Source organism: Pholcus phalangioides, unplaced genomic scaffold, assembly GCF_987345545.1.
Source record: "Pholcus phalangioides strain wild (caught in Gottingen) unplaced genomic scaffold, Ppha-v1.0 ptg000007l_1, whole genome shotgun sequence".
In the NCBI taxonomy this organism is placed as follows: Eukaryota; Metazoa; Arthropoda; class Arachnida; order Araneae; family Pholcidae; genus Pholcus; species Pholcus phalangioides.
Window position 1 is genome coordinate 28335625 of NW_028301600.1, and position 144179 is coordinate 28479803.

General features: G+C 36.2%; 1 protein-coding gene across 1 annotated transcript; it reads right to left on the bottom strand.

The window, feature by feature from the left end:
* Positions 1 to 24698: 24698 nt before the first annotated feature.
* On the bottom strand, positions 24699 to 112585 carry LOC149085142 (uncharacterized). The gene is made up of 3 exons (XM_089232970.1): positions 111590 to 112585; positions 85666 to 85918; positions 24699 to 29222 (listed from the first exon to the last, which is right to left on the bottom strand). Exons 1-3 carry the CDS (start codon positions 112188 to 112190, stop codon positions 28919 to 28921), a joined length of 1158 nt encoding a protein of 385 aa, XP_089089096.1. The 5' UTR covers positions 112191 to 112585; the 3' UTR covers positions 24699 to 28918.
* Between the last annotated feature and the right edge of the window lie 31594 nt (positions 112586 to 144179).

The following is a 144179-nucleotide window of genomic DNA, read 5'->3' on the forward strand; positions in this document are numbered from 1 at the left end:
CTTTGGGGGTCGTGAATTCTGGGGTCGAACACGATTGGCACGTTTAAAAATAAATATGATAAACATATTGGTATAAATCGAGAAGCTTTCCTTACTCTTAGATGAGACAAAAAAAAAACATTATTTTTTTTATGGGCAGTATATTTATATTTTATCCTAATTATATATTGGCTTTTTATTGCTTTCGTTTAATTTCACACAACTATGGTCCAAACACCCATGCTCACTAAAACATCGATAATCAAAAAATGCTAACAACATCTAGTGAACTATTTAATTACTTAAGTGCAATATGGAGATGTGGTTAGGACGCCCTCTCTTCGATACTTTCCCGCGAATCAGCTGTTAGGTGGGGGTTATGTTTTTCACGTTATTTTGTCCAGCTGCAAACTTTCTCGGCTACAAGTTATTACAACAAGCTGTTCTGCGCTATTGATGTTCTGTATTACAGGTAATTTAGTATTTAAATACGTTTAATAAACATTTTTACTGCTGCGTGCGTATAAAAATAATTATCGGAAAAATAATAAAAAATTGTACTTTGCTCTCAACTGTGGTCCAACCATTTTTATGGACCACTAGCTGTTACCCACAGCTCCGCTCGTGTTTATTTGGTGATCTGAAAATTACTCGTCGATGATTTCCCCATGTAACATTTGAACCCCTCATGACCTCCTTGGGGGATGAATTTTCATCTGCATTATATAATTAATTTAGAAAATGGACTTATTTTGGACCAAAGTTGTGTGAAATTACTGTAGTTTAGATTGTATTCGACATCCATATTTTTTATTGGTATCATTTTTCAGCCACCTCGTTGGGCTTTTTGTCTGTTGTGGCCTTTGTGTTCGTATTTGTATGTGCAAAAGTTGCTCGCAAGATGCTTCTGGGGGGGGGGGGGGTGCGTAAAATTATATATTTACCCTCTCTCTCTCTCTCTCACACACACACACACCTGCATCGACGAGATATCTCGCCTTCCAAAAAGCTTTTCATTTCAGCAATGGCAAGCCAGATATGTTGTATAGCTGATTTCCTCATGGAACACATTTTCTTATAACCCGTTATATCTGTTGAGAATCCGAAGATAATTCAAAAATAAAAATACGACAATTTAAGAGGGGGCTTTAGTGATTTCTGCTGTGCTGGTTAAAGGGTTAAATACACTGAATGTTCAGTAGATGACGGTAAGTTTCAGTATTTATATAGTAGGTCCTATACAGCATACATGCTCAACCCATGGCCCTCGGAGTCATCTGATGTAACCAGCGACATATAAACAAATTATTCAAGTGGCCCAAGAAGGATTATCAAATCACTTGAGTAGCCCGTGGCACATTTTCAGATCACTTAAACTGCCCGGGACACATTTAATTAACAGATCACTTAAGTGCGTCTTGGCACATTTCCAGGTGACTGAAATGGCTCTTACGCATTTTCAGATCACCTAAACTATACCAGCACACTTTCAGATCATCTGAGTGACTTGTGATACATTTCCAGGTGACTCAAGTGGCCCAAGATACATCTTCAGATAACCTGAGTGGCTCGAAGAACAATTGCCTGATAACTCAAGTGGCCCGCGATACGTTTCCTAATAAATTAAGTGGCCCGCACTCAGAGCGCAACTAGGGGGAATCAGGCGGGTATGGCACCTCGTGCGTCGGACCAAAGGGGGGGGGTGAAAATTTCACCCTTTAATCTATTTTTCAACGTTATAAAGAGGCGTCAAAATGCACTCTTGCCCGGCTAACCAAGCATCTAGTTACGGCCCTGCCCGCACTCTACAAAAGGTTGAGTATCCTTGGCCTATACAGTACTTTGTACAGAATACACCAAAAAAAAGGGCGCCAAGAATTTCACCGCCACCGTTTTCGGTAGGCAAAACCGCCGGAGTTGGGGATCTTGCCCCGGATCATCGGGAATAGGCAGGTTCGCTGACAGGCACATAACGGGATTTCCGAAGCAGGATAGGCGAGGGATTTTGGGACAAATCGGCGCATCGAAACCCTCACCGATGAAACTCGGGCTATCAACGCCTGGGATCCCGCCTGTCAGTTCGAATTAGGAGTGTATTTGTCAGGCGTTACGGCTGCGGGTCTATTGTACCCCCCGTTATACAACAAGAAAGGAATCTCGCTTTTATAGTAAGGATTGGCCTTCCATTTCCCCCATGCGATAGTCCCCAGCGAGCCAAGGATACCTTCTCTTTTTTTTTTGTATTTTACCCATTTTTATGCCTTTGTTTCTGTTTTCCGCTTTTACCATCTCTCCATTGCTCTCTTTCCTTATACATATATATAGATAGATAGATACGTAGAGTCTTCAGCCATAAACTACTACGCTTTTAGGAATTTTCGCTAAAATAAAAAGCGACTGTTGAAGCTCCAGCATAAAATATTTAGATGAAGACATGGGATAGAACAGGTATTTTCAGCCTGAGATCAGCAGTTTTTTTTTTTTCTATTCTTTTTTTTCTCCTATAGTAAGAAACGTGGTAGACAAGAGCATTGTTTTATACGAGAAAAATGCACAAAAAAAAACCGGGTCGAATGCCTACCTGAACAAACAAAAATGCAAACAAAACAATACGTCAAACAAAGCGTCAGCCCATACATTAATTAGTAAACTAATACTCTCGAAATTAATTACGTCAATGCAAAAAAAGCCGCAGATCTAAAATTCACCTATTTCAAAACGATTTCTTTCCGTTTTATACATTAACTAACATATCCTTTGTTATTATTGGTTGAATATGTTTAGTTAATCAGTGATTGGTCATTATGCAGGTTTGTTAATTAGCTGGCTATAGAATTTAGTGCGTGTTTAGAATTATGAAGGAAAATTTGTATTATCATAATATACGAGAACAAAGTAAATGGATTTAAATAAATAATAGCTTTTTAGGTTTTTTCCATGCTTATTATATGTATATAGGCCTATATATATATTTCTTTAGTTAAAAGCTGCTTTGTTGTTTATTGCATTGGCCATTATGCAAGCCAGACAGTCTTGCTTCTAGTCTTTCATTGGTCTTTTATGTTGATTTCAATAGAGCAGCATTTCATTTACGGTCTGGTCTTGTAAATAGGTTAAACCAAAAAATGAAGTAATTTTAGAAAATTATGCTTCAAGACCTACATTAAATACTAATATACAAAATCCACAGCGTATTCTGCAAAATAAAAGTTTAAGTCTTACAAAATAAGAGAAAGGGGAATCAAAACAATTTTTGCTATGGAATTCACTTTTGCAGTCCGCTTATTCAGTCAGAAAAATAGTACAGTAACATTCACAGGTGTGTAACAGAGGAAAGAAGGAATGCGAGTCAGTTCTAGAAGTCGAAGCAGCTGCTCAAAGTAGTATCCGAGGTACAGCTGACACACCAGCAAATGAAGGGATGTTGCAACTTATCGTAATGTAGATTCCTCGTGTGTGGTTAATCTTGCCATGTCATCATGTTCCATTTATGTCTCATACAATAATATTTCAGAGCGGCTATAGAAGAACTCCAGACGATTTAAATCCGGAGACAGTAAAAAAGCAATCTACAGATCCACCATTCTCAATTCAATGTCAATTTACAGTGAGTAAATAGCTATCCTGGGTTTTATAGCAAAAATTGTTTGCCTTGACTATTAGAACAGGACATAGCGGACTTGTGGCTTGGCCTGCTTTCTTTCTAAAAGACCTAAATAATATAATATTCAGTAATATAGTATAAAATAATTAATACTATGTTATATATGTTATACACTGCCCATAGAAAATATTATGGTTGTCTTATCTAAGTACGGATAGCCTCTGATTTATCCTTCTATGTGTTTATCGTACTTCTTTTTTTGACACGTTTAAAAAGTACGATGAACATAGTGGGACAAATCGAAAAGCTATCCATACTTGAATAAGACAACCATAATCTTTTTTTATGGGCAGTGTATTATATAGTATTAATTATTAGTATTATTCCATAGTAAAATAATTATTTTTCTTTCGTGATATATGCTTTTATATTGGGTTGCTGTATTTTGGTTATATTTGACATCCATATTTTTTATGGGCATCTTTTAACAGCCACTTCGTTGGGCATTTGCCTGTTGTGACCTTTGTGTTTATATTTGTAAATCTACTAAATTTCTCTTGGGGCGATGTCAAAACTAGTGCAAAACACACTGTTGAATACGAAGAGAGACCCTTATTGCTGGGACTTTCCACATGAGAATCATAGAGAGGGTGCAATAATCCTCCATTCGCTGGTATCAGCTGCGCAACAATGCCCTCGGTCACCACTTTGACCCCTAAAGTTCTCTCATATAACCTATATCCATTCTTCCTCTGTTAAACTACTAAAAATCGACCAGTAGCCTGTAGTATTTTTCTGACTGAGCAATTAGATTGCTACCAGGGTTCATAGCGAAAATTATTCGTTTTGACTCTATCACCCTTCTTATATTTTTTTGGTAGAGTTCAGGACCAACCTGTAGAGCAGTGTTTCCCAAAGCGGGCAATATTGCCCCCCGGTGGGCGATGGTATGGTCCAGGGGGACGACAGAATTTAGCATAGGATCCTATGGGTTCTCTTGAGTTGGGAGACGATGAGAAAAAAATTTCTAAAGGGGGCGATGAGATGAAAAGTTTGCGAAACTATACTGTAGAGTAATATAATAAATATTTTTCTATAATTTTTAGTTTAACATTCGATAATTATCAATTTATAATAACTTGACTAAAAAATTTTCGAGCAATTATCCTTTTAATTACAAATGTTTTTAACGATTAATTTCCAACGACTCCCTCTTCTCGAACATTCCATCCCGTTTGTAGAACTTCTATTTACTGCTGGATAAAACAGCCGTAAGTCAAAAAGCTCATGAAATTATTCAGTTTCAAACTGATTAAATATTTTTCATGCGGTAGAAGCAGCAAAGAGTGCGCAGGATAGAGAGGGATGATGTAGGGGTGACTCAACTGAAAATTTGCATCAATTACGGAAAGTTCACGCGATATATATATGAGTTGAAGAGGAATAAGAAAGAATGTCGTCTCTCTCGCTGTATCTCGTGTTTTGTGTGCGTAAAAGCTAGAAAACATTACTTCTAAAAGAATCACGAACAGAAGAAAAAAAAAGAGCAAGTACAATTTTAGCAGTAAGAAAAGGCACTCACTAATCATGGCGGAAAACTCTGAATTGAGAAGGATGAGAGTGCATAGTACGTGTCTAGATATATATAGAGAGAGAGTGAGTAATTTTGTTGATTTTCGTTTTCCCCTCTCTCACCTCTGACAGTCTTATTATGCTAATTAGCACGTTTGCATACCCCATGACACCAGATAATGGAAATTCCTTGATTAAGGCGAAACTCTTAAGTAGTAACCAATCAAGAAAGTTGTATGCAAATATATGCAACGTTGCTTTTCAACGAATAAAGCGCCTAATGTTCTCTTGAATCGAGTTTTTTTGTGTTATTATTCTCCTTTCTCCTGAAATGTGACTCTCAACCCTGTATTATGTAAAGTATTTTGAATACGCCCGAGTGCGAAATGAGTCTTTTTATTTTATTATAACTTTTTTTAGTATAATCTTCGTGTTTGAAGAATGCATTTATGTCCGTGCAACGCCAAAAACTGAAGAGATATAATGAACTACACCAAGAAAGTATTTCAAGAGATTGCTGTCCAATAAGTGAGAAAAGTTGGTCTATAATTATTATTTTTTTTTTTTTGTACAGAAACTACAATCAGTTTATGTGTCCATAGGTATTTTAAACAAAGATGGAAATTACTGGAAGCGCAAAATATTTGGCTTGAAAAATTTTGTATAATATAATTACAGCAATATTGGATGACTCAGCATTTGAATTCCATGTCTATGATATAGTTGAATTTTCTCTTCTAAATAGCAATACTTATGACAAAAATTTTCCGTTTAAAGAGACTTGAAGCCAGAAAGTTGAGTATTTAGGGCATTGGTGAGATCAATTATCAAGCCGGAAAGCTATTTTTTTTCAGACAACTATAAATATGGGTCAATTAAATGATACCCGTTTGAGTGGATTCATCGAGGTGGACGAAAAAGTACAGGATGATTCATAGAGAACAGTGGATTCCCTCCTATAACGTTCCCACTTGGAACGTTTTCCCGCTTACTACGACTTATTTTTGTGGTCCCAACTGTTACTAATGTTCATCGACATTTCCCGTTTAGAGCGTTTTTTCCTGCTTACAACGCTTTTTTTCAACTAGGCTTTTTGGAAAACGTTATAAGCGGGATACAATGTATACAAATACAATTAGCTGCAAAACAGTAACATGTAAGACACGTTATCAGTTTACAGACACAGTTGAAGGTAGATGTACTCATAAAGTTTGAGTCCCTTCACTGAGGAATGTGACGTAGGCGATAGTGTGTGTGCCAGCCCGAGTGGCGCAGTGGTAAAGATGCTCGTCTTCCACTGTGAAGGTTGCCATCAAGGTCCATGGGTTCGAATCCGGGCATGGAACATCAGAAGCAAGTTCTTTACCTATCGAGCCTGGGGCGACCACCGATGGATGGAGCCATCATTTCCCTTCCAATGGTTGGAAAATACCGTATGGCGATATATGACCGGAGTTGGTGTGCGGTGAAGTAGTAGTAGTGTGTGTGTGCGCCACATGTTCTCGAGCTCTGTGCGTATAAAGAAAGTGCACAGTCCTTTTTTTCACGATAAAACTGTCATATGGGACACTGTGTTTCTGAACTCTCTTTGGATGACGCAACAGTTGCAGGATGACACTTTTAATTTTATTCTCCAATTGAATTGAAAATGTCGTTGGACAACAGTTATGAATTCCATTTTGCTGGATTTAAGAACAATGACGCACTCACCTAAAACACTTCCCACATCAGCGGGACGGAAACTATGGATACCTGTGCAGTGCCTAGCAAATCGCAATTGTGGTCCGCATCTTCAATTATTACTGTTCTTATAGTTTCTGGAAGCTTCTGGAAACTACGTATATACAGTAGGTAATTCGAGTTTCGAATTAGAGCGTTTCTCTCTCCGGATAATCCGAAGTGCTGGAATTTTTTCAGAACTCCTTCTCAAAATCTCTCTATTTCTCGCCAAAAACGAGCTTTGTTTCGTTTTGTCTAATTTTCCCCACAAATACGAATGATTTCAGTTTGATTCCTAGTCTTAGGTGTACCCAAATCGGTCTCAGGTGTAGATGGGCCTCTTAAAAGTGAGTGAGATCTGGTTCAAATTTTCAAGAGTAAGCATGTTAATTGATAGACAGACATTTCTAGTCCATTGGGGGCGGGACACAGAAAAATCAGTTTGCCTGAGGCCTATGATGCTCTTAAGATGGCCCAGGGTGGGCCCCTTAACCAGAATTTCACACAGGCCCCTCTATAGCAAATTTATAGCGTGCAAAAAAGGGAACTTTCATATCAAGCCCCCCCCACCCCTCTCCTCTGGAAATTCTGTCCCTTATGAAGAGACCATGGGTCTTGGCAGTTTAAAGACATGCACTGTTAAATTCAGAGCGAAACAGCTAAGAGTAGGTAACCCCCCTCCCCGACATTCAAAATGTCATTTTCTACTATTTTTCGGTTATTTCGAGTTTTCAGTGATCCGAGTTGGCCGTTTACTTCGGATTATTGAGACACTCACTCTATTGTACTTCTTCATAAATCACCCTGTGTATCTGATGGTGTGGCATAATTAGATAAAATAATCTATAAGGAAGCCAGGATGCATTTGTGTTGATAGAAATGTCACCGTTGCTAAGATAAGTCCTTAGACACGCGTCCAACGTCTTGAGTAGAAGACAGATAGCCTACTGTTTGTGAGCGTACGAAGTTTGGTTGATCCATTACAATTTCTAAATTCGGCCAAGTTGCACAAAGCCACCATAACTAAGTGACAGCATGCTTTTGCATGATGTGATTTTGTTGCATGATTCACGATTCTTTAGAACGAATGAAAGTCATATAGCAACAGATTAAGGGCAGTACATAAGTTGTACAGAATACCATTTTTTATTCTATATTCTTGTGCACAATGCTCGCAATTTGACCAGAGCCACCCTTAATGGTGTGCGACAGGTGAGGTCGCACCGGGACCCCCACTTTGTAAGACCCCGCACTCACCATCAAAGTATTGAAGGCTTTCACCAATTCTCAAACCATTTCTTGCATTAGTTCTGAATTTTCATCAATTTTGGAATTTCTTTTATACCATAAATTCTGAATTTTCATCAATTTTGGAATTTTTTTTATACCATAAATTCTGAATTTTCATCAATTATTAGTTTCACTAATTCATAATTTTGATGAATGATGGAATTCCTCATTTATTAATTCTGGAATTTTTTCCCGTTAATTCTGAATTTTCTCGTCAATTCTGGAATTATTTTTTTCATTGATTGTGGAATTATTTATTTCTTTAATTGTTTCTGAATTTTCTCGTCAATTCTGGAATTATTTTTTTCATTGATTGTGGAATTATTTATTTCTTTAATTGTTTCTGAATTTTCATCTCAATTCTAAAGTTTTTCCTTCCGTTATAGTTTGAATTTTCATCAACTTTGGAATTATTTCTTTCCTCAATTCCGGAACTACTTCTTTCAATAATTCTGAATTTTAATTGGTGCTGGAATTATTTCTTTCGATTATTTTTAATTCATCAATTCAGAAACTCGCATTAGCTTCAGGAATTACTTGTCTCATTAATTTAAAATTACCTTGAGTGATGAATTTTCATAAATTTTTGTGTGTTAACTTACATTTAATTGTGTGTTTAAATTTTTTTTAATGTATGTGGATATTTCCCAACATTTCTGTATATTCTGAAATAGTAGATATGCCGATACTCCCCAAAATATATAAAATCAGGGCAAAAAAGGGGATGTCTTAAATTTGGTGCCCCCAAAACTGTTGAGACGCATCTGGCTATTATTTTCGCACTGGGCCCCGTGTCTGGTAAGGGTGGCACTGAACTTGAAAACAAGCATTGTTCATCAGAATCACACCACAAGAAATCCTGAGTGCTTTATTTCCTTGACTAATGCGTCACTATGTGAATAGAACAAATTCCTGTTTCACACACACACACACACACATGGACGGTATCTGTCTTGTCTTCAAGAAATTGAATGCCTGTCTGAATGCTCATTTTCTAATTAATACGAGGACATTACTGACTTTTCTTCACTGTTTGTTTAATTTTGCAATCGGATATACCCTTTTCAGTCGTCATACTAGCGTTTCTCAACCTGTGGTCCGCAGGAAAACTGGGTTATTTAATTCTAACTGAATGAAAATTTACTAAATTGTTGTGATTTTTATATAGCAGTATTTGTTAAAATGGAAAATTAGAGACCTTTATTCTTAGGATAACTTATATCTCATGGACAAAAAATATTGGAAATTGTGATCGCGTAATGACGGGATGTCGTTAATTGTAACCAAAAATAAGCAATTTCGGAGAAATTCACTAGTTATTGCTGAAATTGCTGAATGGGTGGTGAAAAAACTGCTACCAATCGCAGTGAAGAATAATGTATTTCACGAAAAAATCGTTCATCGCGCCTTCGTGACCATATTTTATCAAGAAACATACGGAAAATTAGTATCTTGAGAGGAAAAATACGGGACGTTATTGTAAATGTTGCCATAAGCAGGGCCGTCTTACGAGCATCGTGGGCCCCCGGGCCAAGTGGTTTTTCTGAGGCCCTAACTGATAAATACTAGAAATTTTTTACCCGATCTCATTTTTGTGAGGCCCCTTTTCTCTTGAGGCCCCCGGGCCGTGTTCGGGTGGGCCCATGCGTTAAGACGGCACTGGCCATAAGTCGGCAAAATCATCAACTATAGTTAAAACTTGTGAAAAATCACCAAGGGGTGAAAAAGGGCTACTAGAAATGGAAATGAATTGAACTGTAATCAACCGAGAATTTTTTTTTGAAGTTGAAAACGTTGCAAAAATACAGTATGAGATGAAAATTTATAAAAAAAAAAATACAGCCTATATAAACTAAGAAAATTACCTTCATTCCCAATTTCAGTAAAGATGACAAATTCAAAGTAGATTCCTTGAAAAAGAACAGGACAATGTGAATTGTACGGGACAAGTCAGAACGGCCAAAATTACATGGAAGTACGAGAATGTCCTGTAAAATACGAAATATATGGTCACACTCCTGATAATATGCGGTAAATTACAGTAGTGATCCGTCGAATTGTTTCATACATTTTACTAGTTCTTGTGTACACTGGATCCTTTAGGTCCCATACACCCCGATTTTATTGTACGGCCTCGCACTTTTACTCATATGTGTAGTATACTTGTATAAGCTTCTTTAAATCTAGCATCTAGCGGGTCTCGTTTGATTAACCCCTGACTCACGAATTATGATTCAAATTAAGCTGTAATGTCAAGTATCTAGTTACATAGAGCTGAATGAAAAAATATTCTTTAAAATTGAATTTAATCCTACTTTTTAATGGAATAAAAGTGTCGGGACTCGATTGACTAACAACACGGGATTCAAAAACAGGAAGACCTCAACCGACATCAGGGGAATGGACTAAAAAAAAACAACCGTTTCCATATATGATTATATTGTAGTGCTGTCCCATTCCCCCGATGTACTTTTATCGGCAATCAAACAGATCTATCTAATATAATACCGGAGAAGTTTCCCTTAATAAAGACACCAAAGTGTAATATAATGGAAGTTGTTGGTAGGCAAGTGAATGTTGCCATCTGGGCCCATCCCATACCATATACAGTACTACAATCTGATCGACCGACGGTGGAGGATGGGGGTATGCTCATGTATGAAATAGCTCATCAAGCAAATGTGATTACGTACCTCCGGTCTGTGGATTGTCGCTACCCGGCTCAGTGCCCACGGACTATTGTAACTGCTTGTCTTTTTCCCGGGTACCCGGTACTGCAGGCACGTGACCTGGCGAACGCCTTTTTAGAATTCGGATATATTTTTCCCTTCCTCCCACATGTATATATATATTTATGCTTCACCCTCTGGCTTTTTCGAGGTACTTATGGCACCGTGACCCTAGGGATGACCGAAACGTTTTCCATTTTCCATTGCTCATCTGTGGATTCAGTCGTGTTGCCGTTCTTACGAGCATGGAGTCGCCCTTACAATTTTTACGATCGTTTCACAGAAAAAAAATGCAAGTACTAAAAAGTTGAACGTTCCCTGTACATGAATTTTTAAATTCGTAAAAAATTGGGAAAGAATTTTTTTTAGTTTTATGGTAATTTTGATGGTAGACTATTTGTTTTCTGGTCACTGCATATATCTCACGATATAAATACAAAAATTACATAAACATAGCTTAGCTATTGATATGAATAACCCAAAGATCATTCCCGTTAAGTCAGTTGCTTGGACACATGAAATATGCCCCTGAAGCGAGCCACTGAAGTAATCTGGAAATGTGCTACGGGTCACTTAAGTGATTCAATAATCATTCGTGGGTTACTTTAGTAGCTTGATTATTTGTCACGGGTCACATCAGATTAATCCTAGCCCCACATTTAGCCATGGGTTGAGCATGTATGTTTTAGACCAAAGTCATCACCAAGACAGAGCGCAGTATGGTTGGATATCTTTGATTATACTACTTAAATTATCCACGAAGGAATTCGTTTCGAATCCTATTTTCTCAGTTATCAACATGATCCATATTATTGTAGGATATGTAATCTTTAATGTCTGGCACTTTTTATAACAAGTCACGGTCATGGTCATGGTCATGGTCATTACGTAAAAAAGTGAATAAAATAAATGATTTATTACACAGGAATTAAGACTGACTGTAAGAAATTACTTATTTTCGACAATAATTGGTGTGAAGCCGAAAATGTTCCATGAGTTTTCATATTTATTAATTTGTCATCAGAGTCACCATAGATGCAATTTTGACTCGAAAATTGTGATATTTCAAAATCTACCATATATAGATCGTGCTTTCTTGCGTATATCAAGGAAATAGTCATTTGCTGGATATTAGACCGAGGTGAACTTCGAAAGAAAAGTCATTTGGTCCCCTCCGGGAATCGAACCCAGCTCCTCTAGTAGGTGCAACGCAGGTAAGATGCTCGTCTACCACCGTGAAGGTTGCTGTCAGGTAGATAATTGGTAGATAATCGGGAACGGCGACTTGACCGCAGCAAAAAATTGCTACCGCAGGGAGTCCCCCATCAAGGGATTAGCGCACAAACCTCTCGATGAGTATAAAAAAACAATCCTGCGTTCGGAATCGGCAATAAATTGTAGGTCCCGGTCTAATTAGCCCTCGAGTGCAGAAAATGACCGTGGTGCAACAAAAATGATCAATGATAATCGAGTCAGTATAGATAACAAGATATTTTCCCTAACGAGCTTGAGGCGACCATTGATAGATGGTGCCTTCATTTCCAACCCAACTCGTTGATGGCAGTAAATTGCGATATAGAGATGTGGCCGGAGTTGGTATTTGGTGAAGTAGTAGGCCCTGTAGTACAGTAGTGCTCAACCTTTACAAGCACGTGGTGCGGTTGATTTATTTTTTGTGAGAGGAAGGCCCGGTCAGACACATGATTTATGGGAAATAAATGGGTATGAACCACAATCGGCTCGGTTTCACTAATGCCAGGTCCCGGTACCGGGTCGCGGACAAGGTTGAGAAACACTGCTCCAGCAAACCATATTTCATGCTCTGTGACGTGAGGCGCCACATTGCGTCATGCACTAAGGAAGGCAGGGTCGTGTCTTCATCGCACTTTCCCGGTTTGTGAGAGAACCCGGATTTGATTCCAGGCGAAGAGAGAGAGAGAGACTGACTTTTTCATAAGTCCTCATAAGACTTATCATTTCATAATATCCAGAAAATGTCTATTTCCTTGATGTATTGGCTGAGAAAAAGCTGTCTCACTCTTTCTACCGCCCCACATGAAGGTAATTTGCCGAAGTTAAGGGAGGTTGCTATAAGCCTCTACTTCAGCATCTCACGCCACAGTTCGGGATATCAGGAATGCAGGGTCGTGTCTCCAGTGGTGAATATGATAGCGCACTTGCCAGGTTTGCAAGAGGGTCTGGGTTCAGCCGAGACCAGATAATTTTTCTTTCCGAGTTCACCTCGGTATATTATCCAGAAAATGTCTATTTCCTTCAGTGTTGCTAACTTAGTTATTTTCCAACTAGATCTGGTCTTTTTTTTCGGCCATTTAGTTGGGAAAAATACCTATCTAGTTGTTTTTCTGGTCTTTTTCAAAAAAATTTCCTGTGTACTAGCAGTCTATTATTAAATTTTGTGAAAATACGGGAATGTCCCTGGAAATACGGGACGTGTAATCATATCTAAATAACGACTAAAATTAATTCTGATTATTTAAGCCCGGTTTCTAGTTGTTTTTATGAAGACTTCTGTTGGAAAAATTTTTGTCTGTTGGCAACACTGATTTCCTTAGTATAATTGTGCTGAGAAAAGCCGACTCACACTCTTATTTACAAATTAACATCGAAAATATTTCTTCCCATTCCAACCTATCAGAAAGATAAAGCTGCAGATAAGACTCAATGGTATTCAGAGTGTCACGTAAGTCCTAATTCGGGCTTTATCTCATCAACTGTTCGTCGTAGAGGTATGATTCCAATTCAAAAAATGCTCAAAATGTGTTCAAAATTCACCCTGCACCAGATTTGAGAATGAGAATACAGTGTGTCACAAAATAAGAAAACCAAATTTTTATATGGACACACTGTCCAGAAAACCCAAATAGGAAGTTGTGGATTTGTCTCTTCTAACGCCACCACAAAATATTTCACGTTTTCAAGTGCAATATTCACTGAAATATTTGATTTAAAAAAATAGGAGAAAAGTTGGGAAAGAACAGCATAAACTAACGGAGAATGCTTCTTTCTCGATTTATGCTGTTCTTTCTCAACTTTCCTCCGACTAAATTCAAATACAGTTGTCCCCGCTCAATCGGATAACGAATAAGATTTTCCGACACCAAAATTTATCTCATAGAGACAATGTTAAAGTTCCCCGCTTAATATGATAATTTCAACGACTTCTCCCGCTTAATCGAATATTACGCTTCACACACCAATTGTTAATACACATCCAACTACTATATACACAATGTTTTTATTGAATCAAACATTTGGAATTAATGTAAAATGTGTTACTAAGTAAAGATTTTTAAAAAAAGTAAATTTGAGAGTATATAGGTACTGGCTTCCAAGTATTCAAGTTGTTTGCAATACGTGCATTTAAATACAGTGAAACCCCTCTTAACGAACACCCCTCAGGTACGATGACCCCTCTGATATGTAATTATGGCCAAATAATAATTTCCCCTTGTATAATAAAAGTATGCATTTGAAACCCCCTGATAACGATCACCCCACTTTTACGGTCGAATGTTTTTGTCCCGCTGGTGTCCGCAAAAGGGAGGTTTTACTGTATTTTTTTTCTCTCTGTTGAGCCAATAGAAGGTGCTAACTTTCCTAATGAAAAGTAAATATCTTAGGTATTGTGATCATTGTAATCATTGGCGTACGCAAAGGGGGAAATTTGGGGTTCTAACCCCCGACCCCCGAGGGAAGATTATAGTGTTATTTTGCCGGAAAAAACGTAACCCCCCCCCCCCCACCCGAGAAAAAAAAATCTGAAAACCCCCTCGAGAAAATTCTGCGTACGCCTATGATTGTAATTAAAAATATAATTTTAATTTCATTTTTTTATGCCTGATTTATTGAAGAATCTTTATAAAAACTGATTCCTCATCAATTATAAATATACAAACTATGGGCCTACGACTTTGTAAAATGGCAATTGAATTCTTCCCCGCATAATCAGATATTGTATGTTGGAATCGTTGATATCCGATTAAGCGGAACCGACTGTATCTCAGCGAATATTGCACTTTGAAACATAATTTTTTTGTTGGCTTCACGAGAGACAGGGCAAAAACTTTCTCTATTTGGGTTTTGTTTTGGACAGGGTGTCCATATAAAAGTTTAATTTTTTTTTGTTATGTGAGACACTGTATTTTTATTCTCAAAACTGGTACAGGTCGATTTCTGAACACATTTTGATCATTTTTTGAATTGGAATCATACCTCTGCGACGAGCGGTTGATGAGGTAAAGACAGAATTAGGACTTACAGGACACTGCCCTGTGTATAACCCGAAAAGAAATTTAATGTTTTTTATCCTGATTTATACGTAGGAAAAACGGTAAGAATTGTTTAGTAAACACTTTAAAACGTGTCGTTTGATATCTCTAGCTCCATAGAAGTGATGAATATCCTAATCTTAACGCAACAACATCCGCTGAAATCCGTCATCGTAATTGCAGCTTTGTTAAGCTGCTAAAAGCTGAGGTCGCAAACAAATGATATGTAAAATTAGAATGACTATCAAGTAGAGTAATGTTAGTGTTTGTGTGCGAGAGAAGAAGAGGAAGAGTCAGAGAGAGAGGGGGATCAAAGATGAGATCTCATCAGGGGCTGCCTCGTCTAAGTTAATAGCGGTTAATTTATGCACAATCTTCTCCCTCTTGAGGCCTGCCTCATTACGTAAAATTCGAAACTAGGTGCGTTCTCTCGACGCCCAAAGTAATTACGCTGCTGCCCCCGACACGCAATTACGAATGAATATTAATCAGCACCTTACTCATTAATTAACTTATTCGTCTCGCGCCGGCGTTGATTAATATGCTTCTAAGGACGGATGGATGCATTGCGAGGCGTTTGACCTTTTGATAGTGAGCAGATATTACCTACTATTCACGTGAGTTCCCTTCCTGGGGATTTAACTCGTTATTTTATCTCTGTGAAAAGAAAATTATTCAACCAGTGTGTGCTACCAGCACTGACTTACGAAGCTGAAACATGGATACTTATAAGCAAAACGATACAAAGACTACAGACTGCATAAAGGAGCATGGAAATATGTATGCTAGACATCACAAGAGAGACAGAAATCGAATCACAGAGACAAACGCCACAGCAGGAAAAAATTCTCAACGAGGTCGCGCTGAAAGATGACCATAAAAATTATGGGGTGCAAAATGACAAAAATACAGCAACCTAAAAGAAGAGCAATTATTACGAAAAAAACTAAAAAAAATATGAGAATCTACAATACACTCGAAGATTTTTAACAACTGGCTTTTGCGAAGATGAATTTTTAGAGAGAAAATTCAGCTGCCTATGCGGGGAATCGAACCCACGTCCTTTCACTATCCGGGTGAACGCACTAGACTACAAAAAAAAAAAGGCAACGAATCTCTATCAATCTTTCCTTGAAGCTCGTGTGCCCTGAATTGGACCGTACATGGAAGGCCGGACCTGACTCAGGCCAAGTTCACAACTGCTGACGCTGCCACCAGATGGCGACGTATGAAATGATATAAATATCATTCACATATGGGCGTCCACCCGGAAAGTGAAAGAACGTGGGTTCGATTCCCCGCAAAGGCAGTTGGATTTTCTTTTTTACCCAAAGATTCATCTTCGCAACAGCCAGTTGTTAAATACCTTCGTATGATAGCGAATAGTAACGTCATCATTTCATATAATACAGTGCCCATAAAAAATTATAGTTGTCCAAGTATGGATAGCTTCTCGAGATTCACGCAGTTATGAGCATCCTTTTTTGTTTTTAAACGTGTCAAAAGTGTTAGAATTCACGACCCCCGGGGGTAAGGTATTCCATTTATTTACAACCCTATTGGAGAAAAATTACCTGCGACACTGCAACTTAGATTTATCTCTTACCAACCGATACTGGTGTCCCCTTGTCGAAGCAGTTGATTGACGGTGTAGTACTATAATAGCTTTAGTAATCGTCGCTCTCTATCAGTAAGAGAAAAAAATCGATGTCTCGAATACAGTGAAAAACGTGAAATTGGATTTCATGTTCTTGCAAATTAATTCAATTCATTGATTAAATACATTTTCATGTAAATACAATGATGGAAAGTCATTGGATTTATTCTCACAGCTTAAAATACATTTTGAAGGACTCGGCAAAACCCATCTAGCATCGATTGATCAGGCCTTTCCAAACATGGACGGAGATACGGAGGCGCATGGGGCCCAGCGTCATAGGTGGAGCTGACTGATCTAATGTATATGCGTATATATGAATTGACATTATCATCATCATGCTACCTCAGACTTTCGAGTCTATCTCCGCCTATGTTTCCAAACAATGTAAATTCAGTATATAAACTTTGTGTATTACATTTATTTTGTAATTTTAATTTCATATCTATGCAATAATCTATTTTCACGACTTGTCTTAACATCTCATGTTACCACAATTTCATTCGTATGCAAATAAAGAACCATTTGAGTTGTTAACACTAGAAAGACGGAAGGGGGTCTTTATGACCCTGCACGCTGTTTAAGCTTTCATATCTCTGCTGAGATTAAACCGAACCACCTGAAATTTCTAGACTTTTCCTGAATTAGCATGTTTTTACTGTATACCAAAGTTTTTCGTTATCTTTTTTAACAACGAAGATACGATGGGATATACCTAGAAAGACGGAAGGGGGTCATTTTGACCCTTCGTTATATCCCAGCACATTATGCGGTAAATACTAATGTCATCGTCACAATTGATTTCTAAGTAGGTTATAATCCTTCTGAAAATCTTTTTTTTTTGCATTTGACCTTCCGTATGACCTTTCTTTCCCCCCATTCTTATCTGCAAGTGTCCGTCAGCAGGTGTGTAATTTTTGGTTTTTGTCAAGCATTCTTTCCATATTATCCGATAAATTGTTTGTCCTGGGACGTAGAATATTTGAGTGTATGTGATCATTTCAAATGGTTTAGAATTACGGGAAAACATATTTTACTGAAGAAGAAATACTCTAGGAGTTCCAAAGATTAGATGGGAGAAATTCTGGAAGCAATGATGATGAAAGTGCAGAAGGGCATGAGATCTACCCTATGCCGAACTGTGGAGAAGCAAGTAGCGGTTCTGATGACGAAGATTTAAATCAAAATAAAATTTCTCCAATGGTGCATCAGTTGGTACAAAATAGAACGCCATTGAGAAATAAGAAACGTAAAATCGTGAGAAATGATACCTTGTCGGAAAAAAGACCCCAGAAACAGTTGCCTATGATGAAGAAACTAAATATGGAGTGCAAATGGTGCGATTACACACGACCAAGACTGGAAGTCGTCTCTGGCCAATGCATGTATTTTCTAACATTTTGGATATGTCAGCGATAAATGGATTTTGTACAAACAAGTGACAGGAAAAAGATCACTCGGAGAACTTACATATTGAAGTTATGTGAAGAACTCCGTGCTAAATTTTCAACTTGAAAACTACAAATCAAAATGCGATAATATGCAAAACACCTATTGATGGAGACAAAAAACGACAGAAATGCCAAGTGAGAAGGAACTACACTTCAATCTTGTACTCAATGCAAAAAACCAGTGTGCGGCAAATGTGTATGGAGAAAGGTGATTTGTACAGAATGCTTTGAGTGCTAGATAAAAACAAAATATATTAACAGGCCAGTGGTTTCACCCTTTGTTTTTTGTGTTATAATTCTATTTATGTTTTAAAAATGATACACCGTGATTTGAAACATTAAAGTATCCGAAAATTGCAAAAACTATGGGGGGTCATTTTGACCCTATCCCGTCTTTCTAGGTATACTGTCGCGATCCGTCTTTCTAGTGTTAATACGTACTGTGTAACACAATTTAAACAGGAAAGCCCCCCCCCCCCGTCCCCGATACGGTCACCCCTCTTTTACGGACAATACGGTTTGTATTTTCTGTCCCGCGAATGTCCGCAAAAGAGGGGTTTTTACTGTATTAATAAGTTATCTTTTCCGAGACAAGTTATTGGGCGTTATCTAATGTTAATGGGTAATGGGGAGAGAAGATTGCGGATATGTGTGTGTGTGTGAGTGCACAGAACACACAAGGGAAGGATGATACGCTGGGTGGCCAAAGCAGGTGCACGGGTGTAACCAATAACAGAAATTTCTATGAATGGAGCAGGTGAGCCCGAAAAATACCTGACCTCGGATAAAGCCCGCCTCCCTAAAAATACCCATCACTCCTCTTTTTTTTGTCGGTTAAGAAACAAGCTGTAATAATAAATGTTTTTTATATTTTATTTCTGGCTAACACTGTATTTTAAAGTGTTCCGTGTGACTCCCTTTCTCTCACTCCAGTGTTTTTTTTTTTTTTTGTCTGAATCGTTGTACACCCTCTATTGTTGGTAAGCGACAAAAACCAATTGAGGAGAAAACTAAATAGTATCTCATGTGTCCCATTTTTCTCATTATTCTCTTTTATTTACCGACGTTTCATTGAGGGTAATTTACTCATGAATATGATTAAGGGCGTGATTGAAAATAAAATGTCGTTGATATAATGTGAATTCTTTTGACGATTGTGTTCCTTTTCGTGTGGACATAGGGCAAGAGTGCTCAACCTTTAGGACAGTGCGGGCCACTTCATGAATTTGAAAACGTGTCTCGCGGGGTCACTTCATGAATTCGAAAACGTGTCTCGTGCGGGCCACTTCATGAATTCGAAAACGTGTCTCGCGGGGTCACTTCATGAATTCGAAAACGTGTCTCGTGCGGGCCACTTCATGAATTCGAAAACGTGTCTCGCGGGCTACTTCATTAATTTGAAAACGTGTCTCGCGGGCTACTTCATTAATTTGAAAACGTGTCTCGCGGGTCACTTCATGAATTTGAAAACGTGTCTCGCGGCCACTTCATTAATTTGAAAACGTGTCTCACGCAGGCCACTTAAGTGACCTGAAACAATACCGCGGGTCACCTAAGTGATCTCGAAACGTGCCACGGAACGCTTGAGTGATCTCGAAACGTGCCACGGAACGCTTGAGTGATCTCGAAACGTGCCACGGAACGCTTGAGTGATCTGGAACTGTGCCGCGGGTTACTTAAGTCAAATGTTTGTCACCTGTGGCTCCCTTGCTCAATTCGTGATTTATCTGCGGCTACCCCGAAGAGTGTTCAGTAGGTGTTTTCACTTATAAAGGAACCTAAGCATAAAGTCACACAAAAATAAATGTCTCCAGATCATCGCTAAATAAGGTTGTTGGTGACTAAGGTTGGCGACGCGCACTTTGCGAAACACGTTTTTATATAACACGTGATCTGAAACTATCTCGCGGGTTACTTAAGTAATCTGTCAATATGCTGCGGGTCACTCAAGTGATCTGGAAACGTGCTTAGAGCCACTTAAGTGATCTGGAAACGTGCTTAGAGCCACTTAAGTGATCGCGTTGCAGTTTCACGCCACATAAGTGATCGCGGTGCAGTTTCACATCACTTAAGTGATCCATAAATGTTCTACGGGTCCCTTTAGTGATCTGGAAATGTACCGCGGGTAACTTGAGTGAGATGCGGAATTACACTGGAGGCCGCTTAAGTGCTCTGGAACTGTGTCAATCACTTAAATGATCAGTAAATATGCAGCGTGTCACTTAAGTGATTTGGAACTGTGTCACGGGTTACTCAAGTGATCTGTAAATCAATCAAAAAAGACCACTTTAGTGGTCTGGGAATGTGATTCTGGCAACTTAAGTGATGTGAAACAGCAACATGAGTCACTCAAGTGATCAGTGAATGTGCTGTGGGTCCCTTAAGTGATCTGGTAATGTACCGCTCTTAGTTCATTTTTACAAAATTAGGCTTTAGGTCGCGGGCCACATCAGATGGCTCTGAGGACCGCATTTAACCCGCAGGTCATAGGTTGGGCATGTATGACATAGGGATTACTATTATCAACATAAACGAGAAATATCGTATTTTATGTAAATTTAGTACGTCAACTAGACCTATGTACGAAATGTTTAGTGCGTTCCCACTTTTAGAGCATGGTTTAACAGCCCGCCTAAACAAGTTCGTGCCCCCTAGGCCCGAATAGTTTTAGGACCCCCCTCCCCATTAAAAGTCATCACTGATTCGTGGCCTCGTGGACCACCCTTTATAGAAGCACGTTTTATCTCACGATACACGCTGAACCCATCTTAAAATAGGTTACCTTATATGTATACATACGCAAAAAAGTGTCCTGAATATTTTTCGAATCATGAGCATGGTCTACGTCCATCATCAGTGGAAGAGAGAGCACTCGCACATGACACATCTTAGCATCGAGCACTCTTGTGTGCTTCAACGAACACTGAAGGGCTCACGAGCAACATTGAAGATACTCAGTCTAGGATGCCGTGAACCACTGATTGGGATACATCGCTCAAGTTTAGTCCCCTTTACCATTATAATTGCTGCGTGATAATTACTCTGTTTTTGGGTTGCTGTATTTGACATCTATATATTTTTTTTGGGCACATTTTTTTTCAGCCACCCCGTTGGACTTTTTGCTTGTTGTGGCTTTTGTATTTATATTAGTGTATGTTACTGCCTAAAGTTGGCCACTTCGCGAACTGGCCGGCCCAGTTGATCCAGCCAATGTCCGAAATTCTGACTGTCGCCGGGTTTTGGCCACCCCTATATGTCGATCCCTGTACATCCCTATATATGGATCACCAAGATTTCGATATTCAGATTACTTTGATCGTTAGGGTTGCCATAGCTAACTATAATAATTATGGTTTGCTATGGCAAATTATAAATGGCCATAATTATCACAAAAAAAAAAAAAAACGCCAACGCGATGATGACCCCGGATCATAAGGATCAATATAGGGATCGATAGCCGGCGAAAAAACTAATTTCGGTCATTGGCCGGCCAGTTCGCGAAGTGACCAACTTCAGGCTTTGACACTACATATATACTACTGGGAGAAAGGGCTTAGCGTCCTATTGAATGAGTTAAAATTAGAATTTAGATGGTCCAGAACAATGCTCTTCGGGAATTGAACTATTCACAAAAATCAAGGCTCAGCAATGGCTCCAAATGAGTTTGCTTTTTAAGTCTCGCTTCCCTAACTTTTTTAGCATGTTTTGAAAGACTGATGAATCAACCAACGGGGATTTTCAACAGATCGGAGAACTTTATGGAGGTTAAAACTTTTTACTGCAAAAAATATATAATATCTGCTAAAGGGAGGGTTAAACCCATCCCCTCCAGATTTTGTTAAAACAACAAATTAATAAACAAATGATTTTTATGATATTAATTAGTAAACTTCAATAATTGAGAACCTTCTAATATCAATACTATTTCTGATATTAAATGCCTTATAATTTACTTAAATTGCCCATATGTTTACGATAATCGAATCTCGGGAAATTTCCTTTATCCGGGATTGAGCACTTGTTAATTTCCGCTTTCCCGGGATCGAAGGAAAAATCCAGGAAACGGTAATCTCTCTGGTAGTGGTTTCATAAACAAAATGTCAATGTATTTCTATCAATGTACCCTATTTATGTTGGAATCCTACAGAATGCCCATTAATAGGCAAATTATGAATAAAATATTAATTATTATTATGGGTTCATGTGATCATGAATGAGTTAAAGGTTATCGAAAAAGGAATGTCTACACTCGAGTGGAGAGAGAGAGACTGTGGGAATTTTCCTCCACTCTTTCAGGATGTTTCGATATTATAAATAAACATTTATTGTAGATAACCATTTCGCGTAAGAATGTTTAGTAAAGTAAAAAATGTCTGTCATATATCCATTTAAAGGCGTTAATGGCATAAACACGGTATCATCTCGAATTTGGAGACGAAGTGCCGAACTGTGTATACCGATGCTGTTAAAATCACAATAGATCCGGATCCAGCACAAACCTGAAGATTGTCAGCCATAATAATCAGGTAGATTGTTTGTACAGCACCACTACTATTATCACGGACATCAACAAATGCAAACGCTGTCTGTCATTATTAAACGCCTACTGGAAAACAGCGGTCAACAAGTTATGAGCGGTGTGGCGGCAGCAGCAGAGCAACAAGCGAAGCGCAAATGCCATCAAATAGAGAGAGATACGCTCGGCTGACGCCATATAACCAACTCACAAATTTCACGGCGTGCAAATAACACGTATTTGTGCTCCGAGAGATTAGAGCAACCATATACAACTACAAAAGTTACCATCGCATTGTCCATCATGAGAAGTGGGCAAGTGTACAGGTTTAAAACCAACTCGCATTAATAACGCTTTTCACACGAAACGACCCCGTAAATAGAGATACCTATACGAATTAAACATTGCGAAACCTCGCTACACCGATGCCCGATGCAACAATAAATATCTCTACAACAGCGTTTCTCAACCTATAGTACGCGATGATGACACAGGTGTTCCTTCCGCATGCAGACCTGGTAATTGAATTCCAACTGAACGAAAAAATTATTTAATCATTATTATATTGGTTATTCATGGTTTAAAATAGAAAATTAGACCTTCGTTCTTAGGGTCATGGACTCCTCAAGGGTAGGGCTGACGGGGATCAAGCTCGGGACCAGAGACAAATATCTCATTATATTTGTTTTTTCACACTATAAATTCACTATAGAGAGGACCCGTCAAAGATCGCAGCCTAGGGCCCCGGACTAAGATGTGGGTGGGCCATGCTCAGGGTAACCATATATCAACGAGATCCTAAATATGGGATATAATTGTAGGCAAAAAATGCAATTTACGACTAAATTGCTAATTATTGCCGAAATTACTGAAGGACATAGAAGTCAACGGTTGCATCAAATCGCAGTAAACAAGAATTTATTTCAATAGAAAAATATTCAGCATGATTTGGTTGACCATATTTCATTCAGAAAAATGCGGGAAATCGGAAGCTTAAATGCGGTAAAATACGGAAAACATCGACGATTTTCACCAAAAACGTTGAAGTAAGTCGGCAAAATCGCCATTTGTTGCTTAAAAATCAATCAATGGGTAATGAAGAATCACTGGAAATTGTAGTGAACTGAGAAGAAATTCACGGAAAACTTTAATCTATACAAATATAGTTACATGAATATTCATATTTACAGTCACAATTGTTATAATACAATTCTAGAATAGATGTAAGTAATTCCAGAATGGATGAAAATTTAGAATCGATGAAAATTTAGAATCGATGAAAGAAATAATTTAAAAATTGGTGAAAGTCTTCAATAAACCGTCCCCCGTTCAATTCGGGGCTCTGGGTCCATTTGGCCCTGAACTACGAACAAAAATACATTTGGTCACCTGAAGCAAACATCTACAATAATTCTCTGTGCGATCCCTCTTAAATTTGTTCTAAAAAAGGGGGCTAATTTAGTGATTTTTTTTGATGACGTATAAATTTCTTCACTTTTACTACCGTGAGTGCGGGTGCCCCCAAAGCATGGGGGCCTGTTCCTTGTAAGTTCAGGCCCTGGGCAAATATGAACTTTTGGGCCCTTCCATATAATGTTAAGGCAGAGGCTTACGTAGGAAGGGGAAGGGTTAGGTTATGGGCTGGGCCTAAAATACAAAAGGAGGCTAATTTTGGGACCCTGGGTACGTACAACGTTTGTTCCATGCGAGAAACAGGTTGTACAATCACACAGCGCCTAAGGGCGGCTCTAGATTTACCACAGACACGATCAACAAAAAATATATTAATTTCGTTAATTTTTCGATTAGGAAATGATCAGAATTTCCCAACTACTACTAATAATCAAAAACACAAAAAGAGCTTAATCTAAAAATTCTTCATATTACACTTTATTTACAATATACATAATACGACACATTCTTATTTATATAAACAACAGATTTCCCAAACAAAAAAGTATATTTCCAATTGCTTGACTGTACTAAATTTACATTAAGAAATGATTGTGGTATACCATATACTGATGGCATGAAATAATCACCACACGGCGTTAAAACTTCACCCTCATCATGGTCATTATTTGCCCATTGATTGCACACGCTTTGATAAAACAACATTCCGCTATCATTTTCAGTATTATTTTGCCTGTCTTTACAGAAAAAAAACCAACATCATTTTATATTCATTTAATAGTTTATTTACAAATAAATTACAACAATTGCAAAGCACACACTGGGTGGAAAATATTAAAAAAAAAACTTTTATGTACAGGGGATCCCACTTATAAGGTTTTCAAAAAAAAAAAAACAGTAATGAAAAACGTTTTTCCGTAAATTTTAGTGAAAAAATAGCGTTTTCCAAGGCGGAAAAACGCTTTAAACGGGAAATCTTAATGAGGATTATAGTTGGAGTAAGGACTACGAAAATATGTCGTATCAAGTGGGAAAACGTTACAAGCGGGATCGACTGTACCATTTTTTGGACTTTCGTTCAAATATTGAATTTGGGCCTAAATTAAATAAAAATGACGATTATGTGCATTATTTTTAGAAACAAAATTTCAATAAAAATTATATTTTTGTGTTAAAAAAACTAATTTGGAAAAAAATTTAAACTTTACTATATCTTTTTTTCCCACTAAACTCAAGGTTTGTTTCTCAACGCTATCTCTCTGAATATACGTATACATATACACATTCATATATATATATAATATTTATAAATTTATACACATATCAACAATAGCTTGGCTAATTAAGCTTGAAAAATTTCTAATTATTATGGCACGAAGAAATCAATGAATAATAAATGACCAAATTGCAATTAAGACTGAAGAAAATGTTTTTTTTAGCATAATCGATTCAGTGATTCCAAACTTTTATTGTTTCATGCTACTCTCACGGCATTACTGATAACGAATTATAATTTCAAATATCTAGGAGAGTGCCCTAGCCAGATCCCTAGTGACACTTCAAAATGCCATGACACACCGGTTGGGAATAGGAACCACTGTCTTAACTGCTAATTTGAATATAAATGAATCCCCTTTAAGGTCTCGCGACATCTTAAAATGCCACGGCACATCATTTTGGAATCACTGATGTAGACCTATAGGAAAAATTAAGTAATATACAGTGTATTCGAGCCAGAGAATATCATAAAAATTCATTGCGTTGTTATTCCTATCGCAAAATTATTAATTAGCTATCAGACGAAATTATATTATTTTTATGATCTGATTTACGGTAATAATTAACGTCTTTAATAACAGTTTTCGGAGAAAGTGTTTATATGGAAATGAATTTTTTTTATTATATATCATAATTATTATTTATGTCAAAATACTTAATATGTTTTCTAGCATTTCAAGAGATGTTTTATTATTGTTATTATACGATTTCTTTCATAAACGCACCGCCTGGTCATTTATTCTCATCTTAAATCAATGCAAATGGAAGGAAAGAAAAACACCAGGATATATTCCATTTAGGTAATGGCTATCGTATTTAGCTATTTAATCAGTGTTCGATTCCAAAACTTGAAACATTACTAATGCGTGTCCTAGATTCAATGATTGCTTCGGGTGTGGTTGAAATTCTTTAGACAAAATAGCTAGAAGAAATGCGAACGGTTTGTTTTTAATTATTTATTTATTTTTATCACTATTCTTTAATCATTGTTTTTTAATTATTAAAATTATTAATATTTTCTTTTATCGACCAAACTTCTATCATATATGCTAATGAGTCTTCAAGGGGAAGAGAAATAAGTAGAATCTTACCTGAAGAATAAAAACAAACGTATCTTCTATGATGGTTTCAATTATGTATGATATGCAACCAGATGTGATATTTAGATAGTATCAAAATAACATAATCAAATGATTTTCAACGATCAAGTTTTTCAAGGAATATTTTTAAAAAAAAAATTCACATGTTCTCACACAAAATCATTTCCAATGCAACTGGTATTGATACTTACTTTTATATTAAGAGTAAATGCTATTTAAGATGTATCCAGCAAGAAAATAGCTTACAATAGTAACATAAAGATGTTCTGATCTCGCTATACATGTCCAAAAAAATAATATTTTTTTTTTACCTTGAATAATATTAGAACTAAGCCAAGACCGGAACAATAAGTTGTTTTCAATCTATGACGGTAATTGAAATGAATGCTGAATCCAGTTTATAATACTTTTATAAAGTTCATTGTTACTGGAAAAGGAATTGAAAAAATAACACAAAAACATTGATTTCATGGCACGAAACAAAGAATCCATCACTCCATTACGTTTCGAGAAGCAATGAAAACTCGTTACATTTTTCGTGAGTTTCCATCTAGTTATAAAAGAAATGAAAAAAAGTGCAATTAGTCTTTTTTTTCTTAGTTTTTAATTAACGCGTATATATCACGTCCATCTCACTATAAGTGAAGTTCTAGTTTTGGCACTAATAGGCGAAAATAAAAAAACAAAAAGGAAACGAGAAGAAACAAGGATTACAAATGCACTTCTAGGCTTTGACGTGTGGACACACATTGATGAAACTAAACGTATTTTCCTATCGAACACATGTAACTAATGTTTTATATCTCGCACAATGGCGCGCCAGGAATGTACTCATTAATTGGCACCACTTTGAATACCTTTTGAAGTTGGCTAAAGCGATGAACGTCACTTACTGTGGTTGTCTGTTGATAATAGTTTGAGACATTTATCCATTATGAAGTCTGTTTTATTGAGTCTGTCTGTCTGTTGTGTTCACCGGAATTTGAAAAATCGCATCTCCCGGTTTCCTTATATTTTTTATATAATAGGAAAGACTTACCTCTGTGGAAGTCAGTTCAAAATCGTCTTTTTAGACTATGAGACTATACAAGGTTCTAATACAAACCTTCGAGATTCCATGAGTACAAAAATACTGCGCAATTTTGTCTTTTCGTAGGAATAGTTAGGATCATAACAAAGCAAGCTCTGGGATTATAGATTTAGGTGAAGATATAAATCGTTATTTTTAGAACTAATTGGCGAGATTTTTCTAAAATATGAACGTCATCTTAAAAAAAATTGTGTGGAATAAAAATTTAAAGAGAATAGATTACAATTAACAAATTTGAAAATGAATTTATGGATGATTATTTCGTTGCTGATGCGGAAATTTTAAGCCTGCCGATAGTATAATATTTAAATTTTCAACAGTACTATACGCTTTGCGGTTTCTTTCATTGGATTAACTTCAGTTAGTCATCATTTGGCACTGGTTTGCTTTGGCACTATTCCCTATGAGAACTTCGCATCATCTCGTTATCTAAGGGCCAACCTAGGATGAATCTAAGAAGATCTAAACATTTGAAATATTGATGACTAAAAAAAACACAGGGCGAAATATATTCAGGATTTACCGGGGTTAATTTAGAATGAATTTATCAGATATTAAAGTCGAGGTACTTTCAAGCTATTCTTGGAGACAATAAAGACTAGAGCTCCTATTTATGTGGAGAGAAATAATTGTGTTATTCTCATATTTTTGTAATGAGATCAATATTCCTATTGAAGAAACGATGGGTTATTTTTTTTCACAATGGGCAATTATTTGACGCATTTATGAAAGACAAGAAATAAGCTCGATCCGTGATCGTTTCCGATTAATTGGTTAATATAAAAGTCCTCCGCCTCGGGTGACATATAGCACAGATTAATTCCACCGAATTAATTTCATATGGCTGATTTTTATATATAATTTAGAAATGATTTAATAAGTTTTTTAACTGATTTTGAATGTAACTATACTGAATGTATGTTTTCCAAATAATTTGAATGTATATCGCATTATCAGAACTCATGGAATTCGAGACAGTATGTACTCTTTAACATGAGTCGATGCTTTCAATTAGGATGGTAATGATGACGATATTCTCATGGAATCACATGCAGATAATTGTTTACAGTTGATGTGTATGATGTAACTCATCGTTCGAAAAAAAAACAAAACTGATCAGTGTCACGAACATCACTGGACAGACAGTGTTGGTTCGCTGATCTGAGTATCAACGACAATTTATGACATAGACCTACGCTTCGACAATTTCACTGCTTATGAGTGTTGTCTTTCAGCATATAGGAGCTGTCAGAGATGTCGGTGGTTGCAGGTAAGGAGGTCGATCTGCAGAGTGATGAGATACAGTTGATGATGCGGCGGCTGCAGCGGCCGCAGCTGCAGCGTGTGCAGCAGCTGATGTGCTTTCCGAAGACCATGGTTGTAGGTTCTGGAGGGCGTGCAGAGAAGCGTTGCTTAAGCACAGTGGATCTCTTGTTGGCTCGTACATGGATTTACTGACCACTTCGGCATGTAAGGACATCATCAAGCGATTCGCGGCCTGCCGCTCCGCTTCTCGTTCTTCTGCCGTTTGACGCCTGAAATGAATTCGAAAAACATGAGTTCCGATTGTCACTCCACTAAAAGAAAAAAAAATGAGAGTTTTACGCTCGGGACACACAAAAACATTCGAAGTGATGAAAGAAATAGCAATCCCACGTGAAATTGAAAAAAAAATTACGTATTTTTTACAAAGTTGTTTAATACATAATTCAAATATTTCATTGGTGTTGGTTAAAATAATATCCAAAAAATATATATTGTTATCAATTTTCTATTACAAAGTTTTTGATTCATATATATATTTGCATGCATAGAGATAATATATTTCTTTCTGATGGAATAAACATTTCGTTTCTTTGACCAAATTGATGGTAAATCGATATTTCAATCCTGAAGGAAATGAATACGTTTTTCGTATCCTTTCCTCAAATTCACGTGCACTTAAAATAGCCTTCACTGTTTATCAGTGGCTTTTGCTGGAAAGTATAACAAGTTTTAGTCAGAATAGGAAGTTAGTGTAAAAATGTATGCATTCTGTTAAGAGGATGTATTAAGCTTATCAAGAACAACGCAAAAACCACCTAGCAGTCGAGTAGGCTAGTTAGCACATATACTGTACTTAAGATTCGAAACATCTTGATTCGATTCAATCTTTCATTGGGAATCAATCTTTCGTGCAGTTTGAAAGCAAATCCACACACATCTATCTACAAGTACATTAGATCATTGGCTCAATATTATACGATCGCCATGGACCATATAAGTTCTAATTCGGCCTTTATCTTATCAACCATACCTCTGCGAGAAACGGTTGTAATTTAAAATATGCTCAAAATATGTACAGAAATCCTTCTGCACCAGTTTCAAGAATGAAAATACAGTGTGTCATAAAATAAAAAAATCTAAATTTTTATATGGGAAAGAACATAATAAATGCAGGAAAGAAGCGTTGCCCGTTAGTTTATGCTGCTGTTTCCCAACTTTTCTCCGATTATTAAGTTCAAATATATCAGCGAACATTGCTGTTAAAACTTGAAGGGTTTTTTTTCGGTGGGTTCAGAACAGACAAGGCAACAACTTTCTCATTGAGCGTTAGAGAAGGGGGGGGGAGTATAAAATATAGACTTTTTTTTATTTTGTGACACTATATTTCACTCTCAAAACTGCTACAAGGTGACTTCTGAACACATTTTAGGCATTTTTTAACCTGTCGTAGTGTCTACGACGTACGATTGATGAGATAAAGTAATCGGGACTTATAGGACACTCTATATATAATATATGTAGTACATACATAATCACATATAATATATTAATGATTTCACAAAATTGCACCGTACTTTAATCATTCTAATTGGCTTTTTAATAAGACTAGAATTGTGAAGATGCAAAATGAATCAGAAAGATGTATCGTATCCAAAATTTCTTAAAGAAAAGTCATCCTCGAGATACGGGAAACTTCCAGGAACGAATCAAACTTTTAATTAAAAGTATCACAGTAATCAGTATTTTTTGTAAGAAGGGGGAAAGATCCCACATCCATTGGATTAAATTTCATTTGTGTTTGTCTGAAGAAAAATAATTTCAAATAATCAGTAAACACCACAGTTTCGAAACTAGTTAGTGTACACAATCGAAGAAGACCCATTCTTAACAACAGTTATATTAGACAATGCCAGCTTTTAGTTTTTTTTAACTTGTTGCGTTCGAAATTGGTTTACTTTGACCTTGACCTTTAATAAGCGAGTCCACAATCACAGGGTGCATGTGCACAATTCACATTGCGCTTTGTTATTTCCCTGTTCTTCAATGGACATGCACTTGATGGATTACATGCAAAAGGAATAAGAGTAGGTATTCTTTTTGTTTCTTTCTTCAAGACACGAAACCCTCGCATCAGATCTTTAAGACGTATAATTTGATGACTCGGTTGCTTTTCAATTTCCTCAAAACTCACAACACATTGTATCTGTATGATTGCCGGATGAATGCTCTTGGTTATTCTTAAAGGCGGGAAAAAGACTGACGTTAACCATTAGTTTCTCTTCCTTTCTTTTTTTCTTATATACAATAATTGTTATCACATTCACAAACCGCTTCGAAATGTCAATTCACGTTATTACCTGATTGAAAAAAAAATGCGTTTTTCAAAGCTCCAGTTCTAACAGTGGTTTCTCTCCATTTCTTTTGTTTGAGGAACCCTTGAATTGTTGGTTAAATATCCGTTATCTTGCTGGGGGAAATACAGACAGGGTGTCAAACTATATGTTCAACATGAAATAAATATGCATTTAAAAAATGAAAATATTGTCTTACATGTGTGAGCATTTGCTTTTTTTCCTTTGTCGTTTCACATTCATTCCACGTATATGAAGCCCATTTCGATGAGAACGTACAGTTCAATTCAAGGCAATACGGGCACGGGTTAGTTGCACTTTGAAATAGCTGTTATTGCCGAACTGCACCACTGTCCTACAACTCCTTCCCTAACTCCATACTGGGTATTTTGTCAGGTGAAATTCGCCTATCCATTTTATTCACATAATTTGTAAAGGATGCAATTTACTCCCATTGAGAAATACATTGCGAGACTGTCCACAACAGGCAAGAGCCTAGCAAGGTGGACACAAAGTGGACCCAAAACGGTTGTTCCTCTGCTTTTACGTTTTTGCTAGGACTTTCAAATAAAAGATGGTAGTAGTCACAGTCTTTCTAAACGGTTAAAGACAATATTTAGTATTGTAGCGAAATTTAAACAAAAATAAACAACTTGTTCGTAGCCTTTAAAAGAATTTCATTTTGTAGTGGTGAAAGTTTTGAAAATATTTTCATAAATCATCAAGACCATAATCTTTTTTTATGGGCAATGTATTTTATATATATATATATATATATATATATATATATAATTTTTTTTTTTTTTTTTTTTGTTGAGATTTATGCTTTTTGTATTGGGTTGCTGTATTTTGTTGACATTACATTTGACATTCATATTTTTATGGGCATCTTTTTTTTCAGCCAACTCCTTGGGCATTTGCCTGCTGTAGCCTTTGTTTTTGTATTTGTATCAAATGGTCATAAACATTAATTATACATTGTGCTACATTTCACGAGTTATGCCGACTTTTTCGTTTTACAGCGCCACCTGTCAGTAGAATCAGAAAAAAATCAAATAAAAAAAAGAAAAAGAAACTCTAGGCCATGATAAGTATTTAAGTGCAAACTGCACGTTTGCATGTGAATTGGTTGATTTGTTATTAATTTTTAAAATGTGTCCAGGACTTCACGGCCACCCTCTATTATTCTTTGTTACAAATTTTTGTTTTTTTTATATTTTCACTTCTGGGTCGTCTTGGGGAGGGGTGGCACCAGTCTCCGTGCTCAGCCCTCCATGTACGCCTCTGTAACCTCCCCCATATGAAGACTATTGAATGGGTAAGTCTATTTAATGGTCATCACGAATGTGTGTGGTTTTCCATGCTTTCCCATGCGCAAAAATCACCAATATTTAAAGAACATTTGAAATTTTCTTTATCCGTCAAAAAACCGTTTTCAGAGAGAAACGTGCATCATAAAAAAGGTGCCATGGACTAACTGCATGCAATCACTATACTGAAAATATGTGACATACAGGGTGATTCATGAAAGGGACCTATAGAATTTCCAGATGTGAAAAAATTACAGATGAAGACACAGACAACATTGAAAGAACGTGGTTTTCCATGCTTTCATATGGGAAAAATCCCTAATATTTAAGGAACATTTTCAACACAATATTTTTTAACCGACAAAAAACAATTTCCAGAAAAGAGTATATGATAGGAAACCTGTAATGGGCTGCATGACATCATCTTGTATTAAAACTATATGACATACAGGATGATTCATAAAGAAGCATAGCCTATAGTTTCGAAAGCTTGAAACGGTAACAGATGACGACGTGGACGATTGTGAAAAGGAACATGATTTTCCATGCTTTCCAAAGTGAAGTGAAAAATCACAATATTTAAGGAACATTCAAAAGTTTCTTTATCTGACAAAAAAACACCTTCGAGAAAAGAGTAGGCCTACTAGCTACAACATATGATAAGACATCTGCCATGGGATGCATGTCAGCCCCTTTTATTCAAAATTTATGATACAGAGTGATTCATAATAAAGTATAGCCTACAGTTTCCATTTGCTATGTAACAATAATAGATGACGACATGGACAACTGGAAAGAACGTGGTTTCCCATGATTTCATACGAAAAAATCACCAATATTTAGGGAACATTCGAAATTTGCATTATCTGACAAAAATAGTTTTCAGAAAAAAGTATATGATAAGAAATTAGCCATGGGCTACATGCCATCACCGTATATTGAGAATATATCATATGAAGGGAGCTTTATGAAGTAAAACTTAAAATATATGATATACAGGGTGATTAATAAATAATTATAAATTTGCCAGATAGGCCTACTGCAGAATATTAACAGATGAAGAAACGGACAAGTGTGAAAGAAAGTGCTTCCTTATGCAAAAAATCACCAATCAGTAATAAATGAAGACACGAACAACTGTAGAAGAATGTGGTTTCTTATGCATAAAATCACCAATATTCAAGGAACAACTGAAATTATCTTTATCTGAGAAAAAACAGTTTTCAGAAAAGAGTAGGCCTATATAATATGAAACCTATAATGGACTGCATGGCCTCACCATATATTGAGAATAAATTATACGCAGTGTGACTGATGAAAAAGTACACAGTTTCCGGATGCTGTAAAGCAGTTACAGATGGTCACACGGACAACTGTGAATGAATTTGGTTTCCTATGCCAAAAATCACCAATATTTAAGGAACATTCAAAAGCTTCTTTATCTGACATTAAACAATTTTTAGAAGGGAAAAAAAGATAAGAAACCTGTGTGCCACGGGCAGCATGCCTTCACAATATATTAAAATTATTTGATATACAGGGGGATTCACATAAAGAAGTATAGTTTCCTGATGCTTGAAACAGTAACAAATGACAACATGGACAATTTTGAAAGAACGTGGTTTTCCAAGCTTTCCTATGTGAAAATAACCAATATTTAAGGAACATTCAACTTGCGTGTCACATTCCATATGAATAAAATACTCTCCAGAAAAGAATACGTCTACTGTATATGATAAAAAAACCTACCATGGGATGCATGCCAGCACCATATTTTAAAATTTACGATATACAGGGAGATTCATAAAGAAGTATGCAGTTTCCAGGTGCTGTGTAACAGTAACAGGATGACGATATGGACAACTATGAAAGAATGTGGTTTTCCATGATTTTAAATGCGAAAAATCACCAATATTTAAGGAACATTTGAAATTTTCTTGACAAAAAACATTTTCAGAAAAAGTGTATATGATAAGAAACCAGTCACATGGTCTGCATGCCATCACCATGTGTTAAAAATAACTGATATACAGGGTGATTCATGAAGAAGTATACAGTTTCCTGGGGCGACCAACGATAGATGGTGCCTTCATTTCCCATCAACACCACTGGTTGGAAATTTCAGTGTAATGATATATGACCGGAGTTGGTGTGCGGTATGATAGTAACGTAACAGTTGACGTCTTCCCCGGTAACAGTGACGTTTTCCTGGTTGAAATCCAGAGAAGAATATAGATAAGATATTTTCCATATATATATATAATGAGCTTGAGACGACCACCGGTAGATGGTGCCTTCGTTTCCAATCCAACTCATTAATGGCAATAAATTGCGATATAGCGATATGACCAGAGTTGGTGGTTGTTGCAGTTGTAACAGTTGACGACAGCTGTGAAAGAATGTGATTTCCCATGCTTTCATGCGCAAAAATGAGAAATATTTAAGGAACATTCGAAATTTTCTTTATCTGACAAAAAATAGTTTCCTTAAAAGAGCATATATATCATAAGAAACCTGTCAGGTGGGCTGCTTCCAGTCATACCACGTATTAAAAATATACAGAGAGATTCAGAAAGAGAGAGAGAGAGAGAGAACTATATACGGTGTTCCAGATTCTGTGAAACAGTAACAGATGGAGACACAAATGCGAAAGTATTTGGTTTCCTATGCGAAAAATCACCAATATTTAATTAACATGTAAAAGTTTCTTTATGGGACAAAAAACAATTTATAGAAAAAAAATGTGATAAGAAACTTGCCATGGGTTTCATGCCCTCACCCATATTATAGATATTTTATATATACGGTGATTCACGGACGACTGTGCAAAAACGGGGTATCCCATGGTTTTATACGGGAAAAATCACCAATTTTTAAGGAACATTCAGAAGTTTGCTTATCTAATACAAAACTGTTTGTAGAAAAAGGAATGTGATAAGAAACTTGTCACGGGATGTATGCCATCACAATGTATTAAAAATATATGATACATATTGTGATTCATAAAAAAAGTACACAGATGCTTGATACAGAATCAGATGAAGACACTAACAATTAGTTTCCCATGCTTTCTTCGGTGAAAATTCACCAACATTTAAGGAAATTTCAATTTTCTTTATCTGATAAAAAGCAGTTTTTAGGAAAGAGTAGGTCCATATTGTACTTGCCAACTACTACAAAATTTCCGCAGTTTCCACGGATTTCTACCATAAAATACGGAACTACGGCAAATCGCGAAGAACCACAGCAATCTAGTTTTTTAGAAACTTCCTTTGTTCAAGAATTTCTTTGAATTCCATTATCTTATCGAGTACAAAATAACGTCACGCAAAGAAGAAATATGAAATTAATAATAAATCAGCCAATTGACTTAAAAAGTCGTGGTTTGCACTGAGATAACTTGTCATGGCCTAGAGTTCTTTTTGATAAATAAAAGAAAATTCAAAATTCACTCTCAGATAGCATTGTATTCTATGACTGGAATGCCCTCGCCATGCAATTAAAATATATGATATACAGGGTGATTCATAAAAAATTATAAATTTGCCAGAGACTGCAGAATATTAACAGATGAAGAAACGGAAAAGTGTGAAAGAAAGTGCTTCCTATGCGAAAAATAACCAATTTTTGCACACTGAAACTGTAGAAGAATATGGTTTTCTATGCGAAAAATCACCAATATTCAAGAAACAATTGAAATTTTCTTTAGCTGAGAAAAAATAGTTTTCAGAAAAGTGTAGGCCTATATAATGTGAAACCCGTCATGGACTACATACCATCACCGTATATTGAGAATAAATGATATACAGGGTGATTGATGAAGAAGTACACTGTTTCCGGATGTTGTAAAGCAGTAACAGATGAAGACACGGACAACTGTGAATGAATTTGGTTTCCTATGCCAAAAATCACCAATATTTAAGGAACATTCAAAAGCTTCTTTATCTGACATTAAACAATTTTTAGAAGGGAAAAAAGATAAGAAACCTGTGTGCCACGGGCAGCATGCCTTCACAATATATTAAAATTATTTGATATACAGGGGGGATTCACATAAAGAAGTATAGTTTCCTGATTCTTGAAACAGTAACAAATGACAACATGGACAATTTTGAAAGAACGTGGTTTTTCATGCTTTCCTATGTGAAAAAATCATCAATATTTAAGGACCATTCCAAAGCCACTTCATCTGAATAAAACACTTTCCAGAAAAGAGTAGCCTACACTTACTGTATATTTTAAGAAAACTTGCATGGTATTGATGATATACAGGGTGATTCATAAAGAAGTTCAGGTGCCGTGTAATAGTAACAGGATGACGACATGGACAACTGTTAAAGAATTTGGTTTGTCATGCTTTCATATGCGAAAAATCACCAATATTTAAGGTACATTTGAAATTTTCTTTACCTGACAAAAAAAAACCATTATTCTGAAAGGAGTAGGCCTACTGTAGGCTTATATGATAAGAAACCAGTCTCATGGTCTGCATGCCATCACTATGTATTAAAAGTAACTGATGTATAGGGTGATTCATGGAGAAGTATACAGTTTCCAGGTGTGTGTCACGGTAACAGGATGATGACATGTACAACTGTGAAAGAATGTGGTTTCCCATGCTTTCATTTACAAAAATCACCAATGTATAAGGAACACTCGAAATTTGCTTTATCTGAGAGAAAATAGTTTCAGAAAAAGTATATGATAAGAAACTATAGCCATGGGCTGCATGCCATCACCATATATTGAGAATATATGATATGAAGGGAGATTTATAAAGAAGTAGGCCTATACAGTTTCCAGATGCTGTGAAACAGTAATAAATGAAGACACTGATAACTGTAGAAGAATGGGGTTTCCTATGCGAAAAATCACCAATATTTAAGGAACAATTGAAATTTCCTTTATCATAGAAAGAACAGTTTTCAGGAAAGAGTAGGCCGAAATGATATGAAACCTATCATGGGCTGGACGCCATCACAATATATTGAGAATATATGATATAGGCTACCTGCAGGTAATTAATAAAGAAATATAATATATAGTTTCCAGCTTTTGCGTTCTTTTCAGTTTCCAGCTTCCAACAAATACAGATGAAGAAACGGAGAACTGTTAAAGAACATGGTTTCCTGTGCGAAAAATCACCAATATTTAAGGAACATTCAAAATTTTCTTTATCTGACAAAAAACAGTATAAGATAAGACACCAGTCAGGACTGCAGTCCATCACCGTATGGGTCTACTATGAAATATTCCCCACTTATTAGCCAGCATGCCGGGAATAATCGAGGGAGATCAGCATGCCAAGATTACCTCCCGTATTTTCTGGCGTGCCGAGAAATTCGAGTCAGATTATATAAAATGCTTAAATATCTTTATTCTAAAAATCCATCGAATTGGCTTCTGTGGTCCTCATTAAACATTGTTTTTCCTCACATGCCGGGGACGGAATAGACCCCAACATCCTAAAACGAGTCCCTCGAACACAAGTGTTAATCTGGTACATGCCGAAACGTGTTGTATATGTGTATGTATATACGTAGCCCTCACGTATTTATGTTGTAAGAGTTGTGATTATTTCGTGTTCTGTTGGTGCTACCATTTTCCTTCCATACGCCTTCTATACTGTAGACTCAGCCATTTTGACTGATTAGCCACGTGACACACTCACGAATACATTTCACCTCAGTAGCGGAGCAAAAGTTTTATGAGTACATCTACTTAACGGATCGCAGTTGTGTTCCGTGTCACAAATTGTTACAGTTTTATGACATCTGGAAACTGAATCTCTCTGGATACTTTTAGTGCAAATAAAAATTTGAGTAGGTCTACAGTTAAATGAAGAAAGTTCACAAAATATTTCAAAATATAAAAAATTATATATAATTTGAAATATATTTATCAATAGGCCTATATATATATATCAATTTTCATGCCAGTGCTGCCTTAACGTATGGGCCCGTCTGGGCACGGCCCGGGGCCCTCAAGTGCAGAGAAGGATCGTGAAAATAAAATCTGGTCAAAATTTCATATCGTAAGCATGCAAATTGAAAATTCAAATTTATAGCCGAGTGAGGGGACCTCGGAAAAATCACTTCGCTCTTAATACGATGTTGTGTTTCGTGCATCAACCCTCTCTTAAAAAGAGAATGTTCATTCCAATCTGTCACAACGATAAATTTATCACAATTAATGTGTTGGGTGAGAAGAGCCCGCCAAGTTTCTCTGAAGCTGCACAGACTCGATAACATTTCGTTAAGCGCAACCTTTAGGAGAGTGCGAGCCACTTCGTTGGTTCGAAAACGTGTCGCGGGCCACTTGAGTGATGTGAAACAACTCCACAGGTGAATGTACCGTAGATCGCTTAAAGAACCTGGAAATGTGCCGCGGGTAACATAGGAGGTGCGGGTCACTTAAGGGCTGTCACGAACCTTGAAGTCGAATTTTCAAAAATGGCTAAAACATATTGCAGTCGATTGAAAATAAAATACTATAAAAATTTCATGTCTGTCAGTTAGTTTGTTCTTTCAAAATAAAAGAAAGGAGTAATGAATTATATAGTGTAAACACTTTGAACGTGGTTTTCTCAGATTGTAGTTTTTAATTTGATCGGTAGGATTTGGAAAAAACAACTACTGAGTAGCAGGTTTTTGTGCGGCTCTACTACATTTCTATAAACATTAATGTTAATCTCCCGAAAATAATGTGCGCGTCTAAAACAAATTCATAAAAGACAAATATGTGACTACTAGTGAACATTATTTTTGGCAGATTCACATTAATGTTTATGGAAATGTAGAGCCGCACAAAAACCTACTACTCTACTTCAACAAAAATTCTGAATTTTTTTGCAGAAATGTTTATTCGATATGTGTGCAATGGACCTCGGATTTAGCAATTGACTAATGGGAAGTATTTTTAAAAAAAAATTTGAATTCAGATATTTGAAATTTTTATATATTTTTTCAAATTTTAATACTTAGTTCATTTTTATAAAATTCTAACGAGTGGTCAAATATCCAAGTTCGAGGTTTTAATAACACATGTCGAATAAACATTTCTGCAAAATTCCATAATTTTTGGTGCGGCACTTTGTTTTTAGTCTTACGGATGAACTTGGAAATTGCAATCTGAGAAAACTACGTTCAAAGTGTTTTTTCTTGTGTACGTTTACGCTATAATTCATTCATTATCTCATTCTTTTATTATGAAAGAACAAATTAACCGATTGACACGAAATCTTTAGCATTTTATTTGCAATTGAATGAAATATTTCAAGTCATTTTTGAAAATTCGACTTCAAAGGTCGTGACATCCCTTAAGTAATCTGTAAGTAATGTGTGAATTCTTCAAGTGATCTGAAATTGTGCCGCGGGTCACTCAAGTGATGTAAAACTGCACCGCGAGTCACGTAAGTCATCTGTAAATAAGCCGGTTAGTTCATTTTTACAAAATTATGTTTTGTAAAAATGTCACGATCCATTTGTTGAGCATGGCCGGGATCGCACTATAAATTTTTTACAAAAGTTCAGTTATAAAACTTGAAAATTCAACCATTAAGTGCATCGGTTACATTCAACCGAAGGTGACCAACATTCTTATTAGTTGTTTTTTTTTCAAGTTTTGTAAAAGGTCTTTTATCAAACTTTTACAGTATACTTCCAGTATTAGAGTGACTTGAAGTTAGATTTCTGGTCAGATTAGACTAGGCCACGAAAGGAGCTACAGTGAGTACCGAGAAGAAGTGTTGTCGATTTGACAAGAAGGTATTTCGAATAAGGATACCTCCCACGAGGAGATGATTTCATGAGAGAGATATACGCTTCACAATCCTCGTTTATCACATCATTTTCTAGAAATCGTGAGTTTAAACTAGACGATGGGCGGGATCTATAGAGAACGTTTCAGAGCGCAGCACTGCATAATGAAGCATTTAAAGACAACAACCGACCAACCAGCAATGAGAAAACGTCCCGAATATGAGAGAGAAAGACGAATTATGCTCAAGGTGTGGGGTGGACAGGTTCGGCTGCATTCAAAGAACTCTTTTTCCGCAATGGGCCAATCTGGATCCACGGTTGACTGCTAAAGGCAACTTTCTTTTCTTTTCTCTGCGATGTAGTTCTTTTTTTTTCTACCACCTTTACCTCAGCTGCTGTACATCATATATCTACTGCCATCACGCTCAGCCCTGACGCCAGATAATGATTAAATTATCACGGATATCACATCCCGTGATCTCTTACCTGCTGCAACTCCTCCATCCAATACCAGTTTCATCGCGATCTTGGTTGGTGGGGGCCCCTTTTTTGCAGGCAACGTGACTATAGCCCTTCGCCATCTTGCGCCCGCTACCACCTACTGTCTTATTCGTGCATTTTGTGTGCCATGTACTTACCCTACGTACTTGTCTGTTGTTGTTTTATTATTATTATCATCTTTTTTTTTTTTTTTTGCTTCAGCACCAACCTTTCAAACATTTCTCCCGGCCTTTCATTTGGCTGATTCATTGATACACCGGTTAACCCCGGTTCATGGTACGAACGCACAATCAGTATATGCAAGGCCCCATCTAACTTTAGTGTATATGTATGTGAACCCTCCCATCTTTAAGGATGTGAAAGTAGATGGATTTTGCCAGAAAAAAAAATAATAATAAAAACAGTAGAGAGATGATACTGAAAAAAAAAATGGCTCGTCTCTTAAAGTCACGTTTTCATCTTTCAACTGCGAGTTGTGAAACGAAAAGAGTTTAAGTAATTTGCTGGTTTCGCCGAGTCGTTACTCGTTCTTTCCATTTTGTTCTTTTATTTTACGTCCTATCTTTTACCAAATATGACTGCGATGGAGAAAGAACAAGAAGAAGAGCCTTCAAGATTAATAATCGCATTTCACATGAACCATGAAATCGTGAAACGAATGCGTGAAATCGGACAGTTTTAACATGGTATTGACGAAACATTCTACAGAACTTTATCTCAAGGTTTTCGGGGTGATTTAATTTTTTTAAAAAGACACAATAAATTTCATTAGTTCATACGCAGGCTACATAACTCCCATTCATAAACCTCGAGACATGAAAATAAAATAATTCTTTCATTCAAAGCATATTTTGGTTTTATCCATTCTAAAAAAAAATATTAATTGAGATATCCACTTTTTGCGTGTTTGTTGCGAATTTCCTCACATTCTTGAAGAGCCTTTACCCCACGGTCAGGACTTTTAGCTCCCCCCTTATGTTGATTTTTAGGCGAATTTACGGTAGGAAAAATTAAAAATATATAAAGTTCAATTACTTGCCCTCCCACCCAGTTAGGGTAAAGCCCTGTCAGCTTCCCTCTTTCGGGGGGCCCATGGTTTTATGGCTTATAGGAAAAATAATAACCATAATTTAATTCATTTTGACATTCAGTGGTATTTCGAGTTATGATTATTTCAATTTGCGTGTAAGTTAAAAGCAAAAATGCTTTAATTTAGGAGCAAATATTAGACTTACGAACTTGAAAAATGCGAGGAAAGAGCCATTCGACACCCAAACACACGAAATCTCAGTGCTTTGAACAACTCGTATTTATAGCTTTTTCCAACTACATTGCAGATTGCTTTGTAAGAAAAATTACTTTTATCCTGCATAAAATACACAGTAGCCTACTGGATCATGCTGGTCGGGGGCTGACCACGACGTGAGTGGGTGCGGGAGAAAGCAAGAATCGGAGACAACCTCCGACTGGGGTCAAAGAACTTTGGTTAATCAGTGAATATATGTTTAAATTTTGGGGGCCATGGGCAAATGACCCACTTGACCATGCGGAAGTCAGGCCTTGATGCTGATTGATTTTCATACGAATGTTGGTATTATAGGGATGTAAAATGAACTAATCTCTAGAATTAATCTCTTAAAAATCTCTATCATTTTTATATGGGGAAGTTTGCTTCGAGATAGTAGCTTTCAATCGTACGATTAACTTAGTAGTTTTTCAGGAACGAATTAAACTCGAGGAGCCACTGTGTATTTATACCAATTCAATTTTATTTGATCGAATTTTATATCAAACCAATATCGAAATTTAGACATTTTTTGTCCGGATCTAACTAGGTTTGATTCAAGATAGCGACTTAATTCTCGTTTCCATAGAATATGGAATAATAAATCGAAATAAAATTGGTTATTAAGGTTATTTTCAATTTGTTACAACTATTTCTCTCTACTGATTCTTCTTCCGCGTACTCATCTCTTGTTGCTCAGCTCAAAGATATCCAGAAACTCGTTTATACCTCGTTATGTTTGATATAAATTTTTTTTTTCTGCCAGGAATTCCTCATTGATTTACACTTTTAAAGAAAAAATTATGCTAGCATTGATGCCGGGTCCTCACAAAAAGGAACGCATAAAATTTAATAGGATGACGTGAATTACGAGAAAGATGAAATTTTTGAATGACCTAATTTATTTATCATGAAAGGAACGATTGATACCACAATGGCACGAGAATTTCGGCTCATGCAAGAAATAATTTTTAATAGGCCGGGATTTATATTTGATGTATGGTGCAATAGTCCAAGTTATTAACCCTATATGATTCACAGAAACGTATTGGAAGTAACTATCTTTCACAAAAATGGATGAAAATTGTTGCTGTTAGCATATTTTTAATTGAGACAATACAGCAGCACAACAATTTGATTGGCCAGAGTGGATTTTTTAATCATTTGCAATGGGTAATTAAGGGTAACTACAGTTTTGCTTTATTTTACTGTTATCTATAAACCGATAAAATCTTGCTTAGCAAAGTTGAATAGTTGTTACCCCTTGAATTTTATTCCTAATTTCCTTCTCAATTTGGTGTGATTTGGCCGTAACTAAGATTTTTGCCGCCCGGGGCAAACATGATTTTGCTTCCCCCCCCATAACTTAAGAATTCGATAATTCTATAACAGTATTATTTTTAGAGAGATATAGATGGCTTCTTTCTCAGCCGGAGATATCAAGGAAACAATTATTTTCCGGATATTATGCTGAGGTGAGCTCGGAAAGAAAAGTCATCACGTCTCCGCCGGGACGTGATGACTTTTCCCCCTGTCCTCCTTTAGTTCCACCCCTGGACAAGGAATCAACTCTGTCTAGATAAAATATTGCACTTATATAGCAGTATTTTGTACTGAAATGACGCTAAAAGAAGTTATTTCTAAAAATATTGGAAAAATTAAGAAAAGAAATTGGTATGATATTAGTTTTTCGACCAAATAGGCCTATTTACCATGTATGTTGTATTCAACTACACTCAGGACCAAGGTAGTTAAATGTATCGAGTTATCATTTAATCTCTTAAATGAAAATGCTAATTCAATTTCATATATATAGACTAGAATTATCGAATTCATTCCAATTCCAAAAAATGAAAGATTGATTGATGTTCACGATCAGCAATGGCAAGTAATACTATTATGTTGCTTGATGTGATCAAAAAGAAAATAATAATGGTTTTCGCGTATGTCTCTTCTCATTATAAAATGAGTTACATTTCATTCTGCGAAAGAAAGAAAGCCCGTCAAGCTGCTTAAAATCGTGCCCAAATGTAAATGATTAAAGGCTGAAAAAAATGACGAGGGTCCTTTGTGTTCAAGATGAATCTCTTAAAACGATTGTACCTACACAAGAAAATCACTCACGAATTTCCGTGCATTGTACCGGCGTCTTTTTTACCTCAATTTATTTGATCGGGAACGATCTAAAAATTTACTTTGCAATAATTTATGGCCTTGGCTGTTTATAAATCACGAAATTCTGACTATGAGGATATAACTGTTTGCTGGAGAATAGATAAATTGACGTTCCGTCGATTCAAGATGATTGCTCCATCTCATGACTCTTTCTTTTCCCTATCCAACAATGCCTATCATCAGCGTAAAACGTTTGGCGGTGCTTTTCGCAACAAAGAACCCTATTAATGAAAACAGATCCTGGTGGATGTGTTTGAGGTATTTCGCGTATTAATTATAAGTATTTCGATGAGAAGTTTAAGACGATGTCACCACGAGAAGCCATTTGTAGGTCTATCCAGTAACTTGTAACCTTGCCACCGAACATATCATTAGACGTTGAGGCTCATCAACTCGTGAACAGAAATGGCAGGCAATGAAATAGCTACACACAGTGATCATCCATTCTTTTTATTAAGAGCTTTGGACACATGCTTTAGATTCGCAACATCGTCAGTTAATAGTTACCTTTTTATAAGCACTGCGGACAATCTAGTGTAATGGAAGAAGCGGAGAGGTGGAAGCAACATAGAATCGAGATGTCATAATAGAAGCCATTATCTTCTCGAGAAGACTCTTGGGCTCAACGAAAACCGGTAATTACTGACGTATTCACAGTAAAAGCCAAATGCTGTATAAGCAACCGAGTAAATTGTTTGCTTCAACTCTCCTCGATTTTGGCAAGGTACTTATTTTCAGATTCTGTTTTTTAGTTACATTTTCTTTATATATTTTTTTAAACCACATCTTTTCGTTTCTCTTTTCTACCTGTAATAGAAGATGGCAATATTTTTCTTTTCTTGTCTGTTATAGATGTACAATGACGCCCTACGTCATTGCGGCTTAATACGCGGTAAACCTTTTCGCCGAGAAAATGATAGACTTCATCTTATCTATACTCATTTTCTTTAACAAAGTTTTTATTGAGGAAGAAATAAACGTTGTTTGCGACGTTACATTAGTGACTTTAAATGGGCGTTAATTGAGAGAGAGAGAGAGACTTGAGGAAGAGATATTTTATGTTTTATCATTGAAAATTGTTAAAGGAACTTGCGTCAAATAATAATAAACTTATTAGTCATTGATCCGGTGTACAGGTTCGAGATTTTAACAGATCGATTTACGTTATGAGTATGTATTTTTAATTTGATTTACGAAGATTTCCATAATTAAAGCTTTTGGTAATCGATCGATATTGACGAATCCTTTTAACGAGGAAAAGCATAAATCCTGTATTGGCTGACAATTCAAGAAGCTACTTTAATACTTTTTATCAGGAGTTCTTAACCATTTCTAGCCGCGACCCAAAAGCCAACAATATGATCAACTTTACGACCCATTGGGTTATTTAAATAAAAAAAAATCTCTTATTAAATATTTCTGATTAAAATGTTGTTTTCGAAATATCGTCAGACCGCGCTACTCAATATCACGATAAATCCCTCTATAGCGATATTTTTCCGAATCTTGTTTGGAATTTCTCATAAAATGTTAAACTCATCTGGATATAACGCTATCCTTTACTACTATAAACCCTTCTTTAACGATATTTTTTTAGGATATTTTGAAACCACTACAACGATATTCATTACATTTCACTCAAAATTCTTTACTGCGATTTGCATTTAGCCCTTAATTTCCCCACCCTTCAGCATTTTTAGCAATGATCATCACATCTGTCTAATAACGTATTTGTTTGGCTACAATTAGCGATGTCTCGTACTTTTCTCCATGAGGTATGGCCACTTTAAGTTATGAGGGTTTAACTTTTCATTTGTACCCGTAAAGATGTTAATTATACCAATTAAAACAATTGAATAATTTTAATCAATTAGAATCAAATTACCAAGCGTGCATGCTGACTACCGGTGTCATGGTTACAGACCATATATTGAGAAACGCTGAGCATCAATCACATTTAGGTATGCATATCCATATTGTTGTCTGGATTGTATCACAGTCCATGCCTCTTAACGTGATCCCATCCGGACTCAGGGTTTCTGATAACAATAACCAATTGATAACTATACCCGAAATAAATCCTGGTTGCGCAAGTACGGTGATCATGCATCCCGTTCGACCAGACCGGAGAGAATAAAATAGCCGCTTTTCTTTTACACATAACTCATTGCAAAATTATTCAATCGTTCCATTGTTTTTCCCCCATATTCTAGAGCGAGTTTTATTTTTCCTGTAAATAAAAATCCTGAATTTTTTTATTCAGTCACTGGAGTTGGAATGGTATCTGTCAAATGTGTATCACGGATTATGATACTTTTTTAATGTATCATACACGTCCTTGAGAAAGCCTTTCAGGCGAAAACTGTGAATCTGAATAACTAATTGAAACTGATCAAGAACTGAAGCAAAGGACTTTTTTCGCCATACATTTGGTTCACTATAGGATGGTCATTGCAAAAGCAACTCCACGCGCATATGTGGATCATATAACGGCATTAAATACGGAAATGCTTATCAACAAGGGAGGAGAGAGAGAGAGAGAGAACACTATAGTTTTTTTTCCTACATAGTTTGTAACGATAACTTACAGAGAAAAAAATAAGTTTGGTTATATACCTTAGCTTCAAAATGCGCGAGAAAAACTTTCGACGAAAAAAGAATTGATTACATAAACCGAAGTCCCGATAACTATAAACACATTTTTTCCCCGTGTTATGGTATTGGTCCGTTACTTGGCGAAAGTGATAACAATACCTGAATGATATTGTCCGTAATTATAATAAGCGGCGTTGACTGTATTATAATTTTTAGATATGACTTCATGAATCCTTTGTAATGAAAGAAAGAAAAAAAACCTTGTATAAGCATTTCATTTAAATTTCAAACAATTTTTTTCCCGACTGAAATTACTTTGTTTTGTTATTCGTTCCACTTGAATTCTATTGAATAAATGAATAAAAATGAGGGGAAACTGAAATTCCGGATTTAGTTAATGGAGCAATGATGTATGGTTTGTGATTTCATTTTTTTTTTTTTGTATATACTTTCATTTTAAATTTCCCGAATCTCAGCCATGAAACGAATATGTGATGGAAATATAATTGAACATTTTTGTTGTTGTTGTTTCCATCCGTTGATATGAGTTACATCATCTTTTATGCATCATCAACTTTTTTCTTTTCACATTGTTAAGAAAAAATGAAAAGTAAACTATTGTGGTATGATCTGTATGAGCATCAACAGTGCGAAACAGAATATGTTTAGCCGCCCACGAGCTACTGATTTACATGGTTTTTTGGGTTTTTTTTGTTTTTATTTAGTATTTTTCTTTAAACTGCTAAATAATGTTTGCTTAGATAAAGTAGTCGATAACGAGTTTTTTGATAAATATGAGAAAATTTTTCATTTTGAAATGCTGGATGTGTTTTTACTGAAATCGAATCATCTTTATTCCAGCTACCGTATAATGCGGATTACATATTGAGTGGCAGTGTTCTTGGTACAATGAAATCTTGATATAACTAACGATATTCTGCGGACCAAGAAAAAATATAGTTGTAGAGGGATTATCGTTATATCGAGAGGCAACGTTATCCTTACGTGTGATCAAATGTATGCTGTTGTTGTCTTTTTTTTCTACATCGGCATTGCTAATGCCACGAGAAAATGCGCTTTTATGTATTTATTTTCCGCAAAAAACTTAATTGACAAGTTGATTAATAAAATTCGATTTAATATATTGCTCCTGTAAAGACGTCTACCGCATTGCAATAAGTAAGTAAGACAAAAAATTGCGTCTTACACAGAAAGAAGCAATACCAATAACTTTTTTAGCGCTTTTGGTGATCCTTTTAGTTGAAAAAAAACGATGTTAAAATAGACACCTTCAGAAGAACAGAAACAAGTATCGAAGTTAAAACTGAATTGAAAACCATTTTGAGCAAAATATAAAAAAATATCGTTTTATAGCGGTTTCAAAAATCTCTTGAAAAATATCGTTATAGAGGGATTTATCGTAGTAAAGGATGTCGTTGTATCGAGGAGTTTTACATTGAGACTATAGGCAATTCCACACAAGATTTGAAAAAAAAAGTTGTAGAGGGATTTATCGTTATATCGAGTATCGTTGTAACGAGGTTTCACTTCATTGTACTGAAAAGTAACTACATAGTATTAAGCGCTTCGCAGCGGTGTAGTTAGCGTGATAGCCTCCCACATAGTGTAAGTTCAGTCACGGAGTCAACCAGCATTATGGCCTATTAATGTCTTTAATTACGTATGATTGCTATAGACATATTATAAGATGGAACGCGTAATTAATTACAAACATTACTTCTGAACCAGTGTTTCTAAAAAAAAATTGAACCGGATTAAGTTTTTTAGAGTATTCGTGAGTGAAATAAAATATGTTATTTTATCATAATAATTACGTTACCTATTTATGCCAGCTAACAACTACTTGACTATTTTTCTATGTAATAGCTTTAAAAAAAGACTATTCGGAAAACAACTAAACGTTGTTGGAGGATTGCCAGTGCCCACAACAAAAAAGCTAGAATTTGTTGCCTTCTAATAAATGAGGCTAATAATCCATATAGATCATAATTTATAAGGTACATTATGATGGCTGGTGTTAAGCGTTGATGATTTCTCTCACTTTTTGAATTATGAGTTGAATATTCATTAACCTTTCCGAAATCTAAAGGACTAACTACTAACTATGTACGTTCAGAATCCTTTTGCAGAATATGAGATCTGTGAATAAGTTGATAGAAATATATCATATGTCTACTGATTACGTTCGTAAACACGAAACACCTGTTGGTATTCGCAAACATGAACAAGTGCCTTTCTACAACGACAGTTTGCTATTTTTAGAGCCGGCTGTGATGACATGTATTGAACTTTTCTCAATGAAAACTGTTCTGCCTGTTTTGAAAAATATGTCTCAGAGGGCGGAACATTCTTAAAGAGCTTCTTTCAAGTAACATGGCAAGTATCAAAACACAATCATTTCATCGTAAGCGTTAGTGCCTTATTGGCCTACTTTGTTAGTAAACATGTGACTAGACACGCCATCTTCAACCTACTGCTCGTCATTATCGTGACGCTTCCTGAAGCACTGCAGAGAACTCGATGTTTTCACTCAATATCGTGCTCACGAGGTCTTGATCGCAACCTAAATCAAATCTCCTTATTCAACAATTCATATTTTACTGGTCTGAGTATGACATAGGCGTAAGCAGAATTTTCAGGAGGGGGGGGGGGTTCAGTTTTTTCATTCTCAAGGGGGGGGGGGTTTACGTTTTTTCCTGCAAAATAACACTATAATCTCGGCTTGACAGGGAATGGGGGTACGCCAATGGAGTATGAGTAAGCATATATCAGAGTTGCCATATGCTCTTCTACTGATGCTGGAGATAAATAATTGATGCTTGTGACTCGAAAAAAATTTGAAAGCCACTGGACTAGATGCGTATAAATTCACTGGATAAGCTACTAAACACGGCGACTCTCACCAGCGCTATCAAGTATATACTACTATTAATTAGCCGTACACGCACCCAGAGCCGTAAGTAGTGGGGAGCAGGCGGGTCTGGTCTCCGGGCGCTGGAGCAGAGGGGACGTAAATTTCACCCTTTAACTTCTCCTTCAACAATATAAGGGGGCGCCAAAATGCATGCTTGCCGCAGCTGACCAAGCGTCTAGTTACGGCCCTCATGCACCTCGTACATTACCAAGTATATATACTGTAGTATTAATTCTAATACGGGGTGAGGAGAGCAAAAAAGACCGTAGAAACTTTAAAAATGAATAAAAACCGGAAAAATAACCGAAATAAAAAACGATTTGCAGGGTTAGCATCGCTAGGTCACTGGAATTTTTTTAAGACAGGAGAAAAAACTCAAAAACAGCCGATAGGTGGTGCTGGTACGAGCGACTTCGGTGGAAGTGCCACCTATCGGTTGTTTTTTAGGGTTTTTCCTGTCTTGAAAAAATTCCCATGACCTAGTGATGCTAACCCTGCAAACCATTTTTTATTTCGGTTATTTTTCCGGTTTTTATTCATTTTTAAAGTTTGTACAGACTTTTCGCCCACCCTGTACATGTATGCATGTACTGAATACTATATCATCAAAATTAATACGATTACAAAGGTCGAATAAAAGATTAAGCGTTTGTCTACCATATTATAAAAAAATGAAGTAATTAAACTGTAAATTTTTTGGTATATAGGTCATTTTGGCTCTAATTAAAGCCAAAAAACAAAAAATTCAAAAAATTATTTAGTACATAACGAATTAATTAACCTGACACTTTAAAATAACGTCAGCAGTAGGCTATACGCTTACAGTAAAAATAAAAAATACCAATTCAAATATGTTGAATAATACAGTTAAATGAAATATCTATTTATTTTACACCACAAGAGAAAAAAAGAAAACCGTAACTCGTTTCATACATTTGTTAAGGAACACTTTGTGGGATGCAGTGTTTTACTACATTACAAAGAAATACAATGCAGTAAACACTTTTACAGGGGTGAAACATCGAACTGAATTTTATTAATTCACATAGTTTAAAAACTAGTTGTCCTCCACTTGTGCTGTCATCTGTTAATAGTAAAGTATAATTTTTGTGATAATAGTAAAGTAGTTGTACATCTCCTTTTTATACTTCAAAATGCCAACACCCAACAGCACATGCAGGAAATGGTACCTTAAAAAGAAAGTGGTACTTTAATGCGGTATTCCTCAACCACCGAGCCTAGTACGGGGCGCTGGTATCAGTCACACCGGGCCGCGAGTGATACGATGTTTGATTTTTTCCCATTTATCCGTGTGTATGATCGGACCCTCTAGTTACAAATAGGAATCAACCGAACCCTCACCCGCAAAGGTCGAGAACAATTGCTTTAAAGTTCAGCCAGTAGTCAAAGATTTAAAGATTTGAAAGTTTCTCTTAAGAGAGAGAGAGAGAGAGATATTGAGATTTTTTTTAATTTACAGGCTTACGGAATTTTATAAGCTCTTCGTGAACTTTACAAAATTTATATACTTACGAATATTATATTGTTAGCTATAACAAGTTTGTAAAAGCAAGAAATTTCATAGAAGCCATCGATAAGGTGAAACTTTCCTATTTTTACAGTACAGAATGGTACTTGGATTCTTTTGCGTAGAATTAATGGAAGAATTCAGTTGAGGCATGGTCATAAAACCCAAGTTTCATCTCGTATTGCCTAACCTAACCTGAAAGACCACGGAGATTGTTGTACGCATTGCATGTTCAAGCAGTTGCATTCTCACTATTTCCTATCAATAAATACAGAAAGTTCGACGTCGGAAACGAGTGATTTATTTTATTTTCGGAAAGAAGTCTATACTAGTCCATTTTATCTTCGATTCCGATTTCATGGTGTGGGCCTATACCTAGGAAAATCTCTCATTCCTCTTTTTTTTCTTTTCATTCGAATCCACCAGCACTTCTTTCTTTGGAGATTCCATTGCCTATTACCTATATATCTATCTCGCTATATATACTCACATACACGTGTATGTGTATATTTGTACATCACTGATGTGCTTTCGGATTTTTTTTTTTTTTTACTTTTATTTATTGATTTATTTTTTTTGGCAATATCGTAAGTCGAGAGATTCTCCCTAGAGGCATCCGTTTTTCGAGTACTCTAATGGTTGACTCGGAACATAAAAACATGGTCAATCAGCCACAGTTTTTGGTCACGTCTCTGTTTACCTATGACAATAAGATTTCCCTCCTTAAGGAGAAAGATCGCAAGCAATAAGACTATGCCGGATCCACGCGAAATCTCCTTCACACTGCCGGAATATATAAGAATGCTCCTTGGATTGGTGGTACCATTCATGTTGCAGAGAGCGAGAGAGAGATACGTACAGACACACATACAGAGATTTACTTTTTCATTTTTATTTTTATTTATTTTTTGAGTTCATGCCTCCATGATGTCATTTTCGGAAAGAAGAGAATTCCTTTTTTCACTTTGTTTTATCTATAAGCGCTATAATTTTAGAGTCGCGATTTCACTTATTTAATTCGACCATGCAATATTATTTTCAAACGTGGTGACTTTTATGGGCATTTTTACGAGCTCAACTGTATTTCTCAAGATGGAAGTATCGTTGGGTTTTTTGGTATATATGTGTGCGTATGGGGGAGGGCGAGTGAATGGGATTGTTGGGAGCTAGTGAAATAAGAAAAAAAAACTGGATTTCGCTTGAAACTGGCATATACCCGTGAGCTATTGAGAATTTAAGAATTCATGGTTTGCATGGAGGTATCTACTACATACAGTATCAATACTTTTCCCTCTCTCTTTCGATTCAGAGTTTAGATTTTTTTTTTTCTAATAACACTAAAACACGACCAACTACACCCTATACAACTATTCCAGTTTTCTTAAATATTTTTTGCCCCCTCGGTGCATATAGTGTGGTTATATACTCGAATTCAAATTTCATAAATTCCTCTCTCTTTTACATACTTATATACAGATTTTTTTTCCTTATATCGAAAGGTAATGTAGATGTTATTACTGTGTGATATTTTTTTTTCTTCCGTTTGAGGTCAAATAACGATTTCATCCTGGCTTGCATCAATGTACCGATTTTGCTCTGGTTGGCTATTACGCTTACTATCGCTGCGTAACAACTGAAGAATGAGTTTGAATTGGTTTTAAATGAATCAAATTACTCTATTAATCGAATGATTACTCGTAGAAACAAACTACAAAACCAATTATTTGAAAATCATTGGTCACTGGTTTAATTTATTATAGTAAAAATTTATAGACTGGAACTTCCGTTATTTTCTGCTTATAATCCAAAATTTGCACCCACAAATTCGCTAATTTGAGAAATAAAATTAACCTTTAATCCACAGACGTAAATTTCTTGTAATGACCTACATGGTGTGGTATTTAAGTTAAAACTCTAGGAATAGGAGTGATTCTTGGTCACTTTTTTAGAACCAGTATGGTTGCTTTTATTCAATCTTAAAAGCTATTTTTTTATTTTTGACGAAAAATGGTTTTTGTGGATTATTTTAAAAAATGTCTACTTTTTTTTCAACCTCTCAGAAAAAAAGTTGCAGATATAATACGCAGAGTGGTCTATAATAATGCTATAATCCGCATGATAATGTCAGCCGTTTTAAAGTATAATTCGCGAGTGATACGCGGGAAATTTCAGTAGATGTATTTCTTCAGTAGTATTTCAGCAGATAAGTTTCTGTTTTTGTTCAAATCATTTCAATATTTTCAAATTGCGTCAATTTTTTTTCCTTTTCTTAGATTATCATTTTTAGTAATCCAAGTGAAAGCTTTGAGCTACCCTCTTCTTGCACCAATCGAAAAAAAAAAATTTGTTTTTGTTAAATCTATAACTCGACTAAAATTGAAGCTATGTTCTTTTTTGAAGCAAAACCTTCGATTATGTACTGGAACTCCAATTAGTAGGCTATATATTCCCGGTAAAAAAATTTCCGTTGTTCAAGAAGGTTGCAATTGCTTCATGAACTCCGTATCTGTGCATTTAGTAACCACGGTTTCAGTTATCTGTGGTTCAGTAAATATGTGTAGCATCACAACAAGCTACATGTTCAAACCTGGTTTTGTTCATGCAAGGAACCCACGCGCTCACAAAAACAAAAAATTCGTCTGTATCCACATTTTATATAACCCGATTCCAAAGCGTTGGTCAACAGGTGTGTTATTCACACCTATACACGTGCCATTCACACAATTGTTTTATTGAATATTATATTACATTCCGGCAAAATGGATTAGTCGGGTAATATGGAATACCAGGTTTTCTCTGCCTTCAGGTAAGGCCTCAAAGTGGAACAGTGATAAACAGCTTCAAAATGTCCCCATAATGCCCAGGTAGACGATGGAATTGTCCAGGGGGACGATAAAATCTCCGGTTATAACATAGGATCCCGTGCTTACGCTTGAGTTGGGGGGGGGGCGATGAGAGAAAAATATTTCTGAAAAAGGGGGCGATGGAACACAAAATTTGGGATAAAATGGAAAAACTTTGGGAAACTATGCTACAGATGATAGTTTCCCAACTCAAGTGAAAACATAAGCTCTACTGTTAAATCTGCAGCTTCTATCACACCCCGGGGAGGGGGCCCACCGGGGGTGATATTGATCACTTTGGAAAACACTGCTATAGATCAAGACTAATGTCTCATGATGGTTTTGAAGCATTTTCATACATTATTAGTTAATAAATCAGTTGAAAGAAGAAAAAGAGTGGCAAATATTGTCCCGGTTGACAGTATTCCATTTGGGAATTTCTACTTTTCATTTGTCTTTTTTTGGATGCTCTTAGTCATTGCACAAAATATTCAACTTTATTTACAGAATGGAAGGTACGGTTTTTGACCTATAACAGGCTTATTTTTTTAGCCTGTTTCATATTTTCGTAGCCTCTGCAAGTATTGGAATAGGGGCCTCTGTTACTTTCTTAGATACGTTTTCATCCTCTTAATCAGAAGATTCAATGTGACTGTATTCTCTAATTCTTTTTCCAATGTTCGCATCCGTGAGTCAACCAAAGTTTTTTTTCCCCCCCTAGAGGCGAACAAGCGTTTGAACCTCGTGTGGGCATGGCAAAAAATGTGCTCCAGCACTCCACACTCCAGCTTTTAAAGATTACCACAAATAAAAACTTGCGTATTTAACGAGAACAGTAGCATTTGCATTGCATTGGCAGATGCTAATGAAGTCACCCAAGGTTCAGTAAAACACCGGCTGCAGCGAGAAGGAAAAAAGCCAGTATGTGAAACTAGTAACGAAAGCTTTGCTTCGTGGAGCCAAAACAAAAAAGTTTAGATGCTTTATTGCAATTTTTTTTTAATGTTGAAATGTAGGCTACATAACTAACTAACATAAATAAACGTTAGCCAGGAATTTTGTGAGGAAAAAATTTTGCAAATGACATCTCTGAATCAAACTTCGAATTATCCGAAACATTATAAAAAAAATTCGAATTAAGCAGACATTTTTTTACATTAAATTGAATAGTAAAATCGAATTATCCAAGTTAGCCTGTACTTGGGTCAAATGTAAAAAAAAAAAATACAAAAAAGATATATGAAAGACAATCTTTGAAAATAAGAAAAATCTATCTTTTATATAATTTTAGTTAAATATTTTAGAAATTCTTTATTGTCAAAACACTTTCGAAAACTTCGATATAATTTCTATAATAAAATTTGATTTAGTTCGCGAACAAAAACGCATGCCTTTTTTTACAAAAGCAAAGTATCACACATTGCTTTATATCAAAATATTAAAATATTATTTTTTATTCTGTAAATAGTACAAAAACAGAAAAGGTAGAGAACACACAACGGCTGAGATGGCCCCCAAGCAGATGTGTATCTTTCAAAAACAAAAAAAAAACCCATCTGCTCAAACAGTGTTTCTGACGCCCTCAACATCTACAGTTAGGTAGTAGTCGCCAGTCTGGAAGCCGAAGCGATTCGAAGATTGCTAGTGCCCGTGATTGACAACGGTAATCAGTTATTGGTCGAAAAGATTTTGGTGGACCTCAATTATATCGCGGAAAGGGGAAAAAATAAAAGGTGGTCATCTTAAAGGAAGAGAGAATAAGAGGAAAAAGACTACACATATTATAAGGTGCGCTCCTATTTTTTACCTTTTGCTCGATTTGCAAGCTTGTGGAAAGAAAGCCCACCGCCTGGAAATTGGCTCATTTGTTGCTAATTCACCTTCTCAGCAAAAAAAAAAAAAGCTTTTCCCTTTACTTTTTTTCTGTTACCTCAAAGCCTTCTGCAAAGAACAAAAAAGAGTGTAATAAAAACCTGTCGCTTTGTTTAGGTACAGCATTTTTTTTCTGGAGTTGTGTGTGAGTCTCTCAACGGGTAGTTTCTTTCTTCTCTTTTTGGTAAATTTATCGCTGTTTTGGCATTAAAACACTGCTCTCGAAGTCAACGATCTAGAAACACAATTCTGGGTTTCCTGGCTACTCTCGTTGGCAACAACCTTAGCACGCACTAGGTACAGGTCCGAATGTTCCAGACAGACAGAGAGAGAGAGAGAGAGAGATGGAAATCGAAAGAATATATAAACTTGGGAGGCATATATCGAAAAAGTTTAGGCACGTACAGAGTTAGTCTTGAAAGTTCGAGGTTCCGCATAATCCGAGGTGCTGGAATTTGTCATTTTCTTTTCAGAACCTCTCACTCTTTCTGTAGTAAATTTGTAGTTAAAAAAACAAAACCAATATATGTTCATATCGGGTTCCAAGGGCTGAAGCCCCTGTCAGCCCTAGTTACAAAGACGACATGGGTCTTGGCAGCCCTCATTCAGTGAATTAAGACAATGAATCAAGAACTAAAAAAGTAAGAGTAAGTACGAATATACGCAAGTCCAAAGTAATCAAGATAGAACAATTTCATCAGAAGAAAATAAATTCCAACCAGCCCGATGGCCCAGCATTGCACACACACACTTCCTACTTTCTTGATTTTTACTATACACTGTGTGTGTGTGTATATGGTGTATTAACTATAAAATAAATATTGGAAGAACCCCCCCTGAAAGTTGTTTTCTATTGTTACCGGATAATCCGAGTTTTCATTAATCTCGATGGAGACTTAATTTAAATGGAGTCTCAATAATCCGAGGTAGTCTCACCTCGGATTATCGAGACTCCACTGTATAAAAATTATACAAATACAAAGGCCACAACAGGTAAATTGGCCAACGAGGTGACTGAAAAAAGATATGAGTACGCCCATAAAAAAATATGGATGTCAAATATAACTAAAATAGCACTAAATATAATTAAATAATAATAATACTGAATAATAATATTAAATAATAATAATATTAAATAATAATAATATTAAATAATAACAATACTAAATAATAATATAACTAAAATATAAAGCATATATATTTTTTGATTCAAAGATTCTTTGAATTAAAACCAGGCAAAGTTTTTTTTTTTGAATAATGTAATTTTTGCTTTAAATTTTTTTATAAAATTTCAAAACTAATTATACTAATGAAAATTATTTTCATTGTATGTGCTTCAAAGCTCGAATTCATATAAACTTAATGAAATTTTGAATTTGATTTTTTTTTGGAATTATTATTTATCCTCTCTTTGCTCAAGAGATACACATGTGTATCTTCATTTTTAACAGTTTTTTAAATGGTTTATTTTTTCAAGTCAAGACCTGAAGTACACATAATATATATTTGTACCCAACTGAAATGGTCTTTGTGAAGATATTAGCCCAAATTAATTAAAAATGCTCTTTTAAACTCCATTTTTACACACAATAAACACAAATCAATCCAAAAATTATTTTTTTCAATATATTATTTAAAATTATTATTTTTTTGAGTAATTAATTTTTTGAATAGCTAGTTTTGGCTCAGGTTTGAAAAGATTAAGAAACAAAATTTAGCTCTACTCTCCATAAATGTTTCAATTTAATATTATTCGTCAGCATTATGTATGTTGCAGATGTTGATAACCGCACATATACGGTCTACAGTTGTACCTCGAGTTACGAGTGTAATTATAATTAATATTTTATCAAAATGCTTTAAAAAGGTGCGAGAAAAATGTTAGACTTACGAGCTTGAGGCATTCGAAAGCTTATTAGACTGAAGAAAGCTCAAGTTGAGGACGACAGTATTTGTTGTGCACCTACCTGTATATTGTATTTGTCTTGCAAGCAAAATTGCTTATACTCTGCATTGAATACACTGTACCATGCCATGCTAATTGACTTTTATACGGGCATTAGTGCAGTCAGAGCGCGAATATAGCGTCACCCCTAGAGACTTAACAAAAAAGGACTTCATAAGAGGGGTGACTTGATAACGAGCAAGTCCAATTTGCAATTATGCTACAGGGATCTAGGTTAAAAAAAATGGCATTGTAAGCGAGGTGACCTTTAAAAATTGTAGATGTTAAACCGAAAGATCTGATTGTGTTATTGTGGTGATCAGAACGAATAAAATAATCGCAATTATTTTAGATGGACACTTTGCTTCGAGATACGAGTTTTTCATGATACGAGTATCTTTCAGGCACGAATGGAGCCTGTAACTAGAGGCAGCACTGTAACTACTTTCAAAGCATCCAATGTCAACGAAACATTATCTTGTCATCATTTCCATAATGATCCTCATACAACTGTATATTCTTATTGCGTAATCTGTTCGATGGCTTGGAACGAGCGTAAAATCCACATTGAGTTGCCATTCACTTTACTCGGACGTTACGAATGGATTCGGCTCTTTGCTCAATCAAAAAAACCTCGGGTTCTTCATTTTTAGCGCAAGGGCCATAGGGCGAGATTTTTATCGAGCCTCTAGACCAGTGTTTTTCAAACCTTTTCAGCCTATGCCGCCTGGACCGTATAATTTCTTCTCCTGACCCCCAGTCTTATCCAGGGCCTCCTACCCTAATCCAGGGGAGAGAGACATTTTCTACTTATTGAATTGAATCTAGCCGAAACTAAATTTATAGAGAACAACATTTTACAAATACTAGTGATCTCTGCAACCTTGGCCTAACATGGATCCAAAAAAGGGGGACGGATAATCTCAACCAAGAGCGGAATAGTATGGGAAAAGTAGTCTGCGAAAAATACGGGATGATCTAACGAACCAACACAATAAATCGTCCCCTCTCGACACAGGGGATTGGGAGGGGTGATGGGTCCTCAACCGGGATTCGTGACTACCCTTGGGTAGAGTTCAGGGAGGCTCCCTTTTGTGCGTTTCTATGCATAGCTGTCTCAACACCATAGGTCTCCGGGAAAAGTGGTATTCTGGGGCATCATACTTTGCTGTTATAGTAACAGTTCACATATTCACATACTTAGGGTGTAAACATAGTGCGTCCGTATTTGAGATTCTGGAAACCTGCGTCGTCTCAGATTGGTTAAAACCCCGAATTTCAAGTTAAAAAAAAGTTTAAATTCGGGTTTTTAACCAATCGGAGACGACGCGGGTTTCCAGAATCTGAAATACGGACGCACTCTGTTCACACCCTTACACTCGAAAATCATAACACCAGATCTCATCATGTAGGCCCCTATGGACATTATACATGAGGCCCTAGGTTATGGGCACATGTTTTAAGGTGAACCTGGTTCCATGGACAGCTCTGCTGGATTCTGAAAGTAGGCGTATTTTCTCCCGAAATATTATAAAAACCTTTATTTCTTCACAGCTCTCTGTGGCTCCCCTTCACCTCTTGTCGTGCTTCCCTTTTCATATGATTTTCACCCGTGGCCTCCTCAGAACAACTCATGACCGCAAGAAAGCTATGTGGTCCCAGGTTGAGAACCACTGCTCTAGACCAAGATTTTGGAAGGCCCTCCAAAATATACCGTGTAAAGAAACAAAAACAATGAGATTCATCCCAGCCACAAGCCTAGAGCCTCGTCCACTTTGATCAAATTTTTTATATTAAAACAATACTTAAAAAATAAATCATATTATAATAAAATTGACGAATCGGTCCTAGTCATTCATAAAATGCAAAATCAAAACAGTAATTATTTCATATCAAACTTTATTACGGAAAATTCATTTATCATTCATTTCAGTACTGTTTCCAGCAGATCGAAAATATATTTAAATATTTCACATTAATTCGTTCGTAAAAAAAACTCATTAATTCACAGAAATTTAATTAAAAAAATATTTAAAATAAAATCTGGCATTATTTAATAATTATTGCGAGTTAAATATTCCATATATTCTTCTCGATATTGTGATATTATAAATTAAATTATATTTACGAATATTTTCTGATTATACATTCCAGATTTTTCACCCATGTTTATAACTGATCGAGATGCAATAATGAATGTTAAGTCGGAGATGACGGGAGTTAATGAGTTTCAGAAAGAAATAATTTTTAATTAAAGTTGTATATTGGCAATTGCTTTCTTTAGATCAGTTATTATATTTTTGAAGTATTTATTAGTTTTAAAATTATAGCATGATATTAACTGTCAACACTTTTTGTCGTTCATTTTTACTCGTGGTTCCCATGAAATGTAAAACCTATCGTAAAGTGGTGTGACTTGGATACATGCTTTAATTCAACCGGTGCTCAGTGTACACTTACTCGTACTCACAAATGATACACTGTTCGAGGAAAATAAAGTAAATCATTAAATTTAATGAATGCAGTCAAACTCGATTATAACGACATTGAAGATTCCGCGAAATTTTGTGTTTATAACCAGGTGTCATTACAACCACAAAAGGTCGACCTTTTAAGTATCAGAAATATTTCCAGATGCAATCAAGTAGAGTGTGCATGAAGTTGTTTTATTATATTCATGATGACCATATTTGATCAGAAAAAATACGGGAAATTGAGGTCATAAACACATCGCCAGTTTTTGCTATTATGTTGCCAATTGTCAGACAAATCGCCAATTCTTTATAAATAACCATTGGCGAGAAATACAGTGCTACAGCAAGTCTGTAGTGATTTAAAATGTATTTAACGGGGGAAGAAGAGTTGAACACGACCAAGACCGCCTTGACCGCATCACAGGCCCACGGGCAAAGTTATTTTTCTGCGGCTCCCTACTGTGCTAGAGAGAGAGTAATACCCGCTACCCAATTTCATACTCAATGTGGAAAATTTGACCAGATTGCATATTCATGAAGCCCTTTCTGCACTTGAGGCCCTCGGACCGTGCCAGTGTGAGCCCATGCGTTAAGACCGCACTGAACAGGGCAGATATGTGAGATAAACATTGATATTTGTAGCCATAATTACCACACACACACCCGTCCCCTATTTTAGTAATTGCTATGAAGGAGCCTTTTTAATAAGAAAAAAGTCATGAAGGGCAGAATTATGAAATTTCTTGACGTATCATACCATCTTTCAATTATGATAAAACGGAATAATGACAAAAAATGTATCGTTGTATCCGAGGTCGGTGCGTTTTAATTGACATTACAAGCGAGGTTCGCTAACATTATTCTTCATGGGAATCACAACCACCAATTGATGAAGTTATAACTGAGTTGTCACCACAACCGAAGTCGTTATCGAGTTCAACTGCATATAACTGAAAACAGCCCAACGGGGCTCCGCCATAGAAATTGTATACCAAAAATCCGGGAGTCAAAAAGGGTTGAGAACCGCTGCTCCATTTTTTTATTTTTGATGAGGCCACAGCCGCTGTGAATGAAATAGAGAGGTAATTCTAGGTCCAGTCACAAGGATGAGCCTCCGTGATTCAAAATTGTGCCTAAATCTCTCATAATTTTCACGTTTTTTTTACGCCTACTTTTATCATAACCTGCGTTTTAAAGTTTCATGAAACCATTACAAAACTTTGTTTAGAAATTACACACAGAAGATCATATTTTTTTAATTAGTTTAAGAGATTAACACTACATTTAAAGATTAATACCAAAATAGGCACACATCTTCAACTAGGCTGATTTACATTGTAGACACGAAAGAATAATTTCCTGCAATTTATATTAGTAATAAAAACTAAATTTATATATTTATCCTTTTTTTTATTTGCCCTTAATTATTTACAGTGGATCAGATGAAAACGTACACTTCGAAAGGCGAAATATCAAGGTAATAGAGTAGTGCAGCGTTTCTCAACCTATGATCCGCGACGATGTCATAGGTTGTCCGCTTGCAGACTTGATAAAATTATTGACACTCTTAATAATTGATATTAGTAATATCCATATGGGTTTTCAAATAAAATTATACCTTCATTCTTTGGTTCACCTTACGTCATCGAGGAGAATGCAGGAGATTTCAATCCTAAATACGGGATATCACTAAATTTTGCCAGAAATTGCATTTTATTGCTTTAAATGAAAATTTGCTAATTATTAAAATTGCTTGAGGGTGTGGAAATAAAGGACTGCTACAAATCACAGTAAACAAAAATGTATTTCACAAAAAAAAAATATTCAAATGATTTAATGACCGTATTTCTTTGAGTAAAATTTGGTTAAATGGGATCTTAAATAATAATTTGTAAAATACGGGACATCGCAAATTGTCATCAAAAACATTGCCAGAAGTAGGCACAATCACCAATCGTAATTAAAATCGAGGATGAAATGTTATGAGATAAATAAAACGATAAAAAAAGGCATGGGATGTAATAAATGTGAGATGAATATTTATAATTTTTGCCATAATTGTCATAATATAATTTATATTACGAAAACGCTTTGTATATTCACGACTTTAGCAAATATTACACATTCAAATGCATGTCGTTGTAAAAACGGGACAAATGTATAAAAAAAATCGAAACAACGAAAATTACAGGAATGTCCCGTAATACGGGGCACAAGTAGTCCGACATTTTACTGGTGAAATGTTTTGTTTTCAGAAAGCAGTTTCCTTGTTTTTAGAAAGGCAGTAGTGTACCCAAGTTACCACACCTGAAAGGGTGACTTGGGTACACTACTATAGTGTTTCTCTAATTTTCTGAAAACAAGGACCAGTAAAATGTCTGAAACAATTTGACGGACCACTTGTGTTCCGTATTACGGGACATTCCTGTAATTTTCGTTGTTTCGATTTTGGTATGACTTTGAAAATTCATTTATCTTTATTATAGTAAGCTGCAAAACAATTATCCATAAAAACACAGAGAAAAGCATCTTCTTTCTTTCTCTCTCTCTCTCTAATGGTGCAACTTCTAGTAAAAAATGTTTAATTCATAAGGGCGATAATACTATAAATGTCCAAAATCTATACCCAAGTCTCCCCACTTTACGGTATTCCATGTCTCGGAAATAAGTTTTTGTCATATTTGAAAAATACGGTTTTTTTTCTTAAAAAAAGGGCTGGTAACCTTTCTAATAAGTAGTCTGTACTTAAGAGAATCTCGTGTGACGCCAAAGTTGTCTGATTACAGGCTGAAGCTTACCGGCTTTTATATCTTAAGTCTATGAGCTTACCCGATATTGACATGAGGGTAATTGTGATGCCGACCGCAGGCGCTGCGTTGGTTATTCATTATAATGCCCCTCTCAACGTAGCATTTTACTTGCGCGTCTTCATACTACGTCTCTGTTTCTTTTTTCAAATTTCTGTGCTTTTGTAGGAACTGACTAGTTTGTGAATGAAGTTCCACTACAAAGATACATACGGTGGAACCCCGTTTATACGACGTTCAAAAGATCGCGTCGAAACGTCGTATAATAAATGCAAATGTCGCATAACTTGAAACCTTGAATGGTGGCGAGAGGGTTCCCGCTGAGTGTATACACTAAATTTTCTGGCACCCTTTTTGGGCTAGAAAAATACAATGGATCCAGCAAAAGCAAGTTAGACGGTGGGGGAGGATCATAGGTTATACAAAATAAGCGTGAAGATATTATATGATGATCAAGGTAAATAATATTGAATACAAACACAAATACAAAGGCCACAACAGACAAAATTACAGTAATTCAATGGACCAATTGCATTTTTCCTATACAAAAATTATATTTGAGAAAAAAAATATGAAATTGAATTTCCTGAAACCATATTATAAGTTACTCAAATATTGGTTTAATATTACTGCTGCTTAAATTTCGAGTACAGTAATACCCCGAAGTCACGCGATAGTTAGGACCGATGCCAACTATGCAAGTCGAGTTCACGTAAGTCGGTGTACAGTTTTTCATAAAAATACATATAAATATTAGTTCATTGGGACCAAATTTTTTTAAGAACACCCGTCTCTTTTTTTTTTACTGCCACTGTAATGCTATGGTAGTCTTGTATAGCTTCATAAAATGTAACTTCCGTTGTGAATGCAATACGGTCCGGTAAATAATATACACTTTTTTATACACATACCCGTATACAAAAAAGTATAACCGGCACATACTCGTGTATGGTTAATTTGAATCTTCTTGTTCTTGATTCACCGGCTTAGTTCATTACAGATTAGGGCTGCCAGGACCGTGGCCTCCTTGGGTTTCAGTGGCAGGGCTTCGATATAAGTTTTATTTTTTGTTTTTTAAACTATAAATGTACAATAGAAAGGTCTATGAAAAAAGGTCTATGACTGGGGGATCACCGCGGAAACCCCATGTGAATATACCATCAAAACCTGATGTTTATACAGAGTGTCTTGTAAGTGCTAATGCGACTTTTATCTCGTCAACAATTTGTTGTAGAGGTATGGTTTCAATTTAAAAAATGCTCAAAATGTGTAAAAAAATTACACTGTACCAGTTTTTTGAGAGTGAAAATACAGTGTGTCACTAAATAAAAAAAATCTAAATTTTTATACGATCCCTCCTGTCCTCTACCGTACAATTAGAAAGTTGTTGCCTTACCTTTTCTGAGTCGAACAAAAGAGATTCTGTTTTTAACTGCAATATTCAAAAAGATATTTGAATTCAAAATTCGGAGAAAAGTTGGGAAAGGACAGCATAAATAAGAGAAAGTCCGATTTTTTAATTAAAATATCTAAGTGAGCATTGTAGTTAAAAACATGGGATTTTTTTTTTTTTTGTTGGGCTCAGAAAAGACAGGGCAACAACTTTCTAATTGGAAGTTAGAGGACAATGGGGACCATATAAAAATTTAGATTTTATACTTTGTGACACACTGTATTCTCACTCTTAAAACTGGTACAGGGTAATTTTTGAACGCCTTTTGAGCATTTTTTAAATTGGAATCATACCTCTACGACAGGCGGTTGATGAGATAAAAGCCGCATTAGTACTTACAGGGCCCCCTGTTTAACAGCGTTTCTCAACCTATGGTCCGCGACGATGGTACAGGTGGTCCTAGACAGACGATAATTTTAATTGTAACTAAGCGAAAAATTTTTTCATTGATATTAGTAATATTCTTATGAATTCAAATAAAAATTAGACCTTCATACTTTGGGGTAACGATATCTAATCGAAGAAAATACTGCAAATCGCAATATTAAATATGAAGTAAATTGTAACTATATAAAAAAAATGCAATTTATGACAAATTTGCTAAATTGCTGAAAAGTCGGGAAAACTAAAATGTGTTACATGAAAACAAAAAAATTTTCATCATTACTGCGGGAACCATTTTCACTACGGGAAACTGTGGTCTGGCATACAGCAAAATACGGGACAGTGCTAATTATCACCAAAACCATTGACATAAGTCAACAATATCACCAATCTTTTCTGAAATCGTTGAAAATTATGAGTCAGTGGAAAAGTGAAGGACTAGGATAAAAATGCACTTCACGGAAAAAACATTCAACACATATGATAAAAAAAATTTAAGATCGAAAAGATGAGTATTTATATATTTAGTTATAATTATGTATAATTTATATGTTATGAAAGTTATCTTCATTCACCATTTTAAATAAAGATTACAAATTCGAATAACCTCCGTTAAAAAAAATGGGACAGTTGCATAAATTCGGAACGCACAAAAGCACAGGAATGTCCCGTAAAATAAGGGACAACATGGTGATGACACTCATGCTGTAAGTTAAAGGTACGTTGAATTGTCTCAGCTATTCGGTACTTGGATTCAGGAAGAGGTTGATAAACGCTGCTTTTGTATACCATCCACAAATTACTCCATTTCAAAACTTGAAATGATCAGCAATGTGATGCTGTAGCGTGTGTTTAACGTCTTTCACATTCACGTAAACCCACCTAAAGTAAGTGATTGAAAACTGTTTTCTTGTCGGCCAAGCGTGAAACGTCTCGTGTCTTATTTAAACGTCGTGTGTTATCACGAAATAACATTAAACTTTTTTCCCCCCCATTCACTCACCACTCTAACAGATTTAGGACAAACTACCTTTCTAATTTTCAACGTTGAGATAAAATGACAACAGTTATCGATTATATAGTCGTGTAAAACACGTTGTCACTACGGGTAATGACTTGCATACAGTGAGGGGAAGATTACCGATCAATCAGAAATATCGTCAACCGTGTAGGTAAGATAACAATGACCGACGTGCGACGGGTCACTTCGCTAGCTGACCATGAACTATTTATCCCACGGTTATAATTAAATCGTTGACTGTCCAAGATATGTCACCTGTCGCGATCGATCGGATCAATCGATCTAGAGACGGTAAACAACAACTTGGGTTGATTTAATGGAGACGCAAAACTCTTCCCCGTATATCGTATCATATAACAATGACTTTCCTTCTTCCTCGTTGGGGATTGCGTTACCTGTTGAGCTATTAACATGCGATTATCATTAGTTGCGTTTATTAATTGCGGTCTCTTATTGCTATTGCGTTATTAAAGACTGAATGAATAGTTAATGAAACTTATTATCGTAATGTTATGTATCGTAAGTTAATGAAACTCTTGGAAAAGATTGGCAATGGTGAGGAACAGGTTTTTGAATTTTGCTGATGTTTTTCGCTTTGACCGGTTGTTTGCCTCCTGTGTTGAATTGAACCGGACATTAATTTCAACATCCTGGAGAAGCCATTCGATTATAATATCAGCCAATACGGAAATGACATTTTCGATTTTAAAAAATATCAAAGCTAACTAAACTATCACTAAGTATGCCCTTCAACAATCTACAAGTTTGACAAATTTAATCAATCTTAGACGAGGAAAACATTTTTTGATCTGTTTGAATCCTTATCATAAAATACATTTTATATCTATAAAACAAAAAAAAAAAAACCGTTTTTTAGGTTATTTTAGGCCAATTTTCTGTGGATTTGAAAAACAGTTAAAGCAAGATCTTTTGATAAATCTACTACAAACCAACGAGTAACGACCTGTCATTGACTGATGTTCTTAATCTTCATGTACGTAACATAACCGATGGAATTTCCTATTATGATAAAAATTCAGAGATTATATCTGATAGATAATAAGCTTTTTTTGTATTATTATTTTTCGAAAAAGACTTTTTTTTTCTCTCTCGGTAAATATTTAGTTTTACGTTGATGTTTCCAGAGAAATCACATGTATGGTGCCTATTACATCTATATAGCCCATATAAAATTGGTTTTTTTAAATATATTGCGAGGTTTACTATACAAAGATTGGCCAATTTCACCAAACTCATTTCTTGTTTATTTTTAGCAAGGAGAGAACCACACGAGTTATACGTTTATATATATATATAAACACATATATAGAAAACAGAGGTTAGAGGTGAAGAAGACAGGGATCGAAGAAAAGTTATGAGCAGATGAAGACATCTTTCGATAGCAATCAGCCGTAAAGACAAGACCCTATGATTTAGATTTTGAAATAAAATGTATAAATACAAAAAAAAAAAAAAAAAAAAATATAACAATAATAATGAAAAAACTATAAAGACATCAAATACCGTCATGGGTGATATTAATGTTCGAACGCTGTTATTTAATGAATAGTTTGCTTCTATTGTTCACCCGTGCGTGGAATGAAAGTTTTGAAAAAATACAAAAATACAATCATTTCCCGAAAAATTTTCTCAAAATTCTTATTATTTTCCCTCCAATATCAACTATCCGATAACTAAAGTCTAGACAGATGATTGCTCAATCCCCGTCTTGTTTTTGCGAATAAATAACGAGTGCCACACGGGTGATCCAATTCATAGAAGAAAATTAATTAAATATTTAGCAACCAAATTTTTTCCTCCCCCACAAATAATAATAAAAACATCGATTTAGAAACTAAATGTTGATCAATACACTAAAAATATATGAGAGTATATTCATTTATCGTCATCAAGTTACGTTTGGGGGGGGATCGAGTATTTTTTCAATCAAAAACCTGTCAAAATATGGAATAGTAGACAGTGCGTCTACATTTTTATAGAGAGCAATTTATCTTGTTGTTGAATTTTTTTTTTTTTTCATGTGTGTATACGCATTCTGTTGTCGAAACAGTAGTTTATGCAGATGACCCACATGTACAGTTTTACTTTCTTATTTTTTTTTTCCTTGCCCCATCTTAAAGTGGTCTTCTTCTAGTTCTTCTTAAGTGTAAGGAAATGTCAATTCAGCGGAAGTTCCCCTTGCAATTTTTTTTTTTTTTTCGCTACCCTATTTGAAGGTTCAGCCTCCCTTAGGCGATTATTTCAGACTGTTTGCTGGCGTGTGTGTCGCCTATTCTAGCTTGAAGGCACTCATCAAAAGTCAAATGTTGTCGGCTATCTACTTAGGCGAAGAACATTTAATGGCGAAAAATACACCTATTACGGGAAAGTCACTCGTACCGCTGTATGGTCTGCCGCCGCCCCATCTATTGAATTCTGATCACTTGTTATTCTCTCTCTACTGATGCGTAAACGGGAAATACATAATTCCAGCATTTTTATTTTTTGCTTTTTTTTTTTCTCAGATGAGCTTTTTTTGCACACTGAAAGTTTTTTCTTCTTTTTTTTTCACACTTATAACTGAACCGCTGTTTTTCATTCAAATGTATAGAGTTAAAGAGAAAAAGTTATAGTTAAAATCCACGTATAAATAATTTGTTGGAAAAAACCAAAATAGAAAATTCAGCTAAACATAGAGTATATTCGGGTAATATGGAATATGTTGGGTGATATGGAATACACACACACACACCAGGTTTTCTCTGCTTTCAGGTATGGCCTACAAGTGGAACAGTGATAAACAACTTGAAAATGCCCCTATCACGCTATAGCAGCGTTTTTCAACCTATGGTTCGCGGACCATATGGTAAAGGTGGTCAACAGGCAGACTTGATAACTCACTTCCAAATCAATTATAAAATTGTTTAATTGGTATAATTGATATTAGTAATATTACTTATGAGTTCAAATAAAACAACTCCATACTTGGCGTCACCATATTTAATCGAGGAAAATGCAGGGAATTGTGACATTAAATATGGGATACACTTACTGTAGCCAAAAAATGCAGTTTACGACAAATTTGCTAAACATTGCAAAATTTGCTGAAATGAAGTGCTACTGCAAACCAAATTAAACAAAGATGTATTTCATGAAAAAAACATTCGTCGTGACTTGGTGACCATATTTCATTAAGTCAAATACGGGAAGCGCTAGGATCTCAAATACGGCATAATACGGGACATCGTCAATTGTCACGATGCAATAAGTGTTGTCAAAACTTAGCCATAAATCAAAAACTGTTGCTAAAATTTGCTGAATATTACAAATGCTTAGCAAATGAAGGACTAAGGTACTGGAAATCACTGTTCATTTAAATGTAGCCATAATTATCATAATACGATTTATAAGCTATAAAAATTATTATCATTCACGAGTTCAGTAAGCATTATAAATTCAAATAAGATCTATGCTTCGTTGAAAAAAACGGGAAAAGTGTATTAAATAGTTGGAACAGCCAAAAATCTGGCCCTTCTGTGAGCCTCGTAAAGTACGCGACACAATCATGTTGTAAGTTTGTAGTCCGTCGAATTGTTTCAAACATTTTACTGGCCCTTAGATTCAGAAAAGTTGAGAAACACTGCGCTACGGAATCGGTGTCACTCGGTTTTCACCAATCATCACGGATGTTATACAAGAATATTTGTTTTTCCACTTCCATAAATTTACTCACGCAAGTTTTCAAAATCATCATTAATTAATAAAATTGTACCTAATAATCTGAAACTAAGCACAGTGTACATCACAAGTGTTGTATTTTATTGTGTTGTGCTAATATTTAGCTGGCGATTCTCTGTGGTTAGATGGAACGTCTTTTTTTCACAGATGCTGTATCGGGTAATATAGAATACTACATGTATTATCTGAGTTGGGCTAGAATATCTCTTCAAGATGGAACGTTTAATAATATAAAAGAGGAAAGGGCTAGAAATAATGTGTACCATGTTCTCTGCGGACCCGCCTATTCTGCCCAAAAACAGTCAAGGTGGGCCCGTAGAGAACATGGCACATATTATTTCTAGATCTTTCCTGTTTTATATTATTAAACGTTCCATGTTGAAGAGATATTCTAGCTCAACTGGAATGCATTTGTGACTCTTGTGAATGTAACTGACACCACCACCATCATCAACGACAAAAACAAACGATGAAGTTGTCATTTTTCATTGTCATAGACTCATTAAATCTTGTTTTTGATCGATTCGGATTAGTTTTCTTCATTTTTTACCCCCCCCCCCCCCATCCATATTATACCACAAAAATGATTTTTTAAATGCCTTTTTTTTTGTATTTTTAAATATGATAGAGTTGTCAATGCAAAGACAAGAAACCAAATTTTATAGAACTAAAAGTTTCAGGTTTCCAATGTGTGTAATGAATATTTGTTACTATAATTAATTATAATAATAAATATATTGTAAAAAAACAAAATTAATTATTCTTAACATAATAAGTATAATTAATTATAATGATTATAGCTATAATTATTACATAAAAATAATCTTAAACCTGATTTCAGTAAAGAATAAAAATGCAAGTAAGGTGAAAATACGGGGAAAAACGAGACATTTCTATAAAAAAAAGTCCGGAAAGCAATTACGGGAGAGAGAATGATCATCCTATATAAAGGGTATATAGGCGGCTGCTGTGAAACAATCAAATAAATACTGTCGAACTTGGTTTATTCGAAGTCTAGTCAGTAGAAAAAAGTTTGTATTATCCAATTTGTGTCTATCCTGGATTTGTAAAATGACTACAAATCGCAACTTAATCATCAACATTCACATGGGATAGTAATTATCAGTTATTAAAATTTTATCATCAGTTACGAAACCGTTTCCCAAATTTTAATAAGTTAAAATTATAATACAGCGTATATAATGGATCTTATATAGCTGCCACGTTATTCCACTGTTCTGGAATCAGCATGACTGCAGAATTTCTTGACCATGCTCAAAGCCTGATTTGCGGAAACAGTTCATGATCATCCGTTACCAAACGGTTTTCCAAATTTTACTTATTATTTCTTGTGCTATCAAGGAAATACACTTTCATTAACCCATTGGCATCATTCGAAAAAGTGGAAAATTGGCCCACATCACCAAATTTTTTTTATTGTATAAAGTTAGAAATATTGCAAAATGGAAAAAAGTGAAAAACAATATGGCGTACAGAAAGAATTTATAATGTTACTTAGTTTAATGAAGATATACATAGAAAACAATTTGAAAAATTAAATTTAACAGTTTTATACAGTATGATAGTACTCTAGTATTTTGTTCTTATGCATAAAAAACTGGTGCGCATGTATGCGCTTTGGTGATTTAATGTCCAGGAAAATTCCACGCATATATGCGCTTATGATGCAAATGGGTACGAGACTTTTCATACTTTAATTACGATAAAAAGATTCAGATTTTGAATGGTAGGCTACACCTTAATCCATACATGCTCAACCGATGGTCCGCGGACCAAATGTGACCCTCTTAGTCTTTTGATGTCGCCCGCGACCTCAAATCTAATTTTGTAAAAATGAACTAAGCAGCACATTTACAGCTTGATCTGTAAACGTGCCACTTGAATGGCCCGCCATTGAAGTGGCGGGCTCAAACGTTCTCAAACCAATGAAGTTGCTCGCAATCTCCAGTAAGGTAGGTAGTACTCACCCAAGTAGAGTCTGACTTCTTGTAGAATTTCTCCAAACTAAATTTGCTCATACAAAAATCATGATTTCTTTCCTCCACAAATTTGAATTATCCAAAACATTCGAAAAGAATTCGCATTAAAGAAGAAATTTTAACATTAAATTAGATAGAAAACTTGAGCAGAGTTAGTAAGAGTTCGAATTGTGCAAAATTCTAATTCCAAGTTCTATTGTATCGCATTTAGACGTGATGGAAAGATTTTGTGATATCCCCACGAGTTAGTTATAAAAAGTGTGCGTTTATCTTTTTTTGTGTTATTTTCATTGTATTGTTTTACATGGTGTCGTCATCTGTATTTTCATACTTTCCTGTATTATTGTGTGTGCGTCCTTGGAATTAAAAATAACAACATATTTGGATTATTTTGAAAAAAAATGTTTTAAAAATACCAAGACTTCAATTATACAGGGTGATTCACAACTCAACGCACAAAATTTTAGGGGGTAGAAAACACAAAAACAAAGCAGAATCACATAGGAATCTGTGAGCGGAAACCCCAACCTGATCAACTGGGGGATAAACGAAGATGCAGAAATGACAAGCCAATAATGGGTGGAAAAACTCTTTATTTAGCGATACTATACACGAGAACAGTACACGTTAGGTTTCGAGAGTAGGTCGTTGACTCTGACACCGACCTCGTCGCAGCTGCAAACGAATTCGAAATGCCGGGTATTTTTGAAAAGGTTCGACAATCAATGCATTGCCGCTGTGAAGCGTGCATAACTGTGTATGGTAAGAACTTTGAGCACTTGTGAAACTTAACGTGTACACGTACTGTCCTCGTGTAAAAGTACCGCTAAATAAAGAATTTTTCCACCCATTAATTGGCTTGTCATTTCTGTATCTTCGTTTATCCTCCAGCTGATCAGGTTGGGGTTTCCGGTCATACATTCCCATGTGATTCTGTTTTGTTTTCGTGTTTTCTATCCCCTATAAGTTTGTACGTTGAGTTTTGAATCACCCTGTATAGAAACTTATATGTTATTGCCAAATCCCGAAAATGGCTAATTCGCGAAGTAGCCGGCCCCGTCGACAAATTTCGTTAAATATTGACCCGGCCAGTTCGCGAAGTGGCTGGTGGTCCCTGGCCAAAGTCCGATAACAAAAAAGCATGATTCGGGATTATCGTCAAGTTAGCGTATTTTTTCGTGATAATTATGTACACGTTAGTTACGGTAACCCATCAAACCGCAATCATGATGCGGTCATCATTTTTTTCCCCAAAATTTGGAAGAAAAACCTATATAATTATTTTTGTAGTTTTCTCTCGAATTTCACTTTCTTCTCTCGTCTCATGGAGCTAATCCAAAACAGCTGCTATATATAGACATGTATCACACGTAGACGATTGAAAAAATGGATTAGGCTACTACGGGTCTCCTTAGGCCGTTTTACATCAGCACATCGAGATCTGAGATTTGACCGAGATCTCCGGCCACTTCACGATATGGCTGGCCAAAGTCCGAATCGTTTTTGCAATTCGCACTTCGGCCAAAACTCTTGGCGAGTTCGCGAAGTGGCTGACTCCGTCACGAATTGTCACTTTGGCAGTAACATATTTAATTAATATTGAAGGTTTTTAAAAGTTTTCTTGCTCGAATTTCAGTTTCAAATTCGTGTGTATCGCGTAAAATAGGCCTACCGTATTCGCAAACTTTGCTAGCCATAGAGTTGCATCATAAATTAGTAAATTTCGCAAATTTTTATGCATGCTTTTGTTGTCTTGTTCATTTTGTTGTCGTTTTATATTAGGAAAAAATTGCGTTTTATAAATCTTTATATGAAAATGTGGCATTCTCATGTCTAAAGATTTCTTCTCCGAATGGTTACATAAGGAGTTTCTAATAACGTCAGTTACACAGAATGTAATAATCATTACTGATAGCGGGATTTTGCAACCTGCATGTTTACTACTGTTTTATTGTCTATAGGTATTTATGAGTGTAATATGTTACTCATAACACCCAGCAAACTTAAGTTATCCCAATGAATCATACCTTAATTATTTTTACGATCGATCTACACGCTACTATCATTTTAAGCAAAGTGTGTTCGTTCATCGTAAGCTGCGAAAAATTGTACGATAATTATCATAGTAACTGCTATAAATCGTCCAACTCCCGTGCTTAATTAAACTACGATAGTTATTGTTGATTAGTGATTGTCGATTATCACAGAGATAAATGTTTCATTGCATTTAATGTGGGTCATGACCTATAAAATCTAATGGCCATTTTCAAATGACTTTCTCCTCCAACAAATGGATACATATTAAGTTTAATCGCTGGATATACTATAGCATATATATCTTTCATTGAAAAAAAATGAGATCATTTCGCTCAAATTGCAAAATCAGTTCAATATTTACTCGCTACGTTCAAAATGAATGCAACAAAAATGACGTTTTCATAAGAAACTATTATTTTTGTTTTCGAATCCATAAAAAAAATTTATTAGAAAAAATTCATAACATGTTGAAAATTCCGTACGCATGAACTAGATCAACGTTTTTCAACCGCATGCATTTATGGTCAGCATGCAGACTTGATAATTCAATCCTGGTTGAATGTAAAATTATCCAACTGTATGTAATTGATATACACTGGCGAAATAAATTAAGAGAATTTGCATATTTTATCGAATTTCATGAAAAGAACTGAACTGAATGTAAAGCCACTGCTTCTAGACAAAAATGCAAATCTTGTACGTCAAATACGTAAGCGTACACGTGTGTGTAGGCGGAGCCAGTAGAGAAACGGGCTTTATAAGCGCGCGTAAGTTAAGACGCATTTCGTTCGCTAGCACACCTCGGCGAATTTATTGGTGTTATTTTGCAGCAATCGGTTAATTTCAAATTTTAACAGTAAAAATGAGTAACCACCAACGTTTAGATGATCGAATGAGGTGGCGAATTGTGGGGAGGCTAGATGCAGGCTAATATCAAGTCCAGATTTGTAGAGAGTTCAATTTAACGCACAGCGTCGCGTGTAACTTATGGAAACAGTTCCAGGATACCGGATCCATCGAGAGAAAGCCTGGGCAAGGTCGTCCAAGAGCCACGACGGCCAGAGAAGATCGCCATTTGTCGATTATAGCGAGGCGTAACAGGAGTGCTACAGCTTCTCAGCTCTCTCGTGACTTGTATGCAGCCACAGGAACCCGTGAATCAAGGGTGACTGTTTGCAAAAGACTTCATGAGAGAGGGTTGTTTGCAAGAAGACCTGCTGTTTGCGTCCCGCTCACTTCTACGGACAGAAGAATCCGTTTATCATGGTGCAGAGAGCATAGAGATTGGAGTATGGATCAATGGGCGACCGTTCTCTTCACTGATGAGTCCCGGTTCAGCCTAAGCACCGATTCTCGCCGTACGTTCATATGGAGAGAACCAGGGACCCGCTACCTACCCTCCAATATCCGCGAAATCGGCCATTACGGCGGAGGAGGTTTAATGGTCTGGGCAGGCATCATGTTGGATGGCCGCACACCTCTCCATGTCTTTGAAAGAGGCACTGTGACTGGTGTGAGGTATAGGGATGAGGTCTTGGAGCCCTATGTTCGTCTTTTCAGGGGTGCAGTTGGCCCTGAGTTCATTTTAATGGACGATAACGCGAGGCCACATAGAGCTCTTCTGCTCGACGATTTTCTAGAGAGTGAGGATATTCGCCGGATGGATTGGCCAGCCAGATCTCCAGCCCTTAACCCTATAGAGCATGTCTGGGACGCTCTGGGGAGGGCAATTGCAACTCGCAACCCCCCTCCGGGAACCATCCAAGGAATGAAAACAGCGTTGCTGAACGAGTGGGACCAATTGCCACAGGAAATGATAAACTGCCTTATTTCAAGTATGAATCACGCTGCGAGACCTTGTATATCTGTAAGAGGGAACCATACCCCCCTATTAACCCATTTTTTTGTTTATTCTGCAACCGCTGTTTCATACCTTCCGACTCCAACGAGTGTTACGCACGATCATGCGTGTGTATTACAATTATTGAATGGTTATTTGTTTTGTATTGTATCAATGTATGTACATATCAAATTTCATTAAAATCGGTACAGTAGTTCTAGAGATAATCGATCAAGTCTGCAAATTCTCTTAATTTCTTACACCAGTGTAGATAATAGACTATCCATATAGGTTTAAATCAAAAATTTCTATCAGTACATATTAAATATTAATTTCACAATACAGGAAATTACTATCCTAAATACAATATCACTAATTGTAGGCAAAAAATTCATTTACAACAAATTTGCTAATTACTGCTAAAATGAGTAAAAGGGGGAGGGAATAAATGGCTGATACAAATCGCAGTAAACAGAAATGTATTTGTCGCAAAAAACATTCAAATGACAGGATGACCACATTTCGTTGAGAAAAATAAGAGGTACTGGGATCTTTTAAATACGGTAAAATATGAGATGTCGCCAATTTTCATCAAAAACGTTGCTATAAGTCGGCAAAATCCCCAATTGGGGTCAAAATCGTTGAAAAATTGAGGGAAAAAATGTTGAACCTGCGACAAATATGTGAGATGAATATTTGTATGTATACAACCACAATTATCATAACTTGAGAGTGTTTATTTACGATTTTAGTAAATATTACAAATTCGAAAAAGCATCGTTGAAAAACGGGACAAATGTATAAAAGAAATTCAAAACGACTAAAAATAAAGAAATGTCCCGTAATAGAGGACACGAGTGAGCCGTCTAATTGTTTCGAACGTTTTTCTGGTTCTTGGGTCCAGAAAGGTTGAGAAACGCTGAGCTCCGCAAAATATAAACTTGAAAAAAAAGTAATACACGTAAAATGAACGCCTTGTATTCCAATATATCTTACGCGAAAAATGACAACTTCACTTGAATGACAAAGTAATCGAAAGCAATAGTATTTGAAGAAACTCTTCAAGTATCTATTCAACCTAATGTCTTCGTGTTTCTCGGAATAAATACACAATTATATCGAAGAACGAAGCCTAAAATACTCGCGGTGAAATTAAAAGCATTGCACGGTTTTCTTTCCTTCACACGAACGACAGCATTCATTGACTTTTCATAAGGTCGCATTCATCAAATTGTGATTGGCGATGTCATGCTCTGTAACAGATGGATTTCATAATTACACGTTATTAATTCCGTACAACAGCTTAATGGCAGCTTCAAGAAATGCCTTATTCTTGGACTAAACAAGCATCGGGGATTCTCAAGACTTCTTTTTTTTAGTATCTCTTCTTCTCTCTTTTTCTGTTGCCTTTACCCATCAAAGACATTCGATAACATTTGCATCGCTCATACAGAGCAGCTCTACCCCTTCTTTTAATTTTTGCTTCAAGCCTTGAGCACTATTAAGAGTGGTAATTATTTATAGTTTCCTCCTTATCTGATATTACGAGCTGTGTGTTCAATTACATCGAATACTATGAATGGAAATTCGTCTAATACTTTAGAAACACTTGTTTTTTTTATCAATATCGCGCGACGTCTATCTAACATGTTATTATAGCGGCGTAAGCTTCGCGGGGAAATGTTATAAGGTGGGGATATCGCGGTGGAAACAGAAAGGGACATTTTAGGATTGATTTTTAGTGAACTAGAATCTACATTTCTATAAAGAATTATTGTTATTGAATAATGGAGAAAGAGTATGTTTCTGCTGGATTTAAACGCGTTTAGACAACCGTGAAAAATGCTATAGTTTGAAAGAGGTGATTAAAGAAGCAAAGGGTCGTTAGCACATCATCAAATCATCAAGAAACGCGGGAAGTGCTCCAAAGAGGCGTTGACGCTCAATTTGCTTTCCATTCCATGCATTCCACAATCGAAGCGTCATGGACTAACGCCTCACTTCTCTTTTTCTACTCGATATAACAGAGTTGACACTAGTTCTACCCACTTATTGAGAAACGTTTTGTTCCAGCCCACAAAGCCAAGCGAGTCAATTGACTCGTGTAGTTCTTCCTCCTCCTCATTTTAGACTAAGTACGATCATCACTTTTAATGGTGTGGAAAAATAGGCTTTTTTGATTTTCCTCTCTAAAAACAAATAATGTTTGTTTTTCTTTTCAACGTGCACTAACAAAAATTTGACGATTTTTTTAGGAAACCTTCTAATGAACTTATAAATACTTATGAAATTTTTCACTCATTTGCAAAACTGCAAAACTCGTCTAATTCACTGCATTACTCGTGCCAGATGAAGCTTAGATTACTGAAACGAGAGTTGAGTAAAATTACTAGCAAATATTAATTTATTTTTGGTAATTGTCTTCGTAAGTGATTATAAATATTAAAAAATCATATGCAGCTGCTTAGTCATTTCAATTACCGTAGCACATTCGACAATTATAGAGAAAGATACAATGCATTATTCCTCATCTATCTACAAAGTTGGTGTCGAATCTAAAAGATTCAACTCTCTTCTACCTATATGAAAATTGTAACAGCTTTTAACCCTTAAATGCGTAGCTTTGCATATGTGCAAATGTTTCTTTAAACGTTCGCTACTGTAGTTTGAAGATAAAAATTCAGAATCACGTTTGCATATAATGTGAGGTCATATTCTTTTCATTTATGTTTTGAATTTGTTGGTAGATGTCCCAATTAACGACAACTCTTCGTTTGTTACAGAGCATGAGTGAATGTGATGTCGCAAATTTGTCAAAATGTTTTGTTTGCATTTCTTTTCTATCATCTGGAAGTTCGCAAACCAAATTTTTCCCTTAGTAGGCCTATAGTTTGAATCATAGAGAAGTTAGTTACAGTGAATCCAGCTTATAACGTTTTTCAAAAAAAAACCCATCGTAAAAACGTTGTAAGCGGGAAAACGGTTTGAACGGGAAATCTTAATGAGAATTACTTGGAGTTGGGACCACGAAAATAAGTCGTACTAAGCGGGAAAACGTCCTAAATGGGAACGTTATAAGCAAAATCGACTGTATTTATTTGGAAAGTAATATTACTTCAATACATTTATTTTATGTGCGATTTTTGAGGCTCTGCACGTCTTCAATGGGACACACACACTCTCTCTCTCTGTATAAGAATATTTAATTCAAAATAGATTTTTTTAAAATACTTTTTCCGGTTATAAATCATTAACTATGAAAGAAATTATCAGGTCGAAAAAAAGAGCATTTAAGGGTTAAATCGAGCAGAGGTTTCATTACATTCAAAATAAATGATTCAAAGCTATTATTGTAGCGTTCGAAAAAGCGTACAGAATGCTTGGTTTCATTCTCAAAAAGGTATCTTCGCGTTCTCCTAAAGCGATCCTTCCACTTTTCCGGGGCTTGGTTCGTTCCAGATTGGAGCATACCGTTAAGTTTTGAAGACCATACTTACAGAGAAACATTGCCTTAGTCGAGGGAGTGCAGAGAAGAGCCACGCGTGCCCTTGATGGCACACGGGGCTTAAGCTATGAAGAGAGACTTGATTTTTTGAATACGTTTACATTGGAAGAACGCAGGTGTCGGGGGGGGATATGATTGAAGTGTTTAAAATTTTCAACGGGATGAATGAAATCGACCACGAGTTACTAATACACCGTCAATCAACTGCTTCGAGAAGGGGACACAAGTATCGATTGCTAAGGGAAAATTTTAGGTTATGGTGGCGCAGGGAGTTTTTCTCCAATAGGGCTGTGAATAAATGGAATAACTTACCCACGGAGGTCGTGAATTCTAACACGACTAACACGTTTCAAAAGAAATACGTTAAACATATTGGGATAAATCGAGAAACTTTCCGTACTTAGATGAGGCAACCATAATTTTTTTAATGGGCAGTATATTTATATTTCATCATAATTATTGGTTTTTTATTGCTCTTACTGGGTTGCTGTACTTTTGATATATTTTAGATATATATTCGAAATCCATATTTTTTTTGGCCATCTTTTTTCAGCCACCTCGTTAGACATTTTGTCTGTTGTGGTCCTTGTATTTGTGTATCAGCCGTCGTCTTTCCCTCTTTCAACATCACCAAGTTGCAAGTGCTGTAATCAGTGAAAATTTGTCTTGTTTGTTTCAACAGAATCTGTGGTCTTCTATGGAAATACTTAGCTTCATTTTTCAAGCCGATATTCATGCTATATGAGGTGAGACTTGTATAAAGTCAACACTGACGCTCACCCGAACTAATGAGTCGTGTGTGAATAGAACCGTATAAAACCAATGAAAGCTATTGAATCATGCGCATCTCGTTAAAGCAAGTGATAAAAAGAAGTGGAAAAAAATAAAAATAAAACGGATAAAAAGTTATGAAAACATGAAGAGAGGATACGCCTTAGGGACATTGGTTTCCATTTCGATAGTAAAAATACATATGTATAATATCATTTTCTGTATATCTGCGATCGTGTTCATAAATATTTATCTTTCATTCATAGCCTCTGCGGCAATTTTTATCATCATAATTAAACTGGCTTATCTCGGAGCCAACTTTCAAAATCATATGCGTTTAATTATCGCGTTCAAAAAAACTGATATAAATTAATTGTTACAGGGCTCTTTACCTATAACAAGCATATTACGTGAAAAAAAGAAAAAAAAAAAAAACAAGGTACATTCGAGAATTCTATGTGTAAAAAACAAAAAAAAAAAAAAACCAGGTGCGGCCCCATTAAAAAGTCGATTCGATTCGACTACGGAACAGGACCACGTCGCAAATACGTTTTGGTACGTTGCTCGCGAATACAAGAAGATGAATCCTTACATACTCCCTAATGAGCATTAGTACTTCTAACGAATAAAAATGAGCGCGACCGAGTTCAGATACGTAGTAAATACCGTGCAAATGTAATACTTCGTGATAAAAATAAACTTCAGCTCATGATCGTCGAGCAATTAACCAGTTCCAGTCCCGTCTAATCCTTGTTCGAGAGATGTGCTGTGTCGCTCTTTCGATTTTTATTTATATTCAATTCTGGTTTGTTTTTTTTTTCTTCTAATTTCTACGAAGTACCAGATCGAATACAATCTAACGATCATTTTCCGATACACTGAGTACATCATTGATATCTAATCGATGTTTGAGTTACAGTTTTGAATGCATTTCTGACACTGAAGAAAGTAGAAAGGAAAAGAATAATAGTAAAAAAGACACGCCATTGAACAATGGAACAACGTGAAACGGTTTTTACAAGTAGTGAAAGCATAAAACCCTCGATTTTTTTTTTAATGTATTTATTTTTATTTTCAAGTGATGCTTCGTCAAGCTCTGTTATTTTCTCCCGCCTTTTGTTGAGCAAAAATAAAATAATAGTAAACTCGTATAACAGGTATCGAGTAATATCTATGAGAGTATAAGTTGCTTTGAACTTTTTACACGATAGTTCCGCACTGGAGCGGTTACAAAATGGCAATCGGATGAGAACATTTTTTTCGGCAGTTAAATCTATGATATTAATTTCTACAAAATACCCGAATTTTATGGGGGTTTTTTTTTTTCGTGCACACTCGTAAGTTTATAAATTTATAAAAAATAAGACTTGAGATTCCCCCGACAGAGCCGCCCTTAAGGATATACAAAAAGTACGTCTTGAGAACCGCGTTTTGGGAGATCCCCGCACTTACAGTAATAATAATTTCTTTCAAAAAGTTCTGGAATTCTACGTTTTCATCTAGACTTGTGTTTCCCAAAGGGGCGATGGAATGGTCCAAGGGGGCGACAGAACCTACGGATTTAACATAGGATCATATGGTTTACTTGAGTTGGGGGCAATGCGAGAGAAAAGTTTCTGGAGAAGGGGACGATGGAACAGAAAGTTTGGGATCTAATGATATAGACAAAAAATAATTCTGGAAATTCTGCATTTTCATGTAGAAAGAAATAATTCTGGAAATTTTTCACTTTCATCTAGAAAGATGTAATTCTGGAATTCTGCATTTTCATCGTTTTTGGAATTCTGAATTTTCATCATTTTCTGGGATTGTTTATGGTTCGGGAATTATTTCCTGCATCAATTTCTTAATTTTCGTGTTTTTTATTTTCTGAATTTTCTGCTCCCCTCTCCCACAGAATATTCTCTCAATATAAAATTCGGGACTGATAGGGGCCCCCAAAATTATCAAGACACCTTTGGCCCAGCTATTATTTTTGCCTCGCATCTGGTAAGAATGGCCCTGTTCACAGAGAATGTTGAACAAATTTTTTTGCGTAGATAGAGTTTTAGGTTAGATAGAATTCATTTTCAGTGTCTTGATGCCGAGTACAATCAATTTCTATCACTGTCTATGGCAGCGTTTCTCAACCTATGGCCCACTGGCCAGAGCTTGACCATGAGGTTGGCATAGGCGGTCCGCAAACCACTTGATGAAATTATTCACCCGTTGTAATTGATATTAGTAATATCCGTATGGGTTCAAGTAAAATTATATTTTCATATTTAGGTTCGCCCTACATCATGGAGAAGAACGCAGGAAATTTTAATCCTAAAGACGGGGATATCACTATATTTAAAAAACATCTAATTCATTGTTTTAAATGCAATTTGCTAGTTATTGCTAAAATTGCTGAAGGTGCGGAAATAAAGAGCAGCTACAAATCGCAGTAAACAAAAATGTATTTCACGAAAAAAATATTCAGATGATCTGATGACCATATTTCATTGAGAAAAATAAAATTCAGTTAAATGGAATTTTAAATAATAATCCATAAAATAAGGGACATTGAAAATTGTTATCAAAGACATTGTCAGAAGTACGCACAATCACCAATCGTAATTAATAATGTATCTATCATATTTCCGAAAAATTGCTTTACCATTGTCTGAAATACATATTACCCAATTTTGTCCACAGGCGAAGAGTTTACTTTAACCTTTAAATAGACTAGTCGGCCGGTAAAGAACAACCTTTGAAATTTTATCAATGACAAGCTCAGATATTTTGCGAATCGGATTCATTAGTGAAGAACGTTTTCTCATTCCCTTTACTTTGCACTTGCTAAAACTCGGAAGAAAGCCTACATCGTTAAACAAGATATGGCATTTTACAGGATACATGGGGTATAGTGATTTCTGCTATGCCGAATAAAGGATTTTAGTCATCGCTTGATAGCACCATATTGTTATTTTAGACAGAACATAGAAGCTTTTTGCCCATAGAAAAGCTCCACAACAAAATGCTCACACAGCACACGTCATATACAGTGAAACCTCACTACAACGATACTCGATATAACGATAAATTCATTTACTTCGATATTTTTTCAAATCTTGTTTGGAGTTACCTATAGACTAACGCTAAACTCCTCTCGATACAACGATATCATTTACTATGATAAATTTCTCTGTAACAATGTTTTCTGCGGTGATTTTGAAACTGATACAACGACATTTTACATATTTCAATCAAAATTACCTTCAATATATTTTTAAAGTCTTTTCCGGTATTTGTTCTCCCGAGGATGTTTAAAAACATTGGTATTTTGCACTATCTACCCTCCGAAAGTGTGGATGAAGCTACCGTCAAGCTTGTTTCTGTGTAGTACACAAAAATAATATATGGTAAACACTTTACGGTGTGAAACAACCAACTGAATTTTATTTAAGAAATAATCAATTATAATTTTTTTTGATAAATCAACACATAAAAATGCACGATATGGTTTAACTACAAATGCCAAGCTAGAAGCAACATATAAATTTGGTGGCGACTAATGATAATGCTACCTCTCGATAGACCTAACCTCTCTACAACGATAGTTTTTGTTGGTTCGCATAGTATCGAGGTTTCACTGTGATATGTCTGAAATCTCTGGTATATAAAAATCGTAAGACGATATTTTAAAGGATAAATAATAAGAGTTTGTTATTATATAGGGGGGAAACATCCATCTCTATTCATCTATTCATCATAGAGAAATCAGATTCATAAAATATCTGGGCTTGTCATTGATAAAATTCAAAGGTTTTTCTTTACCGGCGGCCTCGTTCATTTAAGGGTTAAACTCTTTGCGAAGAAGCCTGTGGAAAAAACAGCACAAAAATTGGTAATATGCATTTTAGACCAAGGTAAAGCTATTTTTTTAGATTCTTTGGAAATATGATGAGTAGTAGTGTTTTGTGCGTTTCTAGAGTGGTCCGGTTGTTTTTTGGTGCGTTTCTGGAGTGGTCCGATACAAAATGGCCAATATAGAGAAGAATATTTGTTCGTACAGTAATCCAATTATACTGTTGAACAAAATTTTATTTAATAATTTATTGCGTATAAAATTCACATAATTCGTTGAGACTTTATAGTATAGGGAGCCAGTTAAAAATGGTCTAAACCGTTAATATAGTGATATGGCTAGAGTTGGTGTTTGTTGAAGTAGTGAAAAATGTTCAAGTAATATTATTCGACAATCACAATGATGCTGTCATTGCCTTTTAGAGCTTAAGTTGGTTTAAAAGAACGATAAAAACGTGCAACATTCTTCGATTACAGTAGTGGCTCTCAACTTGGGACCATATGGCCTTCTTGTGGTCCTGGTATATTCTAAGGGAATCACAGGTGAAAATTACGCAAAAGGGGATCCAGGAAAGGTAGTTAGGAGGCCACAGAAAGCTGTGAAAAAAAAATCAGCTGTGAAGAAATAAAGTGTTCAAGTGAAGCATAGTGAGAAAAAATCTTTCGGAATCCAGCAGAGAGCCCCATACAACCTCGACCATCTTAATGCATGGGCTCATCCGGGCATGATCTAGGAGTGTGATGCCCATAGAAGGTCTACACAATAATATCTGGGATGATACTAAAATCTTCGCACAAGTAGGAAAATATATTTTTACTCTTTCTACTAAAAGTATGGGGTCTCAGAACACCACTTTACCTTGGGACTTCTGATGTTGAAATAGCCCTGCATATATCCCCCCGAAGAAACAAGCTCACTGAACTCTAGCCTAGGGTGGACACAGGCCCAGTGTGATGTGTCGGGAGGGTTGATTTATCGTTTAGGTTAGTTGATTCTCGTTAATGGATGTGGGGGGGGGGGTTGGATAATACTTGAGGGCCCACGAGAAAGAAATGTGATCCAAAGTAAATCACGGGTTAAGAAACACTGGATTATAGTAAGAAAATTCACACTTTGTTTATAAGCGGCCTACGTTCTCATAGCTATTTTCATGTCTATTTTGTCTCTGGCCAGTTTTTATTGTCCTATAACGTCTACTCTGATCATTATAATTTTTGTCACAAAATTACGGAAAGTAATTATTAAGGACAATATACTTAGTCATAAGGAATATCACAGAAAAAACACATAACAAGTGGATTGTAAAGAAAAGGAATAGAATAAATCAAAGATTACACATACAAGAGAAAATGATTTTTGACAGGCTAGCACCAAGTTAAGCGTCGAAATTGTTGATGTGCTATGTGTATTATAACACTTGAGTACGCATGAGGTGCTATAGCATCTATACAGCTTGTCACACAGTCCTTGATCCATGAACCGTGATGGAAAGATTTTCTTTTTCCAACTTATACATTTACTTTTATTTTTCCGAAGCAGGGAGAAAGAAAAAAAGCAGAGGAAAAAGAAAATACACACAGAGGAAGATGAGAAGCGCTGATGAGACATTCATCAGACTCTGACGACATTAGATGAATAATTCATCTAATTCGATTTTCTTCTCAGATCTTCTCTTATAGCATATATATTTTTTTTCTTCTATGTTTACGAATCGTTTCATGATGGAAACAATCTTATATAATGATCTTACCTCCACTTCGTCCGGCGATTTTGGAACCACGTTTTAACCTGGGCATCTGTCATTTTCAGCTGCTTGGCGAGTGCGGCTCTTTCTGCCGAAGCCAAATATTTTTGTTTGTGGAACCTTTTTTCTAATTCACAAATTTGCATCCTTGTGAATGAGGTCCTAGGCTTTTTTCGTTTCGGTGGCGTCCTGTTTTGGTATGGGTGGCCGATCCGACGAGGTGGTACCGGTGGTACCCCTGGAGGAAGAGAAAAAGGCACTGCAAAAATGTTAGTATCATTTGTATTTAAAAACAAAAACAAAAAACCATTCACTAACAAAACAAGTTTTGGCAAATCACGTTGAAATTGAAAGTAACGTCATATCATGAGCTAATTGAGAAAAAGGGGAAAAAATTCTCGTTTACGCCTATAGCCTACTATTTTCCTCAAGGAAAATAAAAGTTCGCATGACTTAACGACATGACACAATAATTAATGAGGTTTTTTTTAATTACTAACCCATTCATCACAGTCATCATGTTTAAGAGTTTTTTTTGACAGTGATTAGCGGAATCGTGTTCGTTAGACTCGATGCCCAATTTCTAGAAACAATACATGACTGGAATAAGCAACATGCATAGAACGTGCTACCTTATTTTCTGCTTTAAAATTTCCAGAAGAAATCGTCGAAAACTAAAAGTGAATCATCTAAAATCCAGGAGTGTTGATCAAATAAATTTCACAATTTAAAAAGATTGGCTATCATTCACATCTTCCATCATACTACTCTATTAATTTCTTATTATATTTCAATGTTTTTTGTAAAAGAAAAATTACCAGATCTAGCGGCAAGACAAAAATCACCGTCGAAAACGGTTTTACAAATTGCCCAACGAAGTGGCTGAATAAAGATGCCCATAAAAAATATAGTTGTCAAGTATAACCAAATAACAGAAATCTTATATAAAAGCATATGTCATGAAAGAAAAAACTAATAATTAATACTGTATAATACACACTGCCCATAAAAAAGATTATGGTTATCTTAATCTTAAGTATGGATAGCTCCTCGATTTATCCCACTATGTCCATCTTACTTATTTTTAAACGTGTCGATTGTGTTAGAAGTCACGACACCCAGAGGTAAGCTATTCCATTCATTGACAATCCTATCAGAGAAAAACTCCTTGCGACATCACAACTAATAAACGACACTGGTGTCCCCCTTGTCGAAGCAGTTCATAAAGATGAATTAATAACTCATGTCCATCCTATCCATCCCGTTGAAAATTTTAAACACTTCGATAATATTCCCCCCCGACACGTGCGTTCCCCTCCAATGTAAACATATTCAAGAAGTCTTCCTTCTTTAAATTGAATGTACGCTCGTTTTTGCCACAACATCACAAATGATTCCACACTAATAATATGAAATTCGATTTAGATAATTTTTTGCTGCTGAATTACTAAAATATCTAATGAAACATTCCAAAAGTCCTTAATCCATCACTGACATTTCTACAGAATAGCTATTATAGAAGACGTTCAAATGAGATTCTTTGACTCGATGATAGTTTACTTGGCTTCACTCAAACAAGACCACCAGGATGTTCAGTTCTCGAATCCATTACACTTTTATGTTATCGTTTTTGAATCATATAATTCTATGATTCATTTTCACTATCTAACAGATATTGATACAATTCTCGTGCCCTCCGTGGGGTAAGGGGATTTAATGGATGATATAATATACTGAGCACATTTCGTTCTTGGAGACGAAATCATAGCTTTCAAACCTTTTGATCATGACCCCGAAATGTAGAGTAGTACAGACTAGCTATTCCAAATAGTCTCTCCTGTATGTAATAATAATTCGTTAACAGGGAGACCAGCTCCGAGACAAATGATCATCCATCTGTCAGTATGAACATCACATCCTTGTAATAGGATTCAATAATGGAATTTATACCGCTCGGTTCCCTTGATTTTGAGGAGTACACGAGGTTCTTTCTCTCTCTTTCAGGGCGGAATCCGGCACGACAAATTGGCACTTGCCGCTTCCGAGATAAACTCTTGAAACCAGGGAAAAAAAAATCTAGAAGAGAGTGTCTGCGAAAAGGGGTCGTTTTCTATCGACTGGGGAATTCGCGTCAATGTAGTTGCTCACGATGACCCCTAGTTGCCTACTTCACTAGAGAAAAGCCACAAATCGCTTCCTTCCACTTCTTTGCGTGCCTCTCCAGTTAACATATTCTTTCACTCCACTACCACCATCAGTCGCGAGTCACTCACTCACTAAACATTGCTTTAGCAGCACTTACCACACACAATTGACCGAAACGTCTCACCCACCGGCTCACCAGCAATATTTTGTTAGATCGAGGGACTGGCCACTAAATGCACCTATACTTACAGTCTGTGTATTCTGAAAGAAAATGAATACAACATACACGCACTAAAAACGTGCGCGCGTTTTTGGAGGTAATGCACCGTAATGTAGACCATGGGTTTTCAACTGGGATTTCGTGGAACCCTGGTGTTTCGTGACAGTTTTTTTGGGGTTCCGCATGATAAAATGCCGCGGAACCCTTAAAAATCCCGGAACAGCTTTGTAACTATCAAGGGTTCCGGATGAGGAGTCTTGCGTTGGAAACCCTCGATGTAGACTATATTAATCATAACCGTCCCACATCCCCCCCCCCACACACACACATAGTGTATTCCACATTTGTTTTTGTCAATCTAGTGTATATTGAAAAAATATTTAGACAGTTAACTGATAAAACAGTTTAAGAAAATAAGCGTTACTCTATGCATCAAAAGCAGATTCGACAGTAAAGGCGATGGTCTGATAGACGTATGTATGAACTACCAACGGATATTCTTCAATGACTCCTTACAAAATCAAATCTACAGTGTGTTCATGGCCTTCAAAAAAAGCAGAGGCTGGCATGGTTTCTGCAGAGGGGCCTGAAGATTGACCAAAAATATTTCAATTTTTTACTTTATAAATTTTCTAGAAAATCAGTACGAGGGCTCGATAAAAGTTCTGGCCTAGGAACCCACTAAAAATTCTAGCCTAGAGTTCTAGGATGTGGATGGGGATAGTGACACGGAGAAAGGCCTATAGTTTTAGAACTATTCAAAAAATCCGTCAATTAATGCATTTTTGAGAAGGCATTTATTGAATTTTTTCCTCCTTTTTCATACCGATCTATGCAGATTTTGGCACGTATTTTCAGTACCAAAAATTAAGTAATAGAATTAGAGAGCATTATTTAAAATACTAATTATCGGAATCATAATAGTATTACAAAAAAAAATTACATTTTTAAAACTCATTTTTAAACGATCATTTTTCAAACGAATTTTTGAAGGTTGTCTCTGATCTCTCTCGTACTAAATACTTACCAAGAATTTTAAAAGAGAATGAGGATAATTTTCTTATTAAATTATGCTCAATTTTGCTTCAAGATTTCCATTACCATAGAAATATTCAGCACGCAAAGTCATGCATATCAATATATTGATACTTGGAATTTTAAAGAGCTATTTCCCAATCTCTCATCAATTTTATAATGAAGTTTGTACCGAGAATTTTGAAATGGAATAAGAATAATTATTTGCGTATAAAAGAAAAAACACAGGGAAATACATGTATTAAATGTCGTTAAAACTAAGTTTCAACAACGATCGGGGAAAGAAAATACATTTTCCTGTAGCTTTTTATTTAGAATTTTTCACAATAATACTTATTATTCCTCCCTCAGATAAAGTAAATCATTATAATCAACTTTAAACACACTTCTCGAAATAAAAAGTCTGACCATGACGAAGGCTTTTTTTTTTTTCTTAGTTGTTTCCTGTTTTTCGTGACGCGCCAACCATTTTCCTTAGACGATTAAAAAAAATTAGTACTAAATATATACGTATAATATTGTGACTTACACGTATTGCGACGTTTTCCAATAAACAGTTTTACATGCTGTGGAATAAGAAATGACGTATTGCGTGACAAACCAGGAAGGATCTAAAATTAGAATCGAAGGAATTGCGAAAAAAGTTGATGGTTATTCCCAAAAGAACAAAGCCATCGTGAATGGTTAAAAAATTAAAAAAAAAAACCCCATTAAACTATTGTTTTATTGTCATAGTAATCATTATTACCGTTATCAAGTAAATTTACAAACTAAACGATTCCTTAACATTTTTTGAAAGCAAAATATAACAATTACATTATGAAGTCCTCAAAGCATACACAAATCGATTATTATTCTTTTATTCAAAAACTATTATTTTACGAGTGCTTAAAATTGAAAATCCTTCGATACGATTGTAATAAGTTAAAGTAATTCTTTTTCGTAGATATAACTGAATATTTCCAGAGTTTCAGTTCTAACGAAGGTTTAAGAAGATGAAGACGCTAGACTAAATATTTTAAAATTTCTATTCGTCGTGTACATTCAGAATCGTAAAGTTAAATCGGAATACGTAGTTAATTATTCCAAATAATTCCCCATGAGAAAAAAATTTATCGTTAATTTCTTGTGATATTTTTGAGCTCGAAAACTACAAAATGCATTATATGGTGTATCGGAGAGAAACTTAGGCCGAAATACACTACACTCTAATATTAAGTAGGCCCAATCTGTTACTTCCAGCTAAAGATGGAATCCTATACTACCGGGCCCCCAGAACTGATTTTCGAGCCCATGATGTGTGTGTGTTATGTAGTGTGTTGGCTTTTTTAGAATCAACGCGGAACAGAGATTTTGAAACGTACAACAGTTTTCCTCAACATTTATTTCGCTCATGTCCCCCTTAAAGCCTATATTTTCTTCTCGTGAGACCCTATATTATCCAGCCCCCCCCGCATCCCACTCTCATCCAGAAGGGAGACCCTTTGTACTTATTGAATTGATCTATTAAGTAAATTCACAATAGTTAACAAAAAGTTCATAAATAAAATTGATCTCCGACCCCTGGGCTAGAAATCAGCTTTCCTTGGTTCCCTGTAGAAGCAATTCCTTGTTCCGTGCAGGGCCATCTCACCATATCATGGGTTTCCAAATCAATTAGACGAGATATCTTTCCCCTCAAAAGCGTCTTATTTTCGCATTGACAAGCGCCAGATATTTTGTAAAGCTGATTTCTAAATGGAAAAATTTTTCCTGTACCCTTTTCCTGTTTGTACTTGCTAAAAATCGGAAGAAAGCCTGCTTCATTAAAAAAAAGTATGGCATTTTGAAGAGGGTTTAGTGATCTCTACAGTGCCGCTTAAAGGGTTAAAGAAATGATATACTCATCAAGATAGATTTTAGTAATTGCTGTATTTTTTAAGCGGTAGTTTGACAGTAATAGTCTATGAATAAATATATCCATAATATTACACATTACTAAAACCGTGAATTTGCATTAACATGCAGCTAAGTAAAAGGCATTTTATAAAAAAAGAGGGTTGACATTCTTCTTTAGCATTAATCACATAAACACAAATTACTGAGTGTATATTTGTCCTCGTCTGTGAGAAAAGAAAGGCAGTGATTGATCGGTGCAAGTTCTGAAGCGAGTTGCCCCATAACTACGAATCTCGCACGAGAAATTCGCATCAGATTCGAAGTATGTAATTTCGTATCCTGCCACAACATTCAATAACCACCAAACGAAGAAAAATTAAATACTGTTTTCACAAGCTTTGGAAGGTTTTTCTTTTCACGATAAGGCTTAACCAAATGCTGCACAAAAAAGTTAAGAAAAAACATTTTTTTTCCCCGTCCTCCCAATCGGAAACAAAGAAACTATAATGATAGCAGTTGTAGAGCGAGAAGCTCTGTAATTTACCTGCTGTGACTTTGTTACATTCTTACCGTCAGAAATAAAAGAAACGCCATTACGTAATAGCAGTTCGCTTCTGTTAAATTTGATTTATGACGACGGTCGAACAAAGAAATGGCGCGATTTACTTTATCGAAACCCTTTATCAAAGCTTTTCTATTCCCAAGAATAACAACACATTCTTGGTAGATATTCATTCTTTTTTCTATGTATTCACTTTTGTGTTCGGATAGACCAGTGTTTCAACCTTTCTCAGCCCATAGCCTCAGGGACGGCTTGAGCTTACCTGCCGCCATGTCGCAAAGACTGATGTGCCGTCCCAAAAGAAGACTCTTGAGGAAGGCTGACAGGGCTTTACTATAAGTGACCCTGGGGGAAAAAAACACATTTTTTTAACCAAGCGGAATGTACATGACCATATGTCCCGATTTCAAAAACATTGTACGGTTTTTTGGTCTAAACCTAAAGCATAGTTTCCCAACCTTTTTTGTCCCATCTGCCCCTTCTTCAGAATTTTTTTCTCCCATCGCCCCCCCCCCCAACGCAATCTAACTCATAGGATCCTATGTTATACCCGTAGCTTCTACCGCCCCCAGCGGGCGTTAACGCCCACGTTGGGAATCACTGGTCTAGAGTCATTTACCCGTTCTTGAATTATGCCAGGTAACTCAATTCACATTACAGCTGTCGTTCAGGAGTCATTATTACTGGCACTTATCCTGTTAAGAGAAAGTATAACGAGTGGACTTTTATTATAAAAATTATTTTTTTATATAAAGCCGTTTCTGGTGCGCCTGGTATTGGACAAGTAAGAAAACGAAGTCTTAATTTAGCTTTCATTAGACCGTTCCAGAAAAATTACTAGATGAGGGCATCAAAACGCACACTTACTCCACATTCTTGTGTGTGTGTTTCTGGTATTACTGTTCCAAGCTTTGTCTTTTTCCCTCAAGTTTTCTCAACATCTTTGTTGGCAAGGTGTGGCTCAAAAGCGTCGTGTCACGTGCAGTGGCGTATTTACAGGGGGCTTGGTGGGCTATAGCCCAGGGCGGTAAATTTTAAAAATGAGTGGTCAAGAAAACTAGTGTAATTTTATTATAATTAGTATAATCAGTATATAATTATAATTATAATAATTTGTAAGAAGGGCGTCAAAATTTGCAAAACTATAAATCCGACTCTGCTCGGAGAGTGAGGGGTCGGTAAGTGATCAAACAAGTGATCTAGAGTTTTCAAACATGCGAGTGATGAAAAAGTAACCTAAAGACAGGGTCGTAGCGTGCCTTCTTAGTGTCCCTTGAAAGGGTTACGATAAAAAAAGAAAGTTTGTTGCTGTATTCGGCTTGCGGCCCGAGGTATTACCCCGATTTCCTCAGCCTAGTTCCGTTTCTGCCTAAAGAACTAAGAACCAGGCCGATGAGTGACCTAAAAAGTTTTCAAGCATGTGAGTGACCAAAAAGTGACCAAGAGAGCAAGGGACCAGATCGGTCAGCGACAAAAAGAGTGACCTACAGAGCAAGGGACCAGATCGGTCAGCGACAAAAAGAGTGACCTACAGAGCAAGGGACCAGGTCAAGAGGGGAAAGAGTGACGAAAAAAGTAACTGAAAAACATAGGCCCGTACTGAGCGGGCTACATCCTGGCTAATTTAAGAAATAAATGGTCAAGAATATTGGACTAAGATGAGAGAAAGAGGGAAAATTTTTTAGTGTCTAAATAAAGCCCAAGCTCCCTTCCCTTACAAGCTATCGCCCGGGTGCACCGCACCCCTTTCACTCTCACTTAAGACACCCCCCCTTTGCTCCATATTTTCCTCTCGTGCCCCCCCCCCTCTACCCTAATCCTAGAGAGACTATCTACTTATCGAACCGAATTTAATCAAAACTGAATGTATAATGAACAAAAATTTTATAAAGAAGATTTTGATTTCTGGAACCCCGGTCAGGCACGGATCCAGAAGGTATGTGATCTTAAGAGCCGAATATATGTGAAAAATAGGTCAGAGTTAAAATGCGAAACGATCCAACAAACCTACAAATCAACCCTCTCAACACATCACCCTGGGTCTGTGCCTACCCTGGGCGTCAAGTTCAGTGAGCTACTTCCTTTTTGTGTGTGTGGGGGGTTTTATGCATGACCGTCTCGACATTATGGGTACCCAGGCAAAGTGATGTTCTGGGCTTCATACTCAGCAGGAGAAGTAACAACTTACATATTTACATATTTACTTTCAAAATAATATTACCAAATCACATTGTTTAGCACCCCCCCCCCTGGATATGAATCCCCGGGTCATGCATACATAGGCCCGTGTACTAAAATGGCCCTGGTTCTATGGACAGCTCTAAAAGATTCTGGAGAAAGAGAGAAGTAGTCATATTCCCTCCCCCACCATATTTCACTTGAAAGCAGTATTTCTTCGCAGATTTTTGTGGCCCCCTTCATAACTCGTCGTGTGATTTCATCTGATTTTTTTTTATCCCCTTTTATCTCATTTTCACCCGTGACCCCCTCAGAATATCTTAAGACATCAAAATATATAAAAATATGGCTCCAGGTCGTGAACCACTGGAATAGACTATGTATGACAAAACTGTCTACAGTGATACCTCGACTAGCGAAGATGATTCGTTCCAAAATCGCGTTCGTTAGCCAAAACGTGATTTCTCATAGTTTTCTCTAGAAAATCATGTGATTCATTCCAGGCTCTGCCCAAAATTTAAAGACAAGTTTTTTAAAACACCAAAGGAGCATTATAAAAAATACGAAACCGATGGAAGGCTAAAATTAACAGCTTTAAAATGGGATAAATGAGAATCTACAGGAAGATGGAAGATATCTCTTTTTTATTTTACAGTAATGTACACAACCAACACTAGCTTTAGTCTACTGAAGCTGTTGTTGCCACAACCCAGCCGTGTTCGTAACTGTTTCTAGCCATTTTTGATTTGGTCAGCTCATTTCTGGGTCTGAGCATGCAGATGGAAAAAATAAGCTCCTAGAACACACATGATCAACCCATGGACGCGGGATAAATGTGGTCCTCGAAGTCATCTGATGTGACAAGCAACCACAAATTTAATTTCGTAAAAGTGAACTTTTGTCAACTAAACGTCATATTTCCAGGTCACCAGAGTCGGATTTAAGGGTGGGTGTACCGGGTGCGCACCCTGGCCACGGCTTCTGAAGGGCCCGCAAAACCCCAACTTTACACTTTTTTCTAATTTAAGGGGGCCCAATATTTTCTTCTGCGTCCGGGGCTTCAACCGACTGTAAACACTCTCTGCGGATCACCTATGTGACCTGCGGTGCAGTTCCACTCGAGTGGCTCGCGGCATATTTACAAATCAATCAAGTTTCCCACAGTACGTTTTCAGGTCACTCAAGTTTCCCACAGCACATTTTCAGGTCACTCAAGTTTCCCACAGCACATTTTCAGGTCACTCAAGTTTCCCGCGGTACATTTTCAGATCACTCAAGAGTGACTCGCAGCATATTTACAGATCACCCCGGCACAGTTCCAGATAATTTAAGAGTATCATGGCACACTTTCAGATCGCTTGAGTGTCCCACTGCACATTTACATAACATTTGATTTTCCCACTGCGTTAATAGTTTAATGTTAGGTCTTGCACTGAAAGCACGCGCGCGCGCGAGCTGGTTTTCCTTCAATTGCATTTTCTATTAGCTGAATCTTTCATTTTACATGAAACGATTCAAAAACTCTCAGAAAAAGAATTGAAGAATCTGGAAAAAAATTCTGAGGTGGACTCTTGAGTTAATCGAGTGATGGTAATTCCGATGATTACAGCCCGGATTACATGCACTTAAAAAGTGACGAAATATGCTCTAAAAATGCCAAAATATGCACTTAAAATGCCAAAATATGCACTTAAAATGCCAAAATATGCACTTAAAATGCCAAAATACACACTAAAAAATCCTGAAAAAGTTAAAACCTCCAAAATATGTACCAAAAATGAGAAAATATGCATTAAAAATCACCATGCAAAATAATAAAAGGAGATGTTTTTAAAGATGCATATTTTTTATTTCTTAGTGCATATTCATTTACAAAAAAATACCCTCACATATATATGCATATAAATTCTACATATTTTTTATTTAAGCCTTTTAAATTTCTAGTCAGTCGTGGCTGCTCATTAACGAAACACCAGTATCAAAAGAATATTGACGCTATTTCAAAAAGAATTGAACACTTCTGACGCTATATCTAGAAATAGCGTTACAATGAAACAGTTGATATTTGGAAATAATTACAAATATCTCTATTAATTCACTAAAGCCCACCTGCGGAAAAAATACAAACCAATTTTATGAAAATATTATGAGCAATATTCATTTGAAAAACTATGAAAAAGTGATTGAGTTTCAATAAACGTAAAAAAAAAAAAAAAAAAAAAAAAAAGGCAGTTATTCAGAAAATCCTTTGAGAATTTATGCCATTTATATACATCACTGCTGGAAAATGCCAAAATATGCAAATGTGGGCTCTACTGATGATGATTGGAGCTGAAATTCAATGAAAATGTGTTCGTTAGCCGAATCAAAAAAAAAAAAGTTTCGTTCAAACGGAAAGATTCGTATGCCGGGGGCGTTCGTTAGCCGAAGTGTCACTGCACTCGGACAAATACGAGTTTCTGCAAACTTTGTATATGTTATTTTTTTTTGTCTGTTTACTTCAAACTATCGATTCGGAAACGCATCCAGTTTTCGCTATTAATCATCATTTGTTGTACTTCAGAATTTCAATGACGACTGTGCATCACTTTTAACTATTTCTAGCTTACAAAAATGTCATGGTTTATTACTGTAGGACAACTATATGACAAGAAATGCTTATTCCATTGTTGTATTTCGAAGATCCTAATCATGTAAAATGCTATATTTTCTGGATGTAATTTTTTTATTTTTCAATGCCAGGAAATGATAGTCAGACGTATTTTTGTAGTATTTTTTGGATTCCAATCGGTTTTTAATGAAGATTGATTTGTAGTCTTTTGAAACGAAAATTCAGAAATTTTATTAAAAATTTGAAAAGATGTATATGAAAAATTGATTTATATAATACAGTCAACGTCACTTATTAAAATCACGGATAATGTGAATCAATGTAACATTTAGGTATTGTTATTACTTTTCTAAAGAACGGAATGGACCGATATCATAACATGGGAAAAAAATTGTTTATAGTTATCGGAACTTCGGATAATGATTTCATTTTTTATTTCGGCGAAATTTTTTTTCGCGTATTCTTAAGCTAAAATTGAAAAAAACGTATTTTTTCCTCTGTAAGTTATCGTTATTAGCCTACAGGACTATGTAGAAGGCTAGAATGGTATATTTCTCTCCTCCCTCTCTTATTGACAAAAATTTCCGTACGCAACTTCACAATCGGTCCGTGATCCATGTACGCGTGAAGCTGCTTCTTCAATGGCCTTCCGATAATGTGAAGGCAAATGCATGGCAAAAAACTCCTTTCGTTCAGTTCTTGATCAGTATCTTTTGTGGTTGGCCAGATTCATTTTTCATCCCGAGAGGTTTTCTCAAGGGATCTATGAAACGTATTGTACATTAAAAAAAATAATTCACGATATCCATTGGACATTTCCATTGTAACACCTGACAATGGCTGAATAAAAAATATCCGAAAAAAAGTCCCGTTTCCCAATATAGAAAAACGTAACAATTGAACATTTTGCAAGCAATTACCGTACGTAGGAAAGGAAAACAGTTGTCACGAGAGAGAGTTGCCAGTACCCGTTTAGCAAACGTCCCATTTGACGAAACGGGATGTATGGTCACAGAACTTGATTTTTTCAGATATAAATTCGACACCGCTTATTAGAATCAAAGATAAGATTATCATTTAGGTATTGTTATCACTTTTCCAAAGAACAGAATGAATAAATATCATAACATGGGCTAAAAATTTGTTTACAGTTATCGGTACTTGATTAATATTGTCTTTTTTTCCCCCGTCGAAAGTTTTTGCTAATTCTGAAGCTAATGTTAAAATAAACGTAGTTTTTTTCATGTAATTTATCGTCATCAAGATAAAAAATTATGTAAGAGGCTAGAAGCCCCCCCCCCCCACCGCCTGTTGAAAAACATTTCCGTACACAATGTCGTATGAACCTATAATGAAGGCAAATGCATGACGGAAAAAAAACGCTTTCCCTCAGTCCTTCAGTTTTTCATCAGTTTCTTTCAGTTAACCAGATTCAAATTTCTTTTCCCGAGAGACATTCTTAAGGAATATATGAAACTTATTATGTACATTAAAAGGAATACCGTAATTCTGTGTCCTACATAAGACAGTTCCATATAAACGCTTGACAATGGCTGAACAACAAAAATGCAAAAAGGTTCACGGGTTACGAAAGTTTGAGAACCTCCGCTTTCAGCTTAAAGCAGTGGTTCGCATAATTTCGTCACCCGTGGCTTTTTCGCCCAATTCGTGGTTTATCTGCGGCTCCCCAAATTAGTTTGGTAGATATTTTCGTATATAGGAGAACACTACTTCAAATCATAAATAGGCTTACAAATCAATTTCTCTAGCTCACCGCAACGCACACTTTGAGAAACTGGCTTAGAGAAAAACAAGAGGTCCCGTTTTAGAATACAATAAAAAAATGGAACGATTGAAACATTTTGCAACCAACTATGTAGAAAGTAGAGTTATGTAGAGTTGTCCCATTTTACCAATACCCATTTACCATACGCCCCATTCAACAAAGCGGGATGATGGTCACCGTGCTGGCGAACGGAACTTTTCGGATATAGTTATCATTCTCGTATGACTATTGTTATCAGAAATACCGAGTCCCGATGTGATCACATTAAGCGGCGTGCGCTGTATTGAGAAACGATGAATATGGCACAGGTGAGAGAGAGAGTCGATTTTTTTTAATTTTCTCTCTTCTCTTCATTTAAATAACTCCAGTCTACACAGAAAGGTGTGGCAAAATATTTAACCAGGGTTGTTTTGATATCTGCAATTACTTGAAATTGCACCTTAATAAACGGATAGTTTTTCTCAATTCAGAGTGACGCCCTTTAAACTCGATTTCGTGATTCGTTGTTGTTTATGTGGTTCAAAAAAACGGCCGTGATTTGAGTACTAATGCCGGACATTTCAGACTGGCCACGTCTCTTATAATCTCTTATCCTCTCTTTCTCTGCCAAAGAAACGTTATTGATCACTTTTTTTTTCTTGTTGAGTCTACATGCAAATTCTCCATAGACGCTTTTACCTTGGAAATCTTTTATTTATAGGCTATCCCATCACAGGATCCTTGTTTACGCCCCCCCCCCCCCCAGTTTCATCTAGACTGACCTCTGGTATATTTGATAGCCATCTCTGACTGTCTGGTATTGTAAAAATTAGCCTTTCTACCGATATCTGAGCAACGAAATTGATTCTTGCTCTCTAACATGAGTATAGTTGCTCGTGAAGCGCATTAATAAAGCTTTTTCGTTGCACGACTTTTTTGAATGAGAGACATTTATTATTATTTTTTTTAATTTTTCCATTATATATGTTTATTTTCTGTATGTTTTAATGCTTGTAAAAAAAAAAAAAAACTCTTAATGCCCTACCAGGGCTGAAAAACAAAGGTGCTTGACTTGTAGCTATGCGTCATAATCGATTGCTTATTCCGTGACTGCCCATAAAAATGGTAAAAACGCGGCAGAAATGCAATAAGAATATAAAAAACAATTTTTTTCAGTGCTCTTTTATTGAAAGGTTGGTCCAATTTCCCGTTATTAATATTTTTTTATGTCACGCATGAAATATTCATATAAAAAAAAATTAAAATAGAGGAAACACCAAACCCCCCATCTTTTTGCAACCCGAACAGAATTTTAGTTCCATGATGATTGAAGACATTGATCCATCATCGAATTTAGTGATTTGTTTGACAAAAATTTACCCCTCTTTCCATATTCCTCCGGATTATCGGCCGGCATACTGTAAAAGTCGAGGGGCACTAGCTTTTTGAACGTTTCAGTCTGGTCCCTTCCCGGCATGGCGGGAAAAGCGAGGTTTCACATGGTACATTGAGAAGACCGATATCAATCTACTAGATACAGAATACTTAAGGGGTCCTCATACCTTTTAACAAGGTGAAAAACTATGCTCTAATAGAAAAATATCATTAAAAATACTATTTAACTATTGATTTGTTTAAAATATTTTACACGTTTTGATTGTATGTGCTGTCTTATGATGGTATAAAGTTTTACATATCTCATACTTAATTTTCGTAAATTTTCAAAAAAAAAAATTCATCAAAAACAGCTTGCTGAATACCATAATATTAATATGTAATTGAAAAAAAAAATCAATTCAAAATATGAAGGAAACTTCAGTTCATGAAATGAAGCAAAAGTTTGAGAAGTCATCGAATCTAATCACATTTTAAATTAAACTTTCAATTAAAAAATTTTGGTTTTAAATTTAAACTTTAAAATTTTATTTTAAATAAGATTGTGTCAGTGAAATCTCAAACTTTTGCTTCATTTGAACAGTTTCTTTTATGTATTTTGAATTCATTTTTATTCAATTACATTGATGACATGATATTTTATCATGCGCGCAAACTGTTTTTAATACACTTTTTTGAAAATTTACAAAAAATTAAGTATCGAAGATATGTAAAACTTTATACCAGCATAGGATAGATCATACAATCAAAAACATGTGTAAAATATTTGAAATCAATGGTTAAATAGTACTTTTAATGATTTTTCTATTACTGAAAAATTTTTCTCCATGTTAACAGAGATTAACGCTCTAACCATTTAATTATCGCCAGTCTAATACGAAATACAGATACGGTGTTTTATACCTTTTTCATACATTATATTAAGAAATATGCTGTCGCTTTTGTACTACAGTATCATGTTTTGTAGTGCAATTCCCTAATATTTGCTTTGCTTATTCGAATCTTAAACGGATGATCAAAAAATACAAAAATATTTCCAAGTCTATTAATTTTTCCGTTTAGCTCATCCAATTTACGAGAACGAGTACACTCAGTAGCCTATCCGACGTCTGCAATAAACCAAGATCTATGGTAGCAAAAGCAAACGTGAAATTCGAAGTATCTTCAACGGTGTTCGTAAAACATAAAAGATCCAAAAATGCGGAGAACAGACAAGACTCAAATTAGCCAATTCAATAGATTCTTATGAGTCGAGATATTTGAGAATTTCGCGGAATTTGTGACTGGAATTGCTTGGCAAGCTGGTCTCCCTCGCTGTTTTCCGGCATGTGGATAATCTAGGGAATACGGAATATATCGTAGGCCCTATATATTTAGTATAGGCCGAATTTTTTTTCCTTCAGAAAATCGTTCATGTATTGGGAGGGTCGGCATGTACACGGGTCAGTTTTAGAGGAAAAACTTCAGTCCGAGTTTCATCAACCCCTCTTCCTCCTATAGCGAAGTGCACTGTGATCCGCAAAATGTTTTCAGCCCACGAAAACAAAGCCATGTTTCACCATTATGGGGGTCCCGCTTGCGTAGCAATAGACTGAGCCCCTACATATTGGACACAATGTATGGCAATTGCTATGCAAGGCCATCTAAGGCCCCCCCTCATGCACCAAGAGGCCCATAAGCAGTGTCCACGTAAGCCCTGCATTAAGACGGTCCTACTTAAAAGGGGTTTCCAAAAAAAAAAGTACCAATCCACACAACACGATAATTACAACAATTTGTGGCCCGCGAACGGTAGCCATCTCTTATATCCGGCTCTAACAGACTGAACATTTTGTGCAACCATGCCTTTTTGCCCTTGTTGTAGTCACATTGATACGATAAAATATGTTTTAATGCTGTCTCGTAAAGTGGAGAGTGCGTAAATCGGAGGAGGAAAAATAATTTGATGATTCTGGTCGTTTTTAATTCTATATATGAAAAAAGAAAACTTTTACATCTTAGAAATATATACATTTTTTTCCCTCCAAAATGAGTCTAATTTTTCAGGATCAGCTTATACACGTGTTTTCAATTTTCTATCGTCTTGGTGGTCCTCAAAAGTTGGGGAGTCGGCGCACACACGAATATAACCGTATATACTGTAGCCTAATAACCCAATATATAACAATGGTTCCCAACCCTTTTTAGGATATGCCCCAACAAAGCATCTCTGAAATCCTAATCTCCCATCTATCAGGGCCGTAACTAGAACTTTTGTCAGGACGGATAACATGGCCCCCACAAGGGGTGGGCTGACAAGGCTCCAGCCCTGGGGCCCGGTAGGATTTTAATCATTTTTTGTTTTTCACGCTATAAATTCATCATAAAGGGGGCCCCGTGAAAGTCTGGTCAAGGGGCCCGTAAAAGATCCCAGCCTAGGGGCCCTGCTTCAGGATGTGGGGGCCATGACGGATAACCCCCCCCCCCTCCGTGTAATGAAGTTCTTTTATGTAAAAACCATTCTTTTTTGCTTTGCGTCCTTAAATTTTGTAACCTGGGGCTTTGCTCTCCCGCCCTAGTTCGGTCTCTTCCCCCCGTTACTTGTAATTCTTGTTATCAAAAAATAAAAATAAACTCCTATTTATGTTGAGGGATTCAAAATGTAATTTATTTAGTGAAAAGTAGTGATTATTAACCAGGGGTCCTTGGAGAAACTTCGGGGGGGGGGGTCCGTGGGCTTGTATGAGAAAACATTTAACTCGCTGTTTTTACAGTTACATACACAATATTATTTTGTAAAGAGGTTTGCGATCTTCATTTTTTCTTCATTTTAATGGAAAATGGGGTCCGTGGAGGATTTCATCTTACTGGCACAAATTGTCCGTGCAACACAAAACGTCAAGAACCCCTTCCGAAGAAAACACTGAAAGAGGAAAGTAAAAGAAGTAAAAAAAAGTCTAAATCTGAACTGATATAAAAAAATGGTGGAAATTCGTAAAGTTTCAAGTCTTAATAAAGAAACTCATTCTCAAATTGCTCCTGTTAAAAATCGAATTGCCCTCTGGTGGGACATGGCTTCCCCCCCCCCCCCACGTTGGGAATCAACACTGTGTAATCTATTTAAAATCTTTTGAATCCAAAGCATTCTGTTACATTTTGATGTTATGGATCATTTCACGAAAATTTCAGAGGGCAGCTAGGGAACCATCATCGATTCGATAACTATCTGTCATTTTATTTAAAAATACGAAATACGACTAATCACATAGTAGTAGATGTTTAGCATTAGTAAAAGCTACTTTAGCATTTAGTAAAAAAATCACTCACGCATTCGGTTAAGTATAGAATCGTATTAAACACATAGTGTATCTCGTCATAAAAGTATAATATTATATAACCATTAACATCCAGCATGTAAGGTATGTCCTTAAATATTTAGATATATGTCGTTAAGAATAGAGATCGATTCAGGCGAACCACCTCCTCGTCAAAAGATCTATATTCATGGAAGGCGTGCTTTCGCTTTAAACACCACTCACGCCATATTATTGTTGGAAGGAAATGAAAGCACGTAATTCTATTGTCATGCATATTTGTCGAGACAGGATGCCGGCAATAGATCCTCCCTTTTTCCACTCTTTCTCCTTAACGCCTACCATAGAGAGTCGTTGCCTTTCTTACCTCAATTAAATGTTTGCGTGGACGTTGTCAGTCTATGATGACTCTGTTTTGTCTCTAATACAAACAACATAAACGCGCCAGTGTGGGATATATAACGCATTTACTGTCTACTAATTTAAAAGACGTTTCTTTTTTTACAAAAAATACAGTACATAACCATTTTTAGAGGTCGGATGAACAAAGGCGTTTACGCCACAAGTTAATGTTGAAGACCTCGATCGTCAGTAATTTTCCAATTGTTTTGACGAAAAAATTGGGGTAGGCTATGTCATAGACACGGCTGCAACTTTTGACGTGTATAGTACGTTCTTTGTGCATGGAATCGCGTGGTAGTGCATAATGAAATTAATATCATTGTCTTTTATTTGCGTTTCGAACCTCCCGAGGTATGGCGAAAAAAATGTCGTTACGGATACGGGCTGTGGATCTGGTGCCCAGATGGAAAGAGTTATTAAAATCATAGTAATATCATTGGATTTGTGTTAATGAGATCTACCTGCAGACGTCAAAAACACTGATATAATCTGAATACTTTCTGACATATGAGCGTTTAAATTATTTCGTTACGCAACTTTTTGCGAATGTACCCAGTATCGTCAGATGATCTAAAAGACGGATCTCGTTAAAAAAAAGTACATTCATATAGGCGTTTAAGATTTTAGCAGTATTTGCTTGTTTCTGTGTTGAAAATATGCTGACTGAACTGATAGAATTCACGTATGAGAAAATAACTGTTCTGGATTTAATAATTCAAAATAATGATCAAATAAATTTTGATAATTTTTTAAATGTGGAGATACAAGTTATAGGGTTTTTTAAAAATCCATTGAGATATGTGTATGTTATGAGAAACGATGTGTAGTAATAGTCGTAAAAAAATTATTTCGATTCCCGTATCCGCTCCCAATTAGTGCTTCATTATCAATTACGAAACCTACTGTCAAATGTTGGGAATGGTTTTGAAGGTATTCAGTAGCTCATTCTAAACGCGGTTAAAAATTTTTCAAATTTTAATTTTCTCTTGTGGCTCCTGTCCTCCCGAACTCGAGGCACTTCTGCAGCACAGCACCTTTTCACCCTAAAGCACCATATGTAACACTCATTACCCTCAATCTAATTTCATCCCCTCAATATGTCAAGGCACCCTTGACCGATCTCGTTGCACTCCCTGGGTGTTTCCGTGAACCGTTTGGGAATGAAACAGTATTATACTTACGAGTGTAATACAGGACTCTATTGATTCGTTTTAGAACACGGAGATCGCTGATACATTCACGAAACTTACATAAATGCACAGTTAGGTTCCACATTAATTGATTCCGACATAGCCACTACTTCGGAAGTAAAATGATTGTAAATTGCCTCTCTTTCTCTCTCTGTGGTGATAGACCAGAGCTGTGTATGGTTAGTAAAGTGTAGTAAAATAGTTTTGAGTGGCAACAGGAGGTAATGGTTAAATTGGTGAAAGTCGATAGAGCCAAGACTTTCTTTGAAAGACTAGCTTTGAGAGAGCAATATAAGATTCTATGGGTTCGCTTTTAGAAATATTTCACCGATAATATTTCTGAAAAATAGAGATTGCTACAGCTAATAAGTTTGGGAAACACTGTTCTAGACTCTGTGAAAACTCAATTGGAAACGAAACGAGTGGTTATTTTTATTAGTAATTATAAATGCTATTTTTTATAACTTCACTGTGTATAGTTGTAGTTTATAGTTTGCATATAAACTGTAAACATGGAAAAATTCAATTTGAATAAACATGTCCAGTAAACTATCATTGGAATTGAGAACATCTGAATTCTAAACGTTTTTTAAACTGCATTAAAACAACGTTCCTTAACTTTTTTACCCTTGCGGAACACTTGAAATAACATCTTAGTTGCTTGTAAGAAAACTCTACAATGCAATGTAACTCTCAAAAGTGTGCATCGTGGTTCCTTGGGGTGTCGCAGCGAGCTGGAGATATTCATTTGTGTGCCTATTTATGCTTTGAAATGGTTCTTTTATAAGTGTGGGAAAAATATCTACTAAAAACTATGCTGGGGAGCCACGGATGAATGATGAATTAAGCAAAGTTTCTGCGGCTGACACAAGTTAGAGAACCATTGCTGCAGAACCAACCCTGAAGCCTAGAAAATTGCAATCAGTGTTTTCTGCCTACTGCTCATTACTATTTCACGCAAAAGTTCCACTGAATCAAGGTGGAGAAATGCTGAATATGCCATATCATGACATGAAATGGGATTGTTAGTAATAGTAGAGTGCACACGTGACGTTTCTCGTTTGTCCTGAAGAACCGATGGAATAAATTAGATAATTAAATGTAAAATAGAATGTAATCTCCTATAACGAACAATTTTAATGACTGGAAAAAAATATTATGACGACTGCACATTAGAAAAATTATTTTTTGCAATGGGATATATATATATAAATATTTATACGATAGAGTTTTATCTTATGCATTGTTGGTATTTTGTGCTGGGCTGGATCGCTGTTGTGTGTGTACATACGTCAGTCATCAGATAATAGCGTATACCCTCCGGAATGGGGCGTGTTAACTCGATGAGCGCATACATTGTTGGTACGGGTTGACCAGCATAAAGTGAACATTAAATGTTAAAAGTTTTAATAACTTAACCTAGAAAATATATAATCAATGAATGTTTCCGTCGAAAACAATAATTTTGAAATTTTACAGTTTTTTAGGATTTTAGATCAGGTTGGGAAATCACGAATTTAAGATACCTCTTGTAAAAAGTCAAGAGCCATTATCTTAATTAACAATCGATTTGAAATATATAAGCGGTAGCAATGTAGACGTATAACGAAGAACAACTTGTTAAAGCTCATGTTTTTTTAAACTGATGAAAAAAAATTGTATTTCATAGAGAAAAACTTTCTGGGTGTATTTTTTTAGAAGGACACTTATCCATGTATATATATGTATATATGTATAAACATGTATATATGTGTGTGTGTGTGTGTGTGTGTGTGTATATATATATATAAGAGAGAGAGAGAAGTGTGTGTGTGTGTGTATATATATATATAAGAGAGAGAGAGAAGTGTGTGTGTTTTGTGTGTGTGTATTGAAGAAATAAAAAAAATTTTAATTTTATGTTACTGACTTAAATTAAACACCGATAAGTAACATTAAAGATCAACATGGTTAATTGTTCCAGTGACTTTGAATCAAGTCACAAATTGAAGTTTTGATAACCGGATTCAAATATAGTACATTACCTGGTAAATTTCCGCACTGATATTCATTTATCTCGCACTTTTGCCTATAATATAGCTATATGGCTATAATATAGCAGCATATTTAGTCTGAAGCTATTTTCAAACAACTGAAGCACTATCAACCAACTTGGTTGACATGACTGGAAGACAATAACGTGAAATTGTTTGATCAATATGTCTATTCAAAGTTTGTTTCGTGAATTATCACAATGTCTTATGTACTCCCAGGTGCATTTCTGCACAAATAGACTTACGTTAGCCTCTGTTCTTGGGTGTACCAATTTTATATTGGAACGATAACTCTCAAAGTTTTAGCTATTGCATTACACCAGTGTTTCTCAAAGTGGACGCGCGTAGCTAATCTTTGTCAAGGACGTCGCGGCGAGCTTGAGATATCGGTTTGTGGGTACAATTATGCTTACGAAAATAAGAAATTAGAAGAACGAAGAATTAAATAAATTAAAATAACGAAGTGTTCTTTTATGTGTGTAAATATCTACTAAACTGTTTGCGGGGAGCCGCGGACGAGCCATGGTGGGCAGGGGAGCCGCTGGTAACAAAAGTTTGAGGCCCACTGCATTAGACGTAGGCACATAACTTATGAACTTGATATAGCATAAGAAAAGATGCGTTGTTTCATTATTTTTTCTATGATCGGCACCTACTTCCTTGAATGAAATTATGCGTTTATTTAATTTTATATTTTATGAAATTAAAGCTAGGACAGCGATTTGAAGAAAACCCATGTTTTCAACATGGTACATTCGAAACATTCATCAAAAATTAATAATCTGTCTAATTACTTTTTCATTATTTTTCTTGTTATGTTGAAATCATTATTTGCTCTTTAATTGTCGTGTAATTAAATTTAATAGGGACTTGAATGGTGGAAATATTTTATTAATAGAGTAGAAATTTTCCAGGGCACTTCCCACGACGTTTCCGTCCCGAAAATCAATTTGTAATTACTGCTGTTTCAAAGGAGGGGGAGCCCTCTTTCTGCAATTAATGACTTTCCTGCCGATTAGCGACGTAATTAATTGCGTTTTAGCATTGCGTAAATGCTCTTTTTGTCCACTTTTCATCGACCAAAAAATCAGTACTCAACCTTTTATTTATTTATATTCCAATGGATGAAAAATGGTTATCTCATTGCTCTTGAAATATTCTGCCGGATGAGATGCCCAGTGCGTGATAAAAAAAAAATACCTTCAACTTGAGTCGTATTCGTTGATTTTCTGCATGGCTAGCTTCAAGTATCAGAAAGTATATAAAGTGATGAATAAATCGAAGAATATTGAACCAGTGAACCGAATCAAAGTTGAAAAAATTGACCAAATCGCCCAGAATTACTCAAATTGCTTTATGACGTATAACGTAGGATATGAACAAGATCATACATAAAAAAACTCATCGATTAAATTTGAGTGATATTTTAGACGCATGTTTTAGTCCTTTGAAACATATTTGCATTGGAAGATGGATGGAAAATGCAACAATATCTCATGTTGCCCTCGTTCATCAACCATTTCGAAATTTTAAACATGTTAGGTCATCTCAGATGAGCAACTACGATATCGCAATTCCAATGAGATTTGAAGCGAAAGTATAGCATTAGTAAATGGAGAGGTAAAGAGCGAAAGGGGGAAAACATCCGTTCACACATATTCATAGAATAATACGATTATATGAGTGTGTGTACATTTTGGACATAATCTTCCGTTCGTAGAGTCATTCATTCCTTATTAAATTTTATATGCATATCTCCAATCCTGATCATTTGATCATTTTTGTCGCACCACGGTCATTTTCTGCACACGAGGGCTAATTATACCGGGACCTACAATTTATTGCCGATTCCGAACGGCAGGCTTGTTTTTTATACTCGTCGAGGGGTTGGTGCGCTAACCCCTCGATGGGGGACTCCCTGCGGTAGCAATTTTTGCTGCGGTCAAGTCGCCGTATTTTTGTTGTACCCCTGTGTCAGGAAAGTTTTCTGACAAGGACGAACTGGGTATCGAACTCGCGACACCTCTAAACATCCTTTGGTACTTCAGGAGAGCATCTTATCGACCGGGCTACCGCGCCCCTCTCCAGTCCTGTAAAATTTGGTAGTGGATATACCATATTTTTCTTTACGAAATTAATTTTCTGATGTCGAATTTTCCATAGCCATTGTTCATCTTCCTGTACATAAGAATGTAGTTGTAAAAAAAAATGGTTTATTGAAAAAACCGTCCAAACTGTCCGTTACAAATATTTTTGTTCTGTTTTTTATATCGCGGATATCCCCTAGCCTATAACGTTGTCAAAAGATGGAATTAATATAATTGAATTTGATTTGCCGCACCACCGGTGTTTCATGCCATTCAAAATCCTCCATGGCCTTTTTAATGTCGACACTTCCCATATTCTAACCCAACTTTGACACTTTTCCAACAGAATTAATTCCATTCCCAAAAATTAAAACATTTTTTCATCCATAGACCGCTTCAAATTTAGTTTCTTTTTTCGAACAATAACCGATTGGAACAACCTCCCATCAAACATTATTTGATTGCACACAACAGTTTCCTATTTTATTTAGAACATATACTACCTCTTTCCATAGGCGGATACAGTGGGAGGGCGGGAGATGGGCGGTCGCCCGAAAAATTTGTATTACCAGCGTAGGTTGGAGGGGAAATCCCCTCCCCCTTCACTATACAACTACCCCCCCCCCCCCGTTCGAAGAGTCTGTATCCTCTTATGCTTCTGTCAAATTTCCCCACTGCATTCTCTTGTATAAGCCTCGGCCGAACAACATTGAATAAATAAATAAATAAAAATATCAAATAACACGGGGTCTACAATTTAAAGCCAATTTGTATAGTCCTGACGTTAGAATCACTCGGCAGTCAGAGGCCCATAGCCAAGTGCTACGAGTTTTACCTTTTTAACGGTCAACGTTAACTGTTGCAAACGTGTTGAAATAATTCAAAAAATATATTTCTCTTTTATGACATCAAGCAATAATTTTTTTTTCTTTCTGAAGTTATGAAATTATGAACTTGATTTGAAAAACAAAAATTTTTCGTTCAGTTCAGCAGGTGAGTGCTAGAAATTTATTTTTTCTAAAATCATCCATTTTTAATGTAGTTTTCATGCCATGGACACAGATGAATCTAAAAGGGAAATCCTAGAAAAAATTAATGAAAAATCCATCCATAAATCTGAATCCGGCCTGTAAAAGGCTGAAGAGTTGAACGATATTTTCGCATTTCTCAGGCATTTTAAAGGAAAGTTGAAAAGAATGCCTGGATCGGAAGTAAAGAAACATTCTTTAAAAGCACAGATTGAAAATGTGATGTTGCTAAATCCATAGTTATATCTACCTTTCACTCAATAATGTGAGACCGCCTTTCTAAGACCGCCAACCAATTGCAAGCATATATATAAGCAGATATATATCTTACAGATTGGAACTGATAGGAAGAGCTACGCGTGTCCTTATTGGCACGAAGAGAGACTTCATTTTGTGAATGTGTTAATATTGGGAGAACGTGGGTGTCGTGGGGGCATGATCGAAGTGTTCAAAATTTTCAACGGGATGGACCATGAATTATTAATACACCGTCAATCGACTGTTTTGACAAGGGGACACCAGTATCGATTGGTAAGGGACAATTCTAGGTTGTGGTGTCGCAGGGAGTTTCTCTCTAATAAAGTTGTTAATAAATGGAATAGCTTACCTCCGGGGGTAGCAAATTCTAGCACAACTGACAGGTTTGAAAAAAAAATACGATAAATATATTAAGGTAAATCGAGAAGTCATCCACATACTTAGATGAGACAACCATAAATATTTTTTATGGGCATTGTATATTACATTTTATCATGTATATATAGTTTTTAGTTTTATAATTGCATTTTTAATGGATTTCTGTATTTTGGAAACACATCATATCCATATTTGTTATGAGCATCTTTTTCTCAGCCACCTCGTTGGGCATTTTGCCTGTTGTGGCCTTGTATTTGTATTTGATAGCGGAAACATACTATATATAAAAAAAGAGATTCTCCCACACACACTAGAAAAGAATTACATAGACTGGAAGAGATCTGCAAAAAAGATGATATTATGAGCGGATACTGACTAAAAACATGCTTGTTTGAAAAGACGATCACTCTTGAACATGTGGAAGTGTAGTGTGCGAGGGATCCTACTGTTCGTCTGCTATTTATATAAAATATCATTTTTGAGGTGTATTTCAAGTATATTTTTCAAAGATTAGCATTAACAATATAATAAAACTGATAGACAATTATTTTCCTTCGCCTCTTTACACGCATTATCATATACGTGATTTAAAAAATTATGGACTAGAAATTTCAACAATAAATGTAATTAATGAGTGTCTGTTCATTTAATAAGTGTAGGTAAAACTTCTAAAATGCATCTCCATCAAACAAATAATATTGACTTTGTTGCTTCGGTAATATACCAATGTTAATTAATGTCCAAATGAAAAGAAATTTAATTTTTTTTACTGTTATATTGGTTGATTTTATGTAAAACATATTGTGTTTAGTTAAATGCTGCTGCTGCTGCAAAGGTTTTCCTGTAATCCTATGCTTATACGAATTGGATTTTACAAATTCTTACATTACAATTAGTAGGCCCGTTTCATCAGTTAGAAAACCATTCGTGTCTTAACCGGTACTTTTTATCACGAGAGCGTAGAAATCTCACCACTTAACATATATTATAGCTAAGATTATGTTCCATGTTAGCGTTAAGGTTTCTGAGTGTAATTGTCTTTCAGAATGCGTATATTGGGATGGAAACGCTATCGAACGCAAAAATTTTAGCATTTTAGGTATGCGTGACAACCATTCATGGTAAATCAGTTTTTACAAGATAAGTTGGTATCTGTTTCACAAACATTAGGTATGGTATTAGATTAGAAAAAGAATGCGAATCGTTTCATATTTCCGAAAATTCCGTAAAAAATATAGTAACCTAGTATATAGCAATATATTTATCACAAAATTAGGCTATTTATCCATTCGAATAATTTGTAAGTAAATCTGGACTATGTTTATTGAACAAGGAAACAATGTTGACATAACGTATAACACTAGATATTCTACGAGTTGATTGATATTTAATATTTTTTCGAGAAAATGTTTTTCAAAGAAAAGGAAAGCGACTTTTAAAGAAAAATAACAAAAACTTATTTTAAAACTTACCATGAAGACGATCTTTGACGAGAGCGGGGCCTGCGGGACCCATCCATGGGAACGACGCAGCGTAGGGAATGGGGGCCGGCCGGTGAGCGGGCACCCTGATCACCGAACCATTAGGCGCTCGTTGAAGCGCGCCAAAAGCGGTCATCATGCTGGCTGGTATAGATGCCTTCATTTCGGCCAGCAAACTAGCCGGGATACCACCCGCAACACACGTGCTGGCCACGGCGGTCATTGCGTCCATGTTGGACACGGATTGAGATGCGTGTCCACTAGCACTCACGTGATTTTGTTCGTCCAGACCGTCTTCGTAAAGCCCACCGTCCGACATCGGCGAAGGTACGTTGCTACCGTTATTGCTATTCTGTCTTTTCTTTTCATCTCCTCCTAATAAACGAGATATGCTGAAAGACAATCTGGGCTTGGAACCTAACGGAGAATGTAACGGAGTCGGCGAAGGATTATTATACAAATGATTCCTGTTCAAATTCGGAGACGAGGAACCCCTTCCGCTGTTAGCAGAACCAGCTCTGCTACTGCTTACAGTCTCAGCACTGTCAGCATCATCCATTTTATCCCAGTTATGTACTGTTTCAGATGCCATGATTAATCCATAGATGACTCCTGGAAAATAATTTCTTGACCAACTCTTGTGGTATTGATAATAATAATACGAAGTTCATTTTTGAATTTGTTGCAAAGTATTTTCAACACTCACAGGTTATTTTCTGGATAAACGACGCATTTTTTTTTGCTGTCAACCTATAGAACACTTGATGAAGTCAATGATGGATTTTCCACAAGGACCGCACGTGGGAGAGAATTCAACGACAGGAAATGACGACACACTTGCAGTGTTGTTGTATAAAAAACAAAACAAAACAAACTCGGTATTATTCGCCGAGGAGTTGTGTCCGGTTGCGGGGAATTGATTCCCTTACACGGCCAAGTTTGTTTTTGCTAATGAGACCGGTGTTTGCTTTTTTCGTCTTCGTTCACCGTCGGGTGGGTTGGGTCGTTCTTCTTGTAATTGGCCAATAGCAGCTAGTCACACAGGATCACTGAATGGCAGCGCCGCCCTGCGGTGAAACATGACAATTAGCACTCTCTTGCTCCGCCTTCTTTGAAATAGGCGCTTGCGCCCTTTTTACCTTTTATTGTTTTTTTTTTTTTAAAAAGTTCCTTAAGAAGTTTTCACGGCTGCGAGAGAGAAAATATTTCGGTGAAGTTACGCCGTTGTAGAGCGGCGGAAAAAAACACCAATCACAAATATCGATATTTATCTACGTCCGAAATTGAAATTTAATTTTCTATATTGTTTTCCTCTTAAATTATTTTTTAATTACATTATTAAAAAACGGATTTCAGCATAATAAAGAAATGAAAGCTAATGAAATTTATAATTCATACTGAGAAAGTATGAACTTCATTCTTAAGAAGATTCTGAAAGGAACTAATTATTTAAAAAAAATATCATAATTAATTTCAAGAAAAACCAATTCAAATTTTTCGTTATGACTTGAATTGAAAAAAAAATTGTTTTATATCTAGGAAAAAGGAATGTTTGTAAATTATACTATCAGAAATTCAATCAAGCTATTTAAATGGACGTATGATTCAAGTTCGTATTACAACAATTTTAACGGTGAATTTTGCATGAAAAAATTCAATTAATAAAGTATTTACGTTAACACTTTCAAATTAAGCCTATTGAGATGTGAAGTCTTTATACAATAGACCCTATTCAGATTCTAATACATGAGTAGGCCTGCCGTAAATTTTAAATTAGTTTTTGAAAATAGGTCTAGTGCATAGTCTTTTATTATAGAAGTTTCATCGAACTAATTGGAAATATTACCTAATTAATTAATTGATTCCTAATAAATTTTTAAAAAAGTTCTTTTTTTAAATTCCATTTTTTATAGTGAATTTTACATGAATTAATAAATTATAGGCCTACTGAAGTATTTAAATGAATTTATCAGAGTAGGCTTATATGTTCAAATTAAACCTATTGGAATGCGGAGGAGAATTATGACTACCGCTCATAAAGGGACTATTTATTTTTAATTAATTTCTGGAAAAACCCATAGGCCTACATCATATATAGAAATTATTTAAAGTGATTCTCCTAACAGATTTTTAACCGGACTCAAAAGAATAACGTTGGAGGCTTAATTAAATAAATTAAATAGACCGTAATTCATTTTTCTAATAAAATATTTTAATGGTGACTTTTGACATGCATTAATTAATTAGTGGAATATTTACATGGTTATTTTGGTGACTGCTAAAATTATAGCAAATTGATTGGGATGTGGAAAACACACACATCTTTGTACTTTGGCCCACATCATTTGAATGCTGTAGGCTGTAGGGCTATATTTAAAATTCATGAAGTTAAGACCTCAACATATACACACATGAATAGGCTATTGTATTACTGAAAATAAGCCTACTAGAATTTTGGTTAAGCTAATTGAAAAGCGAAAAGTATAAATCAAGTTTCAACAAAAATATAATTTCAATGGTGAATTTTACACGAATTAACTTATGAATTATTAAAAGTTTTTTCAGTTTTAAATAAGATCCTCATAGTAGCCTACTGTATTTAAACCTAAACACATAGATATTGCATATTTTGAGTTCATTTCTGAAAATGCTATTGTGTGATAGAATTCTAAGTTTATCAAATACTGTAATTACAATTCGAATCTGTACAGAAACATAATTTTTAATTGATATTCTTATCCACATATGTGAAGTAACACTCACAGGATGTCGATAATCATAAAATAAATTTTTATAACTGACCAAATTATAACGTGTAAATTTCACAATTTTTATGTTTGTGGCGCCCATGGGAGTTTGAAATACCTCGCCGTACTTCAATTTTATCTCGCGAGTCACTTCGATTATAAAATAAATTGCTGTGACGCACTAGCTGTCAGACCAGACACACACACACATACACACGACCCGGGCTCTGTCCCTTACGGGATGTAAGTCCTTTACTCGTGTGGGCTGGATCGTGCTAAGGAGGGCCGGGGTGACGGCCGGGCCACCCGCCGGTGAACCACCAGCAACCTCCCCTTCCCGATACCCCCGACCTTCTGTCTAAGTCCTAGCTGCAGGCGTAGAGCCTGGTCTTCTGGTTGTTGCCCTCTCGATAGCAGCATCACCCTCACCCCAGGGAAGCCCAGGAGGAGCCCACAAACCCAAACGACGTCCAAAGGAACCCTCAGCCACACCCCCGCGACCCGGTCCCAGATGTCCCCAGGTTGTTTTATTGATAGCAAGTAAAAATGAAACCATGAATTTAACATAGGCGATAGCGTCTTTGAACATTTTTGTTTGATATTTGGATACATACAAATTTACAAGTTCTTGAGCCAATATTCTTGTTAGTTATTTCTTCATTGTCTTTGGCTAGATGGCTCGAGTGAGCCCGTAGATCCTGTGTGGCCAGCCCAGGTGCTGGGCCACTTGTGACGCACTAGCTGGGAATCAGCGTTATTACTATATGCGTAATGTAATTCCATCCCCGGAATACTTCACTGCACTCTAAGATGCCACGGCACACCCCCTGATAACCACAGATCTAAATAGTAAAATAGTTTCGAAAAGGATGGTAAGAGGATAATAGGCATGATATACCAATGAAAACTCGTATTTACCTGAATACAATTGGACGTCCCCATAGCAATTTAAAGAATAAACATGAGAGAGATTATAATAAGAGTATATATAATAATAATAGACATCCCCACTCCAAGAACGAGTCGAAAAACGCGTGTTTTTTATGATAATCACAATTGGTGAAGTAAGTTGCAGTAATTTTTGAGGTGAATCAATGGAGGGCTTCAACCACTACTTAAGAAGGAACACATCACAAAGTATTTCTAATAAATTATAGCGTATTAGTAATACTATTCCGAAAGAAAGCTATTTTTATCTCTGAGGTATGCGTTTGTAAGGAGAAACGGTTACTGGTCTTCGAAAATTACCATTAGTACGGAGAAATACCTCTGCGAATCCGCATCCCGTAAAGAAGTCTGCGGGTAGCTAATACCAGGAAAAGATGGCTCATTCATTCTCTTCATTTCTCCCTTATTCGGCAATCCATGTCACGCGGTTTTATTTCATCTGACAGTTATATAGATATTTGAAGTTCATTGAACTTTCATGTTTTTCATGTTCAAAAATCTTGACACATTCCCATATAAAATGCGAATTTCCGTTTCGCAAATTCTGTGAAGTGCCGTTACACGGGAAGGAAGATGTTTTGCCAATTACAGTGGGCTATAACCTGCTACTTTGGCCACCTGTATATCTTGGACACCTTCCTATATTGAACAGGTTTGATTGAAACCGGCTGTAATCGTATACCAGATATAATGTCCACAATACTCAATATATCTTGAACACTTCTATATCGTGGACATTGGAAAATCTGTGTCTTACGACAGATACGGAAAACTGGCTGAGTGAGGAGATATTGATGTTTCAGGAAAGGAAAATTCATCTCTGCCCTCACTGGGACTTAATTGCGAGTCCCCGTGGGGGACTCCCAACCCGACTTTCATGGGAAGCTAAGTTGGTAGAGCACTCGTCCGGCAAACGAGAGACCGGGGATCGGGTCCCCGTGAAGGCAGAGATGAATTTTCCTTTCCTGAAACATCGATATCTCCTCACTCAGCCAGTTTTCTATATCTGTCGTATTAACAAGGGATTTGTCTTTCGACAAATCTTTGTCTTATCTCGGACAAGTACTGCTCATTTTCTGCTGATTATCTACATAAGTGTTGAATATCTGACAGTGTTATGAAGTTGTTTTTGGGAGATATATATAGGTTAATCTCTGTCTCTCTCTCTCGGGTGGATTTAAAAACAGGACATTCACATAGCTGCATTGTTAACATGCAAAATACGGGGGGGGGGGGTGTAGCAGTCAGATTATATTTTTCTTGCAAATGTGCATCCCTTAATTTTTGAAGCTTTCTCTCTCTACTTTTTCATGTCTCTGCATTTCAAAATTTTACCCAGTCTTCAATAGGGTTCTGTATCCGAGAATGATGTCAGTCTGTTCTGTATGTAGAGTAATGCAGAATGGACATTTTAAACCATCAGTAGAAAAAAATAATGTCTTAACCGATTTTCCCATAAAGACAGAGATTTTTTTATTAACTACAGGGCTACAGTTTACGTGAAAAAAAATGAAATGGCTAATACATTCAAAAATACAGTGAATCCCGCCTACACGTTCCCACTAAGAGCGTTTTCCCGCTTAGTACGACTTATTCCCAGCTTTCATTACTACTCATCGAAATTTCCCGTTCAAAGCGGTTTCCCACTTGCAACTTTTTTCATGATGGTTTTTGAAAAACGATATAAGTGGGATCCACTGTACATACGAAACTTAATTATTGCATTTAAATTTTTTCATTATCGAATATTGTTGGTAATTGAAGTGATTTTTTTGTACACAATTATTTTCCAGCACTTATTCAAAAAGTTAATGCTTGAAAGCATAGTTATATATATTTTTTGTCATTTTCTAACAGCTAAAACCATTTAATGATACCGTAAAACATTTCTTGGTACCTCCATATCTTGGACACCTTTGTAACTTGGACAGGTTTTAATTGGTACCATGAGTCTCCAACTTAGATAAGTTTTACTGTACCCTATTAAAACACATCTGCAGTTTTAATACCCACATACGTCGAAATATTTTTATAGCATTAAAGTAGGCCGACCCCGTTTCATGTTTCATAAGAGAGTTTTAGCAAAAACCACCTTATGGAAAATATATTAAGGCTTCTGAAACTTTTTTGTGTAAATATTAATTAAGAATTTTGCTTTTTGTAGATTGTCAGATATCATTCTGTTGATATAATAACAATGCTACAACATCACATAGCAGTCTAGGGTCGAACTTAGACAGGTGAGAAAGGTGCTACTACATTGAACCGTAATACAGGTATGAAACGAATAAGTACAGTATTTTTCATTTTCACGTTAACTTCTTAAAAATCCCTGTCATAAAATTCTGTCAATTTATAGATGTTAAGAGAATTATACTTTACGATTTATTAACACACACGTGTACAGACAGGGTTTCAACCAGGCCAGGTTTTTTGCCTAGCCTCTCAGTCAGAACTACATTAGTTAATTACTAAATTTGCCACTGCCAATAAATTAAAAAAATTTCTATGGTGCCTCTAGGATAAAGCAATGTCAGCCTCCCCTTGGAATTGTGGGTGCCCGAGTGGCATGGTGGTAAGATGCTCGTCTACCATCGTGAAGGTTGCTGTCAGGGTCCCGGGTTCGAACCCAAGGGAAGATATAGATAAGATAATTTCCCTAATGAACTCGAGGCGACCACCGATAGACAGCGCCTTCACTTCCAACCCATCTCACTAATGGCAGTAAATTGCAATATAGTGATATGGCCAGAGTTAGTGTTTGGTGAAGTAGCCTTCCCTTGTGAGTTTCATGCATACAAGGTAGTGTTAAAATAGATGGGAAATTTCTAATTCTAAAAATCTAATTTGCAAATTTTTTTATAAAATCAATGTAGTCCTGGGGAGCCCACGAAAAAAATCCCTTTCCTAGTAGAAGCCCTGTATGTACGCGTGTGTTAATATATCGTAATTCTCTAACAGCCCGATGCGGTGGCACCTTTCGCCCCTGCCCAAGTTCAGCTACAAAGTCCAACCCGGGAGCAGAGTACGGAACACTGAGGTTCAAATAAACACCTGGACGATTGTTCAACAACTCCAAAACTAATTCATAGAATTTTGAAAAGCGAAAACATTCATCGAGATAGAAACCTTTCTCTGCAGGAAAACACAAGTTCACCTTATTCCTAGAAAAGAATGGATTTTTATTTTCATTGTTGCTATTTGACACCAAAATTTATACAGATCAAACAAGCTGGGCACAGAAGATGATTATTTTAAATATATGCCGAATATATAGAGCGTTCATTACGTAGGTCTACTCGAGAAAATTAAAAGGTTCCATCAATTTCAAAAATGAGATTATTTTCCTTGATAAGAGAGACCGCGTAATTTAGTGCAGATTTTCTATTTGACACAATTCAGCGCTTTTTGTTAAAGGAGGAGATAAATATTGATGATAATTATGTGAAATTAAGGATAAACTGCACACACACACACAGGTGTTCCTATAATTTCCTTATTATGTGCTACAGTATACAAGCTTGAATAATCTCTTGAAAGGGCTTCCCTTATGTAATAATCAGAAATATTTCTTCCAAATAACCAATCATTTCCTGACGCTGGTATCTGATTTAGAAAAATAGCAAAAAAATAAAAAAAAACATTGTCTAGTTGATAAAATTCCCCCCCCCCCGAAACGACAGTGTATATCAGACTAAGCAATCAGTGAGACTGACGTTCCTCCGTTGCAATCAGTTTTGATCAGCATCAAACAAAAGGAAGCGTGTAAAAGGAAACGTAACAACTAGGCAGTAGCACCAGCAGGTAACTTGCTAAAATGACAGCCATTGAATGCTCAAAATGCGCTGTTCTCTGTTTCTCTCGGTTCAGTAGTCGCTTTTGGATCCTCGTGTCGGGACACATTTCACACTACTACTAACCGTTTCTAACGGCCTGTTATATTGCTAAAAGACGAGTGAATGCCATGGACAAGTCATCACGACACGCGATATCAACTTCTTTTTTCTCGTCATGACAGCGTTCCAATGTCTTTGAAGTTGTATACGACGAGCATTTGGTAGATAAGCACAGTTATCTTATGTTTCAAAATGCATTTTTATATTTCTTATATGATAAGATTGGTTAGAAACAGAAGAGAATAAAATTTTGTTTTAAAAGCAAAAATTCTGATGCATTAAATTATAGGTATATCTTAGAATGTTGTTATTTTCTAAGATATACGTATATCGTTTATATTTCAGCATAAAAATCCTCCATTTACGATCTAGAACTACATTTTATGAGCAAAACAATTGTAAGCATTAGACTTCAATAGCCTACTTGAAAAAAAGTAGAGATGAATATGCATATATTGGTAGTTCATGATCGTGATACAGGCGCTTTACGCGATTTTGCTACAACGCCAATTTGAAAAGCTAGTTTTAGAAATTGCGACTCGTAAGATTTGGTATGTAGAGTGATTTTTTAATACCGAAAATGGGCTTGAAAACTAACTATGACAAAATCCGTTAGATTTGTTGATGCAGATGAGACAAATAGGGAAAGAATGCTCAGATCCATCAGATCTCACTAATGAGCATCTTTTCGTTACACATCGACACTGTCATCAGAACTTTAATCGAAGAAAACAATCCCAACGAATCTAGAATTGCCATATCTGCGAAGGATATTCAGAATTCTCTAGCTTTGCTTCTAAAGTTTTTATAAAGAGACGAAGAATACTACTTGTCCGCTGAGTCTGAACTGCTTTCATTATGGTGGTCGAGTGGTTATAGTGACGGACTCGCGATGCGAGGATCCGGGTTCGAACCCCACAGTGGTGGTCGGCTGAAGTTGGTTTTCTGTGGTTCCCAACTTCAAGGCGCAAATGCGAGCCGATCTCCCCGTTAAAAAGTCTCGCCACAGAGAGCAACAGTCCTACAACGATAAATCATTCAATCATAACACTTCACTCATAGTTAGAAAAACTTGTGGCAGATGGCAGCACTACACATAACAAGCATTACAGAGAAACAACGAAACTTCACGTCAGGTTTCACTACACGTACACGCACATTCCCGCATGTACCGATTCGTTGGGTGGTTCCGCGGGAGGGGGGGGGGGTGTAGTATTAGTAGTAGGTAGGGCCTCCAAAAAATGGCTCGGGGATCCATGATGTTCTTAAGTCAGCCACCTCGTTGGGCAATTTGCCTGTTGTGGCGTTGTATTTGTATTAAAAAAGTTAGCAGCCCCTCTCATATCAGTCTCTTCAGGAAAGAAAACATCCACAATAACTAGAACTAGTATGAAGCAGTGAAGACAGAAGTAAAACGTATTAATTTAATTTATTCACATATCCTAAATTGAAGAATTTTATTTATAAGTTTGAATATAATTAATTCACACAAAAATTTATTTTGTTGCTGGAAGTTGGATTAATTTTTTTCTTACCTTTACAAACTGCTAGGGCAGAGTAGCCTACAAGAAGACGAATCAGACTCACATGACAATGTAGGGCTGCAAACGCCGTCTTCATTTGCTTATGTAGGCCTACAGAAAGGACGAGAAATAAAAGACAGGGAGTAAGAGAAAGAAATACTTTTGTTGCTCTCAAAACATTTGGCAAAATGCACATCGAGGTTATAGAAGGTGTATGAAGATGTGACCATTAGCTGTACCACACGCTTGACAGCGATGGAGAGTGGAATGCATTTTGAGAAAATCCCTGGCATGTGCTGGACACCACTCCAGCAGCTACAGAGACGAGTGCTACATGGTCCTCATCACTTTTACGGGATTGGCATATATCAGTAGCTAAACGTAACCTTAAAAGAAGTAATCATTGCGTGTTAAATCGCTACTGTTCCTAGTGCAGTCATACAGAGACAAGTTTGTTGCCATCAACTGCTCGGAATTGAATATAAGCCATCTCCGCGTTTGTGAATTTTTTGCCTCAGAGGAAGGTTTACAAATGATCAATGGTATATATATATATATATAACAACAACAACAACATAAAGTAACAATAGTTTTCCCTTCCTTTATGCTGTTCTCTCCCAACTTTTCACCGAATCTTTGAATTCAAATATCTCAGCGAATATTGCATTTAGAAGCGTGAAATCTTCTTTGTTGGCCTCAGGAGAGACAGAAGACAACTTTATAATTAGGTGTTTTAGGGCAGGGTGTCCATATAAAAATTTTAATATTTTATTTTGTGATACACTGTATTTTCCCTCTCAAAACTGTCACAAAGTGATTTCTGAACCCTTTTTGAGCATTTTTTGAATTGAAACTATACCTCTACGAAGAACGGTTGATGAAATAAAGGCCGAATTAGAACTTACAGGACAACCCGTACAGTAAATACAGGTATCCCTCGCTTTACGCGATTTTTAAAAGTTTTTTTAGGAATTCCAACCTGCTAAATTCGGCTTGGAGTTTAACTTTAAGCCTGGAAGTTGGCTTTCAAATCGAAGATATAACATAGTTAAATCCTTAGACGACGAAGTACTTTGGATTCGATGATGCAACTGAAACAAATATACTGAGAAATTTTTAGACACAACTGCCATATTTCACTGAGGAACAACGTTTGGTAACACATTGACAATGCCATGATAAATTTAATTTAAAAAAAAGTGGTTACAGTGAAACTAGAATTTTCATATTTGCAAAATTCATTGCATATTTGCATATTTCAATATTTACAAAAAATAGCTGGAATTCTCTTTCTTTGCTACTAAAGTTTCACAGCAGACGTAAAATGCTGCTTGTCAGCCGAATCTCGACTATTTCATTAAAAAGAGTTATCAGCCATTCACACCAGGGTCTTCAGAAAATAAAACATCCGCACTCGCTAGTGCCAATCAGAAGTAGTGAACCCGTAACTATGATTTTCGCCGTACGGGGCAAACATGATTTTGCCGCCCCCACAATTTTAAAATACGATAATTTCACAACACGGTGTTCTTTGTTCCTACCTAAATCTGCCGCCCCTAAATTTGGCCGTCCGAGGCAGTTGCCCTCTCCCTGCTCCCATCTATTTCCGGCCCTAGTAGTGAAGACAGAAAAAGTATTAATTCATTCATAATGCCTAAATTCACGGGTTTTACTCATAAGTTTCAATAATTAATTCATTAAAAAGAAAGTTCCTTTGCTGTTGGGTTCTTTAAATCCTTCTGAAGAGAGAAAACCAAACCCCTTATCCCTATCTTTCCCATGTTAAATTCAACTCACTTTACGCGATTTCGTTTTACGCCACTATATTGCGGAACCAATTCATCGTGTAAATTGAGGTGAGGGACGCCTGTATCAAATTAGAGCTAAAATACATGCTCTAGGGATTTTTACGATAACATTTAGTTTTATGTTCTCTGATATCTGATATTCAAAGTGTTCTCGTGATTTGTATTCATCCAATAGCACCGATCGAAAATCGAACAGTCCTACATGTAACAAGTAAATTCGTTAACATCAGTGCCTAGAACTAAGGAACACAATGAAGAAAGCTCATAATTTACTTCGTGGGTTAGAGGAATCGTAGGAGACGTTTCATCTCATTGTAAAGAGAAGAAAAAAAAAGCCTAAGAGAAAGAAATTAGGAGATCCATGACAGGTTGTATATAAGGCTTCCCTCAATATGAATGTACTTGTTGCCGATAAACAGAGCATTCATTCATTGGGAGAGAAGCGTTTGAATCCCTCCTCCTGAGAAAATAAAATATCGTTAACCTTTCCTTTAACGAGAAAACATTTTCGTTTTAGTTGTAGCAACGAACAACGCATCGATAGCGAATGAAACAAGCTCAAGTTGTTGCAGATAATTATAGAATTACTCGAACGTTAATGATACACAATTGACGGCAGAAGTTTTCGAACCAGCAACACGGACATGAATGCAGGGCCTTTCGGATAATGACAGCAGTTATCTTGATGGAATGATCCTTGTGTTTTTTCTTATTATTTTTTTATATTCAAACTCCTCTCGCTCCCTGCCTGTTGCGTATGTTGCACAAGCCACGATGTGGGAAAAGGGCGGAGCAAATGGAAATTTGCTTTGCGGATCTAATTTGAAGTTCCTCCACTCGCCAACCATCTTAACTTCCCTGCTATCATATATAGGAAAGACGGCAATCACTAGTCACGATTTCAAGTCTCTTTTTGAATTTAAACGTGCACAACAAATGTGATAGGAAGGAATACAAAACCTAATATGTTCTTATTAAAGGAGGGAAGGGAAAAGAAAAACAAAAAAGAGCTGTTGGTTCGCCTGTAGTCCTTGTGGTGGGTGGTTAGGGTTCTACTCACTAAGGCATAAGCTAAGTTGTTATAATGGGGCAGACATTCTGCTAGAGAAACATGAAGGGAAAAAAATAAGACGCTGTCTAAATTTGTTTGAAGCTCATTGAGATGCATCTCCATTGAAAAAGCTCGTCTCTTCTTTTTTCAACCATGGTGGTCTTACAAAGGAGTTAAAGGTATATGTAATATATGAAGTCTTCAAATCGTGGAGTTCTTGGAATGAAAGAGATATCTCTTGATTTTACTGGAAAAGTAGTTCGAGATAGATAAGAAATAACTGGTTTGAGTTCTACAGCAATCACGTTATTTTATTGTTGAGTTAACATATAAGCTGCAACGTCCTTGTTAGTTTATACGGATAACTTTTTTTTTCTTATTTTATAACGGGGATGTAATTCATGATTAGTTGAAAAAGAAAAACCCCAGTGGAAAATTACATTCGTATAAGATTGAGAAGAAAATGTAATTCTTTATATATAAGCAGTCTACTCTTGTCTCTCAATTTCTTTTTCTTTATTTTAAATGAGTAGAAGACCTAAAATAAATACTAAAAAAATAAATTCGAACCACCCATCCGTTTCAGTCCATGTTGATAGAGAAGGAGTTAAAGATGGTTAAAACAGCACGAAAGAGAGAGAAATATTCAAAAATATATATATATTTTTCGCATATATAGACATTCCTCTCTTTAAATTTTTTTTCTAACATCGCCGTATATGGCCAGGGGAAGAAATACGAAATCCCATGTTACTTGCGCATTGAGTAATGCTTCCAGTTTTGTCAAACCATTGATTCGTGATGGTCTAACGGTCAATGACAACGTATCTATACATGTATAGATGTCCACAAGGTTTTTTTTAAAAATAAATAAATTAATAAATGAAACAACATAAGCAGCAACGCCCTTGTTGATTTTTATATTAATAACTTTTTTTCTTTTATAACAGGGATGTAATCCATGATTAGTTGAAAAAATCCCAGTGGAAAATTATATTCGTTATATTCGTATAAGATTGAGAACAAAATGTAATTTTTTAGGCACACAATCTACTGAATTTATTTTTCTTTAAAAATTAGTCTTATTTACCATCTGCTAATATTTTCCTCGTGATATTTAAATGAGTCGAAGACCGAAAATAAATACTGAGAAAACAACTTCGAATCATCCATCTTCTCTATTTAAATTCATGTTGATAGAGAAGGAGTGAAATATATGGATAAAACAGCGTGAGAGAGAGAGAGAGAGAAATACATATATTTTTCGCGTATATATCGACATTCCTCTCTTCACATTCTTTTTTCTTTACGTTTTTCAAAAATATATATTTATATTTTTCGCATATATAGGAATTTCTTTCTTTACATTTTTTTTCTAACATCTTCGTAGAAAGACGAATAATCCCATGCTACATATTGAGTTATGCTTCCAGTTTTGTGAAACCATTGATTCGTGATGGTCTAACGGTCAACGACAAATCGACCATGATGTCCAAGGTTTTTTTTTAATGAATTAATAAATAAAACAGCCATAAGCCACAACGTCCTTATTAGTTTTTACATGGATAATTTCTTTTTTTTTTTTTTTTACAACGGGGGATTCATGATTAGTTGAAAAAATCCCCGTGGAAAATTATATTCGTATAAGATTGAGAACAAAATTCAATTTTTTAGGCGCGGTCTACTCAATTTATATTTTTCTTATCGAATTTATCTAATTTACCTGTCTGCTAATATCTACCACATGCTATTTAAATGAGTAGAAGACCTAAAACAGACGTTAAACAAATTCGAACCATCCATCCATCCTCTCTATTCCAGCCGATGTTGATAGAGAAGGAGTCAAAGATGAATAAAAGCATGGGAGAGAGAGAGAGAGAGAAATATTCAAAAAATATATTTTTCGCATATATAGACATTCCACTCTTTACATTTTTTTTCTAACGTCGCCGTGTATGGACAGGGGAAGAAAGACGAAATCCCATGTTACGCATTGAGTAATGCTTCCAGTTTTGTCAAACCATTGATTCGTGATGGTCTAACGGTCAATGACAACGTATCTATACATGTATAGATGCCCAAGGTTTTTTTTATAAAAAAAATTAAATAAATAAAACAACAGTGGCCATCCTAAGGAAAAAAAACAAAAAAACAGGAAGAATTTGGAGGAAAACCGGAGGAGATCTAACAGAAAGCTATACCACGGGGCGTTGTTGAAAGAGCAATATATTTATGAGGCTCATCTATTATTCACTTTTCCGTGCTCGCAGGAAAACGTTTCCGTGCAGAGCAGTTTTATTTTTCGCAATACAAAAAAACGCTAGAGAGAGAGAGAGAATTGAAATAAAATAAAAGAAAGGCAACACACACCAACAGGGGTTTCCCATCGCAATCGTCCAATCGCGATCCAGCATAATATATTTTCCCAAACTCCTTGGATTTCTCTTTTCCTCCATCAGTTGCTGGTGGTCTTCTATAAAATGTGACTAACTCCTTTCAGAGTCCGAGAGACTACTCTTCCATCAACAAAGTGCACTTGCTTGTCACGTACGTTCGGGAGGGGTCACTCAGAAAATGAACCACCGAATAAATAGGCAGCAAAAGTGTACAAACTGCTGTTAATAGTTTAATTATTTAGCGTTATTCTCTTTCGCACCATTAATCATTAGCATTGATTAGTGAGCACTCAACGGAAAAAAAAAGTTTTCTTTCCCCCCCCCCCCGAAATGATAAAAAACCATTAAAATTACAGTGAAAATGTGTGTGTGTATACTTATTTCGTGAATAATTATGATTAAAATGGTTGCATCTTAAAAAAAAACTCTTATTAATATTCGTGACTGAGAATGATACAGTAGTTTATTTCATTTTAACCCTAATATGTGAAGAAATTGGAATCCTTTTCCAGTGAAACCAACACAAATTCAAGGGCTATAACACAGGCAAAATTCCCAATGAGGTGGCTGTTAAAAAAATACAAACATATGATGTCAAATACAGCAACCTAAACTAAAAAGAAATTTCACGAAGAAACTAAAACTATTAGAAAAACATAATACACTGTCCAATAAAAAGAGTAATCTTCATTATGCTATGACTGGTGTATATTTGAAAATACACTGAAAATATATTATCAAAAATTCAAAATTATAAACTCATACTCTTGAATGTTTTTTGGCAGTATTATATAAATTAGATTTATAAATTGATACCGAGATTTGAAAAAATTGGAAATGAAATTTAAAGATAGAATCCTTTCACTTCATTCAGCAAGGTTTTATGAGGCTTTTTTAGTTACAAATGTTCTTAGCTATTTCATAAGTCAAAATATCCATGTATATTTGAAACTAAATTTACTTTTTGATAAATTTACTGGGTGGATATAAATGTTCTTTTAAATTTAAAATGCGTTATTTATATATATATATATACGCCATAATGACATCCATATTTGTTATGGGCATCTTTTTCTCAGCCACCTCGCTGGGCATTTTGCCTGTTGTGGTGTTGTATTTGTATAATACAAAAAAGAATAAAAATAATTTTTTTAATGGGTCTTTAATAGGGATGACCACATAGGAACATACTATAATTAAGGAAACAAAACAGTAAAAAAATTATTCAAATCTGTGAATATTAGTTGAATTTTCAAAGAAACAAATTGGTATCTTGAGATGTAAGCTAAAATATATACAATAATATTACCCTAATATAAACCGTAATGATAACTGATCGAGTTTGCTTAAATGACCCGAAAAACGATTTCGAGGACACAGTTATAACCATTTATACCATCCCAGTTTGGATTAGAACGTGGTAAATAATGAACGTAATCAATCATGAAGTGCTTAATTAAAACACGAATGCTCATAGCTGTTTGAATCACATCTAATCATTAATTTTAATTTAACCTCAGGAGATTTATTCCCAATTCATCACATGGGAAAACATAATAAGTACAGGGTTGTTATTACGAAAGATGCAATACAATACCTAAACAAATTTTTCAATCAATGTCGTAGCTATCTGGATGATATAAACTCTAACATTCGATGTTCTGAAGAAAACGCATGGAGAATATCTTGAAAAATATTCCGACTTGGATCAGTAAATAAAGCTCATCACTTTGCTGGCTGACCCCGACTGGACGTCAAGAGTCATGGCTTTCAGAAACGTTTGACATAAAAGTCGAACGAATATTCCCAACAAAAGGTATCTCCGTTTTATTTTGTTAGGCATCTCTTATTTTTTATTTTTTTTAAAAAAAAGTTCAGCTTGTTTTCTTGGTTATACGTTTCTTTTTTTTTTTTATTCGGAGCTTCCCTTGTGTTAGAAGATGCACGTTTTCGATTTACCTTAAAAAGCTTTGGCAATCTTCTTGAAATGATATTAAATCAGATTCCCCAAGCAGGAACTCGGGACTTAAGTCCGATGAAACGGCTCATTTTATTGACTTTTTCCTATTTTGACCAAGTCATTTTCAAAAATGAAGGAAATTGCATTTCCTCCATAGTTATTTGTAGAAGATTCGAGCGCTGTTGTAAGGTAGTGAGTGGTCTTCTATCAGAACTACTGGGCCCTGAAAGAACGAAAAAATACGACAAGTAACTTGTACAAGAATGCCAATTTCAAATCAAAACTGTGTTACGTTAACGGCGGATTTTTGCGGTGATAAAGTTTTAAAGAAATCTAAGTGTATGATGATCTAAGTTTTATAAATTTGGATTTTAGAGAAGGACTCCATACACACACATTCTCAAAAATAATGATTGCTAAACTATCGCACATGTATAGTAGGCCTACAGGACTGGAAAAATCGCAAAAAAAATCTAGGTGCCAGAATTACTTTTTAGGCTCCAAAAATATTTTTACCCGAAGAAAAGGTAAAAATAATATTGGTTTTTTTTTACTTTTTTTAGGACACAGTGACCCTGTTCATGTTGGCATATATGTTGCTGCAAATTCCAAACATTTTGTGTAGCTCTCAGCCTGCAATTTAGTAACTACACAAAGAAAATTTTAGGCCCCAATACCAATTTTTTAGTCACCATGGTGACCTGGCGACTGGAATGCTATATGCATCCAGCCCCGGTATACTATATGCATCGATATGTTCGAAATAATAAATGGAGAATATCTCAACCAGTTATGTTTTGCCGACGGCATTGTTATTATCAGCAGTAATGCAGATGAATTAGAAGAAATGTTACAAGAACTGGCGAAAGCAAGGTATTCAGATAGGTTTGAAAATGAATCTTCAATAGACTAAATTAAGTTCAACTCTTTTGCCTCAAAGAAGGTCTTGCTCAACAACACAGAGATAGAAGAAGTAGAAAGCTATGCATACCTGGGTCAAGAAATTACCGTGGGCAACAGCATCCTCAATGAAATAAACAGACGAATCGAGTAGAGCACTTTTGGCAAAAAGTTTATGATTCTGAAGAGCAACATGCCATTATGCCTGAAAAGAAAAGTATTCAATTAATATGTGCTACAAACACTGACTTATGGAGCTTAAACATGGACACTCACAAGGAAAAAGATACAAAGACTACTGTATGCCAGGCATCACGAGAAGAGATAGAAAACGGACCACGTGGATAAGAGGCCAAGCATAAGTATATGATATCGGGGAAAGAATTAAACTTTTAAAATGGAAATGGGCTGTGCATATTACAAGAAGACAGGACAACATATGGACCACAAGTATTCTGGATTGATACCCCCGTGGTGCTAAACGTCCGAGAAGGCGTCCCCAAACAAGGTGGAACGATGAGATTCGAAAAGTGGCTGGAGTCAACAGGATGGCAAAAGCATCAGACAGAATAAAATGAGAAAATTTAAAGACCTACATCCAGCAGTGGATTGAAAATGGTTGACGATGATGTTCGAAATGTCAGCCTAGGTAAGAAGCGGGAATATTCGTCGTACTTATTACACGCGTTTTTTCAAAGCTATTGATTAGTTCCTGGGGGTTAGAGCATAGTATTATTAGTTCATGTCCTATTCGGTTTATATGATAGTAATATGGCATGTAGTTGGCAAAGAAGGAAGCCTCGTGAAAGGTGGATCCAACTAAACTTCATTCTTTCAGAGTTGCATAATTACGGACTGCAAGCGTGTCTCTTCCTATTTTTGTATTTCTCTTTTCAAAGAAGGGTGGAGTGGAACGGCTATTACCGACTACTTACAGATAGTTAACAGTCATGATGTTGGGCCATAACGATCATAATCACCATATGCTGAAGCCGAACAGCTACGTCATTATCCGTCGACGCAACACGACGGAATCACTGTTAAAAAACCAGCGTTTGTCGTAATTGAGTGCATCAGCCACTTTTGTCAACGATCTCTTTTCTATATCTCATATCGCATGAAGAATATTAATAACAGCAATGACTATTTCGTAGCCCTTGGCAATGACGGACAGAGTCTCAATGTCAATCGAGGGCTATCGAGATTATTTGACAGCTTTGACTAATATATATTTCGGCAATGAGAGCTCCGTAATTAACTCGATGTCGGTCTTCTGGTGAATCGTCTTTAACTAGACAATAAAAGTCCTCAAGTGAACCTCCCTTTCAGTAATTATATAACCACAGGGCCGTAGCCTGAAGCGGTGTAATTCAAAGTTTCGGTTACTTAGAAAAACCTCAAATAATTCGTGGTTCTCTTCCGATAAAGACGAGGGGAAATGACATTCGTGAAAGAAAACGACGGACGATTCGAAAAACAAAGAAAATAATTGTATCGAAATGAGAGGACTCTCTTCATTTGCCAAGTCAACTTGGTCAAAAAACATACAGCTAATGAAGTCGTTAATAGCAGAACTGTTTTATTCAGAACGAAAATATTCCGACTGCCGACGTCGACGTTAAATCAAAGACTTAATCCGAATTCAGTGTAAGTAGAAAAAAAAAGTATCTTTTTTTTTAATATTTATTTCAAAAAATAATCTTGAGTTAATTTTTTACATGGACTAAAATTCATTTAATTTCCCAAATAAAAAGAAGCTATGAAAAATAGTATATATTTTACTCGAATCACAGAAGGTCACTAATCAATCAGTGATTTTGACGTCGACACTGATCACTATCATTCTAAATAGCAAATAAGGTCTACCATTCAACTTAATGAGCATTATTACTCAGAATTTGTATCAAGGGTACGTCCATTCATCTTTTCCTCACATAAGAAGTACGTCTACTGTACATCAGGGTTGGACAAACCGCAGGCACCAGGTCGCTATGGCGACTAGAAAATTGGTATTGGCGCCTATACTTTTCTTAATGTAGTTACGAAATTGCAGGCTGAAAGCGACACATAATTTTTGGAATTTATCGCAGCATATCTGCCAACTAGAAAGAGGTTCACTATGGCCTGAAAAGTCAAAAGAAGCTTTACTTTGAACCTTTTTGGTTCGGGTAAAATTTTTTTGACACCTATAAAAAATTGTTCTGGTACCTAGATTTTTTTGCTATTTGTCCAGCCCTGCTGTACATGAAACACCGAACCCTTCATTTGAAGGAAAAAAAAAAAAAAAAACCACCAATTTTGCCAAATAAAGATAATTTTATTTTTGCTGTATTTGAAATTAGTTATTTTGTTTCTTTACCGAAATCCATGTATCGATATCATGGAACCAAAATGCACCCTTGTCTTTTGTGACAGAGTACAAGGGCGGTCCTCGGACCATGCGACCCTTTCGTTCACGGGGTCACGGGGGTATACCAAATCCGAGATGAATGGGTGAAAAAGTTTCATTCACTTAAAAAAAATCAAAGAAAATTATTTCTGTCCGCTCTGGAGGGGCGCCAAATCCGAGACGAAAGGGCGAAAAAAAACCTTTTTTATTAGGAATTGTTGGAATAAGTTGAGGGAGGGACATAACCCCCACAAGGGTTTGGCTGACAGAGCTCTAGCACAGGGGTCCCCGGGCAATCCCCCAATCATTTTTCTTTTTCACACTATAAATTAAGAAGGGGGCCCATGCCCCCTTCTACAGTTAATTTATAGTGTGGCTTGGGGTTGTTTGGGCTTGCTTGATTTATAAATCTGGCTTGGAGACCCACTAAAGATTCCAGCCTAGGGGCCCTGATAGGATAGGATCCTGCCTGGGATAGGCAGGAAGCGCGAAAAATAAAGGCCTGCATGGATAGACGGATAGAGATTGTCTTGAGCCACCCCTGGTAGATTGCATTCTTATTTCTGGTTCAGTTTCACGGTCCCAAGCACTGTCCATTCCCTCAAATGTTTTCTCAACATGTCCGTCGTCGTGGCATGTCTCAAAAGTGTGATGTCATGTGAATTTTTACTGTGTGAAAATTTTAAAAAATTTCGGGTCTAACTAAACTACGACGCCACCCCTTACAACCTGCCGAAACACTCCTTGCATCTGCACCCTCACTTTAGCCACCCCTGTCACCCCCTCCTCCATTTTACGTACACCATTGCTCGATAGAGTAAATTACCGTGGGGATAAGGTGTTTCTAAGGCATTATACTATCGAGACTTTATTTGCAATCAAGTTACACGAAAGAGAATGAAAGATACCAATACTGTTTCACTGTAGATTACAGGTTTTGCATCCGTGTTGATGTGTTTTATTGATGCACCAACTGTGTCTGGTACGTATCACTTGACTTGAGTACAGTTCTTCATGTTCTAGACATGAATGCAAATCAAGATCTATAGCCCTAAGGACAAAAACCCTCTATTTATGACATTACCCTCTATTTTTTTCTTAAAATACGCCCCTGCTACGTACTAAAAACATCTTATCTTACATGCAGGGGTTTCAAGCATACTGAACAAAAAAAAAAAAAAAGAATGAAAATAACAGTCATTTCTTACCAGCTATCATTTGTGCTCAGTCAAATCATATATGGCGCATCATGAGGATTTGCTGAAGAACTCGAAAATCCTGTCCACGATGCAAATACATCGGTTGATCAACCAATCCATCAAATATAAATACTGGGTTTTAGTGAACGATTCAGTTTTTTTCGCGTAACCTTTAAGTGGTCTGGTAGAATACTTATATTACTTAGAGCAGCGTTTCTCAACCTATGGTCCTCGGACCACCTCTGTCCGCAATGATGACATAGGTGGTCCACAGGCAAACTTGATTATTTAATTCTAGCTTCATGAATTTTTTTTAAATTGTTGTGATTTATGTAACAATATTATTATTGATTAAGAGAGAAAATTAGACCTTTGTTCTTAGGATAACAATATCTCATCGACAAAAAATATTGGAAATTCAATTGTAATCATAATGATGTGATGTCGCTAATTGTAGTAAAAAAACAATTTCGAAAATATTCACTAATTATTGTTAAAATTGCTTAATGGGCGGTGAAAAAGCTGCAACAAATCACGGTAAAAAAAAAAATTATTTCACGAGAAAAAAATCGTTCATCATGGTTTGGTGACCATATTTCATCAAGAAAAATACGGAAAACTAGAATTTTGAGAGGAAAAATACTGGACGTTATTGAAAATGTTGCCATAAATCGGCAAAATCACCACAACTGTAGCTAAAATCTCTAAAGAATCACTAAGGGGGTGAGAAAGGGCTACTAGAAATCAGTGAATTGAACCGCAACTAAAAAAAAAATTGAAGTTGCAAACGTTGCAAATACAGTATATGAGATGAAAATTTATAAAAAATTACAGCCGTTACTAATATAACATATTTTATAAACTACGAAAATCACCTTCATTACGATTTTAGTAAAGATGATAAATTTAAATTAGCTTTTGTTTTTTTTCTCAGCCCAATATATCAAGGAAACAGTTATTTTCTGGATATTATGCCGAGGTGAACTCGGAAAAAAAGTCTGGTCTCCGCCGGAACTCGAACCGCGGCTATTTAAACACGTAACTTTTTGACTCGATCCGTTTGGATCCTGAACAGTCGGCCATAGAGCCGTAACTAAGCAGGTGCATCATGTGCCCCCGCACAGGGCTCACTTGGAGGGGGGCAAAGAATGGGCATAAATAAGCCAGAAGGGGGCCTAAATTAAAATTCTTGCATAGGGCACAGGAATTGATAGCTACGGCCCTGGTCGGCCCGTATCATTACAATCGATCATTTATAATCTATTAAAATTTTAAAAAATCCTCTATGAATTTCCACAAAGTTGGGTGGTCAGCATCAAATTCGGCTTGCAATCGTCGATGAGCTGCTTCTGCATAGTTATTTGTGCGTTCTTCGTCACGTACAGTACGCTTATAATCAGACCAAATTGTCGGATCGAACAGTGGCAGACCGCGGCGGTTGTTTCGACACAATCTTCCGGTGTAATTGTCTTTGAAGTATAATTTAATACTGGTATCAAACTTTTGTTAACAGCTGACACATTGTCATCTTCAGTCACTCCTCGTAAAAAGTCGATTGCATCCTCGATATTGGCTATGGGTACAAAAGCCAAACCAGGAATCATACGAGCCTGTAGAGCAAAGTCCGAATGAGTGTTGTATTGATGAGTAAGATGTTCAGAAGTGCGTGAGACGCAGCTTTATATTTTTTACAAAATGGAACAAACATCCGCGCAATTCTGCATTTAGAAACGCATTAGAAAATGCGTTGATCGTGTCGAAACCATGACGTCCAAACGACACGTGTCCTAAGTCTAACGAGTTGCGTGTAAACAACTGCGTCGAAACGTAATGTACCCACCTATTTCATTGTACCTATTGCAATATTGCGCAAAGCTTCAGGAGAATGTGTGATCTGAGGTTGTGGTAACTTAAATTACTCTAACTGCACAGATGCACAATTCAAACAATCAGTGAAATTGGAAGGAAACAGGGTATCAGTGTCAACAGAATATTAGAAACTTTCCTGACGCGGAGGTACAACAGATACGGCGACAAAGAGACCGCAGGAAAAGATTGATACCGCAGAGTGTCCTACACCGAAGGGTTCGCGCACGAGCTCCTCCGTGAGTATAAAAAAATCAAAATGTCGAACGCTGCCGTTCGGAATCGCCGTTCAGTAAATTATAGGTCGCTAATTGGCCCTGGTGTGCAGAAAACGACCGTGGTGCAACAAAATTGATGAAGTGATCTGAAGGTCAGCAATAAAGTTAAATGCGCTAACTATTTTATCTTCATCCATCCATTATGATATCCGTCCTTTATGTTAACGATAGCAGTTAAAAATGACGGTGTCAAAATATATTTGTCTCGAACTTTTTGCAATCGTCATCATTCGAACACTTGGATTGTTATTCAGGATTGAATCCCTTTTCTCCAAATTCAATCAGGAGCTTATGGAACTTGTTAGATTAGTCTGAGGCAGGAGCGGCTTAAGATTACCTGCCCCTCCCCCCCGGTTTCAAAGCCTCATTTGTCACCCCTAAAGACGACCATGGTGGGAGGCTGACAAGGTTTCAGCCTAAGTGACCCTGATCAAACCTAATTTTTTCAAGTACAAAGCCATACATCATTGTTTGCTAAACAAAATATTGTTCACTAAACAACATGTATGTGACCATACGTACCGCTTTTAAAGGAATTGTCCTACATTTTGTTCCAGGATTATTTTATCATTTTTAACTACACCAGACTATTTTATCTACATTACAGTTCTTACTGTGATGAGCCATCATTACCAACCACCCCCAGCCTGCAACAGGGTTCCTAGGCTGGGACTTTTGGCTTCCCCCCTACTGTGAATTTATAGTGTGAAAAACAGAAAATGACGAGAATCCCCCACCCGTGTGACATGATCATTACTTACATTTACTCCGTAAAGAGGTAGTATAATGAAACTACTTTTATTTTACAAAGAAATTTATTTCAAATTTTTTTCTGGGATTTAGGGCCGGACAAGGTAACATTTTTCCTTTGACTTTATTTTATTTGATCGTTCCAAAAAAATTACTGGTTGGGGGGAACTAAAATGTACACTTGCTCCCCTTGTGAAAGACTGCATTCTTGTTTCTGCGCGTGTGTGTGTGGTATTACGATTCTAGGTCCAGTCTGTTCCCTCAAGTTTTTTCAACATCTTCCTCGTCAACGTATAGCTCAAAAGCGTTATTCCATGTCATGTGCGTTTTTAGTGTTGGAAATGTTTAAAAATTTTGATGTCCAACCGAGAAGCCCAATCTGCCGCCCGGCCGAACAGCTCCCCAAACATCCCCGCTTAAGCCGCCCTTGGTCTGACGAGTCAGTCGGCTTTTCGTGGATATACCAAGGATTTTGGTGAAGCATTAATGTATACACAGGCGTACGCAGAATTTTCTCAAACGGGGGTACATTTTTTTTCTTCTCGGGGGGTTGCGTTTTTTCTTGAAAAATCACACTATAATCTCGGCTTCAGGGGGGTTAGAACCCCAACCCCTTCCCTTTGCGTACGCCAGTGGATGTATATATCGATGAAAATGCGTGTTGAAATATTGTGCGACGCCATAAAATTAATACTATCACAATGTGCATTTAAATTTTTTTAAAGGCGATCCGGCAAAGTTTTGAGTACCTGGTTCTTCTAGTGGTCGGCTGAAGTTGGTTTTCTGTGGTTCCCAACTTCAAGGCGCAAATGCGAGCCGATCTCCCCGTTAAAAAGTCTCGCCACAGAGAGCAACAGTCCTACAACGGTAAATCATTCAACCATAACACTTCACTCATAGTTAGTAAAACTGGGGGCAGATGACAGCACTACACATAACAAGCATTACACAGAAACAAACTTTACGTCAGGTTGCACTACACGTACACGCACATTCCCGCATGTACCGATTCGTTGGGGGGTTCCGCGGGGGGGGGGTGCATGTGTGGTGTAGCAGTAGTAGGTAGGGGCTCGGGATCCATGATGTTCTTAAGTCAGCCACCTCGTTGGGCAATTTGCCTGTTGTGGCGTTGTATTTGTATTGTATTGTATTGTATTGTATTCTTATTTATTTTTGTTTTGTTTTGTTTTTGGTCAGACAATGTGTACCCTATTCTGTATTTATATACAGGGTGTGCTGTAAGTCCTAATTCGGCCTTATTCTCACCAACTATTCGTCGTAGTGGTATGGTTTTAATTTAAAAAATGCTCAAAATACTTTCAGAAATCACCCTAGAACCAGTTTTGAGAGTGAAAATGCAATATGTTACAAAATAAAAAAATTAAAATTTTTATTCGATACCCCTGTCCTCTAACTTCCAATTAGGAAGTTGCTGTCTTGGCTCTGACCAAAAAAAAACAATTCCATATTTTCAAGTGAGATAATTCCCTGAGATATTTGAATTGAAAATCGGAGAAAAGTTGGGAAGTGGGAAAAGAATAAATGAAGGAAAGAAGCGTTTTCCGCGTTAGTTTATGCTGCTCTTTCCCAACTTTTCTCCGATTATTAAATTCAAGTACCTAAGCCTAAGTGAACATTGCAGTTAAAACAAGTTTTATTTTTTTGGTTGGGCTCAGAACAGAGAGAGCAACAACTTTCTCATTGAAAATTAGAGAGCAGAGGGACCGTATAAAAATATAGATTTTTTTTTTAATTTTGTGACACACTGTATTTCACTCTTAAAACTGGTACAGGTTGGCTTCTGAACACATTTTGAGCATTTTTTTAAATTAGAACCATACCTCTACGACAAGCGGGTGATGAGATAAAGGCCGAATTAGGACTTATAGGACACCTTGTATATAAGCATGCTAGACTTTTTTTTTTTTACCTTCAGCCAACTACTATGTGAATTCAATATTTTTATACTGCCTCGGCTACTGGAACTACTCAAGTAAGCTGGACGACGTTAGACGTCCGGACTGATTAATATCCAGAGCCGTGAAACGCCAGCGGGGGTAATTCACTCCAAGAGAGAAAGATATTCGATAAAAAGATAAGATTACCGGTCAGCTGTCACTTTTTGGACATTACTAGTATCTCGAAAGTGTAACAAAGATCTTCCAATCGATAACTGATGGCTTAAAATCAAGGTCTGTTTTATCCCTCGAGTGATGGGCTGACGCACTGGACGAAACGCTGGACGATTTCATCGCCTTCCTACCACACGTCACACGTGTTATGCTATATCTCAATTTAACATCACCACCATCTTTCAAACGGATTCCATGACGTCGAGTCTCTTCTGAAAGCTAACCTTGTTCCCTATGCCGAGATTGCTTGTGAGCATAACGCTAACTGACAATGGGAGGGATATAGCGAATAGCGTTGTTATTATCATTATTTTTATTTTGATCATTATTTTTTTTTCGACGTGGAAAAACGTCACTTTCTTCCAGATTTTCTCTTCCAGTAATTGAACAAAAAATATGATCATAAATTTGAATTGGTTGGCTGAAAACCAGAAATATTTCATCATATACTGTGTGTGTATGTGTATGCGTGTCTACATATATATATATATATACACGTTGTATCTGTGAGATGATTCTTTCTCTTCAGGAGAATGATTCTTTCTCTTACGTAGGAGAAATAAAGAATTTGATCACTACCTTGTACCGTGAGTAATTGTCCGATGTGGTTTGGTTAGTTTCAGTGTTGAGAAGCAATCATTATTGCAGTAAAACTGAACGTAGTGAAACCTCGCAACAACGATACTCGATACAACGATAAATCTCTCTACAACGATATTCGATACCACGATAAATCCCTTCCACAACGATACTCGATACAGCGATAAATCTCTCTACAACGATATTTTTCAAATCTTGTTTGGAATTGCCTATAGTCCAATGTTTTTTTCCTCTTGATATAGCCATATCCTTTAGCCTACTACAATACATCCCTCAATAGTGGTATTTTTCAAGAGATTTTGTAAGCGCTACAACGGTATCTTTTACATTTCGCTCAAAATCGTTTTGAATTCAATGTTAACTTCGCCGCTTGTTTTCATTCTTACGATGGTGCATAGGCGGAGATAGACTTGAACATCTGGGGGCACGGTCATTGTTGCGGGGGGCGCATGATGATGATGATGATGGTGATGTCAATTCATATACACATATACGTTATATCAGCCGACTCCACCTTTGACGCTGGGGGGCAATGCCCCCCAGGGGCGTCGGTAGTGTTTCTAAACCCTGGGTGCTCGTCTTGAGCTTTATATTGGAAATTACGATTTTTCAATCAATTCTGGGGCTGCTCAGGCGTGTGCCACAAAACACCGTGGGTGCTCAAGCACCCACAGCACCCCCGGCTCCGACGCCACTAATGCCCCCGGTATCTCCGCTCATGCGATGACGTCTGATAAAATCGGTGCTTTTCCCCACGGTGCTGATGACCGAAAAGTGTTGGCAAAGTTGTTAATATTGTTTCTTTCTGAAGATACGAAAGTGCAATTCGGTAAACAGCTTTACAGGGGCAATGCATCTAACTGAACTTTATTTAATCATCTAATCAATTACAATTTTCCACAGTGGATAAATACATAAAACTCATTTTCAGGTGGTACTAACATTGCTGATTCTGACAATGCACATGATGATCATATTGCCTCTCGATATAGCGATAATCCCTCTACAACGATATTTTTTCTTGGTTCGCAGAGTATCGTTGTATCGAGGCCCACTGAACAGATTTATCGAAAATTATTTATCAAGTTATATAGAGAAATGGTTTTAATGTATTATGTTCGTTAATAGTTTAACCTCCTCAGTTCCGGAGGCAACTATCAATTTTTCGTTTCTTACGTTTATTTTTAACTGTAAAACTGTCTAAAATTAGTTTATGCTGACAGATAAGTATGAATAAGTTACAACCAAATGTTTAAAACAGATCTGGGTGTGGTAGCCCTGGTCAATAAGTACTCGCCTAAATACCAAAAGATGTTTAGAGGTGTCGCGAGTTCGATACCCGGTTCGTCCTTGTCAGAAAATTTTCGTGACACAGAGATACAACAGAAACGGCGACATGACCGCAGAAAAAATTGCTACCGCGGGGAGTCAGTCCCCCATCGAGGAGTTAACGCACCAACCTCTCCATGAGTATAAAAACAAGCCTGCCGTTCAGAATCGGCAATAAATTGTAGGTCTAATTAGCCCTCGTGTGCAGAAAATGACCGTGGTGCGACAAAAATGATCAAATTAAAACACATCTATAACTAATTTTGAGGTTTTTGTGAGCTTTTCATTTAGCTAGGTAGAATTTTTTTTAAAGCGCTGATTAGTGACTCCCACACAGGGACTGAAAAGGCTAATTAAATAAGTTATTTCAGTTATTGCGAAAATCACAATTATGGATACCAGTAAATGATATTCACCAATGCATTTAGGGGTCAGTTAGACCGGTAACCATAGCTCAGAGCTGATTTTGAACGCTTAATCGTAACTTCTGTAACAAAGAAGATGCCCGTAAAGACCGCATGAAGAATATAAGTTTTCGCTTGGAGTGGATAAAAACTTTGCAGAGAACCATAACTCTACATCCCATAATTTGTAAGTAAAACACGAAACAAACTTATGGCGTGATATCCAATGGCTGTAAAGATCCCATTGAGTGGCTACTCCAACTGTCAGATCTTAGACACCCTTAGATTTCTTTTGATGGGGCCATTGAAAGAAACTGGCGTATCAAACCTCATTTTACTTCAAAAGCAGATTTACTAGGCCCCTTCATCTAATTTTACAGACAGTGCGTTTGGTCGGCCATTCTTGCGCACACAAGCATGTCTCGATATTTGCAGTGGACTCGATATTGTGGCCCATCGCATCAGCCAGCTGTTAAGAACCTTTGTAACTCCTAATTACGAAACATGTTTTAAATTTTGTCACTGAAGAGTTATGAAATTTATGTTTTTATACATTCGCTCTATGTCCTATATAGTAAGTTATATTAAGTAAATTAAAAAATTAAAAATTCCTCATGCTCTGAAATGCGAAACTAATCTCCCCCCCCCCTTCTGACAAAAACTGGTCAAGTTCTAACTAATTAAAACTTTTTACTTAGAAATGAAGGTCATACACATAATTGCTTCAGAGGTGAATAATTTTGACCTATTCGAATTTCTCTTTAATAAAATCTCAAGAAAATATTATTTTGTATCAGAGATATATAAATTTTTATATAATCATTAAAGAGCTGGGGCCCCTTAAATGTGTCCAAAATTCATAAAATTGAATGCTTCAGGAATCGGTCATTTTTGGTCTTAAACTATGGATTTTTTTATATTACATATGTCAGTGTTAGAGGATTTTGTTTATTAGATATAACTTATGAAGTCCAGAGACAGTAATGAAAATTTCCGTTTCGTAACTTTTTCAGAAACCTTTTCTCCGACTCAATGGTTTCTAGAATGATATGTGACAACATTTGAAACATTTTTTGTAATCAGAAGTTACTTCTTATAGACTAATGAATTATCGGACTAAGTCTCTACACGGTGGATACAATCGATCGCCCAATAATTTTACGCGTGATTCCTCGTGAAAAACTAATACGGAAAAGTGTTTTCAGTTTTTTGATTTGACCAATAAAATTATGGAGTTATAACGCATTATAAAAATTGATGATGTCACTTTCAAATCCTGCCAAATTCACCGAACGTGCACCATAACTTGTCGTGTTTGAGGTGATAGTAATGCTATAACCTTGAGAGTAATCGAGAAAGCCAAAGCTGTACAAACCATTTTTTTCTCAAAAAATTTGACTTGTGAAGGAAAAAAAATTACCACATTTTTCGGCAAAAAAATTGATTTTTTGGGGAAAACAATTTTTCAAAGAGATATCTCGTTTGGCTAGCACTTTACAAATCTGGTGATAAATTTGTCAAAATAGCGGGGCAAAGGTAACAAATAATAACAAAATTACATCACTCTACCACTCTACACCAGTGGTTCTCGAACTTTTCTTACCCACGGATCCCTTGCCTTGTCCATGGTTCATCTGAAGCTCCCCATAATAGTTTAGTGGATATTTTCACTTATAAAAAAACCAGTTCAAAGTATAAATAGGCACACAAATGAATTCAATGCACACACAATCTCCAGCTCGCAGCGACACCCCTGACAACGTTTACGACGCCCGTAGGAGCACCGACGTACACTTTGAGAAACACCGCTCTACACGAATAGGAAAAGCGCCAGTCGTGAAAGAAAATGAATGAATTTGGCTTCTAACGGGTGAATATATCAGTTTATTTTTTTTAATTAGCAGCAACCCACTGTATGGATTTCTTTTCTGATGTTTGGCACGTAACTGACCGTTACAAAACTGACACGTCATAAAATTCCAAAACGTTATATAACTCCCTTAATATTCGTCCGATCCTAAAACGGAAAACATTTTTCTGTATTAGTTTTTCAAAAAGAATCACGTGTGGAATCACAAAAAGTTCAAAAGGAATCACATTGGTCGGTCGATAGTATCCACCCCGTAAATGAATACGACATTCGTATAAGTTTCAGAAAAATATCTGAAAATATTTTCACCTATAATATAAACTACCTGAGTATCGACAATCATGTTGGAAGGTGGGGGGGTACACATACAAGAGCTATGCTAAAGTTTAGCGTTGTTTTATCATCACGAAAGAAAGAATAAAGAATTCAGTACGTTTCATGCAAAATAATAACAAGAACATTCATCGTACAGAAGACGTCTCTAGTTTAGTCTCGTAAATATATCCGAGATTTTTCTTTTATGCAATTCATGCATGGCATATATAGAACTCTGTTTTGCATTTGAAACTGGCAATCATGAAGAAGCGGAGAAAAAGAAGTATCCGTGTACATATTTGAAAGTGGATTACTGCGTGTTTGTTTCTGAGAAATGTTAAATCAAAATTCTCAAAAAAAAAAAAACACATTATATCCTGAAGTGTTTTATATTTTTTAAAGTTTTACTTCGCTTATGTTCCCATAAAGCTTTTTTTTGAACAAGAAGTCTCATTCTCTATCTTTCTCCTTCTCCCACGTATACAGTTCCATACACGGTAGCGTTGTACAGAGAGTAAGTATTCTTTATTCTTTTCCTAATGTTCATCTCCAGTATGTAACGCTCTACATAAGTGAAGAAGAAAATGTAGCTTCGTCTAAAAACGTTACGCAAACGATGGCATTTTCTAGCAAGCGTATGATAGGAAAAATAAATATATATATTAAAAAAAAAAATAACAAACATATCTTTGTAACTTGTCCGAGAGGAGTTATTATACGAATAAGCGATTTCAATTCTGATAAGAGAGAGAGAGAGAGAGAGAGAAAGCAAGCAATCTCGTTTCCATTCTTCGCGAAGTGGCAACTTTAGCAAAGATAAATGTTAAGGAATGGAAAAATGTTTGCCTGTCATGATTTTTGGGAAGCGTTTTTAAAGAGAAATTCTCAGTCCTACCAATTTGCTTCCCAATATAATTTTTTTTTCACTTATTCGACCTACCGTCTTGTGAATAACATTATTCTTCGTTTATTTATTTTTTTCTATTACTCTTTTGCCAAGAGGATGAGATCAAAAAAGCGGATTTGAGAGAGAATTCTCCATAAAAGTCAGTCAGATGAGTTCTTCAAAGATATGGATGGCGTCAAGAACTGGTAGGTTAAGCATTCCGTAGTCGTTGTTGAGGGATTATTATTTAAAAAAATACAATAACCTGAACTCTTCTGTCAAAACTATAGCAGGATGTCATTACTAGCAAGTAGCTCCACGATGTGATGCGGAAGATATTTCTAGACTATATCTTTGCAATGGATCCTCATTTGCTAACTTCGGTATTGTAGGTAGATTCGTAATCTGAAAAATGCAGAATGGATAACAGAGATTATACGCAGTCAAGTCACATTATTCATATTATTTTAACTCCCTCCTATTTTTGACATCAACTGCATTTAGCTAATGAAATAAGGCAAAAAGTCACGTGTGGGATTCGTGCGTATGTAAGGTGAAAAGCTAGCATCTGAAAATTTATCAGTCGTTATTGCCGGTGCCAGAGTGGCATGGTGGTAAGATGCTCGTCTACCACCGTGAAGGTCGCGTCAGGCCCCAGGTTCGAACTGGGAAAAGACTATAGATAGAAATGTATTTTCTCTAAAGCTTGAGGCGACTACCGATAGATGGCGCCTTTTTACCCCAGCCCAACTCATTAATGGCAGTAAATTGCAATATAGCGATATAACCGGAGTTGGTGTTTGGTGAAGAAGTTATTGTCACAAGTTAAAAAACACAAAATTATTTATTAGCTTTTATGAAAAAACAGGATGTCGACTTTTTTTTCAGCAAAGCATCACAATATGTCTGAAACTATACAGGTTCTGAAATATTTATGAACTGGTATCGTTCAAGTGTACTGCAACTAGACAAATGACACCATTGCGATTAACCGAAGTGAAGACATCGTAGCACCAAGTGTCATAGATGTGAAAAGTGAACGTCTGATGATATGGTGTCCGGCCCATGGGCCCGAACTACCTGACGTTTTTCTCTCTATCTCCATAGAACCTACGTAAATATATGGTTTGAGCAACCTCCCCCCCCCCTAACATTTTTGAGCCCTCTTAATATTTCTAATAACTTCAAGCCTATGTGCGTGAGTGCCGATCGGCACACAACAGTTGAGCAATTCACTGTCGAAATGAACCAGGAAACTTCCAGACTTGTGAACCAAATCGTATGCCACCCCGAAGGAGATGGACTGTCATTGCACTCACGGTAACGAAGTTGCT

Coding starts and splice junctions, on each gene's coding strand:
- LOC149085142 (XM_089232970.1), bottom strand. CDS start 112,190: ATGGCATCTGAAACAGTACATAACTGGGATAAAATGGATGATGCTGAC. Junction 85,919..111,589: donor CGTCAAAGATCGTCTTCATG/GTAAGTTTTAAA, acceptor ACATTTTTGCAG/TGCCTTTTTCTCTTCCTCCA. Junction 29,223..85,665: donor AATCGCCGGACGAAGTGGAG/GTAAGATCATTA, acceptor AATTCATTTCAG/GCGTCAAACGGCAGAAGAAC.